Source organism: Rhinichthys klamathensis, unplaced genomic scaffold (genome assembly GCF_029890125.1).
Source record: "Rhinichthys klamathensis goyatoka isolate OS25496 unplaced genomic scaffold, OSU_Roscu_1.1 h1tg000015l_1, whole genome shotgun sequence".
Lineage (NCBI taxonomy): Eukaryota > Metazoa > Chordata > Actinopteri > Cypriniformes > Leuciscidae > Rhinichthys > Rhinichthys klamathensis.
The window spans coordinates 2,642,577-2,786,755 of record NW_026606567.1 but is presented as its reverse complement, the minus strand read 5'-3'; the positions used below and the strand labels follow the sequence as shown (position 1 = coordinate 2,786,755).

The 144,179-nt window shown below is 39.1% G+C and overlaps 4 protein-coding genes across 7 annotated transcripts; all 4 read right to left on the bottom strand.

Annotated features, from left to right (window-relative positions):
* Window positions 1–9,133: 9,133 nt before the first annotated feature.
* Window positions 9,134–11,362, bottom strand: LOC130069083 (C-factor-like). Its single transcript, XM_056232776.1, has 6 exons — window positions 11,151–11,362; window positions 11,010–11,064; window positions 10,700–10,887; window positions 10,142–10,303; window positions 9,923–10,033; window positions 9,134–9,349 (listed from the first exon to the last, which is right to left on the bottom strand). The coding sequence occupies exons 1-6, from the start codon at window positions 11,295–11,297 to the stop codon at window positions 9,236–9,238; spliced, it is 777 nt and encodes a 258-aa protein (XP_056088751.1). The 5' UTR covers window positions 11,298–11,362; the 3' UTR covers window positions 9,134–9,235.
* Window positions 11,363–14,247: 2,885 nt separating this feature from the next.
* Window positions 14,248–16,201, bottom strand: LOC130069094 (C-factor-like). Its single transcript, XM_056232804.1, has 6 exons — window positions 16,040–16,201; window positions 15,911–15,971; window positions 15,624–15,811; window positions 15,368–15,529; window positions 15,126–15,236; window positions 14,248–14,842 (listed from the first exon to the last, which is right to left on the bottom strand). Exons 1-6 carry the CDS (start codon window positions 16,172–16,174, stop codon window positions 14,729–14,731), a joined length of 771 nt encoding a protein of 256 aa, XP_056088779.1. The 5' UTR covers window positions 16,175–16,201; the 3' UTR covers window positions 14,248–14,728.
* A 5,331-nt stretch (window positions 16,202–21,532) lies between these two features.
* LOC130069087 (C-factor-like) lies at window positions 21,533–23,629 on the bottom strand. Its single transcript, XM_056232790.1, has 6 exons — window positions 23,453–23,629; window positions 23,311–23,365; window positions 23,007–23,194; window positions 22,455–22,616; window positions 22,234–22,344; window positions 21,533–21,773 (listed from the first exon to the last, which is right to left on the bottom strand). The coding sequence occupies exons 1-6, from the start codon at window positions 23,597–23,599 to the stop codon at window positions 21,660–21,662; spliced, it is 777 nt and encodes a 258-aa protein (XP_056088765.1). The 5' UTR covers window positions 23,600–23,629; the 3' UTR covers window positions 21,533–21,659.
* Window positions 23,630–30,061: 6,432 nt separating this feature from the next.
* LOC130068934 (potassium channel subfamily T member 2) lies at window positions 30,062–143,853 on the bottom strand. Of its 4 annotated transcripts, XM_056232590.1 has the most exons (31): window positions 143,378–143,853; window positions 85,997–86,076; window positions 85,632–85,731; window positions 82,543–82,596; window positions 79,226–79,274; window positions 78,754–78,813; window positions 77,519–77,593; window positions 75,492–75,575; window positions 75,081–75,175; window positions 73,860–74,040; window positions 71,311–71,475; window positions 70,116–70,252; window positions 68,949–69,012; window positions 67,316–67,424; window positions 56,268–56,376; window positions 54,090–54,146; window positions 47,561–47,713; window positions 47,225–47,475; window positions 45,672–45,990; window positions 43,314–43,419; window positions 43,037–43,209; window positions 42,573–42,644; window positions 39,629–39,763; window positions 39,440–39,551; window positions 39,240–39,341; window positions 35,272–35,355; window positions 35,003–35,131; window positions 33,725–34,076; window positions 33,609–33,638; window positions 32,441–32,525; window positions 30,062–30,938 (listed from the first exon to the last, which is right to left on the bottom strand). In XM_056232590.1, exons 1-31 carry the CDS (start codon window positions 143,464–143,466, stop codon window positions 30,821–30,823), a joined length of 3,729 nt encoding a protein of 1,242 aa, XP_056088565.1. In that variant the 5' UTR covers window positions 143,467–143,853; the 3' UTR covers window positions 30,062–30,820. The 4 variants fall into 4 exon arrangements, with proteins under 4 accessions (XP_056088565.1, XP_056088580.1, XP_056088572.1 ...); XM_056232605.1 differs by lacking the exon at window positions 54,090–54,146; XM_056232597.1 differs by lacking the exon at window positions 33,609–33,638 and having other exon boundaries at window positions 143,378–143,852.
* Window positions 143,854–144,179: the final 326 nt, after the last annotated feature.

Genomic DNA, 144,179 nt, shown 5'->3' with positions numbered 1-144,179 from the left:
GCAGCCCTGGTGGCCGCAGAGAGACATTTATGGTTGTGTCAAACTAATTTAAAAGAAAAAGAAAAATCTTTTCTTTTAGATGCTCCTCTCTCTCCTATGGGTCTTTTTGGTGATGCGGTGAATTCTGTTATTGACAAATTCCAAGAAGAGAAAAAACAAGCAGCGGCTTTTAAGAAATATATCCCATTAAAAGTTCACGTCCCTGAGGCTGCTGGGCAGGAGCAGCCCCGGCCGTCTACGAGCGCGTCAAGAGTGTCAAGAGAAGCAGAGTGTCGCGTCTCGTGTTCCCCCTGCTGGACAGTGGACTCAGACGCGGCACTCTCAGCCGAAACCATCTGGGAATAGAACTGATCTGAGGACAGTTATATTGGCTAAGAAGGCTTTGGCTAAGAAGAAGTCCTGACGCCAAGGCGTTCAGGATACTGAGGGTGGTCCCCACCGAGGCGGAAAGGTGTTCACCTCTTTTTACGGTGCCCGTTCTTCCTCGGTGCCCTCAGGGGCCCGTCCTGCCAACCCCGCCTTCATGCCGGGGCGTAGGCGGTCCCAGCGAGCGCTTTCCCAAGCGACGCTCGCTCCCTCTGAGGAGGGTCTCAGAGCAGTTAAACCAGTCGTTCCCTGCCGGTGCGCCGTTACAGGGCGCTGTGTTTGCTGCTCAAGTTACACCAGAGGCCAGTCTCGAGAGACTGGTACCCTTAGTAGATTTTCTGGCAGAGTGGAAAAGCCTTCCAAGAATATCTCATTGGGTCCTGCAGACAGTAGAAAAGGGTTATGCTATCCAGTTCAGGTGTCGTCCACCAAAATTCAGAGGGGTTCTGCACACTGTGGTGGGCCCCGAGCAGGCTCTGGTAATGGAACAAGAGGTGAAAACGCTCCTTCAAAAGGAGGCTATAGAACGGGTTCCTCCTCCCAGTTTGGAGTCAGGTTATTACAGCCGATATTTCATCGTTCCAAAGAAGGATGGGGGGTTGCGTCCAATTTTAGACCTGCGCCTGTTGAATCGCTCGGTAGGGAAGCTAAATTTCAAGATGCTCACTATCAAGCAGATCGTGTCTCAAATCAGGTCCGAGGACTGGTTTGTCACGATAGATCTAAAGGATGCATACTTTCACATTTCCATCCTTCCACAACACAGGAAGTTCCTGAGGTTCGCCTTCGGGGGCAAGGCGTACCAATACAGGGTTCTTCCGTTTGGCCTAGCCTTATCTCACCGCACTTTCACGAAATGCATGGATGCAGCACTAGTGCCTCTGAGGCTTCAGGGCATTCGCATTCTCAATTATATCGACGATTGGTTGATTTTAGCTCATACGGAGCAGTTGGCGGTTCGGCATCGAGATGTCGTCCTCGCTCATATCAGAAAGTTGGGGTTGAGGCTGAATGCAAAGAAAAGTGTAATATCTCCGTCTCAGAAGACCACTTTTCTGGGTGTCGTTTGGGATTCGGTTTCGATGCGGGCGCGACTCTCTCCAACCCGCATCGCTTCGATTCTCTCAGCTGTGAAACAAATAAAGCTAGGCCAGCTACTCACTGTGAAACAGTTTCAGAGACTGTTGGGTCTGATGGCAGCAGCGTCCAACGTTATACCTTGCGGCCTGTTGTACATGAGACCGCTACAGTGGTGGCTCAGGACCAAGGGATTCTCCCCGAGGGGAAATCCGCTCCGCACGATCAAAGTCACGCGGCGCTGCCTTCGTGCTCTGGTCATGTGGAAAGAAACTTGGTTCTATCCTTCCCTCACAGGGTGGGGGGCGGTCATGAGTGGTCGTCCAGCCCAAGGTCTGTGGCAGGACCATCATCTTTCATGGCATATAAACTGTCTAGAGATGTTGGCGGTGTTTCAGGCTCTGAAGCACTTCCTAGCAGACCTGAGAGGTCATCATGTGTTAGTTCAGTCAGACAACACGTCGGTGGTTTCTTGTATCAATCATCAGGGGGGCCTGCGGTCTCGCCGGCTTTACAAGTTGGCCCGTCAGATCCTCCTGTGGTCCCAGGGGAAGCTACTATCACTGAGAGCAATGTATCTTCCCGGGTATTTAAATGTGGTAGCGGACTCCCTGTCGAGGTAGGGGCCGAGGCCGGGGGAATGGAGACTCCACCCTGAGGTGGTGGAGCTCCTTTGGTTGAGTTTCGGTCGCGCCGAGGTGGACCTATTCGCTTCCAAGGAGACCACGCATTGTCATCTGTGGTTCTACATCAGTCTTCCAGCCCCTCTGGGGTTGGACGCTATGGTGCAGCCGTGGCCAAGGTCACGCCTGTACGCCTTTTCCCCGATTGCTCTGCTCCCCGGAGTTCTGGAGAGGGTTCGCCGGGACGGGGTCAGCCTACTATTAGTAGCCCCGTTTTGGCCGGCCCGAGTATGGTTCGCGGACCTGATTTCTCTCCTGGACGGCTCTCCTTTGGAGCTCCCGGTCAGGAGGGATCTACTCTCTCAGGCGGGCGGCACGATATGTCACCCCCGCCCAGAATTGTGAAAACAGTGGGCTTGGCCTCTGAGGGGGCCCAGCTCATGGAGTCTGGTCTCTCAACCAAGGTTGTTGAGACCATTCTTCACTCCAGAGCTCCATCCACGAGGAAGCTTTATGCCTTGAAGTGGAAACTTTTCACTTCTTGGTGTGGAGAACACCTGCAGGACCCAGTTAACTGCCCAGTGGGTGCAGTGCTGGAATTCCTGCAGGAGCGCTTCTCCACAGGGTTATCCCCCTCCACACTAAAGGTGTATGTGGCGGCACTAGCTGCTTACCACGTCCCTTTCAGTGGAGTTTCTCTTGGGAGACACCCGCTTATAACTCGTTTCCTCCGTGGCACTTTGAGGCTGAGGCCAGCGGTTCGTACGAGGGTGCCGACCTGGGATCTGGCCATTGTATTAGAAGGTCTTTCCCTAGCTCCTTTTGAACCTATCGAAGAAGTTCCTGAGAAGTTTCTCACTTTTAAAACTATCTTTTTACTTGCTATCTCCTCATTAAAAAGAATCGGAGATTTGCAGGCTCTGTCGGTGTCACCCTCGTGCCTGGAATTTTCGCCTGGCATGGTTAAGGCTTTTCTGCATCCTAGACCAGGGTACGTTCCCAAGGTCCCTACTAATGTTGTTAGACCTACGGTTCTGCAGGCTTTCTGTCCTCCTCCATTTATGTCATCGGACCAGGAGAAACTTAATTTACTCTGCCCTGTTAGGGCGTTAGACGCTTATGTCCACAGAGCTGCCCTGTGGAGGAAATCAGAACAACTATTTGTATGTTTCGGGCTACCAGGAAAGGGTGTCCTGCGTCTAAACAGAGAATGAGCAAGTGGGTGGTCGAGGCTATCTCACTTGCTTATGAGTCGGCTGGTCAGCCTTCACCCTTGGCTGTTCAAGCCCACTCTACTAGGAGTATGGCTGCTTCCAAAGCTCTATTGTCGGGGGTTTCCCTGAGTGATGTTTGTGATGCGGCTGGATGGTATTCACCGCATACTTTTGTTAAGTTCTATGACCTAGACTTAAGTTCTACCCCTGGGGCACAGGTGCTCTCGTCCTCTGTGCGCTAGTTCTCACATGACGGTCACTTGGTCCTATGGCGACGTGGGTATTCGCGTTCCCACAGCGTTTGACGCAGCTCGAAGTTCCCTTGAAAGGGAACGTCTCGGTTACGTATGTAACCCTAGTTCCCTGATAGGGAACGAGACGCTGCGTCGTTCTGCCATACTCCCGGCATTCCCGTTAAGCGCTCCTTCAAGCCTATCAGAAGCTGATGCGCTTGTGTTTTTGGGGTGCTTTATAGTTTCCTGGTCGATGATGTCACCCGCCTATGACGTTCCATCTCTCCATTGGGCTGATTCCATACGTGCTTCATGACGCACAACGCAGGGGCGTTCCCACAGCGTTCGATGCAGCGTCTCGTTCCCTATCAGGGAACTAGGGTTACATACGTAACCGAGACGTTTTATAGAACAGGAAAGTTAATTTTCATGGCCAGAGAATAAATTCTCTTGAACGTCTATAATAACTTTCATGAGGTTTGATGAAGATCGGACGATCAGTTTTGCTGGACAAAGCAGATTATTCGATAATAAATTGACCCCATGAAAGATTATCCTGACAATCGATCTATCCTAGACAATTGAATTATTAATATTTAATTATAATTCGTTGTGATTGATTATTGATAAATACAATTGATCTAATTTTGCCTACCTGTATGGAGAACTGACTATAATTCATTGTATTCAGTTGTCCATAGACCGTTGGTAACTTATTCCCTTTACGGGTAATTTTAATCTATGTATGTGCAATTACTGGACATCATCATGACCAGTTATTAAAATTATATTCCCTTTATTTGAGCTAAGAATCACTATCAACTGAAATATTAACAGTGACTGCTTATTAATGAATATCAACATGGGTGTAACAGTGGCATCTCATTCAAATAAAGGTGCAGTCCCTGTGAAAGAATGTAAAGAAAACAAAACTTTGTTGTCTGGTGTACTCATAAAAACAAAAATTTTCCACAAGCTCTTGATTTTTAGCGTACAATATGCATCAAGCAGTTCATTAGCTATCTAGTATGCTTTTTTTTCTTTCCAGGGAACACAAAGAGAGACGTTTAGCTCACATAACATCAGACATGCTTTTCATTATTTCTTAAATACAACAGACAAGAGCGAGTGATTGGTTCAGTAGATCTTGGCTGGACATTATAAGCCAAATTCTGGCCTAGACCTTTCAATCAATGGTATGGCCACTGGATGGCGGGAGATCCATGATGAAATGCACTCCTAGGTATGACCAGGAATGGGCACTGTGTGACGAGGAACAGGCAGTGGATGAAATTTGCTGGCTGGGAGGTGCCATTAGGATTTGGTTATGGAATCATTTGGACAGGCCTGGATAAAACATTGTACCGCCTGGGGCATACAGGGCCACCAGTAGTGACACAGTGGAGTGAGAGGGTCTGGCTGATGCTGGAATGACCGGAGCCCGGAGAGGAGTGGAGAGAGTCTAGGGGCTGTTGGTGAAGGGCTGCTGGGACATATGTGTTCCCCTCGGGACATTCCAGCGGATCAGGATTGTTGTTGAGGGCTTCTGCAATTTCTTCATCCCGGGATCCAATGAATGGGTCTGACAATGGTCAATGGCAGAAAGGTTCTGGAACTTTCTGGAGAGTTGGACATTTCAGGTAAGTTGAGTCAAAGGAGAGCATCCACCTTGGTATTTTTTGGTAACTGTGGATGATTGAGGCGGGTAAAGAATTTTAGGTTGCAATGATCAGTGATAACTTGGAATGGTTGCTGTAAACCCTTGAATCACTCCTCCTGCACCAGTTTGATTGTACAAAGCTTCTTTGTTTCTAATGTAGTAGTTCTGCTACGCTGGGCATAACCTTTTAGAGAATACACATGGATGGAGTTAAGTAGGGCTGCAACAAACGATTATTTTGATAATCGATTAATCTAGCGATTATTAGAACGATTAATCGACTAGTCATCGATTATTTCGCAGACTGATCAGTAAGTTTGGAACGATTATTCAGCTTTTCCAATTAGTTAAAACATTGAGTTATACATATTCTAACTATAATATAAAAAAGAAAATCACTTCAGCTTTTGAAATAGTTGTTTTAATGAACTTTGCGCCAACTAAACAGGTCATTCTCTTTAAGTTTTCAGATTTCGGTTCAACTCAAATCACACACAAATGCTCTCTAAGCATTGTTTAATAGGCTTTTCTTAGAACTGAAACAGAAAAAGGGACATTTACTTCAGGACACAAAGAATGGTAAAATATTAATCTGCAAACAATTATTGTATAAAATTACAATCTTTTTTTACATGACAATTGAGCTGACAGAGACGTTCTCATTCACCTTTTAATTTATAGTATGATAAAGTAACTGCCATGATATTCTTCCTATATCATAGGAAGGATATAACATCATGATTATTGAACAAAATACAGGCAAGTGATAAGACTATAATAATACCTAATATACTAATAGTGTTACAATAATAAAAACAGCCCTGACTCCTAAGCTCGATCAAGCTTTATTCTATGCAAAATAAGTCATGACATTACTGTAATTATATTACTATTGATAATATTATTACTATTTTTAGTAGTATTGCATTCTCTAATAAAGAGAGATTTACCGCAGCTCCAGCTGGAGAACACTCACTTCTCACCGGCTCCTCTATTGCCGGGATGTTTCCTCTTGCACTCCAACATGCATGTTGTGCTCCCGTGAAAAGCAAGTTCCGCCTTGCATGTATTGCACACGACAGCATTCTTGATTTGAAGTTTTGTGAAACTTTCCCAAACCTAAACCTTGCTAGTTCGGATTCGTTTGCACTGTCATAATTCGCGCTGTGTTTTCTTCTACCGCAATAGCATTTGTAAGGGCTGCACTACACTCTAGCGCTACAGCGCCGTAGCGGTCAAATCGCGGGATTGCAGGCCCTTACATTAGGTCACGTGAGATCAAACGACTACTCGACAACAAATATATTTGTCGACAAATATTTATTGTCGACGTTGTCGACAACGTCGACTAATCGTTGCAGCCCTAGAGTTAAGCAGGGTCCCCCTGCCAATAAGAGAGTATGGCTCAGATACTGGTGGTAGAAGCATCAACTACAACCACAAGGGTCACTCTAGATCAGGATGTAGGATGACTCGAGCAGTGCTAAAAGTGTTTGAAAAAAGGGTATGAAAGGCTTGGGGCTCAGTAGTCCATTAGAACAGTGGTTCACAACCTCTGTCCCCGAGTACCCCCAGCACTGCACTGTTTAGATGTCTCCAAAATCAAACACACCTCACAACTCATCAGCTCAATAGTAAAGACTCCAAGACCTCAGATGGGTCTGTCAAATAAGTGAGACATTAAAAATGTGCAGTGTTGTTGGTTCTCTAGGTCTAGGGTTGGGAAACACTGTGCTAGAAGTTAGAAACTGATAAATCTAAGAAAGAGTTGCAGCTCTTTCACAGAGATGGGTTGTGGCTATGTTTGGACTGCTTGGATCAAACATATCCAAGTTAAGTTGGAATAGTTTCCAAGTTTTCGAACCATCTGGACAGAGGGCCGGTGGAACATGCATATGTCTGTGTGGCAAGCACGTCACCGGCCTTGCGCCGTTCTCTCACGGCCCTCTGCCTCGTCCTATTCGACACAGTCTGCCTTGAGTAACAGCTAGTGCTCACAGAATATTCCAGTACCAGCTTATTTTTCAGCTAGTTTAACCTGTTACTTCTGTAAGACTGGGAAAACTGGAAGAACTGGTTGAGGAACGACCACTCTGGAAATTACCATTTGAACTCACCATTTGAGACAAAAGTCTCACATAACCTACATTTCTTTCCCTCATCCCCCACTCGTTCTCCCCCATGCAAAGATCACCAAAAACTCACCCAAGAATCTAAATGGATTAATGTGAATGATTATCATCGAGTTTTATACATGTTTGGTATCATTTGAAATGTCTCAGTGCGACTGGTACAAATGTCTAATTTCCAAATAAGTAAAACAAAAGGTAAATATAGCTGCGAGCAGCGATTACGGGCCCAAGCCGGTGGCACCGCAACCCCGGTGCCTTTAGGGTTATTGTGCACGACGTGCAAAAACGTAGCCCTGCTTTTACTGTCGAAAAGAAGTGTGCTGTAGAGCTTGCATCAGTGTGGGCTCTGCAAAAGTGCGCATCGAGGGCACATATCAACCACAATGTGTGCATGAGCAACCTTCTGAAACCTAAAATGAAAAATGAGACACCCTACAGACGGTCTCATGGATTTAACGGACACAGGTAGTTCTGCTTCAGCACTGATGATGTTGTAGGAATAGTGCACTCTGGTTGGTCTGGATTATTCGAGATTTTTTATTTTATACAGAAATAAGTTATTCATAATTCAGATGAGAATAAAGTTAGTGTTGATTAAAATGAAGGAAAACATTGATTGTATTGATCTCAAATATTGCACATTAATTTTAAATTAATTTAGGTTAATTTACCAAACACAATCTTAATTTAATTTAAAGCAAACAATACACTTAAAAAGATATGGGTTATATGAATATTTTGGAGAAAAAAAAAAATCAGTATATACACACACACACACACACACACACACACACACACACAGTTTAAAAGCAAAAGATCTCTCTCTCTATCTCTCACTCTCTCTCACACACACACACACACACACACGTACTCCAGCATTGCAATCTTGACATCGCAGCCTGTTCATTATGCTGCGTTCAAACCAAACGTGAATAGAGCGAATATATCACTATTTAGACTGAATAGATGATGAAGGAATATTTTGTGTAAAAGCGCCTATTTAAGCCAATCTGTCATTATATACTCTTTTGTTGAAGTGTTTTCCATGAAGAATAATAGGCTGTTGAACTCACAATTCAAGCAATCGGCCTAAAAACGCTATTTTTTAAATGAAACTAACGGCTGCACGGGCATTCATAACACACACACAGTTCGATCGCGCCCGCGCCCCCTCTCTCTCCCTCTCTCTCTCTCACTCACACACACACACAGTTCGATCGCGCCCGCCCCCACAACTCTTCTCCTCTTTATTTTAACCTCTGTCGAGTACCGTAGGTACCATTTTCTCATGACATGCAGATTCTCCAACTGTCCGCTCTACTTCCATTATGGATAGACATGAGACAAAACATATCGAAACTTGTCATTGCATTGGAAGTTTTTGAAAGATTTTAGTTGGTCTTTTGATGCACTGAAAGTGTTTTATATATATCACCCAAGTACATAAACAGGCTATATTGTATAGTAATGATAGATCTACTCCTACAAGCTGAGACATTTAGAATATGTTGACGTGTTTAATACGCCATTTTCATTTTAAACAGTAAGATGATTACTTTGTGGTCCCTTTAAAGAAATGCAACTATTTGCATAATCAAAAGACACAAATGTGTATTTCAAGAACTATGAATGGACACTTGCTTTGGTGTTTCCACCCCTCATTGTCCTCATGCCACGCTATAAATACTTTTATAGAACCATCTCTAATTTATTTGCAAATTGCAACATATATGATAAAAACGACAGTACGGCTTTATTGCTTCATTAAGTTGTTTTATTTAATGAAATACTAAGTTGTTATGTGTGTGTCATAGACATTTGTGTCCTGAAACTAAGTGCTAATGAATAGGTGTGCCCTTGTTTGACAAATAGATAAAATAGGGCAGTTTGGACCTGGATCATGACCTCTAAAGGGGGAGGTTCTTTTGTTTTACCAGGGCAAAGTTTCTCCAGTGTAGTTCATGAATGCAGCGTGCTGTTTCTCAGTAAGGCTGCCAATGACACGCAGCATTCCCTCCACGCTTTCTTTTGGTTCAAGTGGTGCCTGGAGAAAATAAAAACATGAATGTAGCAAAATAAAAATAACATGCAAAATAAAAATAATATACCGTAAGCAGCAATTACAGGCTAAACATACCAATGTGAAAATGTGTAATGTGAAAGGTGTAGTCCAAAAAACGTATGTTTGACAGAATTCAAAATGGTGGAAATCAAAAGCGCAGGTGCATTAAAATAGGCATGACTCAGAGGGATCAGAGGAAAACATGAAAATCATCTGATTCAAAAGATAATAGCTACAAATGTGAACTGTTCGTAGCACTAAATAATTTCAGACTGGGGATAAAAGCCTAAATCAATCTGTGTACCCAATTTCACAACATTTACCATGCAGATCTAAAGTCTGCAATACACTCTTTGAAAAAGGGTTTAGTGGGATTATATATGGAACAGCTCTACGGACTCAATAGTAATGAATCCTTTATGCCTAAAGGTTCTTTATAAGAAGAAAAGTATCTTGTATTTGCAAGGTCAATTTGAAAATCATTTTGACACATTTCCTGCATTTATGCTCAAAATATAACAAACTTGACACTCTTGTTAATAAATCTACACTCACCTCTTCTCCACCCATTTCAGTCTTCACCCATCCTGGATGAAGTGCCATGCAGAGGATCTCATTCACCTTTAACTCCACAGCAGCCAACACAGTCAGCATGTTAAATCCTGCCTGATAGGTAAACACAGCATTTGAGAAATGCTTCAACTCATGCCATCAATACTTCACGGGCAATGAATGTAATCCAGTTTATAGTGCCTAAGCAGGATTTTGTTGTACCTTGCTCACGCAATATGGCAACACTGGGAATTGGTCGTACAGGGACGGCATTCTGGTCATGGATCCTCCAAGAGTGGAGATATTGATGACAGCTGCTTTATTACAGGACATGCCTGGTGTCCCACTGGCTTTGGCCGCTGTTTTTAGAATAGGTAGGTACTCCTAAATAAAGGAGAGCGAAAGAATTACATGTCTCTGTATGTAACCAGCTCATACTCAATTTTTACAGGTCAATGTTGTGATCTATCACTAGTCAATACACACCCTGGGCGACTAGTGTCAGAAAAAAAAATGTGTAGCTCATTTAAACAACGGTACAGCTTTGTCTGATCAGGCTAATAAATCAGTTAAGCTGGTTTAAGCTTTTATTTTGGTACAATGCCATGAACCTTACAAAATCTGGCACATCCAGTGACTAGTTCAGCACTTTTTTTAAGTAACCTCTTCCGGTGGCACAACAGTGCCAGCCTAAAAGGTAAGCCAGCATGCACTTGCACCAACACATAATTTGCAATGGACAAATTGTTGTTTCACATATACTAATGTTCTATACATTACCCTAATGATTAGTAAGGGTCCTATCACGTTAGTGTTGAAGGTGTTTTTCATGTCCTCAACACGGCTGGTCAGAATGGTGCCATTTGCCACGATCGCAGCATTATTCACAAGCAGGTTCAAGCCGTTCTTTCCTACGAGAGAACCCACTTTCTTGGCAGACTCTTTGATACTGCATGGATCATCAGCATCTAATAATAACAGAACAATTAACAGTGCTATTCTACAATACAAATATGACTAAAAAATAAATGATATTAGCATAATTTCCAGTGAAAATATCAAATGCACCAAGAAAGACATGCACATTTACCAAGACGTATGATAGTGATCACACTTGGATGCTTTTTCACCAGTTCTCTCAGTGCCTTAAGAAAGATTATGCAAAATAAAAACTAGGTAAAATAGGGTTTCTCCTGCTGTTATCTATCTAACTTAGCTGTTTATAACTCACCTCAGACTTTGGCCCATCTGGGTCACGGGAGGTAGCAAAAATATGGCGTTTTGGACAAGAATCCTCAGAGAGTTGCTTAACCATTTCTAAGCCCAAGCCCCGGTTGGCTCCTGTGATCAAGATATTGCATGCTTTCACTGCTGCCATGTTCTTATGGTTATCAAGCTGCTTCTGTCTGCCTTGTGTTGTACGTACAACCAAGAGAACTTAGCCCCCTTTTAACATTATGTAATATTGTGCTGCGTCATAGTGCGATTGAGGATCTAAAGATCGCCTCCCCCATATTTTAGAGCCACCCCGTCCCTTTAATGACCGCCCCTCGTCAGGCTCTTGTGTGAGAGTGAAGGGTAACCAACTCTGACAGCAGCATCGATCCCAGAAGAGCAGCAACAGCTCAGGATAGGATCCCTGGCCACTATTCCCAGTAGCACCTCATTGCAGTACACGAGATCCAGGGGGCGGAGTTGGATCCAGATCTAAGGGGTGGAGATGGGTAGGATTAGGGGTGGGGTTAGGGATCAGGGGGCGGAGATGGGTAGGATTAGGGGTGGGGTTAGGGATCAGGGGGCGGAGATGGGTAGGATTAGGGGTGCGGTTAGGGATCAGGGGGCGGAGATGGGTAGGATTAGGGGTGGGGTTAGGGATCAGGGGGCGGAGATGGGTAGGTTTAGGTATATGTAAGGTGGGAGGAGTTGGATCTGGATCCAACTCCTCCCTCTGGATTTCGTGTTCTGCAGTGAGGCTTTTAGGTTCACTATTCCTCCTATTCCACTATTCCTCCTATTCGGTCGATCGTGAACAATTCTAATGTTTTAAATGACTTGAGAGTTGTCACAATGAATGTTCTTTTTTTTTTAATCCAAGCATGCACATTCACTTATAGTCCGGGTGAACTAATCAATTCTGTTTAGCTACATAATGTGAAAAAAGAACGAACGACCTGGACGAGAGGTATGGAAGTAAAATAATGCCAAATGTTTTTGAAGCAAAAAAGCCTGTTGAATTGCACTATACTTGAAAAAAATATGCATTGCATAACCATGCTTGCATTTGTATGCATTGTATTTTTAGGGCTTGCATTTTTATGGGCTGAAATTCAGCATGGTTGAATATTTAAGCTGTGAAAATTTCAATTCAAAACATTTAAAACACATTTTCATAATTAAAAATTCAATAATCCATATTCACCTTTCATATTTAATTTCCAAAATATTCAAACTGTTTAAAAATACAACCTATAATATTCAACAGGCAATTTTCGGTCCATTTTATTTCGCTTTGCAAATTTGCTTCCACAAATTCAGTGGTTCAAATTCTACAGTAAACGTTCAACGTTGACATCCAGGAACTGCAGGAAAAGCAGTCGATTACCGAGCATAATCTCCATCTGCTGTTAGTCGATCTGATCAGCAGGAGGTGCAAGCGTGTGTTGTTGACGAAGACCAGAGCAACAGTTAGAGCAAGACATTCATTCATAAAAACCAAAAACCATACTTTTACATATTATTCCGTTATTGAAAAACTGTTGCATTAATTAGTTTGAACAAAACTTAAAAACATTAAGAAAACGTGTCTAAAAATATATTTATAAATTTTAGCAATCCTCATTTGCTACTTAAATCTACACAAATTTAAAAACACCAAATATTAGATCAAATTGGCACAGAATCAACTTTGCGCTGCTGCCCGCGATCGCACCAAGGATCAGCCATATTTCCATGTGCATCTTGAAAAGCGGATGTTTTGGAATTGTTATGCCATCTAGTGGTTTAGAGGAAAATAAAATCAAAGGCGCCTTTTACATCTGTGTGCCTTTAGCCCCATTGTACCCTATAGCCCGGTTTTACAGACAAGGCTTAAGACTAAGCCAGGATTAGGGCTTAGTTTAATTAGGGCATTTAAGTAGCTTTTTTAAACATGCCTTTGAAAAAACATTACTGGTTTGTGGTTTGCATCTTGACGCAAAACAATGAACCTGACATATTTTCAGCTCAAATATGCATTTTAGTCAGAGACTAGGATAAGCCTGGTCTGTGAAACCAGGGGTCAATGTCCAAAGTTGCTATTATTTTTTTTTTTACATTTTTAAATTAACTGTGCTCAAGTGGACGAATTAACTTGAATGAAGTTTTGCTTAGTTTCCTGAACGAGATTCAACAATCCTAGTAAAATGATCCAGTCTTCCCAGCACTAAGGGCTGCTTTTATGTCCCCATCACCCACTTGCCCAAGCCCTTCTTCACTCCCTTGCATTCACTCCATGAGACACATTTTACTGCAAGAACACAGTGTTCCACTTTTATTTTGGACACTATCCCCTCAAAGATTTTATTAGCTTTTTTTGGCTTGATGTTTATATTATGGTAAATAAACGCCTCTCTGATGCCTAACGCAACAAGCCAAGGAGGAAAGATAACTGACATAAACAAACAGTGAGGGAGAGAGAGAGTGAAGCTATTATGCATTTCAGCTTGACCCAACACAAATATCAACACTCACGGAAATAAAGCAGCAGTTTCTGTGAAAGGTGCAGAAAACAAAAGAAACTTGCATTCAAAACTTTGTTGTGTGGCAGACTTATAAAAACAATCCACACAACTCCTGTGTATCAGTTGAACCGCAATTCTAAGACAATTCTAGGGGCCTTGTTCAGAAAGGGGACCCCGCTATTTTATTGGGTAACAGAGCTCAACAGTTGCAGAAGTAAAAAAAGAGACATTTTTAGCTATAATGTAAACCTTTCAAGACATTTAGTGGTGTCCGAAAACATCTAGTGCACTCATTCAATCCCAGAATGCACTGCAAGAAGAAGTGTACAACCCATGTACATCTACTATAGGGAATAGGGGACTTTGGACACAGCTCTGGAGACAAAAGGAAACCAAAGACAGAATCATTAAAATCATTATGCATCATTGCAGTGTTTTTCTGTTTATCCCTGTAAAGCTGCTTTGAAACAATATGTATTGAATAAAGCGCTATATAAGTAAAGGTGACTTGACTTGAGTTGAAACACAGGAAATACACTCTTCTGTGGTTCATGTCAGAGTGAATGTGTCAAGAATAAACAAGGCTGAACTGGTGAACAGTCCGTGACAGTTTGATCCGCAGAAGCAGAAGCCAGGAGGAACAGCAGTACCGTTATCAGCCTCATGGTGGTGACCTCCGCCAAGTGAAGGGTTGCATCGTTTCCAGTTGTGGATAGGAAATAGGGCTGTATGGTGGACTAGGACCCAGCAAATACTCAGGCCACGTGGCTTACAACAGCACAAGGTTACGTCTAAAACTCAAAAACTCTTAAACTTGACAGTTATGATATGGAAGATTCTTCTTGATCTCAAACTTGCATCATTTTCAAAGGTATTTCCTTCTAAATGGACAGTGTATAGAGATTAATAATTTGAACCACACAATATTTATTTGATTTACTGAGATTATAGGGATTAAAAGTTTGCTCTTAAATTGAGATTGAGCTGTTAGATCCCATGTTGATTTGAAGTGTTTTACATTTAAAAAAGGGGTAGAAATATGGCATCTGGATCAGCCTTTTGATGATTGGAGAAATTTTGTTCCTCTGTTTTACCAGGGCAAAGTTTCTCCAGTGTAGTCCATGAATCCGCCGTGCTGCTTCTCAGTAAGGCTGCCAATGACACGCAGCATTCCCTCCACACTTTCTCTTGTGTCGATAGATGCCTGGTGGACAAACAGGGAATGACATGCAATTAAAATAGTGTAATCTTGCCAAACAGAGACTATGTGTGCATTGAAGCATCAGGCTGATATAATTTTTCATCACGAGAACTGATTATAAACTAAAATTCAACCTGGCACATTTCAAATGTCTTGCATAAAACGGTGAAAGAATCAATAATACCTGACTTCTGGGGATTGATTAAGTCAGAGGAACAGACAAAAAAAAAAAAAAAAAAGGGAAAAAGTATAGTTGTAAGAGCTTTATTACTGAATCTAGATTTACCTTATCTCCCCCCATGTTTGTCCTCACCCATCCTGGGTGAATGGAAATGCAGAGGATCTCATCTGCCTTTAACTCCATTGCAGTATACACAGTCAACATGTTTAGACTTGCCTGAAAGGAAAACAGATGCAGGAAGAGATTTTCTTCACACTGAACCTAATTCTAATTAGTTTTTCAGTTTCAGATATAAGCCAAAACAATCAGATTTTTTCTGCCCCCCTGAAAAAAGTATTCTTGTGTACCTTGCTGATACTGTATGGGAAGAACGGGAACGGCCCTTGCAGTGATGGAACGATGCTCATAGATGCTGCATTTGTGGAGATGTTGATCACAGCTGCTTTATCACATGACATCCCTGGTTTGCCACTGGCTTTAGCTGCTGCACGCAGATACGGCAGGTACTCCTGATTTAAGACATTCACAACCAAGTGTTTTAGATATTGCAAGAAATCAAGTCTTGTCTTAGATTAGTCTTGTTCCCAAAAACCTTTCTATTACCCTAATGACAAATAAAGGTCCTAGCATGTTGGTGTTGAAGGCGTGGATCATGTCCTCAACAGTGGCGGTCAGTATGGATTTTGAAGGCAACACTGCAGCATTATTTATGATCAGGTTCAAACCATTCTTGCCCAGTAGAGAACCCACTTTCTTGGCAGATTCTTTGATACTGCATGGATCAGCTACATCTAGAAGCAATCATTGCAGAAAGATTGAATTCGTAAAGTTAGATGTTATTTAAAATCTCAAAAAACTACTTCCATTTTAAAACATAAATGCACATGTACCAAGGTGCTCGAGGGTGACAACACCTGGATGCTTTTTGGCCAGTTCTTTCAGTGCCTGAATCTGAAAGAGAATATTGATAAATACACATTTCTTTAGCTGTCTTCAGTCCTAAGCTCTTGAATACTCACCTCAGAATTTGTCCCATCTGGGTCAAGACACCCAGCAACAACTTTTGAGCAACGGGCCTCCAGGAGTTGCTTGACCATTTCTAAGCCTCGGTTGGCCCCGGTCACAAGAGCGCTACACGCCTTTAATGCAGCCATGTTCAAAGATGATCAGTCTGGTTCTTCCAATCTCTCAACCTGCCTCTCTATAGAGGCGTTTATATGGAGCAGAGTTGACTCCACACCCCATAACACACACACGGTGGCAGGATTATATGAGGAATATAACTACTTGGATGCTTCCCAAAAAGCTGTAATATTTTATATCAAATCAGATATGCTGTGTCAGGAGTGAGATTAGAGGTTAAAGATCCACATCGCTTGTACTGCAGCTGGAATGAATCAAAGTCCTTTGTAAGACAAGTCAGCCCACTCTGCGCCTGTCTTAACGCCCCCTGAGGAGCTATTATTTTATAGGCAATACGCATGCAAGTATGTCCTATCTACTTCATTGGGGCAAAACCAAAATCACCAAAATGGTAGGCTAAGATGAAAGGATCACAAATGACCCCAGGATCGTCAGAGAAAAAGATTGAAGAACTTTATTGTGTGTGGTTTTGGAGTGTATTTAATTAACTAATATAACTTCTTTAATATAATATCTACATCATCTACATGTGATCTATAATATACATGTTATTATGCATAATTTATCATATATTTATTTATTTTTTCAGAAGGGAATAACTAATCATAAACAAACATCCAGCATTATTCCCCCAATCAACTAGCCTGGCAAGCCAGACCTACATCAAGATGTTAGGTCTGGGAACTCACAATTGGCACACCTCAATCCGAGGGGCGGGATAAACGGTTGTCTTTCAATATCCCTCGGCACGCAATAGGATAGCGCTACAACCAACCAGAGCAACGAATGGCTGTGGCTGAGTGAGTCCCATGCGTTTTTCCACCAGTGAACCAGCTAGTTGGTATATTAAACTTTTGCCATATCCGGTCGTCAAAACTCTGAACACATCTTCCTTTTTTAGGAATGACTTAAGTGACGTTCTCTTAACTCCAAGTCATCCAGAGTCGCGGGCAAAGCCGATTCGAAAGACCGCTGTTCGCCAGCAGCATCTTCTTTGTTTTCAAGCAGAGGGAAATCACCTATGGAAATCACGCGGAAATCGTCACAACTCTACCGTCATTATGTTCAGCCTGCCCACCAACTCTATACACGATCTGATTGGCCTGACCAGTTTTTGGTTTTTCCAGCTAAAAAGTCTATGGAGAGTTGCTAGACCACACTTTTCTGCAAAACAATTTTTGCTGCTGCTAGGGTGCGTCTAGATTTCTAGGCTACCAATCAACTCCAATCTCCCTCAAACAGCTTCATACAACCAAGCTCTTAGCAACATCCAATGTTAACGTTAACAAACAAAACATAAACAAATTACATAAATTAAAGCAGTAATTAAAGCATAAATTAAACACACACACACACACACCTCCACAAAAAAAGAGATCAGCCAACGCATTAGCCAAGAAAGGATGCCATAGTTTTTGTTTAAATAACCTGAATGATTATCTATCTTTTCCAGTTTAATGGAAGTGAACACTTCTTTGACCCATATATTAAAGGAAAGGGGTGAGACATGTTTACGTTTCAAAAGAATGAGATGTCTTGCTAGTAAGGTGGTGAAGGCTAGAGCCTTTTGCACTGGCAATGAAAAGGTCAGCACCAAGTGGCTGAAAGTTGATTTGGGTCGAGACTTCTCCCAAAGGCATCCTGCAAAGTTTTAAATATTTTAGTCCCATAATCAAATAATTTCAGACATTCCCACAACATATGAATGAGATCCGCCGGTGAATGTTTGTACCGATTACATGCATCGCTGAACGAGGGGTACATTTTAGCAAGTTTGACATTAGTATAATAAATCCTATGAAAAATCTTGCATTGTATCAGAACATGTCTTGCACATATTGATGATGTATGAACAAGTTCAAGAATGCGTTCTCATTATTCATTAGACAAGTCAATCACTGTAAGGTCATGGAGAACACAACCCAACTTGGGGGGAGAGGTTATTGACTCACATCTAAAAATTTCCACCAAAAGCTCAGAGAAGGTATATGGATGAGTAACTTCGCTCATCTCGGTTAGCCGAAGATATGTTATTCCAGCGGCTCTGTCCCTCTAGACTAAAGTTGCATACTTCGACCTAGGTCCCTAGCCCTTCCTCCTCCGCTGGTCTGTCCAGCCCTATGAACTCCCTGGTTTCGCCCAGGCCATTAGCCCTTCCTCCTCCACTGGTCCTGTCCAGCCCAGAAAACTTCCTGCCTTTCAACTTAGAAATTTTGGCCCCCCCGGCTCCACCTTGCCCCTCTGAACAAATTAGTCCTCCTGAGCCCTTCGACCTTAGGATGACTCGAGCAGTGCTAAAAGTGTTTGAAAAAAGGGTATGAAAGGCTTGGGGGCTCAGTAGTCCATTAGAACAGTGGTTCACAACCTCTGTCCCTGAGTACCCCCAGCACTGCACTGTTTAGATGTCTCCAAAATCAAACACACCTCACAACTCATCAGCTCAATAGTAAAGACTCCAAGACCTCAGATGGGTCTGTAAAATAAGTGAGACATCAAAAATGTGCAGTGTTGTTGGTTCTCCAGGTCTAGGGTTGGGAAACACTGTGCTAGAAGTTAGAAACTGATTAATCTAAGAAAGAGTTGCAGCTCTTTCACAGAGATGGGTTGTGGCTATGTTTGGACTGCTTGGATCAAACATATCCAAGTTAAGTTGGAATAGTTTCCAAGTTTTCGAACCATCTGGACAGAGGGCCGGTGGAACATGCATATGTCTGTGTGGCAAGCACGTCACCGGCCTCGCGTCGTTCTCTCACGGCCCTCTGCCTCGTCCTATTCGACACAGTCTGCCTTGAGTAACAGCTAGTGCTCACAGAATTTTCCAGTACCAGCTTATTTATCAGCTAGTTTAACCGGTTACTTCTGTAAGACTGGGAAAACTGGAAGAACTGGTTGAGGAACGACCACTCTGGAAATTACCATTTGAACTCACCATTTGAGACAAAAAGTCTCACATAACCTACATTTCTTTCCCTCATCCCCCACTCGTTCTCCCCCATGCAAAGATCACCAAAAACTCACCCAAGAATCTAAATGGTTTAATGTGAATGATTATCATCGAGTTTTTTACATGTTTGGTATCATTTGAAATGTCTCAGTGCGACTGGTACAAATGTCTCATTTCCAAATAAGTAAAACAAAAGGTAAATATAGCTGCGAGCAGCGATTACGGGCCCAAGCCGGTGGCACCGCAACCCCGGTGCCTTTAGGGTTATTGTGCACGACGTGCAAAAACTGCTTTTACTGTCGAAAAGAAGTGTGCTGTAGAGCTTGCATCAGTGTGGGCTCTGCAAAAGTGCGCATCGAGGGCACATATCAACCACAATGTGTGCATGAGCAACCTTCTGAAACCTAAAATGAAAAATGAGACACCCTACAGACGGTCTCATGGATTTAACGGACACATGAAATAAGCACACAAGACTGAAAATCTGCCGAACGGCTCTGGTAGTTCCGCTTCAGCACTGATGATGTTGTAGGAATAGTGCACTCTGGTTGGTCTGGATTATTCGAGATTTTTTATTTTATACAGAAATAAGTTATTTATAATTCAGATGAGAATAAAGTTAGTGTTGATTAAAATGAAGGAAAACATTGATTGTATTGATCTCAAATATAGCACATTAATTTTAAATTCATTTAGGTTCATTTACCAAACACAATCTTAATTTAATTTAAAGCAAACAATACACTTAAAAGATATGGGTTGTATGAATATTTTGGAGAGAAAATATATATATCGGTATATACACACACACACAGTTTAAAAGCAAAAGATCTCTCTCTCTATCTCTCACTCTCTCTCTCTCTCACACACACACACACAGTTCGATCGCACCCGCGCCTCTGTCTCTCTCTCTCTCTCTCTCACACACACACAGTTCGATCTCTCTCTCTCACACACACACACACACAGTTCGATCTCTCTCTCTCACACACACACACACAGTTCGATCTCTCTCTCTCACACACACAGTTCGATCTCTCTCTCTCACACACACACAGTTCGATCTCTCTCTCTCACACACACACAGTTCGATCTCTCTCTCTCACACACACACAGTTCGATCTCTCTCTCTCACACACACACAGTTCGATCTCTCTCTCTCACACACACACAGTTCGATCTCTCTCTCTCACACACACACAGTTCGATCTCTCTCTCACACACACACAGTTCGATCTCTCTCTCACACACACACAGTTCGATCTCTCTCTCTCACAAACACACACACAGTTCGATCGCGCCCGCGCCTCTGTCTCTCTCTCTCTCTCTCACACACACACAGTTCGATCTCTCTCTCTCTCACACACACACACACAGTTCGATCTCTCTCTCTCACACACACACAGTTCGATCTCTCTCTCTCACACACACACAGTTCGATCTCTCTCTCTCACACACACAGTTCGATCTCTCTCTCTCACACACACACAGTTCGATCTCTCTCTCTCACACACACACAGTTCGATCTCTCTCTCTCACACACACACAGTTCGATCTCTCTCTCTCACACACACAGTTCGATCTCTCTCTCTCACACACACAGTTCGATCTCTCTCTCACACACACACAGTTCGATCTCTCTCTCTCACACACACACACACACAGTTCGATCTCTCTCTCTCACACACACACACACACAGTTCGATCTCTCTCTCTCACACACACACAGTTCGATCTCTCTCTCTCACACACACACACACACAGTTCGATCTCTCTCTCTCTCTCTCTCTCTCTCTCTCTCTCTCTCTCTCTCTCTCTCTCTCTCTCTCTCTCTCTCTCTCTCTCTCTCTCTCTCTCTCTCTCTCTCTCTCTCTCTCTCTCTCTCTCTCTCTCTCTCTCTCTCTCTCTCTCTCTCTCTCTCTCTCTCTCTCTCTCTCTCTCTCTCTCTGTTCGATCGCGCCCGTGCCAACAAGTTCGATCGCGCCCGTGCCAACAACTCTTCTCCTCTTTATTTTAACCTCTGTCGAGTAGGTACCATTTTCTCATGACGTGCAGATTCTCCAACTGTCCGCTCTACTTCCATTATGGATAGACATGAGACAAAACATATCGAAACTTGTCATTGCATTGGAAGTTTTTGAAAGATTTTAGTTGCTCTTTTGATGATTACTTTGTGGTCCCTCTAAAGAAATGCAACTATTTGCATACCGGTAATCAAAAGACACAAATGTGTATTTCAAGAACTATGAATGGACACTTGCTTTGGTGTTTCCACCCCTCAGTGTCCTCATGCCACGCTATAAATACTGTTATAGAACCATCTCTAATTTATTTGCAAATTGCAACATATATGATAAAAACGACAGTACGGCTTTATGGCTTCATTAAGTTGTTTTATTTAATGAAATACTAAGTTGTTATGTGTGTGTCATAGACATTTGTGTCCTGAAATTAAGTGCTAATGAATAGGTGTGCCCTTGTTTGACAAATAAATAAAATAGGGCAGTTTGGACCTGGATCATGACCTCTCAAATGGGGGAGGTTCTTTTGTTTTACCAGGGCAAAGTTTCTCCAGTGTAGTCCATGAATGCAGCGTGCTGTTTCTCAGTAAGGCTGCCAATGACACGCAGCATTCCCTCCACACTTTCTTTTGGTTCAAGTGGTGCCTGGAGAAAATAAAAACATGAATGTAGCTCAGTAACATGCAAAATAAAAATAATATACCGTAAGCAGCAATTACAGGCAGGAATCAGAGGAAAACATGAAAATCATCTGATTCAAAAGATAATAGCTACATCATACATTAAAAATGTGAACTGTTCGTAGCACTAAATAGATTAATTTAGGGTTTTATCACCAGTCTGAAACTGTGTACCCAATTTCACAACATTTACCATGCAGATCTAAAGTCTGCAATACACTCTTTGAAAAAGGGTTTAGTGGGATTTTGTATGGAACAGCTCTACGGACTCAATAGTAATGAATCCTTTATGCCTAAAGGTTCTTTATAAGGAGAAAAGTATCTTGTATTTGCAAGGTCAATTTGAAAATCATTTTGACACGTTTCCTGCATTTATGCTCAAAATATAACAAACTTGACACTCTTGTTAATAAATCTACACTCACCTCTTCTCCACCCATTTTAGTCTTCACCCATCCTGGATAAAGTGCCATGCAGAGGATCTCATTCACCTTTAACTCCACAGCAGCCAACACAGTCAGCATGTTAAATCCTGCCTGAGAGGTAAACACAGCATTTGAGAAATGCTTCACCTCATGCTATCAATACTTCACGGGCAATGAATGTAATCCAGTTTTTCTAGTGCCTAAGCAGGATTTTGTTGTACCTTGCTCACGCAATATGGCAACACTGGGAATTGGTCATACAGGGACGGCATTCTGGTCATGGATCCTCCAAGAGTGGAGATATTGATGACAGCTGCTTTATTACAGGACATGCCTGGTGTCCCACTGGCTTTGGCCGCTGTTTGTAGAATCGGTAGGTACTCCTAAATAAAGGAAAGCGAAAGAATGACATATCTCTGTATGTAACCAGCTCATACTCAATGAGGGTAGTGGATTTACAGGTCAATGTTGTGATCTATTACTAGTCAATACACACCCTGGGCGACTAGTGTCAGAAAAAAAATGTGTAGCTCATTTAAACAACGGTACAGCTTTGTCTGATCAGGCTAATAAATCAGTTAAGCTGGTTTAAGCTTTTATTTTGGTACAATGCCATGAACCTTACAAACTCTTTTTAATCACTTTTTTTAAGTAACCTCTTCTGGTGGCACAACAGTGACAGCCTAAAAGGTAAGCCAGCATGCACCTGCACCAACACATAATTTGCAATGGACAAATTGTTGTTTCACATATAATAATGTTCTATACATTACCCTAATGATTAGTAAGGGTCCTATCACGTTAGTGTTGAAGGTGTTTTTCATGTCCTCAACACGGCTGGTCAGAATGGTGCCATTTGCCACGATTCCAGCATTATTCACAAGCAGGTTCAAGCCGTTCTTTCCCACGAGAGAACCCACTTTCTTGGCAGACTCTTTGATACTGCATGGATCATCAGCATCTAATAATAACAGAACAAATAGAAGTGCTAAATTATTAAGCAATGAAATGGTAAATCTCAAAACTCATTTACAGCGAAAATGTAAAATGCACCAAGAATGACACATGCACATTTACCAAGACGTATGATAGTGATCACACTTGGATGCTTTTTCACCAGTTCTCTCAGTTCCTTAAGAAAGATAATATGCACAATTAAATTAGGTTAATTAGGATTTCTCCTGGTATTTTCTATTTGTGTTAGCTAATTATAACTCACCTCAGACTTCTGCCCATCTGGGTCACGGCAGGTAGCGAAAATATGATGTTTTTGACAAGAATCCTCAGAGAGTTGCTTAACCATTTCTAAGCCCAAGCCCCTGTTGGCTCCTGTGATCAGGATTGTGCATGCTTTCACTGCTGCCATGTTCTTAAGGTTATCAAGCTGCTTCTGTCATCCAATCTGACCCTACCTGTGCTTTTTATGTGAACTTCACGCCCATTTTACACGGGTGTATTATGCTATGTCATACTTTATGTATTATTGAGGTTAAGAGGAAACGATAAATCATATGAAGAACCAGAGCGAGTGAATTGAAAACAAACCAAAAGAAACAAAACAAGCCAAGATGACTTTTCAGTTTGACTTATGCTCTCAATTCAAATACTAACAATGACTGTTTGTTACTGCAACAATAATACACCTGGGTGGAACATAGTGGTTGCTTATTCAAATAAAGGCGCAGTCCCTGCGAGAAAAAAACTAAAATTTTGTTGCCTGGTATCTTTATAAAAACATCTGTACAACTTTTTTCAGGTTAATGAGCATTTAACCTAATAGAGTGGCCGGTGAGTATAACGTACACGTGTTCATCTGCTTGTTGACACAAATATCTAATCAGCCAATCACGTGGTAACTCAGTGTATTTAGGCATGTAGACATGGTCAAGATGATTTGCTGAAGTTCAAACTGAGCATCGTAATGGTGATTTAAGTGATTTTGAACGTGGCATGGTTGTTGGTGCCAGACAGGATTTTCACGCACAACCGTCTCTAGGGTTTACAGAGATTGGCCAGAAAAAAATAAAATAGCAAGTGAGCGACAGTTCTGTGGGAGAAAATGCCTTGTTGAGGTCAGAGGAGAATGGTCAGACTGATTCGAGCTGATAGAAAGGCAACAGTAACTTATATAACCACTTTTTACAACCAAGGTCTGCAGAAGAGCATCTCTGAACGAACAACACGTCCAACCTTGGATACAGCAGCAGAAGACACATCAGGTGCCACTCGTGTCAGCTAAAAACTGGAAACTGAGGCTACTCAGTTCACACGGACTCATCAAAATCGGACAATAGAAAATTGGAAAAACGTTGCCTGGTCTGATGAGTCTGTATTTTTGCTGCCACATTCAGATGGTCGGGTCAGAATTTGCCACAAATTATATGAAACCATGGTTCTGTAAGGTCGTCTAATTCGATCCAATGGCGGTATTCGATTAGAGGTAACAGTCTCACGCGTGTTCCGTCTTTTCTCATATATGGTAAAGGGATTTTTTATCTTATGTATTAACTCGTTATTTCATCTGACTCCATAAATGAAAAGGTTTTTCAATGATATCTGTGCATCATTAAATAAATATAAGTGATTATTACAAGTTCACAATCAATTGAAAGATAATCAGTGCAAACCATCAAATGTTCTAGAACAACGAGGAAAATCTTTTACCCGACATTATGAAACACATGAATGCTGAGTCTGAATGCTGACCTGAGATACAGAAAAGGCCCTGATCTTCTAGTTGCATTTCATTATATAGCCAGACCTCACAATGTAAACATGAGTTCACAGTGGAAATTTACTGTGTTCACCCTCCCAGACTTACTGGGGGAAGGAGTGGACCATTGCTAACATTTTTGCATTCAGGAGTTTACATCTTTTTGGGGCAAGGATCATGTCTAAAGGGCACATTCCTTTGTGTGCCAGTTATCCCTAAACTTCTTTTGGAATGAGACATCTGTACCACCCACTCTGGGACATTTAAAATGACACTAAACACAATGCTCAATGATAATCATTCACATTAATCCATATATATATTCTTAGGTGAGTTTTGGTGATCTTCCCATGTGGGATGAGAAGGAGAAGTGTAGCACGAGGGGGAGTTCAAATGTTAATTTGCTTTGTTCTCTCAGAGAGTGAAAAACACTATCCTCCAGTTTTTCCAGTCTTACAGATCCATCCTGCTTTGTAATAAACGGATCAGGCTGGTGGTAGTGTAATTCTGTGGGGGATATTTTCTTGCCACTTTCAGCATGAAAACTGTGCAGCGGGAGCTTCATGGAATGGGTTTTCATGGCTCAGGATCTGCATGCAAGCCTCACATCATCAAGTACAACGCCAAGGGTCGGCTGAAGTGGTGTAAAGCAACACGCAGGCTGTTTGGCAGTTTGATGGGTGAGTCTGCGTTTGGTGGATGCCAGGAGAACGTTACCTGCCTGACTGCATTGGGCCAACTGTAAGTTTGGTGGAGGAGGGATAATGGTATAGGGCAGTTTTTAAGAGGTTGGGCTTGGCCCCTTACTTTCAGTGCAGGGATATCTTAATGCTTTAGCATACCAAGGTATTTTGGACAATGCTATGGCGAGGGCGAAATATTTCCCTACGCAGATTTCACAACGGGTTCAAGTTGGTTGTGCGGAATTGCCACGTCGACCAATAGAGAGCTTCTTGATTTAAAAGTAACTTCTGTGTGAGTTGTGCTTCATACATCACTAGAATACTGACAATAGACAATGGACCTTATTTTCACAGAAAGTTTGCTAATTTGATACACCAGAAGTTACAAGTCTGGCTATACCAGACTGACATTTAATGGGACGTTATCTGGGGTACACGCCTATTTTAAATTATCTGTTGGTCCTTAAGCAATCTTTTCACATGCAGATCTGTAACTGTAACACATCAGACCATGACTTTTAGACAAAACAATGTCATTCACCTCCACCGCCAAAAAGGAAAATCTGTGAGAATAATTGAAAATGCATTGGAGTGCTCTTTGCAGTTTAATTATCGTGAGTCATTCTCTCCGTTTACCAAAATATGAGTTCACATCAGTTCAAGAGAGCACCGTGTGAGCTGGTCAACTCCAAAAATATCCTTAGTAATATGTAGGCTGCATATTTACATCAAAAATGCCAAAAAAGTCTGCACTCTAAAAATATTTTATTGTAAACAGGAGATAAAGATAACAAACATTATTGTTACGGCATAGACACTAACAAAAGCAAAGAGCCAAATTGTTTGTTATCTTTGTCTCCTGTTAACTTTACCTTTTTTGCATTTTTGTATTGATATAGGTCTCAGCACCTAATTAGCTGGGAGAGCGCAGTGAGTGTTTTGATTGGTGCATATTTACATCCAAAAAAAAGGGGTCATGGTGTGGATGAGATGATTTGCCTGGAGTCCCAGACAGCAACATAGTAGATCCGGTCCAAATCTGGTACAAGTGGAATCAACATGTACCAGATGTGGCCCGGATCTGGGAAGACACTATGTTGGTGTCTGGGGTACTTGGCAACCCTTCTGTTAAGTTGCACACGGAATCATGAGAGACAAGTCATTGGTTTGGCTGATTTTATTATGCTCGTGTTTGAATGGCACCGAATCAAGGCAATAGTGCACTATCAACACAGAGCAGCGGGACGGTACATTCTCGCTCACTCCTGTACTTTATGGCAGGACGAACAAATCCCTGGTCTATACATGCATGATCTCTAGCATGCATGCCAGCAACAGGAAAATCAAACAAAATCAGCCTTGTCAAAGGCATAAACATCTCAATAGAAGGGGTAAAAACAAATAAACCCACAAACCCAGCTGAACAGATGATCTTATCAATGCAAACATCAAACAGCCATTTCACAGAAAGAATAAAATTGTATTCAAAGAAGACATAAAAATGTCACTGAAGACACAGAAGGCTTGTTCCCAAAGCCTCATCTAAGAAAATCGAACAGATGTCATGGAAAAAAAAAATGAGAAAGATCGCGGATCATTCATTTGGTCCAGAGGCTATTTAATAAGCTCCATTTTGGCTGCCTTGCTGCTTGTAAAGCAATATGCAAGTCCAGAGAGAGTTTGAGAATCATTAAAATGTTAGAAATTGTGTACAAAACGTATGAACGCCTCTATTGTAATACAGCCTGACTAATCGTCCCAGGGTCCGGAGAGCGGCTGACAGACACTGAATGCACATGAGCAACAGAGAACAAAACCCTTCCACATACATTTGGCAACGTGTTCCTTTGGCAGTCCATGTCAAGATTGGCAGTGTTGGCTATTCAACACACATGCAGAGAGATAACAATACAAGTTACATCATTAAATGCACTTACGTGGCCTCAGCTGTCTCGCATCAAAAATAAATCAAATGCAAATGAGTTTTTCAAAGGTCCATGCGTTGGAAAATCCTTTTGTAAGAAAATAAGAATTAGGTTACACTGCAAAAAGTGATTTGTTGCTTAAATGTACAAAAGTTTGTAATCCAGTTGCATTGATATCATTTAAAATGATGTCAAGTTAATCCAGTATTTTATTTGGAGAACTTTTGTCAATTTCATAAAAGAAAAGAACAATTTTTCATATGCATTTTAAATGTATTTAAAAGACATTCAACAGATATTGTTCGGTTTAAATACTCTACTTGTCTTGACAAATTATAAATACTCTACTTGTCTTGACAAATTATAAAGTAGAGACAAATATTGGAGTCAAAACAATTAACTTTCGGTTGTTTTCAGTTGCATTGTCTTGAGACTCAATCATATATGTAAATTTTCATCTTTTATTTTGTTACTTTTTATCAGTATGTGTCTTCCCTGGGAATCAAACTCGTGAATGCTTCTTGACCTAAAGGAACGTGACTTTTGGTGTATGTTTTAGAAACTTTTTAGAAATTATGGATGATTTTAAGAGCTACTGAGAAATGTAACTGTTGCAATAGAGTTTATATTATTTAGGAAACTGGGCAGTGTTGCTCATGGAGTCATCTTTAAATAATTTTTGGGTGAATCTTACAAAAGCTGTCAAGAAAGCTGTAAAAAAAGAAAAGAAATTATGTTTTGCATAAAGAACATAAAATTATGAAACAATCATAATGGTCGTAAAAATAGTTTTCAAGACAATTACTGTATTTTCCAGAATATAAGTCACTTTTTTATCATCTGAAATATGCTGTGACATACATACATAATACATGTTTATATAGTGGTTATACTGTTTGCCAGTCATCTATATTATTTCTGAATGTAATAAAACAATATGACATACACAGAAGCGACTTAGCCTTTCTGTTTTTATTTTAACAATGCAAATTTGACGTGGTGCGACTTTTTGGTAACACTGTATTCTACTGTTTCACTTTAGACATTCTATTAACTATTAGTAACTTTGCAACTACATATCAACAAGCAGTCATTAGAGTATTATTAGACTGTCTACTTAATATCCGCTAACACTTTAAAGCTCCCCCTGTCAGGTTTTGGGTAAGGGATGAGGCGAGGACTCAGTGAGGACAATTGGCTTTTTATCATTAATGAAATAAAACAAAAACTACCCAGTGGGGGAAAACAAGACCAGCAGCAGGACAAAGCAGGACTGGACACGGTAACAGGATCAGTGGGACAAGATACGAATGGTACATAAAACGACGAACTGGCACAGGACTGAAAGCACAAGGAGAATGAATAGGGAGAGCAAACAAAGCAGGAAACGAGGAAGGACAGGTGGGGGAAATGAACCAATAAACAGGTAACAAGCTGGGCGGGGTTAGACAATAGACAGGAGAGCACATGGCACAAGGAAACATACATGACAAGCCATGTGCTTACACCAAACATGACAAAAAAACACGAGCACATGGCCAGTGAAAACAATCACAAGCCATGTGCTCAAACAAAACATGACACGAACCAATGAGAGCCCTCACCGACTGTGTGTCCACACACAACATGAAAGCTGCAACACAGCACGACAAAACATAACACAACAACACACGCGGACAGATGAGCGTACAGCCCGAGCGAACTCGCGGAGTGAGCGAATGCTCATCCTATGCGCTCACAGAAGTGCCGGGATCCGAACAGGGAGCTCGGGTGGAACCGGCAGGGCAAGGTGCAACTTATTCTAACACAAACCCTAACCTAACAGTCTACTACAGTCCAATAATACTCTAATGAGAGTTAGTTGACAACTTACTTATAGTTAGTAGAATGTCTAAAGTGGACAATTGAAATAAAGAATAACCGACTTAATTTCTGGTAAACAAAGTAAGCGCATTTCTACCAATTCTTACATTACCAAATGTTTTTGATGTAAAGTATACAGTATAAGACAATATTATATGGTACATGTAACGGTTATGTTCTGTGTGTGGACTCTTATGCTGTTTTCCTTTGGTTCCCATGTTTATTTCCTGTTCTCTTTGTTCCCTTGGCTAGTTGGTTTGTATGGGTACTTATTAAGTTCACCTGTGTCTTGTTTCGTTCCTCATTAAGGGTATGTTTACAGGACAACGATGTACTAAAAACGGAAACGTTTTTCCTTTTTTTTCCCGCGTACAGACGGCAACATTGTCAAAACTATCCCTGTTCACAAGGATCTGCAAAAATGACTAAAACACTGTGTTATTCATGCCAGGCCAGTAGTAGCTGATGTCAGTTTGTACAGAAACACTATGCACCAACACGTAATTCGCATGCGCATGATGTCACCATTTTCCCAAATTTGCGTTTTTGTTGTTTACATGGAGACAATAACGGTTCAAAAACGTGCACATTTTTAGTTGAAAGTGGTGTCATGTAAACGCCCCCTTAGCCATGCATTTAAGCCTTCAGTTGGGTTCTTCTCTTTGACCTGTATTGTCTTTAAATGTGTGAAGCTGTTACGCTGATTTTTGTTATTTTATGATGTAATGAAGCCTCGTTTACTGAAATCATGTGACTTTGGCAGTTTGATACGAGCTCCGAATCACTGGTTCAAAACAAATGATTCGCAAATGTTCACCCATCACTAGCTGCAATTTAGATATAATGCTTCATGGTAGTATTTCTTGCACTGTAAGTAGTATTACACTGTTTTATTACAATACAGTAAAATGTAATTGAAATATAATTAAAATAATCATTGAGAATGCTAATTACAAAGAAAAAAAGCGAAATGTCCTGACGTATTACAATAATGATAATTTGGGCGGGAAATTTGTTTTTTACTTGTCATTCAAAACATCTAAAAACTTGTCCTAAAAAGTTTTTTTATGCAAAGTATATGTTTTTCTTTTAATTTTGGCATGAAATGTGACCTGGACGGGCTCTTGACAGGTTTTGTCAAATGCATCCTTTAGTTAAATCAATGAAACCTTGTTTGAAATAGTGTTTTCTCAACAACTTCAGTTGTATTGATTAGTTGATATGAAAGTTGAGTGAAGGCCACTAAAAGCAAGATCACTTTTTACAGTGTATATTCAGCTCACAGTCCCATCTGCACAGGTACCTCTCCCTCTCCCTCTCTCAACTGTACACGCGCACAAACATCAGTTTGCCCCATCTTCTGGGGAGGTGATTCTCACACTGGAGGCCTGTAGTGATTGTGTTCATAGATGAGTGCTGTCCTGTGTGTCAAATCTGTTTCCCTCCGCTGGCCCTGCGCTTGGCTTCCGAGCGCCGGCCTGGTTAGGCACTGGTGACAGAAGATCTGGTCTGATCAGATACCTGCAGGAATGACCACAGTTAATGAGCAGCCAAGTGGTTGTTTCATCAACAGAATACAACAATCTAATAAGCATAAAAATACAAAGCACACACAAAAATTGGGTAATATACTCATTTTTTATAAAAAAAAAAAAAAAATGTGTATGTCGTTTCTGCAACACTAGTGGCACCTAGCAAAATGACAAAAATAAAGAATATATTTGAGCAACCTTGCTAAATTGCGCCTCCCCCAACTCAAACATCACAATCACAGCTCTTAAGGGTAAAAGTAGGGAGCTTTTAATAAAAGGTCCAATATATTAGGAATACTTTTAGCTGTGTTGCTATGTGTCATAAGTAAGCGATTGAGTAGACTTCCACTTGGTTTAGAGCAAACAGGAGAGTCTCACTCATTATAAACCCATCCAATGCATCAGCCCCGGGTGCATTTTTTGACATGATGCACCGCAAATATAAACAATATAAACTAGTACATTTGTCTTTCTGAAAGGGTGCATGATGAAGCTGTATGGCATTGAAGCCTCCATTTCAGCGTAGCATCACAACGCCCCATTCACTTTGCATGCTCGTGAGCTTTTTAATCTTTGAAGATCTACAGTAAATGCGGTACATTTTGGCCTCGCCCCAAATTCTTGCTATAGGTTGAGCTGGAAAGAGATTGCCAGATGTGAGCAGACCACTCTCAATGTTTTGATTGTGCTTCAGAGGTTCATTGTTTACACTTTTAGGGGAGATAAACCCATGAATGACATATTAATAGTAGTCAATGAATAATAGACTGGGTTAAGAGGATGTATTTTAAAGTCCCCCTGTGGTGAAAATCAAGTTTCCAATGTTGTTTATAAGTCTATGTGGTGTTTTTAATATGCTTTATGACAAACCATGTGCAAATTCATGTCAACACCATTGCTGAGTATTTTGCCCTTAAAACTGCAGTGAACCAAAGACAGTCTCAAAAACGCGGTTTGAAATCGCTGGTGTTTCTGACGTCACAAACTACCTTGTAACCAATCAGGTCAACGTGCGATCGTCAACGAGTGGATCTCTGAGCTGGTGCGAGTGAGTGGAGGCGGGGCTAATTTGCATATTCATAGAACCACGTATGGCTAAAAGAAGGTAAGTTGGTAACACTTTATTTTGATGGTCCGCTTAAGACATTTTGTTGACTATAAGTAACTTTGTAACTCTCATTACAGTATTAGTAGACTGTCAGCTTAATATCTGCTAACACTTTATTTTGATGCTCCTCTAACAGACATTCTACTGACTATAAGTAACTTTGCAACTTGTCAACTTATCCTACAAACCCTAACAGTCTACTAATACTTAACTAACACTCTAATGAGAGTTAGTTGACATGTAGTTGTGACGATACTTAGTCGACAGAACGTCTAAAGTGGACCATGAAAATAAAGTGTAACGGCTAAGTTGTATCATTTATAAAGTTTGGAAACGCCCCAACAATGCCTTGAAATGCTACCTTGTGATGTCACCATACTCACACAACATCATGGAGCTCCAGGCGTGTGTCAGGGGAAGGGTTGATAAGAATATAGGACAGTCTGTTTCCCGGGTCCGTCATCCCATCTGACACAAGAAGAGCAGGACACAAGACTATAAATCACAAAGTCCAAACATAAAATTCCAAAATATGAACATACAGAATTGACACAGAGGACAAAGTGTTTGAATGATTCACTCAAAACTATATTTATGCCTAAATTTAAGTTTTATGTATTTGAATTGTATATAAAATTCATCCATTTGGATTACAGTTTTAACCTAAACGAATAAGCCTAATGTTGATATTAATTTGTCAGTCATAAATGCACGAAACAGGTAAGATTTCTGTAACAGTACTAATAAACAGAATGTGTTTTAAATAAGTAACCAGCTTTATATATTTATTATCATCAATAAATCCATTTCAATATCATGCATGTTAGCTAACTGAATATTGCTTGTTTCACAGCTAGCCATATTTGAACCATTTTCATAATTTTTTTCCACAGTGAACAGACTGATGCGGATTCTAGGCCATTTGAATAAATGCATTTGAAAATATGATTATTTAAATCAAACATATGCAAATAGTTAATAATAAACCATGTCATGATTTTTCTTTTTTTGTATGACTGACAAATATGCAATCGCATTAAGTTTATCAGTTTGTTTATGTTAAAACTGTGTAATCCAAATGGATTGAAATTTTATTTCTATCCAATTCAAGTACATAAATCTTAAATTTAGGCCTAATTATTTTTTAGAGCGTAAAATGATGTGAAAGAAGCATTGGTGCACCGAGAGGACATTAATATAATATAATATAATATAATATAATATAATATAATATAATATAATATAATATAATAATTATGGTTGTATTTTTTTATTACACTTTACTGTTATACAAAAAAGTTTTTGAAAAACGTCTCATGCATTCATTTGATCAAAACTACAGAAATCATTCTAATATGCAGATTTGCTGCTCAAGACACATTTCTTATTATTATCAATGTTGAAAACAGGTGTGCTGTATATGTGTATCTTATCTTATACATCTCTTTAGTCTTTATTTTTGTTATTTTACTATCTGTGTACTGCTGTTGTCTCGGTGTACTGGAAGCTTCTTCTGTTACCAAAACAAATTCCTTGTGTGTGCAAACATACTTGGTAATAAAGCTCTTTCTGATTCTGATTCTGAAAAAGATAGTAGATATGCAATATTATATTTTTTAGCTACAGTACATCACCCAGTCTGAAGAAGCAGCGGTGTGCACACTCACTAAATCCAGACGGCGAGAGCCCCAGGTGCTTCATGCGTGTGCGGACCAGAGCGTTGAGCTCCTGCCTCTCGGAGCGGCGGAACAGGCTGAGTCTCTGCTGGCTGATGCGCTCCGCAGCGCTCCCGACGCCCTTGGCCCCGCTGGAGCCCCGTCCACCTTTACGGCTCAATCGACGTGCCCACTGCATGCTCTTCCTCCTCAGGAGCGGGTGGTCCATGGCCTGTGATGATGAGGAGGACGAGGAGGGCGGCTCAGATGATGTTGAGTTACGGTGAAGACCGGAGCGGCAGAGCAGAGGCTCACGGGGCTCCCGCGTATCCTCGTAATCCTCCACAGTGATGGACACCTGAGACTGAGACAAGCCACACAGAGGAGTCATTCCTCCACAGAAACACTATAATGACAAAAGTTTGGAATTAAGATTTTTCTGTGTGCAAGAAGTCTCTTTTGATCATCAAGGCTGCATTTATAAAGTAAAAATAAGCTAGTAAAAATATTATTACAATTTAAAATGAGTGTATTCTATTTGAGTATATTTTAAAACGTAATTTATTCCTGTGATCAAAGCTGAATTTTCAGCATCATTACTCCAGTCTTCAGTGTCACATGATCCTTCAGAAATCATTCTAATATGATGATTTGATGCTCAGTTATTATCAATTATTATTGGTGCTCAATTACTTATAATGGTTCTTATTATTATCATTGCTGTTTTTGCTGCTTAATATTTTTAAGCGAATGATTTTTCTGGATTTTTTGATAAATAGAATGTGCATTTATTTGAAATAAAAACATTTTGTAACATTATAAATGTTCTGAAGCTTTTGATCAACTTAATACATCCTTGGTAAATTAAAGTATTTATATATATATATATATATATATATATATATATATATATATATTTTAAATCTTGCTTAGCCACACATTTTAAATGGTAGTGTATCATAGTTTCCACAAAAATATGAAGTACAACTGTTTTCAACACTGATAATAATCAGAAATGTTTCTTTAGCACCAAATCATCATATTAGAATGATTTCTGAAAGATCATGTGACACTGAAGACTGGAGAAATGATGCTGAAAATCCAGCTTTGCATCACAGGAATAAATTTTAAAATATATTCAAATAGAAAACAGTTATTTTAAAGTTGAATAATATTTCCCAATATCTCTGTTTTTGCTGTATTGTCGATCATATAAATGCAGCCTTGCTGAGCTAAAGAGACTTCATTCAAAACAATCTGAATGAAGAGGTACATTGGCTGGTAATGTACCTCTGAGACAGGAAGTTTCTGTGCTTCGGTACGGTAGATGCCGATGGGAATGTCTCCTGTCGACGAGCACAGCTTCTGGTAGAGGCGGCCGTAAGTGCGAATCCACAAATCCTCCTCTGTGATTTTCATCTACAAGGAATATCAGAGCAGTATTAGTATTTTCATCAATGTCCTAAAATTCATTATGACCACCATCATTTTTGGAATAATTATCCAGATGCTAAGTGATAGTCTCATTATGGATTGAGGGATGGGCCGCTGGCACTCACAGCACACAGGAAGCCAGATCCAGGCATGGAGTCCAGACCTAGCAGCAGTCTGGTGATGGAGATCATGTAGTCCTTCACAAAGGACTAAAACACACACACACAAATGATGAAATCAGACATAATGACTCTGCAAATATGACCAGGGCTGGACTGGGACAAAAAATCGGCCCGGGCATTTTGGCCCAGACCGGCCCACTACATATGATCATAAACACAACCGAACTTTGCACGCCCTTGAATATGTATACCAACTCCTATTAAAACCAGTAATGCCATGTAATAACTGAATCAGGATTTAGTGAAATCTGTGGTGACGAGTGCACCTCTGTCCCTCTAGGGGGGTTCGGGGGCATGCTCCCCCGTAAGAAAATGTTGTGCTTTTTAATGTTAAATTCATAAATCTGGTACACTTTGAGAGTTCAAAATAAAGAGCTCCATCCCATATTCAGTGTGCAAATTGAACAAAGAAAAACTCAAAACTCTTTTAGTTGTGATATAGTGTCTGTATACATTAGCCTACACTAGTTATAATATTAATCCTATGGCAGTAATAGCCATATGTTGTAAAACAAATGCACTGAAAAATAAAAGCAACTTTCATAATTAGTTTTGTGCTAATTTCTATACTTGAAAGAGATAAACACATGATCTTTTATTTTGACGGAAACGGCATCAAGCTTTTATTTTGGCGAAAAACATGGTTTACAAACTCGTCTCATTACAATTCTAATAAAATGCGTAATAATCAAATATGCAGATGTGGAAATAATGCGTAACTGGGTAGTGGGTTCCAACATAGCCTAAGTGTTCTGAAAGTAGCCTAGTTATGCTTACTGCAGTTCTCTGCACTCACTCATCTCTCTCCTTATCCTATTTACTATCCTCATCAGACACTTGAAGGGCCTTTGAAGTTTCTTTTTTTTTCACGCTATTTCACTCACATTCCTTGCGTTTCTTCTCCATCGCTCTGACTATTTTGACAGATAGGCCTACACACTGACACTGCTCGCTCACTCGCTCACTCACTCAAAGCTATTTAAAGATGTGATTGGACCAGCCCAGTGTCAATCAAGAAAATAACCAATGGGCCGCTGATCTACGCGTTTCATCATGCGCCGGTCTGTGAGAAAAAGAAAATACCTACGCTGACTTTTTTGTCCAATGCATTACACCGACACAAAGATCCCAGAGCCGCCAATTAAACAAAACTAAACGCAATGGGCCGCCGATGTACGAGTTTTATGGGCCGTTCAGACAAAAAAAAAAATTAAAGTACGAGATGTATCGGCCCACAAAGCACGTCGGCCCACCGGGAAATGCCCGGTATGCCCGATGGCCAGTCCAGCCCTGAATATGACAGTGTTTCAGTAGAGTAGACTATCGACCTTAGGTCAGGGTAAAAGCCATAGTTAATACCATTTCGTTGATGTGAACGAAAGGCATGTGAGGAACCGCTTTTTTGTGAGAATGGTAAGGAATCTAATGAATCTCAATATTCAAGTTCCTTAACAATCATTTTAGTATGTTTAAGGAAGCATCTCTTCAGATCAATTCAAACCCAATGACTCATGAGTTTGAGACAGAATTGTAAGACTTTTTAACTGATTAATTAAAAAATTGCTCATAGGAGTCATTCTTTTGTTTTGGATTACACTGTTCTCATTGGATACATGCAACGTTGAGGTGCAATGCAAACAAAAGACATACTGGTGTAATGGGCTTGTATCTTTCCAGTCTTTCTGTCTCATCACATTCAATTCAGACTGTTCACAAGTTCAATTAAAACATTACATTTGCTGTGAAACTGTCCATTCAGAATTGGCTCAGAGCCACCGGTTTGGGATTGTGTTATAGGATTGTGTTCCATCCAAATCTTGTTCAAGATCTGTCAATTAAACAAAACATGAAATAATAAAAACAAATACAAAAATTGTTCCTGAAACATTGAAAATATTTTTTTTCCAAAACAACTCAATGCACTTGTCTACAGGTGTGACTGTTGTCACGTCACACATTGCATCACACTATTACATCCAGTGTAGATACAATGTGAAGGTGCAGTCACATTTGCTGTTGTTTCCCAAATTTTCACAAGCAAAATCCAGTCATTTCAAAGTGAAAGCTAAAAATTTCACCTCGCAGGTTTCGCAACGGGGTTTAAGTTTTTCTATGCCATGCTGACAAACAGAAAGCTGCTGGTTTGAAAGTGACTTCATACATCATACACTATTGACAACAGATAACTTTTTTTAGCCCACACAATTTCACTGAATTCGTGCCAATGTGACGCACCTTAAATATAGTATCTGCCATGATTTACAGGGCATTTACACTTACAGTTATTTCATTGCTTCAGGTTCTTGAGTGGATTTATTGTTGGTCATAGTGGATGATAATGGCAAGTCTAAAGCTGCCTTTTCTCGATCTCCAACACTCAATACGCATACAATTGCCATTACCCTCCACCTTGGTAAAATGAATGAATGAATATATCCACACAAACAAAAGACTGAAATACATATCATTGTAAAACATTAGCTTTTCTAGAGCTAATCAACCAAAGTAATGTTTTAGTTATAAAACAATTAGTTCGGAATGTCCACCCATTTTACAGAAATAGGTTTTAAAGAATATAATTTACTAGAAAAACATTGGTAAGTCTCACCTCATGCTCACAGATTTGATTAGAATACATCACAACTGGTCAGGCGGTCGCATACTTTCTAGCCGAAAAAGTTTAAATATTTCAACGCAACAAAGCTCAAAACGGTCCTGAGAATTACACATACGCATACGGCTCTATTGAAAATGAATGACTTCTGGTCTGATGTTCGTCTTAAATAGTAAAAAGGCAAGCCCTCTGGTGCTCTTTGTGTGTCGGTCAAAAATATATATATTTTTATTTCAATGAAATGAATGTAGATATCCATTTATTAACTTTTTGAGCATATTTCCAACGTAAATTGTGATAAATCTGCCACGTGTCGTCTTTGAGAAGAAATCAAACTTAAGTCTGTGCTCTAAAGCATTCAAGATTTATCACAGTTTACGTTGGAAATATGCTCAAAAAGTTAATAAATGGATATCTACATTCATTTCATTGAAATACAATGAAATGAATGTAGATATCCATTTATTAACTTTTTGAGCATATTTCCAACGTAAACTGTGATAAATCTTGAATGCTTTAGAGCACAGACTTAAGTTTGATTTCTTCTCAAAGACGACACGTGGCAGAATATTGCTTAAGTGAAACATGTTTTAAAAAGTTAACTTAAAAAATGTTACAGAATTTTAAGTTTATTGTTATGAAAAATGCACAAAAATACTATTTTACATTTTTATATGAAATATATATTTTCAAAAACAAGTTTTACTCTAAAACTGCACGAAAATCAGAACCATAAACCTAAACAAGTTGTGTATCAAGCTCCACATTTGAGCTTGATATCTCAAAAAATGTACTTTCAGTAAGATTTTGTTTGACCGCAGTACCAAAAGTTTTCACTAGATGAAATTCGTCTCCCATTCATTTCCAATGGGGTCATTTTTGACCGCGAGGAACACAAGTGTGACTATTTTTTCAGGCAGGACCATTTAACCTTTTCGACTTTTTTTTTGTGTTCACATAGCAAGTACCAAAACCTTAAAAAAAAAAAACACTTAAATTTTTTGGCAAAGAATGACCGAAGAACACCAGAGGGTTAAGTCATTCTATGCCATTGTAATTTGACAAAGAATCGAGAGAAATGGGTTTGTATATGAATTGTAGCAGTGTACAACGTATCATATCATAAACAAAGATGAATAATCATTAACCAATGAATCAAATGATGACAATTTCTGTCATGGTTTTCCACAAAGAATGAACACCCCTTTATGGTCTAAACTATTTATTATTATTATTATTATAAAGAAAGACAGAAAAATACAGCAATTCAGTCATGGGAGGATCACTTTATGGTTACCTGATACAGCAGAGTGTCTAACATACTGACACTAAACACCTTCCCAGCCGCAAACGGTAATCTGAACATGAACACCAGGTTAGAGCCCCTCTCTCTCTCTTTCTACAGCACAAATGGAGCAAAAGAGTGGATATCAGGTTATTTTGGGATTCTTTGGAAAGTATAAACGCAGTTTTAATTGTATTGCATTTGTGTCTCACCTTTTCCAGCTTAGAAAGAGCTAGAGAATAGTGGTCTTTCACTTTGAACTGCATGAAGCGCATGTTGGCTGGGTGGGTGAGTTCAGTTATGATACTGAGAGCTGGAAAAAGCCTTTAAGAAACAGTGAGGAGAGAGCGTCAGGTTCCCCAATGCCTCAAGCAGAAAGACACACATGTGGAAGGACCTACCTGAAGAGCGTCTGAACATTAACTATGGTCTTGGCATCAGCCATGTAATCCTCCTCAGCGATCATGGAGCTCTCTTTGTCCACCACAACCATGGTGTCAGCCAACGTCACGCCACAACGCAGAAGACTATCCAAACTGTACACACAGTGTTCAGGGACAAGCTCAGTAAACTTACGTGAACAGACAGACTTCAACTGTACAGAATCGAAAGAAACCAAAGAACCCAAACTGATGAAAAGGTATTTTGGTTAAATTGAACTACTATATACTTAATCTTTTGATACAATTTACTTATTATGAACATACATGTTGGTGCATTGTAATTTCATTAAGGACTTGCATTTAGTTAACATTTGTTGTTACACTGTTATCTTTACCCCTAACTGTAACCCAAAACACTGACCCCTATAATCCTACATACCTCAAACTCATTAGCAATAAATGTGGGAATTTTCCAGAATAACATGGAGTTACACAGTAAATATATAGTCTTGTAGGCATTTAATGTTAGTGCAAAGTAGTTAAGACGATGTAATATAAAGTGTGACTGGTATTTTGATAAAACTTTATTTAATGTTTGTACATATAATGCATTATGAATTCGTAGAGATGAAGCCTGTAATTTCAAAAACTACAAAAATCCCTTTTACTTCAAAAAGTATGGAGACCCCTTTGCCTTAGGAAAATTTAGTAATGTCACAATTCAAAATTCATATTATTGAATACACAAAATAAAATATGTTGTGGTCAAGGACGTGTGATATTGCTCTTATACAATTCAACAATAAATAAGTTAATATTTTGTGACTCACATTTCAGACACAGAATAACTAGATACTTTGTGTATTTTGCTCAGCTAATAAAAATGATTCAAAACAAAGTCACAAGAATAATTCACTGTTGCATCTCCAAGCAACCTAAAGTGTTCCTAAAGAATCAGTGTTTTTGAATTAATTGGTTGAGTGAATGATTCAACGACTCACTCATAAAGACTGAAGGTGTGATCGGCTTGAAGCGGTGCTGTGCAGACCGATTGGTGTATGACATCAAAGTACTACGAGAGCAATCCGAAAGCATATGGAGCCGTCCGCTCTCTAATCGCTCTTGCGGTACTTTGACGTGATACAGCGATCAGTCTGTGCAGCGCCGCTTCAAGTCGAATACACCTAGTCACTTGTTTGATCCTGAATGAATCAGTGTGTTTGAATTAAAGGGTTAGTTCACCCAAAAATGAAAATTATGTCATTAATGACTCACCCTCATGTCGTCCCAAGCCCGTAAGACCTCCGTTCATCTTCGGGACACAGTTTAAGATATTTTAGATTTAGTCCGAGAGCTTTCTGTCCCTCCATTGAAAATGTATGTACGGTATACTGTCCTTGTCCAGAAAGGAAATAAAGTATGGCTGTCAAATGATTAATCGTGATTAATCACATCCAAAATAAACGTTTTTTTTACATAATATATGTGGGTGCACTGTGTATAATTATTTTATATATATAAATACACACATATGCTTGTATATATTTAAGAAATATTTTCATGTATATACTGTATATAGATTTATATATAATTTATATTATATATAAATATAAATATTTTATATATAAATGATATTTTTTTCTTAAATATACATGCATGTGTGTGTATTTATATATATACAAAATAATTATACACAGTGCACCCACATATATTATGTAAAAAAAACTTGTATTTTGGATGTGATTAATCGTGATTAATCATTTGACAGCCCTAAAATAAAGACATCATCAAAGTAGTCCATGTGACATCAGTGGGTTAGTTAGAATGTTTTGAAGCGTCGAAAATACATTTTGGTCCAAAAATAACAAAAACTGCGACTTTATTCAGCATTGTATTGTCTTCCGGTTCTGTTGTCAATCCGCATTCAGTGACGCTGCTGACGTGTATCTGGTGCGCTCGTGTATTCGGGTTCAAATATACATACTTTGACATGTTTGCGAAGACTGTTTTGTTTACAGTGTGCGTCTCCCTCAGACTGTAAACGAAGCTCGGGCGCACTAATAACACGTCAGCAGCGTCTTACGTCATCAGCGTCACTGAATGCGGATTGACAACAGAACCGGAAGACAATACAATGGTGAATAAAGTCGCAGTTTTTGTTAATTTTGGACCAAAATGTATTTTCGACGCTTCAAAACATTCTAACTAACCCACTGATGTCACATGGACTACTTTGATGATGTCTTTATTTCCTTTCTGGACAAGGACAGTATACCGTACATTTTCAATGGAGGGACAGAAAGCTCTCGAACTAAATCTAAAATATCTTAAACTGTGTTCCGAAGATGAACGGAGGTCTTACGGGCTTGGAACGACATGAGGGTGAGTCATTAATGACATAATTTTCATTTTCGGGTGAACTAACCCTTTAATTGGTTAAAGGTAGGGTAGACCTTTTTTTTTTATAATGACTCACTCATGAACACAGTCACTAGTTTCTGAATAAATAACTGCGCTTGAATGAATCGGCTGAAGGAATGGTTCAATGGCTCACTCATGAAGACAGTCAAGTTTTGTTTCTGAATGAAACTGTGTTTGAACAAAACGGGTAAATGAATGTTTTAATGACTTATTCATGAAGGCTGCCACTTGTTTCTTTCCTGAATTAATCAGTTTATTTTAATGAATCGGCTGAATGAATGCTTTAATGACTCATGAAGAGACTTGTCAGCACCTACTGATGGTAACTGATGTAAAATCCCCCTCACTAATGCACAGACTGACATTCTGCCTGGAACAAACACAGACAGCGGAGAGATATAAAGAGTGAAAAATGTCCCAGTGCTGTAGGATCTGTTTATCAGCACTCAAATTCGACAAACAGAACTAATTGTTCTACGATCCACATGTTAATAGCTTTATCTATATATTATACATGTGCTTCAAGGAAAGCTTCTCTTACTTGTCGATGGAGCCCACTGTGTAGTAGACCATAGGAAACCAGCAGATGGCCTCCAAGAAGTCTGCCTCGGGTCTAGCAAACACCACAGAGAGAAATGTTGAGAATCTGAGGTGATGCTTTGACGACAACAACAAGCAAACTGAATTACAAATGTCTCTGATGTCTCTTTCCAAGTATTTTACAAAAATGACTGCTCTGCTCCAGGACATCTAAATAATGAAATCCAGCCTGCAGCTGCTCCCCAATGTTCATCCAATCAGGAAAATACAAGATGACTCAGAGTTTTATTACATTTGATTGGATTATATGACGATGAATCTCCCCATATTAGTTTTCTGTTACAAGAGAAACAATGATTGTGTCATAATAAATACAGAAAGGCGACCAGTGCTGTGAAAAACAAAGGATGGATGATATCTACAGGCTTGAGTATTTCTCAATGTTTCTGTTTTTAGGACACTCACACGTTCTCCAGTAGCAAAACAATGGGGTTGAGCTCCTTCCTGGGCCGGTAATACGCCCGCAGCGGAACTATGAAGTTATAGAGGCCGTTTCCAGCACTTTCTGCGGACACGATGATCAGTTTGTTTTTAAAGCCGTACGAGCGAGCATCCTCGTAGGGCATATGATGACAAGCCTGAGAAAGCAATCTGCTGTTAGGATCTTGTGCTGAGAGCGGTGTGGTTATGAGCGTCTGTGAACTGTGTGACATGAAAGATTTGGAGAGAGGCAGACACTCACCTTATCCAGGCGCAGACAGCAAAATGGCATTTTCTCCTGCAGGAGGTGGCAGAGGGCAGGAGAGCTGCCGATGTATGGAGAGTTTAGTGGGTAGCCTTTAACCCATCTGTGTGAGAAATACAAGTGCACAGACATACAAACATCAACTCTACCATTCAAAAGTTTTTAAAATAGGGCAAAAACAGTAATGCTGTAAAAGACTATTATAATTTGAAATAACTTTTTTCTATTTAAATATATATTAAAATGTAATTTATTCTTGTAATGACAAAGCTGAATTTTCAGCATCATTATTCAGTGTTTTCAGTCATGCTTGTCACAAAACAGTTGTTCTGCTTAATATTGTTGTGGAAACCATGATGCATTTTCTTTTATGGATTTTGCAATGAATAGAAAGTTCAAAAGAACCCCTTTTCTGTCCTTTTATCTTTTCCATAATCGAATGTGTCCTTGTTGGAAAAAAAAGGATTAATTTTAAATCTAAATACAATTATGAACACAATTGTATACAATACTATTTTTTTTGGTGTCTTTTAATAGCCAGTAAACTACAATTCACTCCACTGAGCAGAATACACTTCATAACTAATACTCAAGTATTATTTTAAGGAATTGTTACCTTTCCCAAGTATTATTGAAACTTACCTAATTTAGTTGGCACATAACTAGAGAAAAAAAAAAAAGTCATACTTAGTTTCATTTAGACCTCCAAACTACATTTTTCACAATTTATTTGAAATAAAATTGGTCTGTCTTAGCTTTTGTTTATTTATTTAACTTTTTATACCCTGATTCCATCTGTAAAATAATCAGTATTTATTACTTTTGCAGTGATTACTTAAAAACTAATTAAATTTATTATGATTAAAGAGATTTATAATGTTACAAAAGATTTCTATTTCAAGTTAATGCCGTTACATATTTTGAACTTTGTATTCCTTAAAGAATCTTGAAAAAAAAAAAAAAATTGTATCACTGTTTCCACAAAAATATGAAGCAGCACAACGGTTTTCAACATTGATAATAATAATAAATGTTTCTTGAGCGTCAAATCATCATATTAGAATGATTTCTGAAGGATCATGTGACACTGAAGACTAGAGTAATGATGCTGAAAATTCAGCTTTGCCATCACAGGAATAAATGACATTTTAATATATATTAAAAAAGAAAACAGTGATTTTTAATAACATTTCACAATATCACTGTTTTACTGTATTTGGTGAACATAACAGACTAAAATCTTACCGACCCCCAAATTTTGAATGGTAGTATAAATCTGTTAAATAATCAATATTTATTACTTTTGGAATTATTACTTTTTAAATTCAGATATTTCCCACCTTGTTGAACACAATAATCTGTAAAGTAGGCCATAATTTATGCCAATAGTCAAAAGTTTGTCTTCGTGAGACTAATGAGACCAATGCTACATTTCTGTCGTCTAGAGCAGGGGTTTTTGTGTGTGTGTGGACCACTATTTGTAATCAAGAATTTTCACGGACCACCTCATATTACACATAATAAAATATGTCTACACACAGTCCTACCTGAATTAATCCGCACCTCTAAATAGGCTTACTAGCACTAAAACTATAACTGGTCATCACATCAGTACAACAGGCTTGTTAAAAGAAAGTTTACTGCACACAACGGCGGCCACATATTTAATTTATTTATTCACTCCAGCGCCCGAGGGCATAATCAGGTTCATTTGAACAACAGGCTTATTTCCATAGCAATGGAGTATGAAATATATACAGTAATAACACTTGGATATAGTCAACATTTCAAAACCTTTGGCGATTTTAGGGGATTATTAATCTCTGCAAAGTCCTCAAAAAGTAGGCTTGAGTTTGTCCACTTAACTGCACATCCGCAAAACATTTCAGAAACGCGAGATCAAGAAACTAACTGGAAATTAAAATAATAACAGGCCTTATTCATTCCATTTATAAACATTTCGTTTCATATAAACTGCCTATAAAGGCTATGCGTGTGTGATGTGATAATGAGAACATATTTGCCTCTGCCTCTTTTCTCTTCAGAGAACCTGTTGCTATCCACCGATCCATGTTGTGGTTCTAACGGCACTGAACTTGAACATCACGAACATCATTTTAGTAATCACACAATAACTTGACAATTTAATTTAAATTTTATATCAATATAGGCCTACATATTATTTTTACTTTTTATTCTTTTATGGGAATTTCCTGGTAAAATGAAGGTAAAAAAATATTATTTAATATTTTATTTTGCCTTTCCACGGACCACCTGCAGTACCTTCACGGACCACTAGTGGTCCATGGACCACAGTTTGGGAATGGCTGGTCTAGACCAAGACCTAATACTCACTCGCAGTGTGCTCCCCACCACTGGCCTTTCTGCTCTCCCCCCTCTTCCTCCTTCCCCTCCTCTCCTCCCTCATCCTCTGATTGGTCCCCCAGTAGGTCAAACGTGGGGTTGTGCACTCTGTCAACCACCTCCAGGACGGGGGCGATGCTGTGCCTCCTCTCCTCGGCTGAGCCACCCATGGCTGGCAGCGCTAGAGTGTTACATCCCCCCACTTCTGTCCTGGACCCGCTCCTGCTCACAGTCCCACTGCCCAGAGCCGCCGGGCCCGTGCCCTCGGGACTGCTGTCACTCGAGTCCTGCAGGTCTATGGCTACCGTGCCTGTTACAGGACGAAAGAGTTAGAGGTTGTAGACTACTACATGAAATCAAAATTAACTAATTTGCTTTATTAAAGGGATGGTTCACCCAAAAATTAAAATGTCATCATTTACATGAAGATATTTTGAAGAATATGGGTAACCAAACATTTGATGGGCCCCATAGTATGGAAATACTATATACCATCAACTGTTTGGTAACCGACATTCTTCAAAATATCTTCTTTTGTGTTCAGCAGAAGAAAGAAAGAAATTCATACAGGTTTGGAACAATTTGAGGGTGACAAAATGTTCATTTTTGGGTGAACCGTCCCTTTAATGCACGTTTCTTGTCTTACAGTTCATGATTCATAAGTGCAATTATTCAGAATAAAAAATGTATGTCGTCGTAATCTTTCATGAAAATGCAATAACTTGCTCAACTGAAAAATGATGGAAATTAGCAGATCGGCTCCATAAGTGTTGTTGAAAAATGGTGGAAATTAGCAGATCGGCTCCAATCTCTTAAAGCACCTTAAATCAAACCACGGAGGGCCAAGAGACGACAGATGATTCATGAGTTCCAGTGCTTTTCACTAGATGGAGATATTGCACTAAAATGATATATTTTGTTCGCAAAAAACCCATAGTGAAATTTTAGTCAATTTGAGAAGCATGTTTCTCTTTTTCTGTCTACATCCATCTCACATCACAGTAAAGAACAAGAGTAACTGAACTGTGAGTAGCACACAATACATGACATTATAATAAATAATGGTTTAATTCAGACAGACATATTGTGATTTATATCTTCACAGGCAATAATTTTCACTGTATGAAAACTCTGATCACTATTATTAATCACGATAACCATGATCATGCTCAATTAAAATAAATACACTTGCACAATAATTGTAACATAATAAAATATTATTATTATAATTACTACTACTACTACTAATAATAATAAAAAGGTTCAAATACTAAGACTTAAGAGGATAAAAGAAAAATATTTTCATTATTTATATTTAAAAAATATGATATTTAAAATATTATTCTTGTCATTCTAATCCTGTGAAATATTTGTTAAGAAAACATTAAAGGAAACCATACACTTTACTGTATGGTTTCAGATTCAGTTTGAATAAATTAATTATTAAAGCCATGATGAAACTGAAGTGAAAATCTTTTTATCATTGTTATTCTCAATAATCTGTGTGATCGTTAATCGTCAAAGATTTGAGTTGACAAACTAACCCATGCTGGCTATAATGCTGTGCACTGGTAGGCGAGTGAGCCCATGATAGATTGTCTGTGGGACCCCTCTGGATTCACCCCCGGGGCCCCTCACAGGCTCTCTGTGGCCCCTGACAAAGGCTGAGTTCTCCTCTTTGGAGATGTTGATGTAGAAACAGGTGTCGGAGGCTCCCATGATGTGGCAGGGTCCAGGGTTCAAGAGGATATTGGCTGTGTCCATCCTGCGCACCCCGATCAGACACACCCCGTATCTGCCACAGCAGTTAACAGTGTTATTGTGTGCGTATACTGGAATTAAAACAAACTGATTCAATGGAGCTTAATCCAGAGGCTTACTTTTTATGTGCGTGAAAGGAGGCAAAGGTGAAACTCTTTCCCTGATATTCTCCAAAAAACTTGCTCTCTTCCAGCCTGATGTGGTGCACTTCATTGGCCGCACAGCGCCTGTAGGTGCGCTGCCATTGGTCGACTGAGCCAGCAGCGCCTTCCCTTTGAGAGATAGACATGGATGATCTTTTGAAAATGTTTTCACAATTTATTTCCAAAGATTTAAAGGATAGTTCACTCAAAATCTTAAATTTTATCATCGTTTATACCCTCATGTTGACTTTCATAAGACTTTCTTTCATCATTGAAACACAAAGGAGGACATTTTAATGAAACCTGAGAGATTTTAGTTCCTCTATTTAAAAGTCCATTACACCACCATTTTGACACTCCAAAATGGTCATAAAGAGATTGTGAAAGTAAACCATATGAATTGAGCAGTTTAATCCAAGTCTTGTAAATAGATACAATTACTTTATATGAAGAACATATTTAGGCTTTTGCTCACATATAAACATAATCAACGCACATTGTGGAGCACATCAAATATAGTCAACGGAGGCTTTATGAATTACTTTCACAATGTCTGTATGAACTTTTTGAAGCATCAAAGTTTTGGGCAAAAGGACTGTCAATGGAGGGACAGAAATCATCTTAGGTTACGCATGTAACCATGGTTCCCTGAGAAGGGGAACGAGACACTGGCTCAAAGGGTTGGAATCATACTTAAAAAGAGATTCCTTAAAGGGAATATGGCCAAAGCCAAAGCACATTAACCCTGGCCTACTCTGCATAATGACCCTCAAGGGCGAGGGGAGTACTAATACACTTAACCATATGCGCTAAACAAAGCTCAAGAGCAGACTCTCAAGGCTCTCTAAACAGAGAGGATGCCTAACCATACTCTAAGCCAGAGACAGTCTTACCAAAGAGCCATACACCTTGATAATACTGTCTGTGCGGAGCCCTGAGAAGCGGAGGCCTTAGTAGGATGACTCTTTAGAACGAGAGGAGGCCTAACAACACTCAGCCCTAAAGACAGTAACCAAGGAGGCTTCACAAAGAGCCTACACCGTTATTGCTACTGTCTGTAAGAAGTTCTAGGAGTGGAGGCCTCTTCAAAATGACTCTCTAAAATGAGAGGATGCCTAACAACACTACGCCAGAGACATCCCATCCAAGAGGCTCCTAAATAGCCATCATACTGATAACACTGTTTGTGCGGACCTCTGAAGAACAGAGGTCTCAGCAAAACGACTCTCTAAAACAAGAGGAGGCCTAATGACTCTCAACCCTAAAGACAGTTAACCAAGGAGGCTCCCCAAGAGCCTACAACTCCAGTACTACTGTCAGTATGGAGCTCTGAGAGCAGAGGCCTCAGCAAAATGACTCTCCAAAAACAAGAGGAGGCCTAACTACACCCTACGCCAAAGACAGTTCCATCAAAGAAGCTCCAAAGAACCAATTGATAATACTGTCTGTACGTAGCTCTGGCGAGCAGAGGCCTCAGCAGAATGACTCTCCAGAATGAGAGGAGGCCTAACGACACTCAACCCTAAAGACAGTTAACCAAGGAGGCTCCCATGGAGCCTACAACTCCAGTACTACTGTCTGAACTAAGCTCTAAGAGCGCAGGACTCGGCAACACGACCCTCTACAACGAGAGGAAGCCCAGCTAAACTCTACGCCAGAAACTGTCTCATGAAAGAGGCTCCCAGAGCTATACTTACTAAAGATACGGTCTAAGCAGAGCTCTGCAGAGCGGAGGCCTAGCAAAACTACTCTTTCTAACGAAACTCAACTTTAAGACTGTACAGACAGTAACACTGGAAAGTCTGTACAGAGCTCTAATAGCGGAAGCCTCAGCAAAAATGACTCTCTTTAAAGAGAGGAGGCCTAACTACAATCTACACTGAACTTCTACTAAGGAGTCTCATAAAAAAAAAAAAAAAATCTTGAAAAACTACGATGCGGAGCTCCGGGGAGCAGGGGCCTTAACAGAACAACTCTCTAAAACGAGAGGAAGCCTACACCACTCAATCCTGAAAAAGGATAATCGAGGAGGCACTCAAGAGAGCCTTTGGCTCTAGCACTACCTGTATCATGCTCTAAGGCTAAAGACAGTCTCACCAAGGAGGCTCACAAAGAGCCCTACATCTTGATAGTCCGGTCTATACGAAGCTCTGGGGAGTGGGGGCCTAACAAGACGACTCTCAAAACAAGAGGAAGCCAAGCAACAACCCTCCCTGAAACTAATATCGATGTGGAGCTCTAGGGGCAGAAGTCTCAACAGTATGACTCTCTATAGCGAGAGGAGACCTAACAACACTCAACCTAAAAAACAAGTATGTCCAGGGGACTGTAGAAAGCCAACACCTGAAACTCAGAACTTCGGGGAGCGGAGGCCTAGAAAGATGACCTTCAAATATGAGAGGAGACCACACAACACTCTACCCTAAGGAGTAATATCTTTTATTTCAGGAACATTTCGCAAGGTGGCTCACAGAGCCTACCAACTAGTGGCCGCTATCCAGGCAGCGAAGGCCTCAGAAGGACAACTCTCTATAATAAGAGGAGGCCTAGCAATGCCTCTTTTTTAAAAGCAGCAGACAAGGAGGCTCACAGACAGCCAGACAACTTGACAGAACTGCCTGCCAACCCAACCAGGGACATATATCCTGCCATTCAGGAGTGATGTAGTATCATAAAGATCTAAATGGCAGGATCAGAGCCTTCAATGAGGATGCGTCAACCAATGAAAAATAGTATGGAGGCATTGACACATTTCCGTACTCACACAATCCCTTCACATTTACTTATTATGATAAAAGGATAAATGCAGACAGAATATGGTTTCTCTTATGATCTCTCTGTCTCAGTGTAGGGATCAAAGGGGAAAGAGAAGGCTAATAGGAGCGGGACAGTTATGTCAACAGAAATTGCCCGCAAAGTCTGCCACGAGCGATCTCACTTCTCTTGCGCCACCAAACCAGATCTCAATCTGTTCGTGGCACAGGCAATAACTAACCACAACTCCTAAATTTATATAATAATGACTACTACACTCTTTCTGCCCCTAATTCCTCAGAATTAGAAACAACACATTGAGCGATAGCAATATTTGAGCCAAAAAGAGCAGCCCAAAAAGGAAAAGTTCCTGTTTGACTCCTCACTTGCTCCGCCCACAACCCCCACACTGGATCCCATCTACCGCAGTGGCGCCCGTGGGAAACGAACCTCGGAGTGCAGGAGCTCAACTCTTATCTTTTTTAAGAGAGAGTCAAGCCTGGGTGGAACCAATAACATCAACCGCATTGCAAAATAATACATTTAACCCCCTCGAGAGTTGAGCACGCTTAGTTCAAACGTCAGATTCAAATGCATCGCTATGATTGACTTCAACTTCCTTAAGAGTCGAACGCTCTTGTGCAAAAGCTAACTACTATCCCTCAGGAGAAAACAGAAAGAAAAAGCTTCTTACCTGTCTCATGTAGTCAGTCTCAAATGCATCACACCTAGCACATCCAGCTTTTTCAAAGAGTCAAAGACATTCCACCTAAATGCACGTCCCACATCCCTTTCATTGAGAAATCCTCACAACGCACACATTTAGCTCCCTCGAGAACGAAAAGTGTATGCTCCTTCACACGTACTTCAAACAAACGGATCCCAAAGACAGAAGAGGATGACGTGTTCCTCAGGCGCCCTTTTATACTCACGGTCGCACAAGTAATGGCGTCATAGATACCATGTGCTCTTTGATACCAATCTCTCATTTGAAAGTCACGTGTCTAGTATCTGTAAAACCGCATTTTTCCATCTTAAAAACATATCTAAATTACGCCATATGCTCTCATTAACAAATGCAGAACAATTAGTTCATGCGTTCATGACATCAAGGCTAGATTATTGTAATGCTCTACTGGGTGGTTGCCCTGCACGCTTAATAAACAAACTACAGCTAGTTCAAAACGCAGCAGCTCGAGTTCTTACCAGAACCAGGAAATATGACCATATTAGCCCGGTTCTGTCAACACTGCATTGGCTGCCTATTAAACATCGTATACATTTCAAAATATTGTTGTTTACTTACAAAGCACTAAATGGTTTAGCTCCGCAGTACTTGAGTGAGCTTTTAAAGCATTATAGTCCTTCACGTCTATTGCGATCTCAAAATTCCGGCCAGTTGATAATACCTAGAATATCAAAATCGACTGCTGGCGGTAGATCCTTTTCCTATTTAGCACCAAAACTTTGGAACAGTCTTCCTACCATAGTCCGGGAAGCAGACACACTCTGTCAGTTCAAAGCTAGACTAAAAACACATCTCTTTGACCTAGCATACACATAATACATTATAGACTTCGATAATTCAATGTTAGGCTGCATAGATTAGGTCAGCCGGAACTGGGAAAACTTCCCTTAAATCCAGATGTACTCGTTACATCATAAGAAGAATGGCATCTACGCTAACTTTAGTGTCTTTGTTTAACCCGAGGTTTTCCTGCAGCCTGCCGGATCCAGGCCGTATCCAGATCTGACGAAGGAGATTCGCCTGGACCCGATGACAATGCAGTGCTGAAGTGTCAACTATCCTCTCCCTATGGAGGATCCCTTTCCCACTCTACAGATTGGGAAAATCCGTTGTGGAAAATCCGGTTTGCGTACCCCGAAGTGATAAAATAAAATTCTGTATCAAATTTATAGGCAAGACAAGTAGTTTGTTTAGGCATGGTTTGTAGGGAAATTACAAACCTGCGCACACATATTCAAACGAATATAACTATAGAATCAATTTTTAATGCGCATGTGAACGCCATCAGGTCACAGGTTCGCGTTTAAAGTCTGTTTAGAGAGAACGCCGTCGTCTTAGTGGCCCCTAATGTAATAACAAATGATAATTTTGCTGGAAGTGAATCAATCAAAACCAACTTTAGCCGGAAATAACATTATTCAAAATCGCTATAAAGCCAAAACAATCTCTGTTACCGTAAATTGTATGTTTATCTCTGTAAAGCTGCTTTGAAACAATCTCCATTGTTAAAAGCGCTATATAAAGGAAGATGACTTGACTTGATAGGTTGTCGCCAGCCAATGCAACTGTCGTGTTTAGATCATGCTTCAGACACCTGTCATGCCAGGACAGACACCTGTCATGTCCTCTAGAGCCGGGGTTTTCAAAGTGGGGGCCGCCAGGGGGGCCGCAGCAAGTTGGAAGAAAAAAAACCCGTAAAAAACGTAAAAATATTTATATTATTATTAGTATTGTTATGAAATAGCATTAGAATAATTTGTCGCATAGCCTATCTGAACATTATACTTTTAATGCAAATTTTTTAGAGATGCACCGATTGATCAGCTGGTGACCGGAATTCGCCGATTTTCACGTGATCGCCCATGACAAAAATTTCAAATGCACTCGGGCGCCGCATGATTAACATCGCGCAACATCAGCATCCCACATGCACACGGAACACACATGTAGGAAACCTAGTAAATTACGGCCGTTTCAGACCGCAAGTGCGAGCGGTGCGTGAGCATTGCTTTTCGGCGTGCGTGTTAATCAATGAGTGCATTCACACCGGGAGCAGGAGCGTCGCATGAGCAGCAGTGAAGCGGGGGTTTCGGCGCCGAGTCTATTTTTGCTGCGCTGCTCACGCTCAATTAAAGCACACTTTTGATGGACAAAATAAATATGATTTCACTCAAAAAGTTCCTAAAATGCACATAATTTGCATGTCTAGTGTGTTTTAACAAGAACTGGAGTAGGCTATGTCAGAAAAGAAAAAGACAGAAAAGAAGACTTACAAAAAGAAAATTTACCCATTTAAACTTGTTTGTACTATTCAGTTTGGGTAAAAGTATATGGTGTATTGAAAGTATATGGAAAATTGTAATCGGTGCATCTCTATAATCTTTCTGAATGTCTGGTATCAAACGCCATCACAAAATCTGATGTTCACCTAGATGTTTTTATTTATTTATTTCTACATTTGCCGTAGTATTGTTGATGGGTTCAATAACACCTTGGTCAGAACCTAGTGGTATTTGGGGGGCTTTGTCATGGAAAAGTTTGGGAAGCCCTGCTCTAGAGGACACAGTGTGAGCTCTTACTCGAAAGGGAACTCTCAGGTTTCATTAAAAATATCTTCATTTGTGTTTTGAAGATGAACAAAAGTCTTTTGGAATGACATGAGGGTGAGTAAATCATGACAGAATTTAATATTTTGTATTTCTGAGTGAACTCTTCCTTTGACATGTCCTCCAAATGTTTTCACAGCTTGCAGTCAGCCTGGGAAAAAACTATCTTACAGATGGGCAGAGAACATAAAAACTGCTTGATGTGTGTTTGACATCCCTGCGAATGGCTGGGAAGATGTAGGGAAGGTGAGAACCAGAGGGAGTGGGGGAGTGTTAAGATGGAGGAGGTGAAGAAACAAGGATGCATGACGCAGAGATAAATTCACAGTTTATGGGATCTTTGCCGCTGTGAGTATCGATGTGTATGCGTCAATATTTTACAGTCGGTGGGTCTGACCTGTTGAGCGGCTGGAAGGCACCCGCTCGCTGCTTGAAGGCCTCTGAAGATGCTGTTCTGATAATAAAAAATGAAACAGTTAAACGGAACTTCTCACTGATGCAGAGAGATCTGTGAAGCAGCACAAGCACATCATCTACAGGGCATTGTGTTCTATTTCAGGCATCATGTTTGTGTAAATATATTCAAAAGAGCAAATTCACATCTATACTATATCAAAAATGCCACCAGTGTCTTTTTACAGAGAACCAGACGGAGAAAGTTTTATTTATGTATTACCCTCAAAAATACATATTACAGATACAAATGCACACAAATGTGGTTGGTCACTTTCAATGATAGTCAAAAGGTCTAAAGGTGCTATTACATTAGCAAACTGTCAGCGAAATTTTGCAGGCGTAAATAGTGTAGCGATGTGCAGACCATTTTGGTAAACAGCGATTATGTGTTTTGTGGGCGGAGCCTACCTGGGGCCAGTTAAGTGACAGTTCTGCAGTAAAAGTCTTTGGAAACCACAGAATTAAAACAATTAAAAAGATAATTGCGAGATAGTTGCAACTTTTTTACTCAGATTTTTTTTTCAATTGTGAAATATAAACTCACAGTTGCAAAAAAAAAAATCTGACTTTTGAGATATAAATGTTATAGGTTTAAATATTATTTCATGCTATAACTGTAGGGCCAATATATTATGCCCTCTATGAACTGCATATGAGTGTATTATGCCAATGTATTATTTATATCAAATTGATGCTTTAAAGGGGCCATGTACTGCATTATTTTATTATTTTATAATGTTTCCTGGGTGCACTTATAATGTTAGTATGATTTATACATTGAAAATGGTCATAATTTAGAAATAAAGGGCATTTATTTTAGCCTTCGATTTGAACGCTCTGTTTGAAGGGCCGTGTCTGCTGTGACTTCAGTGTAAACGCCCACTGCTGTGATTGGCTGACATCTTAGCATATGACACTGCCAGTATTACATTTGGAACAGTGGAACTCTCTCGAAAACTTTTATCACATTTTTACTATTACAGCTCTCCAAGTTAACTAATCGTGAAAAGTGTTGATTATAGCATTATATTTAGATCCATAGCATTATATTTGGATCGTGGCATGAAAGGTTGCAGTGATGAGCATTGTGTTAGGGTCAATTTTGTTATTTACCTACTACTTGTCATTTACGAATCAGTGGGCGGGGCTTCAGTGGTAATGATGTAGAAGTAGGCGTTAATTCTGTAGAGGCCGTCTATCACCCATCCATGATGTCTTAAATAGGTAATTCCAAAAGGAGTCGTTCTCTGAGCTTGGTTTTAATAAGGGCTTTTTTTGGACTAAAAATAACAAATGAAACTTACAGGATATTCTTATAGTATGATGACCTCTTATATGTCAAAAGTTCAAGGGAAATTTGATTTCTCAATTCATGACCTCTTTAATAGTAGGGTTAGGGTAATTTAGCAGCATAATGGCTTGCAAACATAAACGTCTGCGTTTACTGGAGCTTCAAAGGGCGTATTCGACGACGGTATTCCATCAAAATTAATACCTTTTTTTTTGTATTCCGATTCTGACAACCAAAAGGCACAATACTTTTTTACATTATTCCATGGATTTTGCCCATTTCCCCCCACTACTGCAGTGATGTAAGTGTGACATTTACTACCTAATGGTCTATAATATCATAGCGATGATGTATAAAGCACAGCTCTAAAGAAGACACTTTCAAAAACAAGCAGATTTCTGTTGTTCAGTGCAACAAATTCTCATGACCAACTTGAAAATGAGCGAAATCTGTGTGGGGAAATCTTTCACCCTCACGTGAAACTCCAATCGCACAGATTCCTATTCAAATGACTGGATTTCGGCAGTGAAATTGACACCTTAAATGGGCCCATTGACTTCCATAGTATGGAAAAAAATACTATGGAAGTCAATGGGGCCCTTGAACTGTTTGATTACCAACATTCTTCAAAATATCTTCTTTTGTATTCAGTAGAAGAAAGAAATTCAAACCGGTTTGGAACAACTTGAGGGTGAGTAAATGATGACAGAATTTTCCTTTTATGTGAACTCTCCATTTAAGTTCATAAGCTACAATCTGATTAGATTTAATGCTGTAGTCAAAATCCTGGCTACTAGAAGTGAGTGAGTAGGGACGATTTATACTCACTGTCCTCTAGAGGAGTGAATCAATAAGGTGATCAGGGTGGAGGTGGCAGGACACACACAGTTGAGGGCCAACATGGCGTACTTAAACTCTTCTTCACAAACCACATGGTCTGCAAAATAAGAACACAGGAGAAATATGATTTCTTAAATTGTTGTGTTAATGGATGTATTTTCATTATGAAGGAATGTTCAACATAATCTAACCTAAACTGACATTGTATTGATTATCAGAGAAAAGAATACAAAGTTCTGTCATGAAACTCTAGATGGCGCAGGCTGATAGGTCCTTAAAGGGATAGTTCACTTTGAAATTAATTTTTGATATGTTTTAGCTTACCTCAAGGGCATCCAAGATGTAGGTGTCTTTGTTTCCGCAGAAGTTTCAATTTTGATATTTTTAGGTCAAACCGTTCTTGTCTGTCAGTCATATAATGCAGGTCTATGGTCACCACCTCAAAGAGCATGCACAGAGAAGTCCAAATTAAACATGATTTAATGACTCGTAAATGTAAGTACACATTGATGGCCTAAGACACGAAACGAGCGGTTTGTGTGAGAAAACGAACAGTATTTATATAGTTTTTACCTCTTGTAACCACAGCCACGTCCAAGTGATCTGATGGCGCGGGCGCTTCGGTCTGTGCGTTATAAGAGGTAAAAACAATATAAATACTGTTAGTTTTCTCACACAAACTGCTCGTTTCGTGTCTTAGGCCATCAATGTGTACTTACATTTACGAGTCAATTAATCATGTTTAATTTGGACTTCTCTGTGCATGCTCTTTGAGGTGGTGACCATAGACCTGCATTATATGACTGACAGACAAGAACGGTTTGACCTAAAAATATGAAAATTTAAAATATTGCGGAAAACAAAGACACCTACATCTTGGATGCCCTTGAGGTAAGCTAAAACATATCAAAAATTTATTTCAAAGTGAACTATCCCTTTAACTCCCCTAGCGACAAAAACTATACCAAAATTGATTTAAAATACATTTATTTCACACTAAGCATACTAAAAATAAATTAACATATATATCGCTTGAGACTTCCTGATATTAATATTAAATATAGGCATTTCAGATTGATCAAACCAACATTTGAGATAATGTGATGCGATTCGTCTGCTGGTTAGTCCAATTATCCAATCACAGCCACTGTTGAGGTAAAGTCACGTGAGTTTGTTGTCGCGCATCAAAGGATTTATTCGGTAATTGGGTTTCCATCATTGTTTATTTTCGTGTCTTCTTATGGGATAAAAAATATCAACCTCAACTGAGCGCATGCGTTTTTTATGTGCATTTTTAGAATTTATGCGCTTCTCGGCTTTTCCATCCAGTGTTTTTTATTGGATATCCCAAAATGAGGATACTTTTGTGAAAACCGCAATGCAATTTTTTCAGGATTCTTTGACGTATAGAAAGTTCAAAAGAACAGCATTTACTTGAAACTGAAAACTTTTGAAACTTTATAAACGTCTTTACTGTCACTTTTGATCAATTTAACGTGTCCGAAATTTCCATGACAAATCAAACTGTTCTAATATCTGACCATGGGAACCCTACTAATATAGCATGCAGAAAGGCAATCCCGCCGGAACATTAATTGAAACCATCATCCCTCCAGATTAGTATTGCTAATCCATTTGCACATCTCAGTTCCCTGCATTTGATTTTCAAAGACACATATCGCATGGGTCAAAGCCTCTCGATGCCATTAACAGAGTGTGAAATAAGGCAACTCCTGAGATCTCATGGTCCTTTAACTCCCATGCTCAAAACAGCGGCCCTCTTAAACGCCATCAACACAGATGAGTGAGCACACATCAGGTTAAGACCTCCACTGCCATTTAAATGCCAGCAAAAGTACCAGAAAAACACAGAAAGAGCTTAGAAAAAACTGGGGGCAAAAGAGGATGTTTTTAAGTGTACACAAAGTAATAATGCGTTCATCCGGAGGAAAAATAGCAGGCACTGCACTAATGACTGTCTCGTGGATGGAGTGCAATTTTCATGTGGCTTGTTAGCGGTGAGTGAAAACACATTTACTAATTTTGCTAATTAGGGAAAGTAGTCAATACAATCGCATTAGCATTGAGGAAAACATTGACTCCGGTTTACCTCGGATTCAGTAAAAAAAAAAAAAAACGTCCTTTATGTAATTTGTTTTGAGAGAGTTTTTTTTGTTCCTTATATTTTATCTTTTGTCCAAGCCTGCATTGAATTAGTGATATGGTGAATGGTATAAAATTTGCCAAAATAGACGACTGGGTGGATTTATTAGGGTGGATGAGTTAACGTATGAGTATGGTCGGAATTTATTATTTTGCTCTAGTACAATCTTATGTTTGTGGATTTGGATTTGAGGAATTACAAATTAGAGTTTAGAGTTGCAAAAACAATGTGAAATGTGTGCTGCCAGAAAAACCTGCACACAGCCATAGCTAGATTTTACTGACATCTATTCAAACACGCTACTCGCCTAAGGATAGAAGAATGCTCCAATTGTTTGAATAACCCAAGTCAATTCAGAGAAATGCGTAGGCAAAGGCACGAAGAAAGATTGAAGGTAAAATTATGAAATGAGGAGAATCAGGAGGAGAGTAGGACTGATTGTTCTCTGTGAAACAATTTAGCAAAATTTCAACTTTGAAGCTAAAATAAAGTGTTATTTGACTATAGGAATTCTTTTCTTTTTGACTAGTATCTTTGTTATGGTTTTGATTGGCATCATTTGTATTTTTATTATGTTTCTAAGTGTTGTCAATCTTTTTGTTATTCAAATAGAATAGTTTTGATAGACTGTTTTTTTGTATTCATTGTCTTTACTATTTTATATAAATAAATAGTGTTATTATTCACATATTATTGATTTGCCAGACATTTTTGTCTATTATGTAGTTTATTTACTTTTTATAATTTTGTGTTTTACTTCCTGCTGCTGTCATTTCTAACATTTTCTTTGTTCTTTTTATTGTTGTCTAATGTTATTGACAAAATATTGTTTTGATAAAACAATGCTTTGTCTATTTATTTTGTTATTTTGTTGTTTATTACTTTTTATTTTGCTCATGTGGATTAAATGGGTGGCATAAATATGTAGTTGTACATATTGCAAACAGTTCTACTGAGCGCAATATGTACAACTCATATTTATTTATGCCACCTTTTTACCCCCCCTGTGCAATACCTACTGATATCTACTCATATAACCTTTAATACATTCTATTTGTATAGAATTATACTAATTATTTTCTATTTGCATATCTTGGGATGCCTATCCTGAGGTAACTAGAGAGTTTGTCAGCTGCAGTTTGGATCCAGCCTATTATGAAGACTTCAGATGCCCAACACCTATGAAGAGACGGTGCCAACTCCTGCAAAGACTTGACATGCACAGATCAACATGCACCAATGCTACATTTTTTATAAATGTCATAATAATTTGTTAGCAAACAAGTATTCATTACTTCAATGAGCTCATTGTTTCTGCATTAAATTATTAATTGTTTAAATTAATACATTTTTAGCTAACTGTGATTTTGTAGTACATTTCTGAAACACATAACTTAGACAGTTACCTCTGATAACAGATCATTGTAATATGGACCCATGCACTTTCTGTAAAGCTGCTTTGAAATGATGTGTATTGTGAAAAGCGCTATACAAATAAATGTGAAATGTGAATAAATGTGAAAAATAATACATCTCTGCACCACTGTTCTATGCACACCCAACAATTTGTACATATAACTGTAAATTATGTCAACTTTGTTTGTGTATATTTGTATACAACAAATGCATTGCGTCTATGAGCACACAATTTTCAGGGTTTGGGTTGGTGAAAGTAGCGAGGACTCAAGTGCAGAGCAATGGCCTTTTATTAGGCATAAAAAAATTACACAAAAACAAAGAAAAACTACCTCGTGGGGGGAAACAAGACCGGTAGCAAGACTTCACAGACTAGACTTGGCATGAACAAGAAAGGGAGAGCAAACCAAGCAGGAAACGAGGGAGGTCAGGTGGGGATAATGAATCAATAATCAGGTAACAAGATGGGCAGGGTTAGACAATAGACAGGAGAGCACATGGCACAAGGAAACACACATGACAAGCCATGTGCTCACACCAAACATGACAAAAACACAAGCACATGGTCAGTAGAACAAATCACAAGCCATGTGCTCACAAACACGAGACATGAACATGCAGCCAATGAAAACACTCATAAGCCACGTGTTCACACAAAACATGACAACACGAAAGCACACAGCCAGTGTAAACACAAGCTGCGTGCTACACAGCATAGCCCAAGACAAATTGTGTCAAAATGCTGACACTAGACGCCCCAAACACCTCGGACGTCTTCAGAGAAGGCCAATGGAACTGGAGTGTGGAATTGGCATGCCTGGCCACGCCCCTGGACATACAGGTATTTTAGGCGGCTGGCGTGCATCACACACTTCAGGTTTGTGCATCTTGGCCATTTCAGCGGACGGCACAGAGTTGTGGCAGGAGGGACGCAACGTCTCTGGTTCCTCCCTACGGTACTGCAGCCGTAGGACCTCTTCTGATTTTTCAAAAGGAGTAAACATATTTACAGCTGAGTATACCTGGTTGTCAACGTTGGGAAGCGTTCACCTTCTCTAATGAGAAAGGAACATAACGGAGACCACATCCTACCAGAAAGAAGAAGTTAGAATGTGGAAAAATCCTAAGGACTCACCAAAGGACGGGTACTACATAGGGAAAAGGTCTCTGTGGTGGGCTCCACCTGACGAGGTGAAGACTACTGGCCACAGAGGTTGGTGACGGAGCAAGCTCTACCCAAGGTAAGACACTGTGTTTGCCGACAGGGAATACATCGTATGTACATTTGGGGATACCAAGAATGACCCCTAATGTCGGCATTTCGACATGACATCAGAAGTGACCTAAATAAAGGGAACTGAAAGAAAATCCCATTCTGTCAGTTCCTCCCGAAGCAAAACACCGTCGTGTACAGGTAAGAAAGCTGTTGCAATATTTATTGTTCCGTTTTTACCATTATGCTGTTTAGAGAGTAGACATAGTACAATAACATTTTCAGTGATAAACCTACTCTTACAATAACTGTTCTGTTAATAACCCTCTGTCGATCCGACTGTCAGTGGGCGGGGATACAAAAATGTAATCTGTAGTTTTAATGAAATCCCTAGAGCTGCATTTTGCATCATCCGGCAGGCATTTGCAGACAAATAAATGTGAATTTCTTAGTCCAGGTAACATGGAAAAAGAGTAAAACACTGTTCATTTACATATACTACCGACATTGTAACAATATAAAGCAGGTTAAAAATGTGCAAACTTACAGTTAATCTGTAATTAATAAGGATTGTACTTTGTCTGATATTATTTAAACAATATCTTTTTATTTCTGACACTGTAACTTCATGAATAAATAACTAAATATACCTTGTTCTTTGAATCAGTACTCCAGCCTGACATGGAGAATAAAGGCAGCACTTGAAAATGCACATTCACTCAGATGTGATCAAAGATCAAATGGTGAATTAAATACCTTGGTTCCTCTTCATGCAGACCCTTTCTGTTCGACCACTTCATCTCCTCTTTCACTAACTCCCTCATTTACAGCAACCTCAGAAAGCACACACTGACCTCGGCTAAAGCGGGGACGCAGCACAACAGGCTAGAGCACTGTCATAATTGTGTTTCTAGATTCCTTTTTTCTCTAAAGCTGCCGTTTTTGCAGAGTAGCAGCCAGTGAGAGACTGTGCTCATTCTGTGAACCCCAGCAAGACGGCAACAACAGTGCCACTTCACTGCCATTAGCAATAATTAAAGCAGCATGCTGGTTATGTTTATGAATGACCTGGCTCTTGATATAGCTACGCATAACACTGTGAAGAACTGGAAGAGGTAAAGCGGCCAGTTGCTATTTCCAAACATGCCCACGGAAAGGAAAATCAAATCAATTAACGCAGCAAAAGTCAAACAAAACAAACAGCGGTCCAGAAGTCCCAGAATAACCATGCGAGATCAGGCTGCATGTGAACGAAACACTCATGTCCTCAATCCACTGATGTGAACATTAAGGTGCGATTAAGCTATTTGTAGAGCTGAAGTCAAGTCTACAGCCATACTCATTTATGCCACCCACTCAGCCACTTAGTGCCTATATTCCAAGCAGTGTCACAACGTGTCTGCCACGCATAGAAAAATTGCATATTGATGTGTTCTGCCGAACTGTCAAGTGAGCGCTCAGGAAACCACCAAGACGCCATGCCGCCCACAGGTTATAACCACCTCAGACTGATATGAAACTTAAGTAAATATATCACAAGTGTCATTTTAACGATAACTCTCAATAAAATATGCACATTCTTATTCATAATCCAACATGTTGCACATATAGTAGAATCAGATAAAACAAACATTCGTATCATCACTTTTACACCATACTTCTGGGTAAGTGTCCCCAATATTTTTATGGCATCCTGTCTGCGGTCACATCTGACAAGACGCCTTCATGTTTTAATTTTCATAATAATATTAAATAACTTGACACTCCAAATTATTATTTGAAAGTAGGAAAAAAAATATCTATATTTGTAAAAGTATTAATATATTACTAGATTTCCCTTGAATCCTTTTTTATACATACCCTTGAGAAAAAGAAGTGTGCTTTAATGCACTGAATGTGCACTTGTAGTGTACAAGTTTTATACTGGATTTGCAGACGATATAATATTTTTGAAATTAAACACCACTTAAGTGCACTTGAGAGTAAACTTTCATGACTGTTTCTTAACATACTTAAGTACACTTTTAAAAAGGGCACTTTGTAATAATGTCATAATGTCAAGGTACATTTAAAAAATAACTATGTTTCAATCTTTTGTCATGTTTTATAAAAGTACACTTTTTTTGATTTGTTGACTAACACTTGTAAAATACTTGATTATAATTTTAACTGTAGTGTGTTTTTGTCACGGTTGGCTGTGATATCTAAAGGGCATGATGATAGTATCCAGAGAAACACTTAATTATAAAGCAAAACAAACACATAGGAGAAATCACGGGAAACCAACCACTTTACATGAAGTAACACGGAAGAGACAGGACAAGGAATTGAACAAAACAGGGAAAACTTATACTAGAACTAAACGAGGGAACTAATGAGTTAACAAACAACAGGTGAACAGAATGAAACTAACACAAACTAGAAACTAGATCAAGACAGCAACAAACAAAGCATTCTCCTGACAGTACGCTACAGATACAGGGGGCGCTATAGATACAGGGGGCACTGAAGATACAGGGGGCGCTGAAGATACAGGGGGTGCTAGAGATACAGGGGACGCTATAGATACAGGGGGCGCTGAAGATACAGGGGGCACTGAAGATACAGGGGGCACTGAAGATACAGGGGGCGCTGAAGATACAAGGGGCGCTGAAGATACAGGGGGCGCTGAAGATACAAGGGGCGCTGAAGATACAGGGGGCGCTGAAGATACAGGGGGCTCTGAAGATACAGGGGGCGCTGAAGATACAGGGGGCGCTGAAGATACATGGGGTGCTAGAGATACAGGGGGCGTTATAGATACAGGGGGCGCTGAAGATACAAGGGGGGCTATAGATACAGGGGGCACATACAGGGGGTGCTATAGATATAGGGGGCGCTATAGATACAGGGGGCACTGAAGATACAGGGGGCGCTATAGATACAGGGGGCGCTGAAGATACAGGGGGCGCTATAGATACAGAGGCGCTGAAGATACAGGGGGCGCTATAGATACAGGGGGCACTGAAGATACAGGGGGCGCTGAAGATACAGGGGGCGCTGAAGATACAGGGGGTGCTAGAGATACAGGGGGCACTGAAGATACAGGGGGCGCTGAAGATACAGGGGACGCTATAGATACAGGGGGCGCTGAAGATACAGGGGGCACTGAAGATACAGGGGGCGCTGAAGATACAAGGGGCGCTGAAGATACAGGGGGCGCTGAAGATACAGGGGGCGCTGAAGATACAGGGGGCGCTGAAGATACAAGGGGCGCTGAAGATACAGGGGGCGCTGAAGATACAGGGGGCGCTGAAGATACAGGGGGCGCTGAAGATACAGGGGGCGCTGAAGATACAGGGGGCGCTGAAGATACAGGGGGCGCTGAAGATACAGGGGGCGCTGAAGATACAGGGGACGCTATAGATACAGGGGCGCTGAAGATACAGGGGGCGCTATAGATACAGGGGGCACTGAAGATACAGGGGGCGCTGAAGATACAGGGGGCGCTGAAGATACAGGGGGCGCTGAAGATACAGGGGGCGCTGAAGATACAGGGGGCGCTGAAGATACAGAGGGCGCTGAAGATACAGGGGGCGCTGAAGATACAGGGGGCGCTGAAGATACAGGGGGCGCTGAAGATACAGGGGGCGCTGAAGATACAGGGGACGCTATAGATACAGGGGGAGCTGAAGATACAGGGGGCACTGAAGATACAGGGGGCGCTGAAGATACAGGGGGCGCTGAAGATACAGGGGGCGCTGAAGATACAGGGGGCGCTGAAGATACAGGGGGCGCTGAAGATACAGGGGGCGCTGAAGATACAGGGGGCGCTGAAGATACAGGGGGCGCTGAAGATACAGGGGGCGCTGAAGATACAGGGGGCGCTGAAGATACAGGGGGCGCTGAAGATACAGGGGGCGCTGAAGATACAGGGGGCGCTGAAGATACATGGGGTGCTAGAGATACAGGGGGGGATTAAGATACAGGGGGGGATTAAGATACAGGGGGATTAAGATACAGGGGGCGCTATAGATACAGGGGGCGCTATAGATACAGAGGATGCTGAAGATAAAACACTGAGTCATATGCAGGTCGTCTTGACCCACTTTAGGCACCCGTGTATGTTTTCTGGGTCATGCATTTTAGTGTTATGTCAATGACTGACATGGCAGCAAGGAAGCGAGACACCATTCTTCAGTTTCAGATACAGGAATTAGTGAACACCAGACTCATTTCTCATTCTCCTTTGATTGCAGCACTCTATAGTGACTTTGTTCGACTGACAGATTGTGTGAAACTGTGTAATCTGTGGTTGATCTCTGGGTAAAGCTCACTGACTCTGCAGCTGCCTCAACCACTGACTCATCGTGTCTGTTCCTCCTCCGCCTTCTCATTGACCCTAAAATAAGCGCCGTCACCACATGCTGGGCAGACCATCATGTTCTCAGCATCACAACCACAGGACTGTACAGGTCAGTGAGAAAGTGAGTCTTCACGTGAGTCTTCTCATTTTTTGATTTGCTGCTCACTGGAGCAAAATCTGGATCTCTAATAACTGCCTCAGCTCACATCCTGCTGAACCGCGAAGTTCTCCATCATTTCCCGGTAATCACTCTAGAATAACCCTCACACATACACACACACCAAAGCAATCCTACAAACTTGAGATGTGCAATATGCCAGAAACTTTCTGCAATTTTTGTATGTATCCCACGGGGCTGAGGAAAAACACTGAAACGGCATCTTCCTAAACAGGACACTACTCCCAAACAAGGGTTGTATCGACTAGTCGACTAGCTACTAAGTTATTAGTGCTATTTATAGTTAGTAACTCCGCAAAACCATTCAAGGAAGGAAGGTCAATTGAATGAACAGATCCAGTTGGTTTCCAAATGGAGATGTGAAGGGTGAGGTTGGAGTGCAACAGAAGCTTGTGGAGGGTGAAGGATTTTCTTCACTTTTCCAACACAATCAATTCTCAGCGGGTGATTGAGACAGCTGAATTGAAGGCGGACGGGACGGGTACAGTTGTTTGTGACAAACATTGTGCAGCAATGTCTGGAGGTTTGAGCGCTCCACACTCTCTCCTCATTCAGACAAGTATGCTTGATTTACCGGGCTTTTGAATATGCGAGGGACTGGCTCTGCCAAAAACAGCCTGGGTGACCATGAGCCAGCCGCCAATTATTAAAGTTATGAATATTTTATTTCATTTTGTATTATGGGCTTGAATTTCAGTTTATTTTTTTTGTTAATTGTATTGGTGCATAATGTTTATTTTGTTTGTATTTTAAATGACTCTTTTTTTTTTACTTGTTTTAATGGTGCATAAACGTTTATTTTGTTTGTATTTTTTTAATGATTATTTTAAGATTTTATCTTTTAGTTAAATAGTGCATACATTTTTTCTGTTCATTTGATTAGTGCATAAATATTTTATTTTGTTTGTATTTTTTAAAAATACTTCAATTAGTCAACTAGGTGATTACAGCACATTGAAAATATTCATAACCGGAAATAAATGAGTTTAAAACAGAAGTGCGTCATGAAGCTCAGTGCATAATGTAGTCCACAATAACAACATATTGAGTGTAAATGATTGTATGTATTAAAATCATAAATGGATGCTGCTTTATTGGGACATTACTTGTCCCTGTTTCCATACACTCACTCCAAACCCAATCCATTAAATGATTTTCTCATTTTTAAATACCTGTTAGGTGCTTTATTTCCACTTTTTGAATATTTTCCTCATTTTATTTAAAATAAATGCCTCTCCGAACTGATATGCGATGGGAAAAGGGAGAAGGAGTTCGGAAAAGCCGGATTCGATCTTGCTAACGCCACACCACTGATTCTGTTGTCTGTGGGATTTCTTTTGTAATTTTGTCTGGCTCAACCAGACATTGGTGGGCGGAGTTAGTGTAAAAAGCCTCTGCCAACAAGGCGGGCTATTTGCACTTGGTGTAAAAAGACACTCTGTAATAATACTGGCCTTCACCCACATAATTCATCCATCACAGCATAGCATGTTGTGAGGAATGGGTGGACTGGGGAAATAAAAAGCATTCTTCACATTTACACAGCTGAAGAGGGATATGAAGTGGGTTTATTGTTGAAGGACGCAGCTTCAGAGGGAATGGGATTGGCTGATCGCCTGCTTCTCAGCACACTCACACATGAACGAAGTGCATCAAATATCACACTATCCTCCACTCTCCACACCTGCATCCCTGAGCGAAACACATTTTGAACGCTGACCTGCGAACTTGATGTGGAACTTATTCTCGGGTTTGAGGATCTGCACATAGAGAGGGCAGTTTGGGGCAAAGTCCTTCACGGCCCATGCTCTGAGGATGGTCTGATGGTCCTGTGTCAAAGAAAAACAGAGAGAAAGAGAGAGATATGAACAGAAGTATACCATTAGTCCTAGTGTCTGCTCTTATGTACCAGCCATTACCCTCTTTACAGAGAAATTAACATCTAAAGTGCCTGATAACTAGTGAAGGTGAATCTCATCAAAACCGGTACAGGTCTCATTTCAACGCAAAAATCAAAAGAAAAAAATATATATATGCAATGTAATATTATTTTATCATTATTAAGCACATTATTGCAATTTTATCTTTTTTTTTTTTTGCATTTTGCAATAGCCTATAGTTTTGTCACATTCAGTTATTGTATTAGTTTCATTTTAGTTTAAAAAAATACGTTCTATATAGTATGAATTAGGGTATTATGAATGAAATGCGGACATACTACATCCACAATGTTACTGTCACGTGACCTTCCAGCGTCAGTTGTGTCGCTTCACTGCTAGAAATCCTCTCCCGTGGCCTCATGGGATAGTAAAGTGTCCATCAAATGCACACTTCAGAATCACAGAGGAAGTTTTAGGTCATTCGGACATCCAGTACTAGTCTGTTGACATACTGGCGCCTACTATATAGTAGGAATTATTCGATTTTGGACTTTTAGTTTGTTTCTCATTGTTTTTCTTTTCCGTTTCCTTGGTTGTCAGGGCATTTGTTGTCATGGTTACTCATTGTTTGATTGATTAGCCCTACCTGTCTCTTATTTCCTTCCTCAGTTATCCTGTGTATACAGTATATTGCCCTCAGTTTTAGGGGCTGTTTACACGACACCGTTTTCAACTAAAAACGTTAAACTTTTTTATGCGTTTTTTTTTTTGAGTGCCTGAAAACGCAAACTTTTGAAAATGGGTTTAAAAGTGCAAGTTTTTGAAAACTCCATGTAAACAACAAAAAAATCTCTGAAGACGATGACGTCATGCACATGCGTATTACGTGTTTCGTCTATAGTGTTTCATCGCCATCTAATGGCCTGGCAGGAGAATACAACGTTTTAGTCGTTTTTGCGGATCCGAGTGAATGGGGATTGTTTTAACAATAGTGTCGTCTGTACGCAGAAAACTCAAAGGAAAAACGACTCCGTTTTAAGCATATCATAGTTTTTTTTTATATTACTGCAATAAAATAATTTTTTATTGATGGTATGTATTACAGTAAGCGGAGAAGAGAATGAATGTCACAATGCAAAATGTCTCCTTTTCTTGATGCTTAATATAAAATTATCATTTATTTCTTTTGATTTTGGGTTGAAATATGACCCTGACATTTTCTTGACAGGTTTCGTGAGAGGCATCCAGCTACTTTCTCAAACGTCGCTTACAACTGCCTTGAGAATAAATCATTTCATGTTGAACTGTCAAAATGTAATATCAGTAAGGAGGAGGATGTGAAAGAGTGAAATAGAATCAGGCTAATACATGGGATGTTCGGATCTGCTGCTTCCTATTTTACGGACAGAAATGAGAGGGTAGAGAAGCAGAATGGGATAAAAGGTGAGGAAATTGAGCTGGAGGGGAACATACAGCGGCAAAGCGGTCCACTTCAAACCGGTTGCTTAGGATAAAACAGGCCTCTGCATCGTCCATCCTGCAGCCGATCACGATGAAGAGGACACAAGAGACCAGAGAAACAGGGTCAGGTTCCATAACAGGGGGAAAAGGAGGGAGACAAAGAGAGTGGACAGAAGAGAAAAACAGAGAACGTAAAAGATACAAGCGAATACTTCCAAAAGTGTTCATCTGACATCTGAGGCATGCTACTGATAACCACAAAAATATCTTCAACTCGTCCCTCAAAAATGAATAAGAAGTGTGATTTCTAGTTAATCAAAAAAAGCTGATATGGTAGATATCAGTCTAAGCAAGACTATCAGAAAACATAAAGAAAGGGAAACGTTTGACCATTTAAGCTTTGATAATATAATGTGATTATATAAGAGATCATAATTTTCATGATTAGTACTAAATACGCCACACAACAATTTTCATCATTTCAAATCAGGCACCAAATAGAGTGTGATGTGTTCGAAACATTTAGTAATACATGTTTTTACTCAAAGTCATTGACATTAATATGAGCTACACACTGCTTTTAAAGCCTCCAGTCAACATTGCAGTGACTGGGAGTGCTCAAAATTTATTGATTATGAGTTAATGAAATGGAATATTTATATAGACTTGAGGCATAGTAGGTCATGATGTCCCTTGTGAAAAATTAGTACACTTTAAAAAAATAAGTACTCATTATGGAAATAATAAACTTCAAAAGAATACTTACACTTATATTAAATGCAATTAGCTAAACTTTAGAGTGTTTCTGACCCACTCGAGTAGGACTTATGAACATCTTTATATGTAATTTCATAATTACTTCAATTGTCTTTATACATTTGCCAGTACACATGAACAATATTTCACTGACAGGCATTTATGCTAAACTAAAATATACTGGGTTACACTTTGTCCTTGTTACAATGTAATTATCCATTTAAGTAATGAGTAATGATAACCAACTACTTGCTATAGGGTTAGGATTAATAAGTGGCCTTTCATTCAATCGATACTATAATCAGCAAGTATAAACTTAAGATTTGAAGTATACTACAAGTGCACATTCAATACAGTTAAGCGCACTTTTCTTTAACAAGGGGTGTTTTCGTGTGATATGCACTGTTTTCTCAGCAGGCTTACTTTGCTCTCATTAGGTCCTGGTCTTTGAGAGCAGATCCCTGCAGGTAGATGACCCTCTGAGCCCACAGTGGGATATGGAGTACTCTCCGCACCTGGACGTCCATTTCAGCAGGACACAAGATGACCACATAGTAATCCTGGGCAAGTTAGTGGAAAAACGTTGTCAGACAGACACTGCAAGCCAATGCAACCCGTATCAAACATAAATAGCTTGGTTAAATTAAATTGATGTTCTGTTAATCCTAGTACAAGCTTCCAGCCATCCTGAAGAGGATTAACAACGCACAGCAGGCGGTCTGAGCTCATATTAACATTGGGTCTCATTTATGAAACACGAGCAGAACGAATTTTTGTGTAAATCATGTGTAAAGTGGTTCTGGCGTAAATTTTCGGATTCATTAAAATGTTCGGATTTTCCAAATGTTAGTTGGTATACAAGAAATCTACACCTGCTCCCAGCCACGCGTAAATAGTGCGCTTAACACCCGAACGTTTTGCTCATTAATAAGGCTGCATTTTAATTCACCTTAATCGGGTACATATTTGCACAGCATTTTGTAAAAAAAATTATATATAGTAATTACATAAGGTTTTTCTTATTATGAGAGCCAGTAATAGCATCTGCGATGGTGGTCCTTCTCCAGTTTGAATACTATTTTTCCGAAGTGAACTAATTCGTTTTTTGCTCTCAAGCTTAATGTCGAACCATTTTCTTCTCACTTCTGGGAATGTTCGATTAACAGATGAAACTCCATTAACTGCATCTGTAATATGCTGCCAAGCTTCCTTTTTTTTTAGGACCCGATACGCCACTATGTACGCTTGAAAATAAAATGTGGCGTTTTGAATGAACTTCTGATAATAAAACTTCAATTTCTGCATCTGAGAATTTTTTTTTTTCATTAGCATTCATGTCATAATATGATGCCCAAATATAGTTGTCAGTCGGATTTAATGGGCGGGATTTATGGTAATTGAGAATGAACGTGCACGCGCATCCCATTTACGACTGACTGGAATTCATTAACACACACACACATTTCACTATTACATCTGACGTTTACGAAGTATTTGTGAATCAGGAGAAGAATTTTCAGGAAGGTCTATTTACGCGCAAATCATTTGCATATTTACGAATGTTTCATGAATGAGACCCATTGAACGTACATGTGTACACACGCACACGCATACTTACCTGCAGTCTGGGGTGCGCAAAGAACTCGTTGAGAAAGTCCATGAGCAGGTCTATCTTGAGACAGCTGACACACAACACCACGTGCTTCTCGGTCTGGGCACGATAGCGGCTGTAGTTCCCTCCAGACTTCTGTCGCTCCATCCACAAGAAAGCCAACTGCTCAAACTATGGGAAATTACAGGGAACGAGGCTTCATCAAGACATCAGACTCCACGTGGCTTATCAGAACCTGAAATAACTATCTGTGAAATTAAGTTCTGCGGGCAAACTAATTCTGATTCATATAATTGTATACAGTATTTTACTATTATACAATAGTTTTGACTAGTCTTGAATATTGCATATTGCTACGGACTGTTTGTGTGGAAACTAGGGTTGTAACAATATATCGTGTCACAATATATCGCAAAACAAAAATGCAACAAAATGTATCGTGGATAGTGAGAATATGTATCGTGCATCGTTCACCCAAAATTAAAAAAAATTCAGAGTTGTGTCAGTAGCACTACATTAAACTACGATATATAATGTTGAATATAATGTATAATAATGCAATGGGGGAATATTTGTGTAAAATTGGTCTACATTATTTTCAATGTATCTAGTAAGTGACAGAGTGCAAGGATATTCGTCTAAAATAATTTTGTATTTTAAGCGTCAGAATCATGAATATTTTTATTCTGGTGTCACCATCATCCTGTGCATTGGGTTACCAGCACCAAAGTCCAATCTTATTCATTTACACCCACAATGTAATACAATTTAGCATTTTAATCAACAGTACATTTTTTGTTAACCTTTTACCATATGTCTTGGAGTACCGCAATAATATCATAACGTGATATGTATCGAATCGTGACATGAGGGTATTGTTACACCCCTAGTAGATACTGTTTTTGATCATGTTTCTGCAAAGATAAGGCTGCTGTTGTGGATTGTGTGGGTGATATTGGCTGTGAGGATAAATAAAAGCGCTCAGATGCATGTTTAACAGCAGGCGTAAATGTCTGACAGAAGTGCTTTGCTCCCGGTATTGAGAACCTAAAGGGATTCTCAGCAAAGATTTGAGGTGTTTTAGTAGCAGTCGTGGGTAATGTCTGCTATTCATTGGCTTTCAGGCAAAGGGTTGTTGGGAATTGAGATTTGGCACTGTTTAATTGCAATACAAAAGCTTCGAAGAAAAAAAAAAAACTCATTGCGATGTGTGCACAGGGAGCGATGGGATATGGGGGCTGCTGTCAGTCTGTACGGTAGGATGGCTCTCAGCGGGCCGTGAGCCATGCCGGAGATTTCCCCTGTCAGGCCAGAAACAAACACAGGCTCGGCCGTAACGCTCGAGCACCAGCTGCGTGTGGGGGGCAGCAGTAAATGTCAGCTGGTATTTGTAGATGAAAAGAGTAGGAGGGCCTCGCCAGAGCCACTGCCATTTCCTGTGTGACGGACACATAGCAGCCTCCCGAAGAGGAACCTGGCAGGGAAGCCCTCACATCACACATGAAAGACAAGCCCGCTCTCATCTCATTCTCTCCTCAGCCCCACGGGAGGCTTGTGCTCGTGAGTAAGTGTGTGTGAGACCTGTTTGGGTGAGTGTGTGTCAAGCAATACGAGGTATATGTTGAAATGGGATGTGAAATACGTTTCATTAAAAGCACTGTGTACATGGAAGCGTTTGTGTGTGCGTGTGTGTGCGTGTGTGTCAGACTGTGAAAATCACCAGCTGTGTCGCGTCTCACGGGGCCTTAAACACAAAAGTGATTCGGCTCAGTGCTTTTGTCATCATAACCACATAATATTTGCATAAAATGTCTGACAGTTGAAAGTAAAAGTGGAAAACCTTTTTGAAATCATCTTATGTAAAAGACCAATGCAGAACTACTGTTGAGGAAACTGAGAAAGTTAAGATAAAATACTCCCTTTCATTCACTAGATTCTCTGTAAATGTTCCACAGTAATTCGTAAAATTTGCCTAAACTAAACAATTTCAAAGTTCTTTCAAAGAACTTGCCGAAAGCTTGACGTGAATACTAAGTGGAACGGATATATTCTGTTAAGATGACATAAGGTAAGGTAACAATTACTTATGTCAAAACTGTAAGGCTAAGTGTGATCCTTTGAAATCTTCCACTCATCTTTCAGATTACCAGCAATTTAGACTGTAACAAATGTCCAACTAATTTAACTTAAAAACTTTTTAAAGTATAATCATATTTTATATATTAATATATTTTCTAGTTGAAGCCTCAAAACTGAAGTTGAAAACTGAGTTGAAGTATTGGAAAAAAACATATGTTGCCATGACTTATTAATCATATCAGCTTTTGGACCAATCAGTAAACATTTAGACAAAATATGGTCAATAGTGCCTGTTTTTGCTCTATATGACCAATGAAAATATTTCTAAACAAAGCCAGAGCTAAATAGTTTTAACATGGTAATGGATACGGCAATGTTAATGTATTTGGTCTTGGTAGACTAGATCTATATACAGTATATATATATATATTATTAAAAGTATGAGTTGGAACGGGCCGACCATGTATTTTATTTACCTGTATTGGTAGAACTATAAGAGCTACACAGATCATGATGACCACGAGCAGCTGAGAGGGCCAGATCTGTGGTGTGACATCACCAAAGCCCACCGTAGAGAAGGTGACAACACAGAAATACAGAGAGTCAAAGAGCGTCAGGTTGTTCCCTGCTCGTTCCAAGTGCTGAATCCCGCAAATACTGGAAAAGAGAGATAAAAGGGTGTAAGAACAGCTGAAATATGGATTTAAAGGGATAGTTCAGCCCAAAATGTAAAGTCTGCCATTATTTTCTTACCCTCGTGTTCTTCAAAACATCTATGATGTTATTTTAAAGCACTATGAGTATGAACGGTTGTGTGGAAAAGAGCTGTACTAAGATTTTTTTGTAAAAAAAACTGAATAAATCATTCCTTGAAAGGCTTTTCAGGTGGACAGGTGAGCCTTATCTAGGGTTTCTATCATCACCGGATGGTTAGGAGCAAACTGCGATAAACTGTGGTGAGCCCCACACAAGACGACATGATGTGAACCCTGTTTGCGTGCCCGTGTGTGGGTTATCTTTCAGTACCGCTGGTGTGTGCGGCGTGTGTGTGTGTTTGCTCCGTGTTGAAAGGCCGGTTGAGTCAACACGCAGCTGTCAGCGGTGAAAAGGTCATTCGATTCTCTCCCTTCTGTTTTACAAACGCACCGTTACCCTGTACATTCGGCATCCTCCCTGCTACTTCCCTCACAGAACATGAGAACACACACACACAACATGGTGTTTAATTAATCAGCACTGTGGAAACACCATCCTGTCAAATCCTGACCAGTCACACACACAGCTGCAGCATCACCACAGATCCTATTCTGCTATTCTACACCTTTCTTCACCTTTCGGGGTGGCAGTGGCTCAGTGGTTCATGTAGGTTGTCTACAAACCGGAAGGTTGGTGGTTCAATCCCCGGTTCCACCTGACCAAGTGTCGAGGTGTCCATGAGCAAGACACCTAACCCCAGCTGCTCCCGACGAGCTGGATGGCGCCTTGTATGGCTGACACCGCCGTCGGTGTATGAATGGGTGAATGTGAGGCAAAATGTAAAGTGCTTTGGTGGCCATTGGGTCTGTGAAAGCGCTATATAAATGCAGTCCATTTACCATTTCTTGTACCAAAAGCACAATTAAGTGTTCTGCTCTCCCACTGATTTATTGTAAAGTTAATCAATCTTCGCATTAAATTAATAATTAATTTTCTCTCACCAGGTGAAGATGAGGCAGAGGAGGGTGCTGATGAGGATGAGCACCTGGTTGAACATGGCCGAGTGTGTGCGCTGAATCGCTCTGTGCAGGTCATTCTGAAAACAACATGAAGGAGAACCGAGAGATGAAAGAAGGCAGAGATGAGAGACAGTGAGACGTTTAATAAAGTATAGTGCTGCTATTGTGCTTGTACTTGTGATAAAAAAACCCAAAACAATCATCAAGAGGTCTGGCAAATTTGATAACCAGCCAGCTTTCGACAGCAGAGGACAGATACAATCAGGAAAACAAGGCAAGGCAGAGGAAGTGAGATAGAGATGGAGAAGAAAATAAGAGCTGTGTGATAAAAGTGGATACACACAGACACAATTTCACTGGAAGAAAGGACAGGAGATAGGCTTCATTTCTTACAATCATGTTCTCAAGAGCGTGTTTGGCCAGCCAGCAGTTCAGGAAAACTGGAATGAACAAGTTTCTGAGGGAAGGCAAAATCACCTGATTGGAAAGAAAAAAAGACTTAATTTCCTTCAATTCAACGAGTTTTGTGATACAGCTGTAACACAATACAGAGTTTGCAGCACCGCTATTCAGGAGCACTGCTGCTCCACTGATTAATGTTTAGCTCCATGGCAAATATACTATATATATATATATATACATATGTATGTATGTATGTAAATTATAAGACTCACTGACTGCAAGCAAGTCACTGAATCAGTCACACAACTCACTTCCTCACTGATTCAGCCTAAATTATTTACTCTTGACCACAGGTAATGACTTGAAATGATCTAAGAACCATGACGGTTATGAACATAATGTTAAAAATGCAAATACAATGCAGGTCTGAATATATATATATATATATATATATATATATATATATATATATATATATATATATATATATATATGATAATAATAACCTCAGTGTCACGATTTGGTCTTGTCTGTCACGTTTTGGTTTGTTCATGTTATGTTACATGTCTGTCATGTGAATCCATGTCTGTCATGTGATCCTGCCATGTGTCTTGTCATTGTTCATTGTTTACAGGTGTCCCTTATCATTAGTCTGTGTATAGAGGGTATGCGGGTGACGTCACCGTCGGCCGGAGGGACTGCGGTTACGCCCACTAAGTGGCAAAAAGACTGAATGGCAGCATTTGTTTTCAGCCTGAATGGCGCGAAAAACACATCTAAAACTGGAAAGAGCTTTGCGATTGACTGTACAACTAGATTTGACAAGAAATCTGAGGTATATTTTTACAGACTGCCGAAAGCTACAGAACAGAGAAGCAAATGGATGGCTGCAATTCATAGAAACAACTGGACTCCAGGCAGCAAAATAGGGATTTTCAGTTATCATTCTGTGTCAATATGCTGAATTTAGGGGTAAAACCATACCCTATATATTGTATTGTTATATACTGTATTGACAACTCATCAATTAAATAATTACCATTGTATATTCTGCATAATTGGACGCTTTTAAATAAACACTGACAAAAAACTATACAAGTTTTAAGGATGGACGATATATAACATTGATTTAAGTGATCACATGGATTTAGACCTACCTATATTGTATTTATATAAAGGCAAATTTGCTTTATGTATTTCCCCGGCGTGGAAATCAGGCACATATATATTGTTTAATTGTTAGTATAATAATAATAATGTCAGAAACAAAATAAAATAATATTTTTAAATGTTAAAAAAAATTAAAGGGATAGTTCACTTTGAAATTAATTTTTGATATGTTTTAGCTTACCTCAAGGGCATCCAAGATGTAGGTGTCTTTGTTTCCGCAGTAGTTTCAATTTTGATATTTTTAAGTCAAACCGTTCTTGTCTGTCAGTCATATAATGCAGGTCTATGGTCACCACCTCAAAGAGCATGCACAGAGAAGTCCAAATTAAACATGATTTAATGACTCGTAAATGTAAGTACACATTGATGGCCTAAGACACGAAACGAGCAGTTTGTGTGAGAAAACGAACAGTATTTATATCGTTTTTACCTCTTGTAACGCACAGACTGAAGCGCCGGCGCCCTCAGATCACTTGGATGTGGCTGTGGTTACGAGAGGTAAAAACTATATAAATACTGTTCATTTTCTCACACAAACCGCTCGTTTCGTGTCTTAGGCCATCAATGTGTACTTACATTTACGAGTCATTAAATCATGTTTAATTTGGACTTCTCTGTGCATGCTCTTTGAGGTGGTGACCATAGACCTGCATTATATGACTGACAGACAAGAACGGTTTGACCTAAAAATATCAAAATTGAAACTACTGCGGAAACAAAGACACCTACATCTTGGATGCCCTTGAGGTAAGCTAAAACATATCAAAAATTAATTTCAAAGTGAACTATCCCTTTAAATATAATAATAATAACAAATGATCCATGTCCATGAAACCATGTTTACTCACAGTGATCACAAAAGGAACAGCGCTGATCATCTCCAGAATGAACGGAATGCGCAACACTTGCTCCCAAACGTTGCCCTGGAAACAAGGATACTTGTGTCAGGGTCATGAAACTAGTGTTTGTGTGACCTCTTGGATTAGAGGATAAAACGCTGCTTTGATAAGGTTTGAACCATTGAAAAACAGCAGGGTTAAAGGTCACTCTCCTCGCCCGCCCTCGGAAATATGTTTCATTTATCGGATGCAGTTGAGCCCGTGGCACAATTAATGTGTTAAATGTCTGCCATATTTTACAAGCAAGATATATGTTTAGGTCTTACCCATGCGGGACCTGCGTGGGTTAAAAAGCCTCGTTGGTTTAGAAAGAAATCAAAGCAGAACAAAAAGTGAGAGAGATGTGTTGATGCAGGTTGCACTCATCGCACGGGGATCAAACGAGGTGTAGGAGACTCTAAGAGATCCCTTCACTATCAGTGTCTGGAGGACAAACAAGCCTCGTGCTTTCTCTCACCACTTAGCCCCTTCAAAACAGCTCAACGCAACTCTTCCTCTACTCTTCAGGTGGTTAAGCTTGTTTCTGAAACGCTGTAGCTCGCTTGTTTCTTGTCTAAGACAGTCTACCAGCCCTAACCAGATTGACCAACATGATGAACCAGTTTGGACCAACTACTGCCCATAAATACCGGCTACGAACATCTAGGAACCACACCGTGCCAGCTGCCATCAGAAGGCAGTTTTAGAAGGATTCTATCCGTTTCTCCATCTCATTTTGTCTGACCTTCTCAAATACACTCTGGGGACTGCAGATCTAATATATTCAGGATGAAGGAACGATCTAAAAAGTCAATGGGACACAATGTTAAACATACCAGCTCTGCTCATGAACATTAATTACATGAGGTAACGTAGTCTGAGCGGATTTTCCAAAAAGTCCATAATAGCATTAATGCTCACATGTTCGTTTAGTCAACTGCCAAGCAACCAGATTTGTGTGGTGAGCTTCTTTTTCTTTGGACTAAGCAAAACAAACATACTGATTATCAGTCACAACATGCAAGATAAATATCCCAATACAGAAGGTTATTTGGAGTTATTTGGTAAAAGGCTCAAATGCAGCTAGCATTGCAATGAATATGAATCTGGCAGATACTGTAGTTCTCTCCAGGTATTCTAGGCGTCTTTGAAGCCAGTATAAGTACTAGTGATAAAGCCATGAGCACATGGGTTGTTTGACTCACCTTGTAGCTGAGGTACACCAGCAACATTGTCTCTGAAAAACTGATGAATGCAACAAGCACCTGGAGAGAGGAGAAAATAGACAAACAGAGAGACAAAAAGAGACCGAGATTAGAGAGAGAAGCTGAGGCCGTGTAGGAAGAAACAGCAGGAGCAGTGAGTTTCACACTGTCTGAGAATAAATGGCGAAACTGTGGGACACACAACAATGGGAAATGTGTCTGTGCGTGTTTCTTTCAATCACAGGCTCTTGTATGTACCATGGATTGATTTAATATTTATTTTTGCTACTATTATTTGGTTACACTTTACAATAAGGTTTCATTTTTTTATCATTAGTTAAATACAAAGTTCTGTCCATTGCTTTAATATTAAATACAATCATCAGTTACTTTTAAAATCACACAAAGGACAAAAGTGCCTGTAGAAAAAACACAAGTGTATGTGTGTGTGTGTTAATGAATTTGTTCTGACCTGAAGAGCCCAGAGTGGCAGAGGCCTGTTCACCCAAATGATGAGGGACCTGATGACAGGAAGCCATTATTATGACAAAATGAGATAAAGAATGAAAGGGAAATGACAAATTAGAGATGCTCGGATAAAGAAGCAGGCCCATAATTGAACACTTTTCCCCCCACACATGTCAAACAAACACACCAATTCCAGAATCCAATCAATTTACAATGCCTGAGCAATAAACAGATTCATACGGACATTTTTGTTTCAAATTAAGAAATCAAAGCTGTGTTGTGTGTATTCTGCATTAAAGTAATGAGCAGTCAGACACACACCATTAAATGCTTACAGACTGCCGCTAGCATTTTTGATTCTTAATAAATAGCAAAAACCTGACCGCCTTGTTACACAGGTCACGGAGACTCCTTGTGCACTCTCCTGAAGTCAATAAATCAATTCTACTGCTGGCATGAGACAAAACAGTCTAACTGTACACAACACAATACATTTCTAGCAAAAAAAGTATTTTTGAATCACAGCCAGTCAGAACATGTTGGATATTTAACATACAGTTCAATTTTAGACCAATCAGATTTGATTGTGGGCGGGGCTACCAGCACAACATCACAGAAATGGGAAAACGACCAATTGTTGCAGTCGGTTAAAAACATTCTGCTCGTGCTTCATTCATTGAGTGGTTTGGAGTCACACAGCAGCTTTACCCTTGTTAAAAAGAAATACCTTTAAAAATTTACTTATGGAGATATTGCACTTTAAAAGAATATACTTAAGTGTGAACTGAATGTAATGTTTTCAGACACTAAAAGGGATAGTTCACTTCTTAAACTTCTTAAAAATCCTGCCATCATTTACTCACCCTCAAGTTGTTCCAAACCTGTATGGTTGTCAGTTGATGGACCCCGTTGACTTCCATAGTAGGAAAAAAAAATACTATGGAAGTCAATGGGGTCCATCAATTGTCTGATTACCGACATTCTTCAAAATATCTTCTTTTGTGTTCAGCAGAAAGAAATTCATACAGGTTTGGAACAACTTGAGGGTGAGTAAATGGATTTTCATTTTTAACTATTCCTTTAACTCCATGTTATGCAATTAAATGAAAATGATTTATAGTTTAAATTTATATTAAATGTTATTAGCTGAACTTTCGAGTGCTAGTAGGACTTATTTACATCTTTATAATGTTGTCTTTGAAATATGGTTGAAGTGTACTGCCGAATGTACAGTAACAAGCATTTATGCTACACTAAAATATACTTCAATGTGTATTGAAACTTCTATGTTATGTATTTAAATATTTGTAATCACACATTTGCAACGATGAAGTTGCAAATTTACATTTAAACGATAGCCAATAAACTTTAAATGTAATATTGAATAACACGCAACAATTTTATAATCAAGCACTTTTTGTCAACATCCAAATAAGTGTACTTCTTTAAATTATGACAAGATTATTAAACTCCACCTGTAGTCAATAATTGTATCCCTTAAAACTCACCTTTGATCACCAAAATTACATATTTGAAAAAAATTCTTGACAATTTTTTTCATGCCTTAAAATATCTTGAATATAACTCTACACTCGTCTCATTTAGTATTCACGGTTCTATGAATATTTAAATTAGCCCCGCCTCCACTTACACACACCAGCTCAGAGATCCACTCGTTGACGATCACACGTTGACCTGATTGGTTACAAGGTAGTTTGTGACGTCAGAAACACCTAAGTGGCCTAGTATTTCATAAATATTATCTGCAAGTACAGTTTTTTTTTTTTTTTTACAGACACACACACACACACATATACACTCACCGGCCACTTTATTAGGTACACCTGTCCAACTGCTCGTTAACACTTAATTTCTAAGCAGCCAATCACATGGCGGCAACTCAGTGCATTTAGGCATGTAGACATGGTCAAGACAATCTCCTGCAGTTCAAACGGAGCATCAGTATGGGGAAGAAAGGTGATTTGAGTGACTTTGAACGTGGCATGATTGTTGGTGCCAGAAGGGCTGGTCTGAGTATTTCAGAAACTGCTAATCTACTGGGATTTTCACGCACAACCATCTCTAGGGTTTACAGAGAATGGTCCGAAAAAGAAAAAACATCCAGTGAGCGGCAGTTCTGTGGGCGGAAATGCCTTGTTGATGCCAGAGGTCAGAGGAGAATGGCCAGACTGGTTCGAGCTGATAGAAGGGCAACAGTGACTGAAATAACCACTCGTTACAACCGAGGTATGCAGCAAAGCATTTGTGAAGCCACAACACGCACAACCTTGAGGCGGATGGGCTACAACAGCAGAAGACTCCACCGGGTACCACTCATCTCCACTACAAATAGGAAAAAGAGGCTACAATTTGCAAGAGCTCACCAAAATTGAACAGTTGAAGACTGGAAAAATGTTGCCTGGTCTGATGAGTCTCGATTTCTGTTGAGACATTCAGATGTTAGAGTCAGAATTTGGCGTAAACAGAATGAGAACATGGAACCATCATGCCTTGATACCACTGTGCAGGCTGGTGGTGGTGGTGTAATGGTGTGGGGGATGTTTTCCTGGCACACTTTAGGCCCCTTAGTGCCAATTGGGCATCGTTTAAATGCCACGGCCTACCTGAGCATTGTTTCTGACCATGTCCATCCCTTTATGGCCACCATGTACCCATCCTCTGATGGCTACTTCCACCATGTCACAAAGCTCTAATCATTTCAAATTGGTTTCTTGAACATGACAATGAGTTCACTGTACTAAAATGGCCTCCACAGTCACCAGATCTCAACCCAATAGAGCATCTTTGGGATGTGGTGGAACGGGAGATTCGCATCATGGATGTGCAGCCGACAAATCTGCGGCAACTGTGTGATGCCGTCATGTCAATATGGACCAAACTCCCTGAGGAATGCTTCCAGCACCTTGTTGAATCTATGCCACGAAGAATTGAGGCAGTTCTGAAGGCAAAAGGGGGTCCAACCCGTTACTAGCATGGGGTACCTAATAAAGTGGCCGGTGAGTGTATATATATATATATATAGGATTTGAAGTATTTGGACGTATTAGTATTTTGAAGGATTTGGACATTCAAAGCACACTTCTTTTTCACAAGGGTATATTAAGCTTAATATGAAATATCAGAAGAGATGAACAGCAAAGTTCCTGATAAACATATTCAAAAGTGGAGATTCACATTCCTTAAATTTGTATTGATTTTCTTCAGATTTTCTCTATTAAAAATGGCCGTATGTCTGTGTGTACCTGGCCCTCGGCCACCATGTTCATTTCTCATTCCAGAGTCAAGAGCCTGAATACTTACCAGTCGAAATGGCTTCTGTTGTGGGCAGAGACATTCTGTCTGAGACAGCCAGGACTGCAGGGGAAGGAAACACACACACAGATAAGAGTTCCAACGACTTGCTTTTTATGCATGGACTGTCCAAAGGCACTTCAGTCTTCTCCAGATCTCACTTTCCCTTCGTCTACCCACACACTCTCTCTCCAACACCACATGAACTCTCTCCAAACTGAAAATAGATTTTCACTTTTGACCGTCCTTCTCTGTTCCTGTCGTTCACTTGCATCTCTTTGGCGTGAGCATGTTCTTCAACACTTTGGCAGAAAATCTGTTTTTTATTTTTCATTTTTTCATTTACACTCAGAAATACAACAGACTCTGGCCTGTTTCTCTGTATATGCCTGTCTTTCTTCTTTACCCTTCCAGTGATTCCTAGTGCCCTCAGTGACAACCTCTTCTGGTGATGCGACAAAGTTCAATTTTATGCAAATGAGAAGTGATGTAATGTAGTGGCTACCAATAGAAATGCAGACAGCCATTCGACTGATATGGCTGCAGTTGACCAGGAACACCTACTAGCAAAAGCAACAGTACAACTAGTCAGTGACCTCGTCCTCAAGCGATTAAACGCGACCTTAAAGATATACGTTCAGACTGACGGTTAGCAAATCAGTCGGTAAAGATTGTTGTTCCTATTTGACCGCTGTTTCCAAATGTATCAGGAGAATCAATGTTCATAAACTTTGTTAAAAACACAATCAAGCAATTGCTGTTCCTCCAGAAACCTTAGATTGGAAACTTTAGCTGAGTGTGAAGTTAGCATGTTGCTAAGCTAAGCTACTTCATACTATAACACGGAAACTTCCAACAAACACAAATATTAGATGGATATATTTTAAATTGATTTAAGTGGTATTTATAATGACATTTCCCTTGACTGCAACCACCATCTTGAATAAAAACTTGAATAAAGTGAACGTGTCACAATGCATTCTAAAATTAGCCTTACTATGAGGGATACTTGCAATGTTGTCTTTAAAGGGATACTCCACCAGTTTTTCTTATTAAACTATGTTATTCCATTAACTAAGACGAGTTGATACATACCTCTCTAGTCTCAGTGCGTGCACTATATCGCTCTGTATTGCCGCAAAACTATGTTAGCACTTAGCTTAGCCCATGCATTAAATATGGGCCAAGCAGAGAAGCGACCAAACACTTCCACGTTTTCCCTATGTAAACACAGTTACTCGAGTAGTGTAACTTGACCTGGGCTGGTGACACAAAATAAACCGTTGCGCTTTTCTAAGCGTTTAAAATTGATGACTATATTGTATGGCGGAATACCATAACAAGTGCTTTTGAGCACTTCGACTTGGCGCAATAATATCTTCACTCGTGAAAAGTCCCGGCTCCCGCTTCCTCTCCCCCTCCCTCTGACATTTCCGTCAATACAACCAACGTGACATGCGCCGGTAGTAGTAGTTCGAGCGGAGTTGACGAAGTAACAGGTTGTTGGAAGCTAGTTAGCTTAGTTAGCATTCTAAACAGCACAGGCTCTCAATTTCGGTCGGCATCTGTTCGCAACAGTCACACTTGCACCACCAATTGCTGTTTGCCCGTGGTCTTTCGCCAGCTCCGGTCTGTTCTGGATCATATCTTTCTTGCCTCTCACGGTCCATAAGAGCTAATTCCTCCTCCGTGTACTCGGGTTCAAACAGATATGGCTCTGGGTCTTCTACAAAGAAGTCATAATCATCTACAAAGTCCGCCATTGCAAATGATCTGCAGTTTGCTAATAGCACAGCACAGGTAGTAAAAGTCACGTTGGTTGTATTGACGGAAATGTCAGAGGGAGGGGGAGAGGAAGCGGGAGCCGGGACTTTTCACGAGTGAAGATATTATTGCGCCAAGTCGAAGTGCTCAAAAGCACTTGTTATGGTATTCCGCCATACAATATAGTCATCAATTTTAAACGCTTAGAAAAGCGCAACGGTTTATTTTGTGTCACCAGCCCAGGTCAAGTTACACTACTCGAGTAACTGTGTTTACATAGGGAAAACGTGGAAGTGTTTGGTCGCTTCTCTGCTTGGCCCATATTTAATGCATGGGCTAAGCTAAGTGCTAACATAGTTTTGCGGCAATACAGAGCGATATAGTGCACGCACTGAGACGAGAGAGGTATGTATCAACTCGTCTTAGTTAAGGGAATAACATAGTTTAATAAGAAAAACTGGTGGAGTATCCCTTTAACAATCGAACATTTCACCTTGACTTGATTTGCTATTTTTGGATCAACATTTTGCTAACACTTTATTTTACAGTGTCCTTGTTACACCTTACATATAGTTACTGTATTAATATCTATATATATTACATGTGCCTAACCCTAAACCAAACTATAATCCTAACCCTATTGTAAGTACATGTAGTTAATTATTATTACTTAAATTTATAATTACAATGTAACATGGACACCTTAAAATAAAGTGTAACCAACATTTTCACTTTTCATTTTCACTTTTCACATTTCACTGGGATTGCTTTCTCTATGCACCATCTAGACACTGCTGACATATTTAGTAGTATAACTTGTTTTGGCCAAAACCGAAAAACTTTTTTGTACATCAAATATAGGTGAAATTTTGTTAATATGAGGCACCTTTAGAATATGGCCAAAACAATATATCTTAACAAGCTGAATAGTTTTTCTGTCTACCAAAATGGTCACCGTGATTTTGCCAAGTAAGACATAGTCCTGGATCAACATATTTTGTTGATCCTGGATCAACATTCCTGTCCCAAAATGTAGTCCTTACCCAATCCCTACCCCTAAACCTAACCCTACCCATAACTTTTCCCTAAAATCAGAGGGTAATGAAAGGTGAATAACACTGATGTTTAAGTACTTCACCCTGGTTCTAAGCCTAAACTTGACATAAACTGTAAACTTGTCCCTCAAATCTGATTGGTTGATTGGAAAGTTGATCCAGGATCAACAAAGATGTTGATCCAGGAACATGTGGTACTTGGTGAAATCACGTTCACCCTAGTGAAATAGCTTTCACGTCGAGTAAAAATATCTTCGGTCCCATTCGGCTGTGTCTCACCAGTCTCTCTCCTCCCGCGGGTCATCCAGCAGGACTCGTACGATGTAGAGCAGGCAGCTCACAACCTTCAGGAAGAAGTTGAAGAGTCGCACTCTCAAACCTGCACACAAGAGCGTGAGTCTATCACCAACCAGCGTTACAAAGAGCTTCACAAACAACAGTCACACCAAGCCCAATACTCACGGACGGGACACGACAGCTAGAGGACAGCACATCAAACGGCCAGTAACAAATACAAGACCAATCAATTACCCAGCACCAGCTCCACAGAGCCACTCACGGGGGTCAAGCAAAAACAAACTACCACCTCACAGGACAAGAAAAGCCACAATTAGAGTCGCCCCTCGGTCTGGCCGAGAACTCACTGGATCTTTGGTTTTTGATGAAGAACAGCTTCAGACGTTCCTTGAAAGTGTTTTCATTCACATAGAACTCTACCTGCACTCTAAAAGGAATGATGATGTTTGGTTGGAGAGGGAGAGGAAGGGGGAAGGACAGATAATGATGACATGTATGAGAGAGGAGGCAAGAAAGTTAGACTTATTGCCATTGCCGTAATAATAAAAAGCAATCAGTTGAGAGATAAAAAGTGCTGTTGCTATATTAAACTCTAACAGCTTTGGAAGGAAATGGTGTTGCCTTTTGTGCGCTAGGCGGCTGTGGTTGACCTCGCCATCAGCACTTAATCCAGAATTATAAATGACTTCCACAGCGAGGGAGAACGCAACAGGAGGAGCCATAACTCTGGTGCTTTTCATTCCAGTCCACACTCTCCAAACAGAGATCTGGAACTGACCGTAGAGGAATATTCCAGCTCGTGTTCGACTCGACGCCTGTCCGGCATCTGCAGCGGCAAGATGCCAATAACCACAGGCAATCATTTCCAAACAGGAATTCAAATGTGTTTACTTGCACAAATGATCACTAGATGGTTTAAAAGCAGAAACGGGAAGCACTTGTGTTTGGTAAAGCACTTAAATGGATTCCACGGTAAAAATGTTTACATTTATTCATTTAGCAGAGGCTTTTATCCAAAGCGTCTTTCAATTGAGGAACGTAACAAGTGATTCATCTTAAAGAGGGAATAAACACGAGAAGTGCTAGAAATATTAAGTTTGAGCCATCGCTGAGGATAGTACATGCTAGAATAGGGAGGGATTAGGAAATAGTGAGAGCATAGAAAAAAAGAATAGACCGTAAAACAGAATAGATTATTTATTTACTTATTTTTCAGCAGCATGGAGTTGAGTGCTGATGGAAGAGATGAGTCTTCAGCTGTCTCTAGAATATTTTTAGGGATTCAGCGTTTCGGATAGGGTTGGAAAGATAATTTCATTATCAGGGAACAGTGAAGAAAAGGTTCTTGAGAGTGATTTTGTGCCACTCTCGATTGTTGCACATTTGAAACACACTAGATTCACTATTCATCACACTAGATGAATTTATACATTACTGACCATTCATTTTAAATCAGACCTTGACAACATTCAAAATGATACATTGTCGATTTTGCTTCTGAGTAATTTTGGTTGAGATTTAAATTTCAGTGTTGTTTCATCGTCAACTGAGAATTATGTAAATCCAACACCAGATTATTATTATTTCAATGGCATTAATGTTTTCATATTTAGCAAACTGCACTGAATTTAAGGAATAGTTAGGGACTCAAACCCTTGACTTTGTCGTGGCTAGCGCAATGCTGTATACAGAAAACTATGAATGTTGATATGCCAACGTTGACTTAATGTTTTATTGCTTCTTTGATATCTGGGTTAACATCAAAATTCACATTCAAAAGATTGTTGTTGGAAAAATGACTCATTCAAGTTTATTTCAAATTTCATACTGGTAAAAAGCAGCAAACAAAAGTTAAATGATGTAAACTATAATTCCTCTGACAAGTGATTCATCTTGTTTACAATTCAAGATGTTAAGATCAGTCACCCAGGATGACTTGATTATAGACGGCAAATTTGATTTATGGTAAATTAAATTACTTCCATATCCCACCCTGGAATTCATGCATGGGCACAACGGGAAAATAAGAGTGTTTTAGCTTGGCCATTATGTCCCAAAGAAAAATTATTCAATTCAGTTCAAATCTGTCTGCTGGTTGTTGATTGGATAAAGGCAGATCTAAACGTGAGCTTGCAGTCGATTGTAAGAAAGGGCTGGGGTTTATGCAGACTTAAGGCCTGTTCACACCGGGACAAATTTCGCGTGCGATATTCGCCGACGTTTAACGCCTCGTGACTAAACAAAGGGCACCAATGTGAGTGTGCACACCGACACGAAAAACGCCACGCGTAAAAGCGTCATTTTTTTTAAACGCCTCGGGTTGGTTTTTTTAGTTTAACGCGCGGCGTCAAAAACTATCCGACCAATGAGATTGGCGCTTTTGCTCACGTGTCTGGAGCTTCTGAAGTTACAGTAAAACACAACTTGGGGGCGCTCAAACACAAAATGGTCTTGCCGAGCACACATACGTAACGGCGAAGAAGATATACGCCAAGTAGCGTCTACACTGCCGGGAAGAAATAAGACGAGGAAGATGCGAGGCAAGATGAATGTAGAGCTGCTGGTCTCGTTGGTGTCGGAACATAAAGAACTATATGACAAACGCGACAGCGACTACACAAATCTTGATAAAAGAGAATGTTATGGAGAATTATTGCAGAGCAAATGGGCGCCATCTAATGTCAGGGAATGAATTTGCATGTTCACTCGGCTCATTGTCAGCGAAAATCGCTTGGGTGTGAACACAAAAAACGGGTTGAAAAACGCTGACGAATAACGCGCGCCGATATTCGTCCCGGTGTGTACAAAGGGCTCGTACACACCGGGACGAATATCGGCACCCGTTATTCGCCAGCGTTTTTCAAGGCGTTTTTTGTGTTCACACCCAAGCGATTTTCGCTGACGATGAGCCGAGTGAACATGCAAATTCATTCCCTGACATTAGATGGCGCTTAATGTAAAACAGAAATAGTCCTATGTTGTAGTCGCTGTCGCGTTTGTCATATAGTTCTTTATGTTCCGACACCAACGAGACCAGCAGCTCTACATTCATCTTGCCTTGCATCTTCCTCGTCTTATTTCTTCCCGGCAGTGTAGACGCTACTTGGCGTATATCTTCTTCGCCGTTACGTATGTGTGCTCGGCAAGACTGTTTTGTGTTTGAGCGCCCCCAAGTTGTGTTTTACTGTAACTTCAGAAGCTCCAGACACGTGAGTAAAAGCGCCAATCTCATTGGTCGGATAGTTTTTGATGCGGAGCGTCAATCCCCAAAAAACGAACCCGAGGCGTTTTTTAAAAAATGACGCTTTTACATGTGGCGTTTTTCGTGTCGGTGTGCACACTCACATTGGCGCCCTTTGTTTAGTCACGAGGCGTTAAACGTCGGCGAATATCGCGTCGCGAAATTCGTCCCGGTGTGAACAGGCCTTAAGGGTGCATTTACACGCCGAAATTTACACGAAGTTTTTCCTTTGAGTTTTCCGCGTACAGACGACACCATTGCCAAACTATCCCCATTCACACGGATCCACAAAAACGACTTAAAACGCTGTATTCTCTTGCCAGGCCATTAGATTGCCATGAAACAGAATAGACTGAACTAGTGCTGCAAGATTAATCGTATCGCAATCGTAATCGCAATGTCAAACCTATGCGATTATATAACGCAAAATGCCGCGATTTTATATGAAATAAACAAATTAGGGCTATTAACACCGCATCTCTTCTTTTTTGTCATCCTTTAGTGTTACATGATCCCGCTCTTATTCGTGCAAATGCCTAAAAACCATTTTGCACGACAAGAAGTCAAAAGAGAGCGCGCTGCCTGTGAATGTCCTGAATGTGACTCACAGAAAAACGCGCGCCAGTATAATGCGCATGCACAGACCGGGTGCCAGAATACAGTTCTCTTTCGAGCTTGAACTAACAATAACACACACAATTATGCCAAAATATCGTTTTGTCGATTATCTTCATAACATAAGAGCAGTCTTATGATGGACGAAAAGAGTTGTGCTTATGAGAGAATGAGGCGCGTGTGAGATACGCGTCTCAGCAACGGCTGCTCTCAAAGGGCCAGCAGCGAATAAAGCTTTCTGTCAGTAAAGTTAATCAAACAACAAAGGGAACAGAAAATTACTCACTGCTCTTGACTAAAGAAGTTTTGTTGCTTTAATAAGGATTAGTCTATATATAAATTTATAATTCATGCAGCGCAGACTGTTTGATAACTTTATTCAATTTCTGTAGGCTATATAAATCTGTATATAAATCCTCAATCCTACCTGTTAAGACAGGAAGGGCACAGGTAAATATGGCATTTATTATGGGTTTATGTGAGGATTGTTTGAAGTTCACTTAATTTAAAAGCTGTTTTTTTTAAGCCTAATAAATATTTTAAAAGTTGATAGCTTTCAATTATATTGATGGAATCACTGTAATGTTGGATGGCTATAATTAACGTTTAAAATGTGGGGGGTGTCGTCATTTTTACATCAATGGCTTATTGATCATTATAGGTGTTATCAATCATTTAGTTGTTGTTGCTAGTTTGAGTTGAGAAATACACATTAATACACAGAATTATCACTAATCTGTGTGTGCATTTTACTTTAGAACCAAGCAAGTTGACTCATGAAACCATTTGTTTATTATATCGCAATCGCATATCGCAATCGCAATATTGACCTCATTAATCGCAATATGACATTTTCCCCAAATCATGCAGCCCTAGACTGAACACGCAATACGCATGTGCATGACGTCATTGTCTTCAGAGATTCACGTTTTTGTTGTTTACATGGAGACCGTTTTCAAAAACGTGCAATTTGAAACCCATTTTCAAAAGTTTGCGTTTTCAGGCACCCGAAACGCCGTTGTCGTGTAAACGAATGGCCAAAACACATTCAAAGTTTAACGTTTTTAGTTGAAAGCGGTGTCGTGTAAACGGCCCTAAAGGTCCCGTTCTTCGCGATTCTATTTTTCAAACTTTAGTTAGTGTGTAATGTTGCTGTTAGAGCATAAATAATACCTGTAAAATTATAAAGCTCAAAGTTCAATGCCTAGCGAGATATTTTATTTAACAGAAGTCCCCTTTCAAAGCATACAGCGAACGGCCGGTTTGGACTACATCCCTCTACTTCCTTTTTTGATGACGTAACTAGAACAGTTTTTTGACTAATCTCCGCCCACAGGAATACACAAAAAAGGGGGCGTGGTCTTGTTGCGCTCCTACGGAGAAGAAGCACTTCAGCTGCGCATGCATCTCCAATTTATGGTAAGAGGCGTGACCTTTCCGGGCAACGTGCGATCAGCTGCGCATGCATCTCCAATTTATGGTAAGAGGCGTGACCTTTCCGGGCAACGTGCGATAAGCTGCTGTCGAATCGCAACACAGGAACCGCTGGCACAATCAGAACTCGTTACGTATTTCTGAAGGAGGGACTTCATAGAACAAGGAAGTCATCAGGCCATTTTTGGACAGTGAAAACAGCGGTATACAGATAAGTAAATTGTGTGAAAAATACTGTGTTTTTTTACACGCGAAACATGAACATGTTATATTGCACACTGTAAACACAATCAAAGCTTAAAAAAAACATGAAGAACGGGACCTTTAAATGATTGGTGAAGTCTGGCATGTCTTCAACATGCTCAATCGGCCAAAAAGCCCCCAACAAGGTCCGACTAGTGGCTGCTGTGTGGAACACACCTCAAAAACTGGCCCAGCTGACGCTCAACAATGGCCGAGTGTCGGTTTGGTGTGTCAGAACCTTTATGCCATTATTCAAAGGTAACTTGCAATGTTTCAGTCTTATGGTTATATAGATATTCTATTTGTTTATTTAAAGGTTCTAAACTTTCTTTCGGTGTGTGTACTGTGTGTTTCCAGTACATTTATAGACACTGAATGCCGAGTCAATATAATCGTCTGTGGTTATTGACATCACGCCACAGTAGCTGTCCACACACATTAAGTTGTAAATAACAATTATGTTCCTTTAAAGGTCACTCATGGGAGAATGTCACACGCATCGAGTTCATTGTACTCTGGCACGTTTCCAGTCCCGTTTAATCAGTTTCCTGGGCTGCAACTATCCCGGGACTCATAAAGAGGCATTAGCCACAGACCAGATCAGTGTGAGCCAGATCACTCCAGTCTTTTTAAAGACTTCCTCTCAGATATCTGGAGCCAGCCTCATTTCCACAGAGCTCTGCGTAATTGGACAGAAACATGGAGGGACAATTAATATCCGGTGAGTCATGTCATAACAACGGGAATAAAAGAAGAGAATGTGTGATCTGTCCATTTCTCGCACTCGCACTCACGGAAAAAGAGATAATGTGAATTCACAGTCCGGAAAAGGGGATCCGGACCCCACGTGGTGGTTAACCCTTACGTATCCTCTACTCACAGCGAGAACCCCGTCAGACCATGCTGTGTGTTGCTATGGCGACAGAGGTTTCTCCGGGTTTCCCAACACACACACACATCTAGTTGTAATAATCAAGTTTCATGGGCGTGGAGGACTTGATTCATTCTAAGCACCTTGGAAATAATGGCCTTTGCACACAATCTTACCTACTGTAAGTGTCGTGATTGCGGTGGGAAAATCAGTAGCACATTAATACACGTGTCCAAAAAACACTCTCTTGATGCACAACGTATCATCATTTTGGCCATTGTGAGGACCACCTTAACAATACTTCATCGCGAATTACAGGTTTTATGCTCACAAAACACATCCAGGTCACAGCAAAATCAAAAAAATATTATATTGTGCATTAGATTACTCTATAATATTATATTTCCATTTACAAATTATATTTTTAAATGGAAAAAAATGGCTTTTGACTCCGTAGATCACAAATTATTGTTACAGAGACTTAGGTCTATAGGCCTCAGTGAAGCAGCCTTAAGCTGGTTCGATAATTACCTTTCAGAACGCACCCAATGTGTGTCTGTGGAAAACTATAACTCACCTTTCATTCAAGTCAATACCGGGGTTCCCCAAGGATCTGTTTTAGCCCCTCTTTTATTTTCTATCTTCATTAATGATTTAGGCAATGGAATAGAGTCAGCGAAACTGCATTTGTATGCAGACGATACAATCATTTATACAACAGCACCTACTTTAAATCAAGCCTTGAACCATCTACAGAACGCTTTTCAAGTTTTGCAGCATTCATTGTCTCAGTTAAAATTGGTTTTAAATACAAAAAAGACAAAATATATGATTTTTAGTCGTGGCCGTTCCAAGGTAGCTGATATTTCAATCTCAACCTCTAATGGTATTTCTCTAGAAAGAGTCAGTTCCTATAAATACTTAGGAATCTAGCTTGATGAAAGATTAGCATTCGATGTACATATTGATATGTTGCTGAAGAAGCTTAGGCCAAAATTAGGCTTCTTTTTTCGCTCAAAAAATTGTTTTCCATTTGAGGCCCGAAAGAAATTAGTAGAGAGTGCTTTTTTATCCATCATTGATTATGGTGATCTCTTATATATGCATGCAGCTACTACTCTACTCAGAAAATTAGATTGCGTGTATCACGCTGCTTTACGCTTTGTTTCTGGTGCAGAGTCACGGACACATCATTGTATTCTTTATGATTCCTTAGCTTGGTCATCTTTACATCAAAGGAGAAAACTACATATGTACTTATTCATTGCAAAAGCTCTTTTAGGTAAGTTACCTTCTTATATCTCAAATCTTTTAATCTATTATACAAATACCTATCAAACTAGGTCTAGCTCTCGCCTCCGGCTAAAAGTCCCAAGGGTATTGTCAGAATTTGGTAAAAGTACTTTTTCTTTTTACGCTCCTTGGACGTGGAATGAACTACAAAATGTATTGAAGCTAGATGCTCTTCCAACCCTGACCTCTTTGAAACGTCTTTTACTCAATGTTTTAAAGGAAAATTGTAACTGTTTTCCTTGACTCATTTTTTATCAATGTTGTTTGTGAATGTGTAAATTGTGATATTACTTTTCAATGATTCTTGTGTATGAATTATTTTATTTTATTTTTTTTGTGCCGCCGTCTTGACCAGGTCTCTCTGGAAGAAGAGATAGCAATATCTCAATGTGATTCTCCTGGTTAAAATAAAGGAAATAATTTTAGGATCACTGATTTTTTTTTGCATTGTGACATTATTTTAAAGTCTATTATCATGTTTCCATCAATTTCATGACCACAATGCATCAGAAGAGTTTCTTTTTGTAATTATAGATAAAAAGCGGCGCAAAAATAATGGCGCAAATACCAGTAATCTGACAAACCTTAGTAAATTCATTCAAATACTCCCATTTTCTCATTTAAATACTCTCATTTATCCTCCCATAAATTTTGCGTCTGAAAGAGAAACTCCTACAAATGCATATGCAACAAAGTCAACCGCAAAAATAACCCTGTCCATGCCTTTTCAGCGCCAATTTTTCACTGGGTGTCTTTAGTAAATCCTGACATTAAAGGGGACCTATTATGCAAAATTCACTTTTGCACGGTGTTTGGACATAAATGTGTGTTGGCAGTGTGTGAACACAACCACCCTATAGTGATAAAAATCCACCCACTCCTTTTTTTTAATCCCCATAAATCATAAGCAGTGTCTCCCAACGACCTGTTTTCAGCCATATGGCTGTTGTGACGTCACTACCACAGGCCCCGCCCATGAATGTTGACAGACACAGACGTTTTAACATAGAACCGCCCTGATCGAGTTCACAGCGAGTTGTAAAGTTTTTACCAAAAAACTGCGGGAAGGAGTAAAATTATGCACAATACGCACAATCCCATGCCAAAATTTGAGCCCTGTAACAGCAACAATACTCATACGGAGCAAAAGAAACGAGTGAGTGAACGGAGGCAGGTTTATGTGTCAACTCGCTGTCGGAGAGACGAGAGAGCGAGAAAGCTGGTATTGTTTATCTATTCCGCGGAAAACCGTATTGAACACTACACTGCACACATTTTTAAAAGACTACAACTGAAAAATGTATGTATTATACGTTCCAGTTATATTTTCACTTGAGCTTGGTTCGACACGCTATTTGAGCTAAGTTAATCCAAGTCAGTAATAATGCAGCCATATGAGTTAATTTACAGGAATGGCAACTGCAGTCTACAACCGAATTATCTCCTGAAATATCAGGAAGTGACAACCACATTTACAAAAATTCTACGCAAGTACAGAACCGAACTGAACAACTAGTTAGTGATGTATTTAAACGTGCACCAGAGATGTGTCTCTCTTATATGTATGGTACAAGAAAACTGCTTTTCATACACTTTTTTCTCATACATACCCCTTTGTTGTACATATTCTGACCATTATAATCCGAATGTATTCATTGCTAATTAGCTCTTAAAAGTAATTGGACCAAAGACCAAGGGAAAGCACAGTCACCATTGAACAACAGTTTTAATGAACCAGTGGGTGACAGACACTTCATTAAATATACATCAAATCATGTAGTATTTATGGCCATTTCTCTAACAGACCATCCTTTGGTAAAAGCACATAATTATAGAAATGAATGCTGTATGCTTGTCAATCTCTTATTTCAGTTCATTTTTGTCATTTTGTCAAAACATCTGGATACCCTGGAACGAATCGTTCACCTTCTAAACAAGTGGTTGAACAATATATGATTTACAATGGCAGATGCTGATGCCATATATAAGTATATATTTTAATACAAATAAATGACACAAACTGTATCTTTTAATCTAGTATGATAAAAAATAAAATAAAACTAATATACTGTACGTACGTCAAACTGTTGATGTATAAAAGCCATTTCTCTTTCCTTCAGTTCAGTAATACCATTATAGTAATTTGTTTATAGATATATTATATAAATATATTAATAAAAAAGACTGTCTACAACTCTGCATAGCCGCATTAAACACGCTGATGACGTGTGATGTCTGCGCGAGCAGGTGCGCGGTATAGAAATACATATGTTGAAAGGCAGGAAGAACATCCTATCATTGGACAATTTTTTTTTTTTGTCCTACACCTTCCACAGAAGATATATGATATATGTATAATATATGTATTATATATGTATTTAGACCAATTTACTTAATCATTGCTATCAGGATGTGAATAGACTTTTAACCAGAACAACAACAACAACAACAAAAATTCTGAAAAAAAAAAAAAAAAAAAAAAAAAAAAAAATCGCCTACCCTGCCTTTAAACACATTTTAAATAATTATCAATAATTTAATCCTTTGTCATCCTTTAAAGTAAACTTGGAGGAGTTTAACTAACAACTAAGACTAACAAAGTAAAGTCATTACTCAATATTACATTTAAAGTAATATATATTAATATAAGTTAATATAATACAAAGTTAATATATTACATTGAAACTGAATGTATTTTGAATATACTTGGCACCCTGACAATACTACATTGTAACCATCACTGCAAATGTGTAATTACAAATATATTTAAATACACGCCACAAGTTTCAATAGAAATTACATTTAGCATAAATGCTTGTCAGTGCATTCAGCAGTACACTAACCATATTTCAAAGACAATAGAAGTAATTATGAAATTATGTAATAAATACTCTGTTTTAATGGTCCCATTTAGACATTCTCTTGACTATAAGTAATAGGCAGATAGTCTACTAATACTCTAATGAGAGTTGTTTGAGTTGCAAAGGTACATATAGTCAACAGAATGTCTAAAGGGGAACTTCAAAATATTTTATTTTTACAATACATTTTCCTTTAATTGCAAGCAACATGCATTTAAGTGCCTGAAAACATTAAATTCAGATGACACTTATATCATTTTAAAGTATATTATTTCTGTAATAAGTTACTAATTAATTCTGTAATAATATACTCTTTTTAAACGTATGCTGAAGTGTGAAGATCAAGGTCTATTGGCTATAAACTTCACACAAAATGTTGAGGCTGATAAAATGCACGTCAGAGGAGCTAGTAGCTGATTTGTGAAAGTTTCCGAGGATCATAAATCATTCAATATTTAAAAGGTATTCAAGAGTTTTATTTGAGCTCAGGCAGGAAATTGCAAGTTAAGGAGACATCCACACAACTTTTTTGGCTGTTCATTAATAGACAGGACAATAAAAAGTGACAGGCAACTGTAGGCCAGGAAAACCCAAACCAGACTTAAAGGGATAGTTCACTTTGAAATTAATTTTTGGTATGTTTTAGCTTACCTCAAGGGCATCCAAGATGTAGGTGTCTTTGTTTCCGCAGTAGTTTCAATTTTGATATTTTTAGGTCAAACCGTTCTTGTCTGTCAGTCATATAATGCAGGTCTATGGTCACCACCTCAAAGAGCATGCACAGAGAAGTCCAAATTAAACATGATTAATGACTCGTAAATGTAAGTACACATTGATGGGCTAAGAAACGAGCGGTTTGTGTGAGAAAACGAACAGTATTTATTGTTTTTACCTCTTGTAAACACAGCCACATCCAAGTAATCTGAGGGCGCAGGCGCTTCGGTCTGCGCAAGGGCCGGAAGTGATCTCTCGCGCGTGTACGTCACTCATTGTTTACACAGAACAGAGATTGTAGGTAAGACGGCTAATTAAAATGGTATTAATTTGCACTTATCCGGGATGTTTAAACCGTCGTAAAAGAAAGCAATTAACAAAATAAAAAAATAAAACAATTGTATGAGTGACGTACACGCGCGAGAGATCACTTCCGGCGCTTTCCGGAAAAGACTAAAGCGCCGGCGCCCTCAGATTACTTGAACAGTATTTATATCGTTTTTACCTCTTGTAAACACAGCCACGTCCGTTTTCTCACACAAACCGCTCGTTTCGTGTCTTAGCCCATCAATGTGTACTTACATTTACGAGTCATTAAATCATGTTTAATTTGGACTTCTCTGTGCATGCTCTTTGAGGTGGTGACCATAGACCTGCATTATATGACTGACAGACAAGAACAGTTTGACCTAAAAATATCAAAATTGAAACTGCTGCGGAAACAAAGACACCTACATCTTGGATGCCCTTGACGCAAGCTAAAACATACCAAAAATTAATTTCAAAGTGAACTATCCCTTTAACTCTTATACATCATAAACTAATGCGCGTCTGCTGGGTCACAGCTGTGCCAACTGCTGTTTGAATGAGACTTTGTTGCACGTCAGTCTACCATTGTGGTAGCATCGATTTCACATTTACCTACAGTTATATTTCATGTAAAAGTGTCAGTCATGTCCCCTTAATGGCAAAATAGGTTCTCTGCTAGAATAGGAAACAACATGTCATTAAAAGTTGCTTGCAATACGAAACAAACAAAGTATACTGCAAACAAAATATTTGCAAATTAATTGACATTAGGTATTATTTGGCCACTGTCTAAAACAATAGATCTTTGCAGCTGTGTGTGATTTTTGTGCCAACTAGCGAACTAGTGAAGTTATGGATTTTATTGCTGGCGTGAGATTATTGACATCCATATTTCTTGTTTAGCATTGAGACGCAAAAATGTTGCTGCCGTTAGCAGTTTGTCAACCATCACAAGTTCATGAGTGATATTCTGTACACATGTAATAATAATTTAAGTCATTCACCTGTGTGCGTTTGATATTCAAAACATTGGAGGGTGTATATGGTTTGATGCAAATCAATGCAGAATGTGGTCACTGTTTAGTATGCATGTTCATAACGGCACAATATGGTAAAGCTTTGAGCACAGACTGGTTCTCAACGTTTAGAATTTCATCCAGAGACTGGAACAAGATGCACATCCTGGATATCACAAAATCATCTAGCCACTTGCTTGGGTAGACAGTGACAGATGATCATGCAACTGTCATTAACTGCACAATGATCTTATCTCTACAAGACTCACAATCTCACCAAACTAGACCATGTCTTTCTGTTCCTGTTACATCATCCTCAACTTCTTCTCAAAAACTAAATCATTAGATACCTTGTAATAAATATTGCCAAAGTTCAGATATAAAATCTCCAATATTATGTCAGGCTTTATCAGTATTTCACCATCCTTTAAGACACGTTTATCCCAAAAAGTGGAAATTACCCCTGTGAAAAAGAAGTACACCAGCATATTTCTTTTGAAACTTGTATATCATGCATTTAAAGGAATAGTTTACCTAAATAAATTAAATTCTGTCATCATTTACTGGTGAATAAATGATTTTCATTTTTAAATAAAATATTCCTTTAACTCTTTCACCGTCAGCATTTTTTTTTAAAGTTGCCAGCTGAACATGTAATATCAAAAGAAAGAACAGACCCTCTGCTTTTAAACAAACAAAAATATATGTATTTTAGCTTAATGCATTCCTTTTTTATCAACACTTGAATATGGGTAAGTTTCATTATAAAAGTAACATTTTGAGCAAAAAGCTGAGAAAATCGCGTTTTTGTCAAAGACTTGGGATCTGATTCAGACCGATGATCAAAACATAGATGGAGTGTATTTATATTGTAACTGTAAGATTTGAACATTACAAGTGCACATTAAATACAATTAAGCACACAAGCTGCCTTTTCCATACAACAAGTGGATGGTAATTTATACTGCCAAGCTCCAAAGAGCACACAAAAGTAGGAATATAACAGGTTTGTAATGTCACGAGGATAAACTGTTCCTAAAGCATCCCTGTGGTCTTGCTCTGTCTCACAGCAGGGATAATGCTCACACAAAAGTCGTTCGTTCCCTGTGTCGTATTTATATGCTTTTTCATATGTGAAACTCTTTTCCACTTGAGGGAGTAACAGCAGTGAGCAAGTAAAGTGTAAACATCGCCACATGAAAGGAGCCGAGCACTGGGTTTGATAACACCGTTGACTTGCTATAGCTCCAGGAAAGAGGAAAAAACATTAAAAACTCATAAAAGCCTTTGGGCTCTACGGAGAAGCAAACACACTATACTTGCTAATAATGTTGGGAATGCTGGCAACAGTTGCTTTCTCAAACAGGCAATTACACAACAATCATGCCTAAAATTACTTTTTACTATATTTAACTAGTAAATATTCAAACTGTTTAACGAAGTGCACATAATTCCTCTGAAAATGAGAGGAGGGCGACTTCTTAATAACGCTGCAAAAACGAATTAGTTATTTTGTTTGCGCCTGCACGCGTCCCTAATCCCTTGCCACTTAAGGAATAATTCACCCAGAAATTAAAATTCTGTCATTTCAAACCCATATGACTTACTTTCTTCTTGTGGAGCACAAAAGGAGAAATTTAGCACAATGTTTGTGCTGCTCCTTTTCATACAATGAAAACATATAGCAATCAGATTGTTTGTTCATTTCTTTTAATGCCATGTCAGCAGCAAGACTAAGTGAATTAAAGTAAATCGCAAACGATATACAGTTAACATACAGTAGTCAACATTTGAAGTGGATCAAACCTCTCATCAAAGTTATAGGCCTACATGAATTTTGAACAATACCCGTTCTTGTCTTAGGACTTTGATGAATATAAGATATTTAGGATTCATTTGTATTGCATTTAATTAACTTAACCTGTCACTCAAAAAATGACTCGTTAAACTTACTCAAATTATGGACAGTGGTTCCACACAAGCACATTATTTTGTATTAACATTAATGGAATTTGTTGAATCTATGTAAGCTCCTTGTGTTGTGACAACACAACTGAATCAGATAGAATCTATGTGAAATAGTAATGTCCAAACAAATCAATGGAATTGCTTCCCTGTAACTGATACAGACTTAACTGAACCGATATAGACTTTCATCGAACCTTCGTACAAGGTTAAAAACTAGTTCAAATGTGGCCATTGTGGACATATTTTCAACATAATTCATGGTCTCATTTAGACAGAATTACTTTGACTATTGCTGTCAGATGATCTTAGTGAGAATTAGCAGAAGTTTAGATATTTAAATTATTAGATATTTGTTTCATTTAAAGTGTCACCATTGTGGTGATCAGTGTTTGCTTTAGTTGGGCTCTTGGTCCCTGTAGATTTTAAATTAAATTTTCATTGGCTGCTGTAACTGTGTGTTTGTATAACACAATGTTGTGGCAGAGAAAGCCAAGAAAAAGTTAGATCAGGTGTTATCAGCTCAATGTTGATGATGACATAATCATCACAAATAAAGTTTCAAATGTTGAGTTTAAAATTGTATTTATGTTTGGCATTACCAACCTTGTGGAAGTGCAATATTGGTACCAATAGAATAAGAAATATTTTTAAAATTTTAAAAGCATGTGCACATGATGTTTTGAGCAAATGTATTATGTAGAGACACACAGACATTATGATTTTGGATATGAATCACAACAACGGTGACAATAAAAACAAAAAAAGCTTGGGAATCAATGATGAGTTTTGAACTATGAAAGCTACCCATCATGCAGTGCAGCATGACCATTTTTTATTGTCACCATTGTTGTGAATCATATGTAAAATTTTGATGTCTGTGTGTCACAACATGATATGTTGGCTCTGAACATCGTATGCACATAATTTTTATCTACCTCTAAATAAGTGATCATAAAAATGCTATTGGTGCCAGTATTGCAGATCCACATGGTGGCGGCTAGAAATGCGAAAGTGTCTGACAACATTAGATGCATGTTTTGTGAAGCTTTCATCATCAACATCAACATGAAGCTGATAACACCTGATCTTACTTATTCTTGACTTTCTTTGCAACATCGACTGTGTTATACAAACACAGAGATACAGCGGCCACAGAAAAGCTAAAGTAAAAATTAAGGGGACCAAGAGCCCAACAAAAGCAAACACTGATCACCACAATGATGACACTTCAAATGAAACATCAACATCTAAACTTCTGTTAATTCTCACTAAGATCATCTGACAGCAATAGTCAAAGTAATTCTGTCTAAATGAGACCATAAATGATGTTGAAAATATGTCCACAATGGCCACATTTGAACTAGTTTTTAACCTTGTACGAAAGTTCGATGAAAGTCTATATCGGTTCAGTTAAGTCTGTATCAGTTACAGGGAAGCAATTCCATTGATTTGTTTGGACATTACTATTTCACATAGATTCTATCTGATTCAGTTGTGTTGTCACAACACAAGGAGCTTACATAGATTCAACAAATTCCATTAATGTTAATAAAAATTAATTTGCTTGTGTGGAACCACTGTCCATAATTAAATTGAGTAAGTTTAAAGAGTCATTTTTTTTAGTGTACATTTAAACTAAATACACTGAAAAAAATAATTTAACTTATAAATATTTTTCTGAATTGTTTTTTTTGAACATCCATCCATACTGTCAAACCATGTAGAGTTTTGTCATGCTATACTTCTACTGTTTGAAATGACATGAGGGTAGTTTTCATTTATTGGGTGAACTATCACTTATTACAGGGTTTTCTAAGGGAATTTCAAGGGGTTTTTGAGTTGATGTCAAGCTAAAAAGCTAAAAATGAAAAATTAAATTCCATAATTTTCTAATAAAACAATAAAAAAAAAACTTAAAGTTCCCCTGTGGTGAAAAATCAAGCTTTTAAATGTTGTTTATATGTCTATGGGGTGTTTTTAACATGCTTTAAGAAAAAACATGTGTAAATTCATAAGTCGACACCATTGCTGAGTATTTTGTCTTTAAAGCAGCACTAAGTAGTTTTTTTCAAACAGCGACCCCTAGAGTCTGGAGCAACTAGGGGTTAAGTGTCTTGCTCAGGGACACATTGGTGTCTCACAGTGGATTCGAACCCGGGTCTCTCACACCAAAGGCATGTGTCTTATCCACTGCGCCATCACCACCAAAGTTGCAAGGGTGGTTTTGCGGCTCTCAGGCACCAGGGGGGTGCGAGACGACCACCATTCAACACGAAATCAGTAATATAAACAATAAACATTACAATGACTCCAAAGCTGTTCGGTTAAGGTAAAAAAGTTACTTTGGTTCACTGCGTGTTTTAAAGGTGAACTAAGACCGTCTCAAAAACACGGTTTGAAATCGCTGGTGTTTCTGACGTCACAAACTACCTTGTAACAAACTACCTTGTAACCAATCAGGTCAACGTGTGATCGCCAACGAGTGGATCTCTGAGCTGGAGTGAGTGAGTGGAGGCCGGGCAAATTTGAATATTCATAGGACCGCATATACTAAATGAGGCAAGGGTGTAGAGTTACATTCAAGCTATTTTAAGGCATGAAGAATTTTTTCTCATGAAAAAAATGTTTAAATATGTCATTTTGATTATCAAAGATGAGTTTTAAGGGACTATTATTGACTATTGTAACTGACAATCGACAACTTTAACTGACATCAGAAGACCGTGAACATGCATGGTTGTTTAATGTTGTTAAATTTAAACAAAATGATTACTTGATGTATCAACTGAGATTTTTAAAGTCAAAAGAGTGCGACATGGGAATCCCTGTGTTATTGTATAAATATTATATACTGTATAATATTTCCTTATATTGGTATAGCAGAGTCCTGTAATAAAAGACAAGCTTGTCAAAAGTCAATAAAGATTTATGATCTCACCTCAGCACTACCCAGCACTCGGTCAATTATATGCCTGAGAGTCCATTCACGTCATTTGTTATACTGTGATAGTAGCACTCAGTCCAATTAATATGATGGATGCATTGAGGTGCCCAAACAGTACATATGTAAAAATAGTCTGGCCTCCAAACATTGCTCAGGTGCTACTTTTTTCATGAAAAATTAAATTCTATTGACAGCATGTAATTGAGGCAGCTAATACTTCTATCTGGCTTTTCTTAATCATAAAGAACATTTTGATTTGTAATTGAGTGTCAGTTACAGCCTCTACTAAAGAGACGACTATTTCTAGCGTGCCACACAATGACTCCACAATGAACTCCAGCACAATACATGCTGATGAAAATCTGAAAGAAACATTTCCCTTGAGCGATAAGATACGGGGAACACACACACACATACACTTCTGAGGGACATGCAGACAAAAGCAGCACTCTAATAATACAGGAAAAATGACATTCATAGACACAAAGGGATGCTCTCTCAACCACAACGGAGAGCAAGAAATTGCACACCTCCCAGGCGCTACATCTAAAGAAAGGTTTGGGAGTAGTCTACTTTATCTAGCCTAAAGGAGGCTGAGGCAGCCTGACCCTGACCTACTACATATTTTCAGGTGTTGTGGAGAGGGACGTTTAGGAGATACATCTATTTGAGCCTTTACTGCTGAAGACAATGTCGCAAGGAAACACATTTCCCATATTCTGTTAAATAATTCTTGTCAGGTCCCTACCAGAGAATGAGCTGATGTGAACAATATTCCTCTGAGAGGTTGTGAGAATAAAAAACAACAACATTAAAATAGCATCTGTTTGACACTAGATGTATATCAGTAATGGTGGTGAAGTAATATCACTGGAGCAAAGAGCGTACAGAAGAGAAATGGAGCGTGCATCTGTAACAGCTGTGCGCAGGGCAAACATCAGCATGTCCGCCACTGACTAAAGGGAAGGATAATACTTAATGTAGCGAACATTAAAGCTTTTTTAATGTAAGTTTAGGGAGAATTCAGAGTGCAAAAAACGTTAGATTGCTACTGCAGTTGCTGTTTGCAGCAAACAGGGCTGAGATAATTTAAACGATTATGCATTTACTGATAGCACTTTTTATGAGGTCTTCTTGTAACCTACGCATGTCTATCCACAAGAACACAGAGCTGGGGTTTGAAACTCTGGCCGTTGAGGTCCACTTTCCTGCAGAGTTTAGCTTCATCCATGATCAAACACAACTGCCTGTAACTTTCCGGTAATTCGGAAGACCTTGATTAGCTGGTTCAGGTGTGTTTTCTGCAGGAAAATGGATCTCGGGGGCCAGAGTTCAGAACCCTTGCTCCTCAAATCCTGCCCTGCAGAGTTTAGCTCCAACTCTAATAAAAAATTAGACCTGGTCTGTTTAGCGTTCAGATAACGAACCTAAAGGTATAGGGATACGTTCACAACCTGATAGGCCGGCTTTTATGAAATATGACCTATTTTGAGACTGAACTTACCGAACATCCCAAACAATGCTGCATGCTGGGATAAATGCGCTTGTTGTATGTGCGTAGACTTCATATGATGGTATTTTGACCTGCTGAGAACTCGCAAAGAGTTCTTATAAACTGTGTAAAGGAGTCAAAACAGCAGCAGGAATCCCTCCGTCACACACACATACGAAGATCTGCAGTGAGGAGACGCGGTTCGGACACCTGTACTGAACTATGATGGACAATATCGCGACTATGACGATAAAAAACAGGTATGCTTGAGCATTCTGTCATTTTTAGTGTCTCATCTTCCTGTTTTTGGTTTGTTTACATGTCTTTGGTCCGTGTTGCGTTCATATATCTTTCGAACCGCACCAGAGTTTGTTTGGAAGCGGACCGAGACCCATCTTTTCAGTGGTCTCGGTCCGCTTGTTTGGTGCACACCAGGGTTCGGGAGGCAGCATTCACACTTATTCAAATAAACCGCACTAATGGCGCTTTTCCACTACACAGTACCAGTTCGCCTCGGCTCGGCTCGGCTCGACTCGCCTTTGTTTGGTTTTCCACTGTGTAAAAGTTGTACCTGTACCTGCTTTCGGGTACTTTTTTTCGTACCACCTCCGGCGAGGTTCTAAGCGAGCTGAGGCGAGCTAAGCCGATACTAAAATGTGACGTGAAAACAATGCCGACTGCTGATTGGTCACAGAGAATCTGCGTCATCATTGCACGCGCCAGATGGAGTATCCAGAATAACCCCGCCATTTTTAAATAGTTTGGCCAGAGATAGTTACTAAACTTACTACTATTATTATGGCAACTCGGAAGAATACGCCGTGGTCAAATGAGGAGGTGCAGACATTCCTTTGTTTGGTTGCCGAAGAGAGGATCCAGCGAGAGCTTGATGGGGCAACGAGGAACGAAATGCGTCGCTATGACGACCGGGTACTATTTGTGGCGGTACTTTCTGCAATGGAAAACGGAGCGAAAAGCGAGCCGAGTCGAGGCGAGCCAAGGCGAGTCGAGTCGAGTCGAGCTGGTACTGGTAATGGAAAAGCGCCATAACAGAGCAATCACACCAGGGTTTGTTTTAATCTAACCAAACATGCCAAGTGTGAACACACCATACTGTAGAGGAACCCTGCCATAGAGTGTCTCATTTGATCTTGTTGTAGTCAAGACCAGCTCATTTCAAATCCGGGCCGTGACTTAAGTACGTAGAGTCTGAGTCATGACCGATACCAGAATAGGGTCGAGTCCAAGTCAAGAAAGAGAGTTCGAGTCAAGACAGACATCCGAAAATGGTCTGAATGATTCAGAAAGTGTAAATATGCTTTCCACTTGGGTAAATGAAGTCTAGTTTCATCACAATATGCACAAGTTGGTACAGACCACAAAACGCATCCGCAATATTGTAGTCCTCGAGAATATCCCCAAATGCTCCCAAGTCCATGATGAGATCAAGATCATGCAAATATGGTCTAGTCTTGAGTACTACAACAACACTAATAATTCATAATGATCTCCTGTCCAATAGTCCATGCAATAGAAACTGGCATCAAATGGGGCCCTTGTGGTCCTACCATTGGTGATGTCATGAGTTAGTTCGCACTAAAGTCCATACATGAACTTGTGAACAGAAGACCCTTTTGAATATTTAAATGACAAATGGGACACCATCCAGCAAGGTTCCTCAGATCTGGCCCAGGAGGGCCACAGCACTGGTTTAGCTCCAACCCTAATCAAAGACACCTGAGCTAGTCAAGGTCTAGTCAATGAAACGTACAGGTAAGCAAGTTTGATCAGGGTTTGAGCTAAACTTTGCAGGGCCCTCTGCAATGACCCCCTACAGGGCCGACTTTAAGGAATACTGCAGTACAGTCTTGGACAAACGAAGGATACTAGATGAGGCCTTATCAAAGTGAGCAGGACCACAAGGGATGAGGGATCCATTTGCTGCTTTCACTTAATCTTATGTGTCCCTGCTTCTCCAGCGGTTTTTAAAGTTGCATAAGTGGCCACTCTGTGGAACGACTGATGGGAGCATTTGTCTTAAGTCTCCCACTGTCGCTGCATGCGTTCGAGCCAACAAATAAAATGAAGGCCATCATTTACCCACCATATGCAAGAGCCTTTGACAGTAAGTAAATGCACTCAATAGCCTTTTACTCCAGTTCCCCCCCTACTGATATGAGTTTACTTGATTAAAACACTCATCACCTTCTATCTCCCATTATCCTTTACTCACGTTTCTACTCATGTGCCAGTGCTGCTTTTAAATCCCTCATCAGATGTCTTTATTAAAGAAGCACGCATCTTTGGGCTTACTGTAATAAAATTAAATGCGAATGACCCTAAGTGGCAGGTTAATATGGATGTAGAGGTGTAAAATGCCAGTGTAATTTGAAGAGACGTGCCCCTGGTCTAGCCCCTACTTTTAATGTCCATTAGCCCATTTAGATTGCCGTCTTCCATTATGTTACCCCAGAGCCACAGTACAGCCCAGAGCTCTGTCAGTATTAGCAGGAGTCACTACTTGGCGTCGCCATCCCCTCTGCTTGCTCTGTAGCCCTGTAAATTTCATAAGGACATATATTTGGCATTTCATCTAATGAAAAAAAATGTCAGTCTATTACATGGCCTGTCATGAACTGCCACTAAAAGCAATTTACAAATGAAAAAAATTATGAAATATGGTAAGTGCATTGTTCTTTAAAGCCAATGCAGTGTCTCTGAGGTTGCAGAGGGCCAAATGAAATTCGGCCGGCATATTACACTAACGTGATTTGGGAGCAGGGGAGATCCAGTCATGAGTGGAGTTTATCCTGGCAGCAGAGGTACACAATGCTACACTTGCACAGACAGACATCATGGGAGTATCTTTTTAGCTTACGCCAAAGCTAGTGAGGGTATTCCCTGACAGGTATTACCATACATTGTCAGCACACAGACCGTTTAGCCTAATTTTCAGGATTTTAATTTATCCCCAGCGGACACACAAGAGTCTGCTCTGCCTTGTATTATTAATTAAATTTAGCCTTTTTTAATATAAAGTCAGGGACGGGAAGCTTGGTTTAATTTGGCAGGTCCACAGTCATGATACTATCACTCTCCAACAAGCTTGAGGCTCCAAGGTTTATTACTATCCAAGTTAATTAAACCCACACTCTAATTAACGTCAAATTAAATGTGAAGTTTGATCAAAGTATATACAGGTCGGCAGGGTAAGATGGGATGACGGTATATATTGCGTGATGCAGACAATTGAGTATTTCCATGTGCTTGTAAGTGACCATTATATTATTAAAAGTGAGATGGATAAATAAACAGGAATGTGAAAACGGAGAGCAGGATGTGACCGCATCAAGTCAGGATGAGGACGAAGATTTCATTAAGGAGTGTTACTGTAGGTACAATCCTATCAGAGGATGTATCTCACTACTTAACTATCATAGTATGATGTATTGTTGGAGAAATTAACTAGCTGGTCATGACTGTTTCACAAACCCATATAGCACGATGGTTCAATATAGAACCGTTCTTAACACCACGTCAGGTGGTGGAGTAATAACTTCTGCTAATTATTTGATTTGGCTCTGAGATGTCATTTTATTTCTGTAAATAGTAAACATGGCATCTAAAGACTTATAAGGATTTTTGTTCTCTGTTGTTTTCTTTTATTTCAAGATGTTGGTTAACAAACTCTTTAGAACTGTGGTTATGGGAAACACCAAATTGTTGAATTGTGTTGGTAACAATGGAACTTGCGACCATAATTGGCTAACTATGCTTTTGGAAAAGCACCCCAGATTTGTGACTCATCCGATCAGAATTTAAACAACCATCTTTCAATGCTAGTTTTGTGGTTTAGTGCCTTTTTTAATTCATATATTTTAATCTCAGGTAGGGGTGATGTTATCTTATTGTGTTACGTCTCTCGTTTTTTTTTTGGAATCTCAGACTTGCTCAGACTGTAAGTTAGTTAGCTACTAAGATGAAGCTAATGAGGGAATGAGTAATTGTTTGAATTCATATTTAGTGGAATGGGTTGCTCTTGGATATCCCATTGTGCCTTTTTCTTCTGTTTGATATCTGATTTTCCATGATGTAAAGTAAGCATGCTTGTAAAATTTTCAAGATACAAGTCAAATGCAATGTTTGTATAAATATTTTTTAGGCCAAAGATTGCAAATACACTATAGAGAGGTAATCCCGCCAATGTTTCGTTTAGCGGTCAATGTTTCTGTCCAGTTGCTGGGTTAATGATAACAGTAGAAATTAGTAAAATTATTTATTTTACATTTAACAAGTGACATCCTTTGAAGCCATACTTAAACATCACAGTACTCAAGAAAATGTAAAAAACTCCTCCCAAAGTTATCAGAAGTGAACCTTTTGGTACAGTTTTTCCTAGACCCCCCCTACAAAATAAGGGAACTTGATGGTATCCTGTGCCCCAACAGATCTTAGTCAGAGTAGCGCATGCATGTAATTTTTGACAGGAATAAAAACGAGGCGGTGAGGGATAGTGCATTCAATAGATTGTACTGTTGTTTAACAACATACCGTCTACCGCCTCGGAAAAAAGAATTCAGAAAACTCCATGAAACATTTTTAAAAGTTGTGATTTATGACAGTTACATGATCTAGGATCTTTATAGTGTGTGCCATTGTAAAGACTAAGTCTATCCCTCTTGCCATTGTTTTCATCCACGCTAAATTCAATATGGTGTTTAACCTGACTAAGATCTACACTGAAAAATGGCTAAAAACACATCTGAACTCTTGGTTTTATATAAGGTGAGACTTACAGTATATAGACATTCATTCTGTATAGTCTATAACAAATATGAGACATTCGTTCTCATCAAAATTTGTAATTAGATTTAGATTTTTTTGTTAAAAGTCCATCAGTATTATATGGTCATTATTAGTTGTTTTTTTTCTCTGAGATTCCCTGCAAAAATAACTGTGAAATACTGTATGCCACTACTGTGACACAAAATTACTCATACCGTGATGTATGATTTTGGTCATTCCACTGAACCCTTCAATTTCGGTTTCAAGTCAATTTTGGTTTCATTTAAAGTGTACACAACAAGTGACTTGTTGATCTAATCCAGAGCTTTCCCTCTCTGAGCTGTATAAGCTAGTTCATCAAGGTCGATGCTAGACAAGGAGCTTAAAGAGGAATAATGGGGCTGCAGGGGGAAGTCAGTCAAGTGGGAGACACAGCGGCGAAGTCGATAAAAGATTTGGCCTGTAAGACAGAAGGCTGTTATTTGTATGGTAATACCGAGCCGAGTGCCATCGCTGAGCTGCGGGCCACTGCAGTCCCAATCTATCGGTTTAGAAGAACGGCGCTGCTAGTGAAGCACGTTCTGCAAAAAAAGGCATGTGACTGAGCATGATGGATGGAGTGTGTGTGTGTGGGTGTGTGAGTGAATTTGTGTGCGAGACCATAGATGTTGATTTTATCATTTTGAATGTGATTGGATGGTGTTTCTGCAAGGGCATGACTTCAGAGTAAATCAATGATAAAGAGTGGCATTCATGCTCTCTCTCTCAATCTTATTGCCTGAAGCTTTATTTTAAGTCTAGTTCAAAGCAAAAGCCTAGACTGCTCCTTTCACAGAGAACTGTTGCATCAACCCACACCGGTTCTGAAATGCTACAGCTAGTCATGTAATATTTCTGAGTCATGGTTATTGTCAGAAACAGAAATTCTCTTGGTTTAATAGACTGGTAAGACTGTTTAATTTGGGCCACCTGTTATGTACTCAACACTGTCTGATTTAAAAAAAAAAAACACAGCTCACTAAAGAATATTTTAGTTTGGATCCCTAGAGTGAGGAAATGCTGCTATATATTTTTAGTAGTGTGTCAGTAATTCCACTTTCAGTTTTCGTAATTCAGCTTGTAACAAGCTACTTTTTCAACAGTAGAGCTGTAGCACGACCAAATTCAGTCTACACGATATCAGCCCGATTTTGTCACGATCCATTTGACGTATGGTGTTGTGGTGATTCGTAAAGGACAATGGGCGTCGGGACGCAAGAATCGATAATTTTATCTGGTATAGTGTGTCACAGTGGACTACAACCGTCGCTTCACGATGTCCAGACAGAAAGACGACAGAATATGTGACGTTGACCAGCACAGAAGCTCTTCTGTACACAGCTTTCAAACAAGCCAAAACAAAAGAGAGACGATTGTATTGGTGCTGCTAGGTGGAATTATGCAATGGGGGAAAGGTTTGTGGAGCAACAGTATGGCAACAATAATCCTGCCTTTATGATGTTACCTTGAGGGACTACCATGACTGAGTGAAAATGCTGGCGAACGATAGTGGAGGCGCTTTAGCAAACCTGTAGAGAACTGGAATTAGCATTAAGCAAACACGTCACTTCGGTAGCCATTGTTTGTTTACGCTCTTGTTTCTGGAAGTCAGTCGCTAGTTCCGCGTTCTCAGTGACAATCATGCATGTAGTTAAAAATGGCAAGTGATGATTGGTCGGGAAGCAATGTGTAGTCTGACATGTATCCTGTCCATGACACTACAAGAATTTAGGAGTCAAAATTGCGCAGTGACTGATTTCTGAAGGATCATGTGACACTGAAGACTGGAGTAATGATGCTGAAATTTCAGCTTTGATCACAGGAATAAATTACATTTTAACATACTAACATATAAAACAGTGATTTTAAGTTGCAATAATTCACGGCATTACTGCTTTTACTGTATTTTTGATCAAATAAGTTAAATGTTATCCTACCTTTTTTAATGAATCTTCCTGTCAGAAATGTGTATCAGGAATTAAAATGCAGTCTATAAAATAATGAGGTCCCCCTGTGGTAAAAAAAAATCAAGCTTTTAAATGTTATTAAAAACACCACATAGACATATAAATATGCTTTAAGACAAACCATGTACAAATTCATAAGTCAACGCCATTGCTGGGTATTTTCTCTTTAAAACTGCAGTGAACCAAAGACAGTCTCAAAAACACAGTTTGAAATCGCTGGCGTTTCTTACGTCACAAACTACCTTAACCAATCAGGTCAATGTGTGATCGTCAACAAGTGGATCTCTGAGCTGGTGTGAGTGAATGGAGGTGGGGCTACTTTGCATATTCATAGAACCACGTATAATAAATGAGGCAAGGGTGTAGAGTTACATTCAAGCTTCTTTTTTTCATTTTTACTTTATTCACCGACTCTAAAAAGGCCCCAGTGTGGAGGTGTGCAATGTTACATTCGCTATCAGTGAGTTTTTTAAATGACATTTATTCAAGGTTCTAATTTTAGCTCTTTTCATAATTCATGTTATTTTCCATTTTTAGAGATGTTTTCACATTAAAGGGGTGGTTCAGAATTTTGGACATCGGGCCTCATTTCCAAGTTAGCCTGGGTGTTTTTTTATCAGTGGAGACAGTTTTGAAAAATGTTCATCCAGTCGTTCCAGTTGCGTAGTTCGCCGGTGCTAGGCTAGCGTGAGTCAACGGTAACTGCTAGCCTGCCATTAAAAACAGTTTTACCCACTCCACAGAACACCAAAAGAACACCAAATAAATTATAACGCCAGACTATCGATGTAAATGTCTGTTGAGAGAATAATGTTAGAAATCAAACTACCCTTTCATTGCATTGCAATAGTTATACTTTGTTCCCTGTATTTATTAGCACAGTCTACAGCAGCGGCGGAGTGATATGTAGTTACCCAGGCAACTGAGAGAGGTAATGAGAGAGAGAGGTAGAAAGGTAGTGCAGGTAGTTCCGACTGTAGTGCGCTTTGGTTCTGTGTTTACTTTTCGGCGCAGTACTACTAACCGGAGCAAAGTAAAATTCCGCCGCTGCTGAGAAACTAGTTCCTGTAAATGTATTGCGATCATTGAGATGCAAGAGTAGTTTGATTTTTATCATTATTCTCTTAACAGACATTTACATCGATAGTCTGGCGTTATAATTTTTTTGCTTTTGGTGTTCTGTGGAGTGGGTAAAACTGTTTTTAATGGCAGGCTAGCAGTTAACGCTGACTCGCGCTAGCCTAGCACCGGCGAACTATGCAACTGGAACGACTGGATGAACATTTTTGAAAACTGTCTCCACTGATAAATGACACTAAGGCTAACTTGGAAATGAGGCCCGATGTCCAAAATCCTGAACCACCCCTTTAATATCCTGTGGGTGGGTTAACTTTGACGTTAAATGATCCTCAACAAATGAGTAGTCCCGGCCCTACAAGTTTTTCTGTGTATTTTTTAAATTAAATGGGCTGTGAATGGTGTTTTGATTGACGAAAAATTAAATGATTAAAAAACAATCCCTTAAAGACAATACAGAGGTAATTAGATCTCTAGATACTGTCAATAATGCTGGTTTTCCATAATGTTCCAGCTGGAGCAGACGAGGCTGTCTCTGCATCTGCTGCCCAGAACCACATTCTGAGCTCGAGAAAATCATGGCAACTCACATGCTGCCATTAACAGACCAAATGTGCTTTTAGTTGAGTATTATGTTAATTACAGCTGGGAATCCATAAAAGTCATTAGAGCCACAGTTCTGTTCATCTTTCGAGAATAAATAATTGTCTTTTTTTTTCAAACCAACACGCGTTCAATTTAACTGACATGCTTTAAAGGAACTTGCCGAAGCAAATTCTGGTACAACCACAGCTCACAGCTTGAGCCTCCGTTGTTGGGGGTGTGAGTTTTTTTTGGAAGGTAAAGGGGTTGGTTATACGGGTTATCCGAAGAGGTGCTCAAGTAATCTGAACAAACATGCACAGAGTACAGGGAAAAGTACGTAGCAGGGGAAATGGTTCAAAATGAAAGTTCAAAACACAAGTGTGTTCAGCAAGAATCAAGAGGACATAAGTGGCTAACAGAGTGTTGTGGCATTTATATGCGTAGGCATACGTGTGTTTACTGTTTACATGTGTGTGTGTGTGTGTGTGTGTGTGTGCACTAGAGACTTGCGTAGGAGATTAATAGAAGTGAGAGGTGTGAGACATGTGGGACAAGCTTTGGCTGAGTTGGCTGCTGAATTAACATGTCTGTCACTTTTAATCGGCGCTGGGCCTTCATTCCCCAGAACTACTGTCTTCTGCTCAAACCTAACCAAGTCCCTCTGACACGATGTTTGTCAGGAATTTTCCTCAAACAGCTACTTACTCCCTAAAGTCTCTGAGCCTTCTGTCACTTTCAGAAGAGTAAATGCAGCCTGACATAGTAAAAACGTTCCACATCCTGTCAGACAGCCAATGGGATGCTGCGTTGTCACTGGCATTTGAGGTAAATCTATTTGGTCAGTTCTATTATACGTTTAGAATGATTTTGCTACGCTTCGTTCAAGCTGTTTGTTTACACAGACGTCAGTATGGCACAATCACGGTAAACAACGTGTCAATGTATACTGACTTTGGTCCTGAGATGCAAATTAATGTTTTTAGAATGTAGCTTCATTCAAGATTCTCAGAATCACTTCACTGTAATTTATGTCAAGAACAAACGTTAACTGAGCTATTTAAAAATGAAATGTCAAGCGCTAACCCAGCTAACAAAAATACATTCTCATAGCGTTTTGCTAATGCTAACATTAAGTTATGAAAATGTTATTTCTGAAAGTTCTCTGAACTGAATGAATTTATAATGGTTTATAATGGTTTTTTGTTGGTTATGTGAAGGGTAAGGTCACATTCCATTTTACAAACATTATGGGAACATTACCTTTGAATGTTCTGAAACAAGTAGTGCTGTTCTGAGAACATCAATAAAGATCAGATAACTTTGAACGAACAATCTATTAACACTACTGGAAGAATGTTCATAACTTCGAGAGAACCTTGTCAGAATGTTAGTCAAAGTTCTTAGAATATTCTCTGTTAGAACACACTGTAAACCAGATTTATACTTTCTAAATGACAGAACCCTAGAAGGATGAACAGAACATGTTGCAGAGAAACTTATTTAAAGGGATAATTCACCCAAAAATGAAAATTCTGCCATAATTTACTCACCCTCATGCCAATTTCCAAACAACTCCAGCGAGTTTCTTGATGAGGAAGAAATTAAACTAACCCTTTAATAGAAAGACAATTGCACAAAATAATATCACTCTCCATCAAGAGCACTATTTCACCATCCACCACAGGACGCATTCACATGGATCACACGGAATCCCTTGAATTGCAGTAAGCCACTGTGCGTTGTCTATCTAGCTATTCAGAGAGTATCTGTTATGCATGTAAGGAGGTGATAGTGATAACAAGAAGTGAGGAACACCAAGCCACGGGATCTCCAGGAAGGAGGAATTACGGTCTCTGACACACACACGTCTGGTTTACCATCTTTGTGGGGACTCTCCAGACGTAATGGTTTTTATACGTTGTGCATTTTCTGCATTTTTACATAAAAAGAAGGAGCTGTTTTATAAGCTTGTTTCCAACGGTGACAACAATCCCCCCACCACACACATGTTGGTTTTTATATGGGGACAACCAAAAATGATTTCTGGTATTGCCATCCCATCTATAAAATAGGGTTTACCATGACCACACACACACACACACGGAGGCAGTTTCTGTAATGTTTAAAGAGTTAATATATAATTATAGTAGTATTATGTTGTTGTCGCTGTTGATGTTATATTCAAACTGATTGGATTCCTAAAAAGTGTATAAATGTGACGTCAAAACTGGACACATCTAACAACCCCATATTGTTTAAGAGCTGAGGCCAAAGATTTTTAGTGAATAATGATGTACAATTTGGGCTTCAGGTCTTTGGTTTTGACGTGACAAAGCGGTGATATCTAAGCGAGTTGCTTACTTACGTTTTAATTTGACTGTACTTTTTCAACTCCAAAATGTTGTTCATTCAGGATTTATCACACAAACAAATCATATCCAATCAAAGCGCGATAGAGGCATTTCCTCCTCTCACGTGACCCCATTCATTCTCAATTACCCCCCATCAAACCCACTGCACGCTTTAGGGGTCTGTTAGAGTCCCCCTGCAGTCAATAATTATATCCCTTCCCTTATTGACTCATCTTTGATCACCAAAATGACATATTTAAACGTTTTTTCCCCCTTGAAAACAAATTTCTTCATGCCTTAAAGGTGCAGTGTGGGATTTTTAGCGGCATCTAGTGGTGAAACATGCAAATTGCAAACAGCCAGTCACTCGCGGCCTATCCCTCGGTTTTCAAACTCGAATGAGAAGCTACGGTGGCCGACGTAAGACAAAATATGTCGTCGTCTGAGTCAGCAGCAGAGAGTAGTAAGTCAAGCAATGAGGTTTCTTTAGCGCTGTTTGTTCGCTTTCGGCTACGGTAGAAACATACCTTCAGACCTTCATAGAAGGGGATTCCCGCGCCTATGTAGATATAAATGTCTCATTCTAAGGTAATAAAAACATAACGGTTCATTAAGTAAGGTCTTTACCCTTACGAAAATTAACCATGGTTTTTTTGTAGTAACTATGGTTTTTTTGTAGTAACTATGGTTTAACTATGGTTTTTGTAGTAAAACCATAGTAACTACAAAATGAACCATAGTTTAACTATGGTTTTTGTAGTAAAACCATAGTAACTACAAATGAACCATAGTTTAACTATGGTTTTTGTAGTAAAACCATAGTAACTACAAATGAACCATAGTTTAACTATGGTTTTTGTAGTAAAACCATAGTAACTACAAATGAACCATAGTTTAACTACAATAACATTGGTTTAACCATGGTTTTTGTAGTAAAACCATAGTAACCATAAAATTAACCATGGTTTTTGTAGTAAAGCCATAGTAACTACAAAATTAACCATGGTTTTTTCTACAGTAACCATGATTAATAGTTTTGTAGAAGAAAACCATAGTAACTGCAAAAATGAACCATGGTTTTACTACAGTATATATTTACTACAGATTTAGCCATTTCTTACTCTTAATAGAATATAGAATAATCTTAATGTCAATAGAATTAATGTCACAAATAATCTTATTTTTTATAATAGTTTTTGAAAATTAAACAATCATATAAAATTGTTGTAATATTAATAAATTTATAAATAATTTGTTTTTTTTTGTGTTATTACAACAAATAACATTGATAAAACACAGCTTTGAATAAGTCACAATTACTAAATTAACAGGAAACATATGGAATCTGGTGTAATAGTAATCAAAAAGCACAAAAAAAAGGAACCACAATTCCTGAAAAGGCATCTTTTTAGATATGACCCCTTCATATGAAAACACAGCCACATCAGATGCATGTTTTAAAATGAACAATCAATGAATTAACAAAATTTATATTTTTGTTTAAACTTCCCTGAAAAATATTTCTAAATCTTCTTGCAGTATGTCATTAGTAAGACAAAAAAAAAAACATATGACCATTATAGTTAATCTCTTTATTACTTTTGGTTTATGACAGTGTTTCAACACTATACCAACATCCAAATTTAAGCGCCATGTCAAAATATCTGTATATAATCCAGACATATAAAGTCAAGAAAATATTTAAAAGCACATACACTTTCCATATATCTTTTAACATGCGCATCTAATTGTCTTTTAACACCAGTATATAGGACTACTTCTTTAATAACAGTACATAAACAAATCATTGTTGACACATGATTGTGTAGTTTACAATGTTTAAACTACACACACATTTCCTTCTTGTTTGTACATGTGGATTAAATTTTCTCAAGACACAAGAGTGTTGAACTGCTGGACTGGTCCGTTAAATAAATAAATAAATAAACAAATAAATGGTTTACAATGTTTAACATTCATATATGTACATTGACATCTGAATTTCTTTTAACAAATGAAAGACGACATCAGTCACATCCATACTTGCCATTAAACTGTTTGCTGTCTTTTAGCATTGGTCTTGCAACAGCATCACAAGCACTTACAACTGCAAAAACTTTACTAGTGCGAATCTCATCACCATCAATCCACTGTAGTCCAGTCTCTTTTAAAACTTCCATCTACATATAGTGTAGACATTTGATTGTCTTTTAACACTACTATATAGGACTACTTGTGTGTTTAATAACAGAGAACAATAGTAATGAATCATTGTGTAAACAGATTATTGTGTAGCTTACAACTTTTAAAAAACACAAATGTGACCCTGGACCACAAAACCAGTCTTAAATTGCACGGGTATATTTGTGGCAGTAGCCAACAAAACACTGTATGGGTCAAAATTATCGATTTTTCTTTTATGCCAAAAGTCATTATTAAGTAAAGATCATGATCCATGAAGATATTTAGTAAATTTCCTACCTTAAATATATCAAATTTTATTTTTGTAAGTGGATGCAGCGCAATCGCCAACAGAAATGGAAACCTTTAAAGGAGAACTCCGGTCAATTTTAACATTGAGCTCATTTTTTTTGTCAATTTGGAGTGCTGTCAGTACAGAGAACAACGACAAAAATCGGTGTTGCCTACATCGTGTTATCCTCTTTTTAAGATTTGCACCCTTTAGACTTCAATGGGGCAAGTTTTAAACCTGTTTTTAGCCTCTTAACATCCCTGATGTGTCATTACAAGTGCACAGCCATGTGAGTGATTTTATTCAGAGTGAACACAGTGAGTGCCTGACAGTTTCAGCCAGCTTACATACTGTATTTACTTCCCGTTTTCGGTCGAAGTCCACAGTAGTCGATTGTCGAGTTCAAGCGCGCGATCATTACCTTGCTTAGTTAGCAATGATCGAGCGCGTGAACTCGACAATCGACTACTGTGGACTTCGACCGAAAACCTGTCTGGCACTCACTGTGTTCACTCTGAATAAAATCACTCACATGGCTGTGCACTTGTAATGACACATCAGGGATGTTAAGAGGCTAAAAACAGGTTTAAAACTTGCCCCATTGAAGTCTACAGGGTGCAAATCTTAAAAAGAGGATAACACGATGTAGGCAACACCGATTTTTGTCGTTGTTCTCTGTACTGACAGCACTCCAAAATCACCAAAAAATGAGCTCAATGTTAAAATTGACCGGAGTTCACCTTTAAAGGTGATTTTCTTAATATTTAGATTTTTTTGCACCCTCAGATTCCCGATTTCAAATAGTTGTATCTCGGCCAAATATTGTCCTATCCTAACAAACCATACATCAATGGAAAGCTTATTTATTCGGCTTTACTCAATTTAAAAAAATGGACACATAAGACTGCTTTTGTGGTCCAGGGTCACATATTTCCTTATTTGTACATGTGGATTAATTTCTCCTGACACAAGAGTGTTACTGCTAAGACTAGTCTGTTGAATAAAACTTAATTGTATGGTGAACAATGTAGCTTATACTGTAGATCAGGGTTCCTCAAATATCTATCTATATCTAAATATCTACAGCAGGGTTCCTCAAACTCGGTCCTGAAGGGCCACTGTCCTGCAGAGTTTAGCTCCAACCCTGATCAAACACACCTGAGCAAGCTAATCAAGGTCTTCAGGATCACTAGAAACTCACTGGTAGGTGTGTTTGATCAGGGTTGGAGCTAAACTCTGCAGGACAGTGGCCCTTCAGGACCGAGTTTGAGGAACCCTGCTGTAGATATTTAGATATAGATAGATATTTGATATACTAACACAAGGGGGTAAAGCTACTTATCTGTTCAGATGCTTGTCACAATGCTAAACTAAGTTTTTAGTCTGTTTCGATTGTGTTTACAATTGGGATCACATACTGCTTTTCTCTAATCTTGATGAAAACACATTTTTTTTTTAGTGATGAAACCGGAACCGCAATTGTTTCGTGACTCTCAGTTACCTCTGTCAAAAAATCAAAACTGAAGTTTAATTGTCTGTCTGTGAATGGCGTTTTTTCTTTTTTTTTTAGAGGATGACCTAGAATTAAAGGCATTGATGCGCAGGAACAATCACTAAATCCACAGTCACAATGACCCCTCAGCAAAACTAAATGCTGAATACGCAAAAAGCTTCCATCCTGAAGCATCGCGATAGAATTAATGCGCTTGTGCATTTTTGTGTACGTATCGGAAGTGTACAAAATGCCATCATGTAAAAATCTTTTGAAGAACTGTAATGGACGAAGTACCATAATGTTAAATGTTCTGCTAATAGCAGCAAGTTGGCTTGGTGCCAGTGGTTGAAATTTTGGAGTGCCAAAGAGATGTAGATTGTTTAAAATGAGCAGTTTTTTTACCCGTCTCATTCCCGTAAGTCTCCTGCAGTAACTGAAAACAAGACTATTTTGCTCTGTTATTGTTTGTCTAAAGATGTAACGCCAAAGGAGAAATGTGCGGCAGATCTGTTCAGGAACACATTGGGTACCATGAAAATACAGCATGAGATTATGATTATTACTTTCAAATGGAAATGCTGATATACACCACAATGGACCCCATAACTTGACAGAATCAGCTAAATGTGTTAGCTGATGAACATTAAAGCTGATGTGTTCTCTGCCATATAACGGTGCAACTTGTATCACAAATTTATGCAAAGCAAGATCAGCTTTTTGTATAGCTTGCCGTGAGACGTTATTCATAAGGAGCACATGCATAGCATAAACCAAAAGCAACCAGTGGTTTAGATATTGTGAGGGCAAGACACCTTGAAGAACAGCAAATGAGTAGTAAAGCAGCCAATTCCTAAATTCTGAAGCTTTCCAAAATTTGATCTTGTCCAATGAAGAAGGAGTACGTGTGACTTCCTTGGGGGGCTTAAGTGACAGCAACCGACTATTAAGGACTTGTTTTCTTGTTCCAATATACCATGGCTTGCAGTGATACGAGCTGTCAAACCACAGGGTCATAAACTGACGAACAACACCTAATAGGACAGCATGCATGTACTCTGGGACGAAACCAGTTATGATATTAAAAAAAGGCAGAAACAGAAGTGGGGATATTCCTTTTACTCCCCTCACAGGAGAGCCCTCTTGTGAGGCCTTGACTGCATCCTCTTCCCATTGCTGGGGTTGCCTTTTTTCTACAGGGGAATCATCATAAGGGTAGGTGTTCACAAAGCCATTTCCCTTTTCTACACGCTCACCGGGGTGAAGACACCAGTCACATCCATACTTGCCATTAAACTGTTTGCTGTCTTTTAGCATTGGTCTTGCAACAGCATCACAAGCACTTACAACTGCAAAAACTTTACTAGTGCGAATCTCATCACCATCAATCCACTGTAGTCCAGTCTCTTTTAAAACTTCCATCTCTTCAACAAATGGCTTTAAAAAGGTCTCAATGACTGGCTTTGACTTGCCAAACCATAGTGCTGACAGCAGGATATGTTCTTTTCTCATGGCTGGTGGCAGCTCATTGATTGTTACTTGTATTGGCCAGAGGGAACACTGAGATGATTCAAATACAGGAACCCCATCACAATTCCACAGTAATGTCAAATCCCACTGGCCAATTGTGTTGTTCTGAATGTGCTCTCTCATGACGTCACCATCAAAAATGTCGCGAATTGTGTCATCCCATTCCCATTCAGCTTTGTTTATTAGCTGTTGGGAGTTCTTTTTTAGACTTTCAAGGACATCTTTCAATGAGGAAGACAATGGCAAATAGATCATGAATGATCCACTTTTCAGGTTAGAGGCAACGTCAAAAGGAAGATCACAATGAGGACATTTGGTGAGTACAGTTACTTCCTTACAGATGTACCCTTTGCACGACTCACAGTAAAAGTGAATTTCAAATTGATTGGTAATAGATAGAAAGTACTTATCAAATAGGTATTTTGTGGCTGGCAGAATACTTGGAAACAAGATGTGCAGTAATGACAGAAAATCTTTCAGACCCTCTCCACTTATTTTATGACGCAGGACAAATGTGAGAATCATTAAAATAGTCTCTGCCTTTGTGACATCACTTCCTGGATATATAGGTTCATCTCCATCATCCAAGTGCAAGGGATCCTTAAAAAACAACAAAAAAAACAAAGGTTAAGCATTATCATAATTAAATTGTATTAAGCCATATGTGCAAACGTTCATGATTTTGGATGGAAAACCCTCACAAAAAGAACTTAAATTGCAATAGGGTGATTCCATGTCAAATCAACCAATTTTGAGAAACTTCCTCGGTTAAATTTTTTTATTTTGTTAATATATTTCTGAAGAAAGACAAACAATACGCCACATTTCCTGCAGCAGATGGTGGCACTATGACCGTGAACCATAATACCCATATCCATGTGATTTATGGATGCACGATATATCGACCACATATCGATATCGGCCGATAAATGGTCTTTTTTGATATTATCGTTATCGATCCGATAAGAAATTTAGGCCGATATATCAAAGATTATTTACTTCAGTTGAGAGATGCACGCTGTTTGCCATGAAGGTTTTGAATGATTGGAATCACTTCGAAAAGGAAGATACAGTTCAGTACAACATGTGCAGCACAAATCTGTCACAGAGATAGGCTTTATAACATTATAATAAGAACACGCCAGCAAAATAGCCAGCAAAATAATGTTGTGAATTCTTGTTCGCCAGTGTTTCAGCGCGACAAGCGCGTTGTTGTGGAAAGAGCGCGTCTATGGAGTCAAGCCTTCATGACAAGCACAGTCAAGTTCGCTTGAGCATTCGCAGCATTTTGTGCCATTAAGTTGTAATATGTTTATTTTGTATATATTAGGGGTGTAACGATACACAAAAGTGACGGTTCGGTTTTCCCACGGTTTTGACGTCTCGTTCGGTTTAGAAAGCTAAAAAAAAAATGTGGAAAAGTTGTGGACACTGAATCACTTGCCTGCTGAGGTAAATATAATGCTAGTAACAAGCTATGCTGTTTTATTGACGTCTTTCCGCTACTGAAACACTGATTGAGCGATTACACGAGTTATGATGCCTTTCAGTAAGTATACTGTATTTTTCAACATACCTTCAGGTGTCCATTCATGTTTATTCTGTAACTGAGGAAGAGATGATCGCGTTTACCAGCGCTCCGCGCTGCCGCTTGAAATGAGGAGCTAGTACAGTGATCTGTCACGCCACATCAAAGAGCGCCAAAACGGCATTTGTTTGATTTTTGTGATCAAATAGTCAGAATTTGAAGATTACACCTTGCTTATTATCAAAAGTAACAAAACACGGAGATTGCTATTTGGTGTTAATGGTGGTTAGGCTACAAAACTGAATTCGTTGTGTACACATTCCAGGTCCAATGAGCCGGGCTGGGCGGGGCCGGGGTAGCAGGGGCGGGGCGGGGCGTGTTCGGTACGCCATGAGAGTTTCGCGATTTGAATCGTGGGTTCTGTATCGCGGTTCTTCGGTTCGGTTCGAATTTCGTTACACCCCTAGTGTATATATATATATATATATATATGATTAATCTAATATAGGATGCGTTTGGTTAAATTAATGAACGATGCAGTAGCACTTCATTGTACAAGTGATCATCTTTATCTTTTAGTCCAGTCAGTTTATGAAAAAAGGTTGAACAAATTGCAACAGAAGCGAACTCAACTGATTTTGTATCCTCAATATGTCCTGAGTAAGGAAAAAAAAAGCCCAGAAGAATCCCATTAGGGGGAAGTTTCGAAAAAGACCCAAATATAGCCTATTCATACACCTATTCATTCTTTTTCTCACGTGAATAGGGTAAAAATTTTAACCTTTAAATATCATGATGGAAATTTACTGAGTTGATTACTTGCATCAAGACAAACAAAAAATGTATTACAAGTTTTTTGAAATTGTTTGTTAACATGGACAAATGGTGCATAATCTAATTACATATGTGCTAATTTGCATAAATACCACAACAAATCTAAACATTGGGTATAGCAGGTGAAAATATCTGTGTAATGTTGTGCGCACAAATTCCAGTCGTCTTGCACTTGATGTTTAAACTGACAGGACTTAAAAACACATGCAAATGATGCAAAAATAAACTGTTACTCTATGATGGTTAAACTTTGCAATTAATCTGCGATCACATGCGTTCCGAACCAGAGCCGATCAACTATGATTACTATACTTGAAATCACACATCCTTGTGACTATTGTGCACACTTCGCGATATCGATATTAAAACGATACATCGCGCAGCCCTAATAAAAAACAAAAACACACAATTTTTACAAAATAAACACTTAACTAATTTCAAATTCAAACAAACCTTAGAAGCAGTCTGACAATTTACATCACTGCTCCACTCAGCATTTTGTGGGTCATCCAGTTCCTACAATAGAAAAAAACATTATTAGTCGTGCATTGCCGTTTGAGCTGCGTGCGCTGAAGCTGAAAATGATCACTGTTAAAGGTCCAATATGTAATAATTTTGTAATAAAATATCCAAAAATCACTTGCACAGTGTGATATATTTCCTGCAGTTGTGTACTTACAATATCCCAAAAGTCTCCAAAGATTTTTTATTTCAGAGAAATTCCAATTTTAAATAAGTGGCAGTCCCGGCCAACAAATGTCGCCTGTCAATGACGCAATATCCGCCTTAACCTCGGTTTCCGCTCGCACTGCCATGGCCATGACGTAACCATGGCGACAGACGTGGACAACTGGTAGTGCGTAACGTTTAGCGGCACGCAGTTCTTGTTTCGTTCAAACATAGACCATGGCAAGCAGACTTTGGGACAAACAAGGAGAACTAAAATGAGGATCAATATCAGCGTGGCGTTTTTGAGATGCCTAGAGCTCCACGTCCGCGACTAACTTGGACTTGACAGAGCTTCACGAGTCACGACTTGACAGCTTTATTAGACAGGTGAGCAAATGTACTACATACAACAAATCAATGTTATAACGTTAGCTCAACATGATGAAATGTTAGAATATGGTCAGTATGTTATTCTAATGTTGATCTAGCTTACCTTGCTAGTTTCGTATAGAAAACGAACTAACACATAGAATAACGTTATAACTTTCAACACACATTTAAATGCAGTTTAGTGTGATAGTGTTACATTAGACCAAGTGAAGCAGCGCTGCATTACCTCACAAGTTTAATTCGTCTAATAAACTGACCTGTGTGTGTAATCCAGCTCTAAATGTCCTTATTCCTTTCTATTCGCGGGACTCGCGTGTAAGTCCCGCGGATAGTATCACTTACAGTGTTATGAAGCAGGTCGCGATTGCTAAAGAGACGATATCTGTCTCTTTCGCAATCGCGACCTGCTTTGCACTCATCCATAAACATTATTATATCCATCAGCTTGACAGCAAGTCCCATCATTCAGCTGTTCACTGCGTCATACACATACGCCTTTGTTATTGTTGGAAACTGCGCCCTCTTGTGGCGAAAAAACTTACATATTGTATCTTTAAGCTTTACTACAGCGTTAATTCTAAACCAAATGCATCCTATATGAGATTAATCACATATAGATAGGCCTACACAAAATAAACACAATATTACAACTTACATTTGCACAAAACAAGAGGCTGCGAATGCACACGCAAACTTAGTCATGATGAAGATGTAAAATGGTCCGACGCACTCGCTATAGGGATCTCCCAGTCACGTGACCCCTGGCCGCGTGTCAGCCATTTTGACGGAATACATTCGTCAGCTACCAGAGCCCGTCTCTGCAGCTACTCAGTGGGCCCCCCCTAATAATAAATCCATTACCGTGGGTAATATATATTATTAGTATATTATTATACTAATAATATAATTATTATTATATTATTATACTATATTAATAGTATATCACGGTATCACGAGTCCTGATGGGTAATGATGCATGCAAGTAGTTATAAAGTATGCCTTGAGGACCTTGAGTCTGTAATAAAAGTTGTGTATGCAAGGCATATATCATTAATTAAAAGAAGACTGTTCTACTTTAGGAAAAGTGGTTTTATTTAATTTTAAGATATTTAAGTCAGAGTGCTAAATCTTTATTGCATGTGCAAACTTTAAAATCATTCATATTAACAGGTTAATAGATGTTTTTTCTGGGAGTATAATGGGGTTTGGAAATTTTAGAGAAATTCTAAAGGAATGCATTACAATTTAACAAAACCCATTATATTTTAGTCGACTAAAACTAGACCAAAAGTAAAAAAAATTCAGATGACTAAAATATGACTAAAACTAAATGGAATTTTAGTCAAAGGACTATGACTAAAACTAAAACCCATTGTTGCTGTATGTCTTGCAGAAATTAGCTTGAATCTTAACCAAACATTATAATCATAAACCAAAGTGTAATATAAAACTATTTTAGCTTACCTCTGGTTCAGCTTCTGGATATTCATCCACATCTTCAGTCTCTGCTGAATCGGTGTACTGCTACACATCACATTACAAATGTCATTATATGGCTGATATTTTAGGACCTTTTATTTTAGACAAAAATACCCTGTGACACTTTAATCAAACAACATTTAATACTGACCTCACGTTCACTTTCTGTAAATACCAAAAAATCTTCTGAATTGGCTGGTTCCTAAAAAAATATTGTATTAGAGAAGTATTTATCTAGCATGCCATTGCTTGGAAAAATGATTCAAAGACCACATGACTCTTTAAAATGTACATTATAACTAACAATTAACAGGCGTTTCTGTTTATTTGCCAAAAGTAAATTTGACTAAAATCAAACTTTTTTAGCTCAGCAACTTTTTACATAAATTAAATCACACAAACCTGAGATTCCATTTCAGAACATAGGCCTATGTCACCATGTATTGTTTGGGCATCTTTTGCCTAAATGTTTTAAGATAAAAATGGTATAAATAAGTGTTTGTCCACCATAACCTTGTAAAACAAGACAACTAATAACTAACTTATACACTGATGAAAAAAAATGAGTGGGGGTTCAATCTTCAACTGGCTGGCAGGAGCCGCCACTGGCAGGTCATGTGACCTGTCAGTGGCTGGCTGGCAGCTGCCAGTTTGCCAGTGGCAGCTGCCAGTCAGCCACTGACAGGTGCAGTGGCTGACAGTGGCTGGCTATAGTAGTCTATTTGGCAAGTTTCAGAAACCATCGATTTTGGACAGTTTTTGTGTTTTGTGTTCCTCCCTTTCTAGCTCATTTATTATGAATCTGTTGATATGAATAATGTTCTTTAGTATGATTGCTGTTTTGTGAACTGTTATCCCAATATAACCAGTCAAATGGCCGTGATCAGACTGGCAGCTACAGACGCTCGCTGGACGCTCATCCAGTCAGCCGCGGCTGAGACTGCGAGTCTAACGCGTCGCCTGACACTCTCGCTTCAAGGAAATACATTGTTTTCTTTTTATAAATATAATGCCATGCCTTTATTCTTGTGGAGGAATGATGTTTTAGGGACTGTTATCCCAATATAACCAGTCAAATGGCCGTGATCAGACTGGCAGCTACAGACGCTCGCTGGACGCTCATCCAGTCAGCCGCGGCTGAGACTGCGAGTCTAACGCGTCGCCTGACACTCTCGCTGCATGGAAATAAATTGTTTTCTTATTATGAATATAATGTCATGCCTTTATTCTTGTGTATGATTGATGTTTTGGGGACTGTTATCCCAATATAACCAGTCAAATGGCCGTGATCCGACTGGCAGCTTACAGACGCTTGCTCGACGCTCATCCAGTCAGTCGCGGCTGATAGTGCGAGTATAACACGTGACCTGCCAGTGGCGGCTCCTGCCAGCCAGCTGAAGATTGAACCCCCACTCGCCATTTGACTGGTTATATTGGGATAACAGTTCACAAAACAGCAATCATACTAAAGAACATTATTCATATCAACAGATTCATAATAAATGAGCTAGAAAGGGAGGAACACAAAACACAAAAACTGTCCAAAATCGATGGTTTCTGAAACTTGCCAAATAGACTACTATAGCCAGCCACTGTCAGCCACTGCACCTGTCAGTGGCTGACTGGCAGCTGCCAGTGTCAGACTGGCAACTGTCAGTGGCAGACTGGCAGCTGCCACTGGCAAACTGGCAGCTGCCAGTGGCAGACTGGCAGCTGCCAGTGGCAGACTGGCAGCTGCCAGCCAGCCACTGACAGGTCACGTGACCTGCCAGTGGCGGCTCCTGCCAGCCAGTTGAAGATTGAACCCCTACTGAAAAAAATTACAAGCTTAAGTTAGCATGAAATTGAAGTTGTGTGGCGCTTCATGTGGTGCTTAATGAGGTCCAGCTGCCTCTCTCTGGACATAATTATGTTTATGGACAGGGTTTGGGAGACTTTTCAAGCTCCATTCATTACATACAGAACGTGGCTGTTTGATTGGATAGTGAAAATTATTTTCATATTTCACATTTTTATTTCACTAAAATAAACAAACAGATAAATTGTTTACAGTAACATTAAAAAAATATGATCAATTTAGATTTTTTTTGCTGACTCAAAAATATAGCACATGAAATCAACCACAAAACATTTTTATTGATTCATAAACAATACACATTGTATTTTAACAACTGATGATTTTCGTGGATATCAATGTAACCTAATGCCTCTACAATATTTACCTGCAACCTGCGCCTTTTGGTAGTTGCAGGCACCTCGGCCTCCACGTCCAAAAGATACTTCTTGTATGGGCCTCGCTGCGCCATTATCAGGTCAATTTGATTTAACAACTGTTTAACATTTTCTAAAAAATAAAAAAAAAATAGTAAAGAAAAATTAGGCACAGAGGTATCGCTAATAAACGAAAAATTTCGACTGTCGTCATTTAGGCCTAGCTAACATATTAACGTTACTCACCTTCATGTCGTCCACGCCCGTATTGCTGGATTAGCTTACTGATTTAAGTTGACAAGACATTGTTCCACGGCAATGTTCCGATTTTAAAAAAAGTAAATGAGAAGTGATGAGTAACGTTACCCGTAAATAGAAGTTTTGTATGAAATATTTGATACGTAGACAAGAGCTTGAGTAGGTAGCAGTAGTGCGCTCACAGTTCAAAACGAAAAGTGCGCGAAATACATGTATACGTACTACGTACTGGCGTGTATGCGTACTCACGTGACGTTGCGTGCGTAACGGCGTAAAAAATAACGGACGGTTAGGTTCCAGTATCCACTTCCAGCTTGCTTAGCCTTTATTCCTTTCTTTTACTGTCTAGTCTATGCTTTATTCAGATTAATTTGTCGGAAAATGGATGTGTCAAATTTCCACTGCCTTTTTTCATTTTTTGAAGAGGGGTCGTTTGCTGTAGGGGACCTCAAGTGGGTAAACCTGAGTGGTTGCGGAGTTTCTAGGGACAAATTGAACCCACAAGAGTGGAAAAAAGATACCGTGGTAACGGTGAGATGGCCTGCCAAAAAGGGCCAGTCTCAACTCTACCCTGCGAGAATTCTTAAAATGTCAGGTAAGTTTTGGACCTCAGTGAAAACTCTGTTAAAATGTTTATTTTACTCGCTAACTAACTTTATTTTACTTCCCAACTAACATAGCAGCTAATACGCGTAACGTTAACTGTTAGTCATTGCTAACCTCTGAGGACGGTGGACCTTATTCACTCACATGTAAATTTTTGGTCAGCTATATACTTTCTTACTGTAGGTATGTTTTTATATGTACAAAACGGTGCTTTTATGAAATTAAAATAAAACTTTTGCCCATGAGGCGTCAAAAATGGACCTAAACTAAGAGAGTGACGTCACACAGGAACGATAAATACAGGCTATATAAATATAGCGTGAAAAGCTTTTAAGTGGACAAATTCAAATACATTTTTTGTGTGTCTTTATGCAATCAAACAAACTGTGTTTGAGACCAAAAATAACTCTAAATAAAGTCTTCAAGTTGTATTGAGAAAAACTGTCACTGACTTGTATCAATTCTAACAGTTTTATCAAACCCACACAGATTCTGCTCTGTCAAATGCTTAAACAATTAAACCACTTTTAGTAGAGGTTTGTAATTTTGCACACAATTTATTTTCCAAACAGCTGATAAGCTCAGTCTAATCAAATTAAGAGATGAACTTGTACAGGGCTATGAAAGTGAAGAGGACTGTGGTCGTGGAAAAAGGAAGAGAAAACCTCTTTGCATCTCTTCTGATGATGAAGAGCCTGAGGAGAAGGAAATAATTAAGAAAAAGGTATGTATCATGTGTTCAAAATAGTAGTCAATTAAATTTTATATAATTTAACCTGTATTGTAATAACTCTGCTAAAAAAAAAGTTATATACTGTGCTCTTCTACACTTTTAAGCCTGAAAAGAGGCCTAGTCTCTTATCAAAACTGCTGGAAAAGCGCAAGGAGCAATTAATTGTAAGTGAATGCATCATGATTTAGTGCATGATTATAGCTATTGTTGTAAATGGGTACATACATTGCAACAGTTTGTACTACCAATTCATCAATTATGCGTTTAGGACAATACAGCTGTACAGGAATGCACAAATTGCTGTGCCTTGAAAGAAAAAATAAAGCAGCTGGAAGAAGACAACAGAAGAGTACTTGTTCACTTGGACACCATAAATGGTAAAAAAAAACATTTCAGGTCTTCTTTGTAGTCTATGTAAAGATAGTGCATTGGTATAATTGATAGAGATTTATAGGGTGTTTTAGCTATCCGATCATGAAAAGATCAGGTGTAAATGCTCTCATTCAAAGCAGATTTAAATCCGATCGCTCAAACCACTTCAGGAGGGGGTCTGGGCCGCATTCTAGAAAAAAATGGTATAAATGCATCTGGTTGATGAATCTGCATATCTTGTCTTCCTCCCAACAATGCTGAAAAATAAACATGTGAGAGCGTGTTATAGGCTATATGTCGTGTAATAATGCACAATTTATGAATCTCTGTTTTAGAGTTGAAGAGCATGGTGTGTGCAATGAAGGGGGGCTTAGAAGAAAGAAGCACCCCTGCAAAACATCAAAAACCAGCCATACTTGCACATCCTCCACACTCATCGCAAGACAACCAAGTGAGGATGGACCCCCTTGAGGAGGATGTAAGTTTAGTTGTTGTTTTAAAGCACAATTGGTTGATAAAATAAATTTGTGAAACCTGGGTACATTTCCTACCATTTTGTCATAAGGGTTCAAATATTTTGGCATAAATTTAATCTTTCATTAAGTAAAAACGTGGCCAGGTACTGGATTTTCAATTTTTTAATTTTTTTTTAACTTAGGCCTTGAACATAGAGATACATTTAGCTGTATACATAAAAATGTTGTATCGTATCGCTGTTTCTTAGGTTTCTTAGGTTGTTTTATCTGTGTTGCCAGAATATGATGTGCAGTTTTCCAAAACACAATAACATTTTTGTTGCCTATTCTTATTGTAGAAGTTTGAGTGGAATTTTATTTACTGAATGATATTGCTTGGTATTGGGAGCACAGTTGTTTTATTTACAGAACTAAAGAATAGCACTTATCGCCCTTACATTTTCCCCAGAGATGTTAAGACATCCAGTTTTGTATTACTATAAATGAATTTTAGCTGTTAAATATGTTTCCATGTGTCACTCTTCACAAATCCCAGTAGCTCATGCAGTAAATGGCTGATTCAGGTGTTTGAAAAGCAACAAGTGCCTCAAGCACATACAAACACAACATGATTTTAATAATGTATTAGTAAATGTTGAAATTAACATTAGCGAATATTAATAAATGCTGTAGAAGTATTATTCATTTTTAGTTCATGTTAACTAAAGTAGTTAACTAATGTTAACTAATGAAACCTTATTGTAAAGTGTTACCGTTTTTTTAAATGTCATTTTGGATGTTCTACTATTATTTTTTTTATGTTTTAGGTGCCCATTGCTGATGGCGTTACAGTGAACCAAATACAGCTTAAGCGATGCAACCATCAGCGACCTACAAAACTTGTGTGTGATCTGCTTGGGGTGATGTTCACACAGGAGGAGCTGTCAACACACTCCTTAACTGGATTAAAGGGAGGTGCATCAGAGAGTGTGAAACCTTGCTTGGATAAGAAGCATGTCAATGCCATTTTTGGTATGATACTTCTCACATTATTTTTTTATTCATTATATTGTGTACAGTTGTGTTAATTGTCACTAAATATTTCTCATAATTGTTTTTAATTAATTTTTTTAGAGTACACTTTAAAGAAGTTTCCATCTGCAAATATTAATGAGCTAAGAGTGGCAGCAAGAAACAAACTAAACAATGCAAGCAAGCTGTACAGGAAGGGGTAGGTTAAGACGGCAATTTGTGATCTTGGGCAAGGTGATAGAATATTTGCCTTCCTATTATGTGAGTTTGAGCTGGTTCTAGCTGTTTGGCCGAGCAATGGAAGACAAGGGTATAATTTCAAATCACAAATATGTATAGAAGAAAAACAAAATCTCAATGTCAGATTTTTCCAAGACATAAAGCAAAATTTGCCTGTGAACGCTTTATATAAAGACAATATAGTTAGGTCTAAATCTGGGTGATCACTTATATCAATGTTATATGTAAGCAATAAGGTACGAGAGGCTGTGCTGTATCGTGAAAAGGATTGGAACTAACCGTTTTATAAATATCATTATATCGTCCAGCCATAAAACTAACACCTAGTTTTTGTCAGTTTTCTTTTAAAAACATTGATTATGCTTAATAAACCAATAACGCATGTCGGAGTAAGGTCGACCTTTTAGTTTTTCGTCTCTTACTACGATTTCGTGCAGTATGTAAGCGCATTAACCTGAAAAAAAAATTGTTTTGTGACCTCTGCTTTATGCTGATGTATTGTGTGTTTGTGTATTTACAGATCTTACCAAATTCTGGACGAGGAGTAAAGAAAGGATGTTGGATGCAACTTCTGACTTTTCTAAAAATCTATTTGTAAAGCTTCTATTTTAATCTATTTTAATTCTAATCTATTTACCTGCTTATCTCTTTAGTGCATTAAATGTTATTACTTTGAACACTTAACAAATGTCTCTTACTGGGGTCCAAGCAGATGGGAAAAGGTAACAATGCTCAATACTACTGCCAAATCTTGTAATGTAAGCCTGTATAGGTTCATTAGTCAATTTGGGTAAATTTTTCCCCTTTTAATTTTATTGGTTTGTATCTGACAAATTTTACGAATCAGAAATCATTAAATAACGTGACAAGACTAAAATAAAGTTTGAATATACATCCAAATAAAAACCAAACTTGGACCAAAATTCAAAAAGTGTTAGGTAAGTTTTCAATCACATTTGCATCTTCAAACTGTCATTTCAACTTGTGGTTCAAATTCTAACTATTACCTTTAAATAACATTAATGAATATGGTACATAATCAATCATTTTGTTTAAAACCTTTTTTCCAGCATACTACACACCTATGAAAAAAATTATTGGACCTGAAGAAAAGTGAGTTCTAATTCAAATGAAATTTGTACAAATTATTATTATTATTTTTTTTACTTTTGTCAAACTAGTTTTAGTTTAACTTCCCAAATAAAATATGGATAAACATCTATATATGAAGTATTTGACTATGATCCCATGTCACACTTGGTGACATATATAGTGAGACGATCTGCACTAAGCCAAATCTCAATGTTGATTTGTTTTTCTTCTCAATTCACGTTTGATCTCATCTCACTGTGAAAAAGTTACTACAATCGACAGGTGTCAAAAAAATGGCCTGAGAAAGACGAGTTCTCATGGTTGAAGCCGGTGCCTGGAAATGTAAAACTTTTCACCTTCACCTTCTGTGTGTAAAGCAGGTAAATGTGAGATTGCACAATGATAAATTGGAAAACTGGATGCTGGTGGTGAATGGAATGTTTCCACTTACAGGTGAGAGGACTGATGGATGATACGGTGGGTGACGAGGCAGATAAACACAGGTGGGAATGGATACACGGTGGAATGACGATACACTGGAGAAGGAACGAGGAGAAAGCTGGGAGATTGCTGGATGCGATAAGGTAACGAGACCGGACAATGAGCTGGGGTAAGGTGTGTGTATTTATGGCAGGTGTGAGTAATCAGTATTCGGGAGAGGGAGTGCGCTGTGATTGGCTGGTGTGAGAACCTGGCAGATCTATAACCAATAGAAATTGAATTTGAATCTAAAATTGTTTTCCGTATTGTTAATATATTAACAATACGGAAAACAGAATTAGTTCACCTGAAAATTCTATCAGTAATTACTCACTCAATGAAGTAAGTCGCTCTGATGAATGAACTCACTCGAGGCCCACACAGAAGAAAATGAATAGTTGAATAAAGTTCGTTATTTATGTTTGTTTTTGCACACAAAAAATATTCTCGTCGCTTGATAAACTTGAGTTTGAGCCACTGTAGTCACTTGGACTATTTTAACGATGTCTTTAATAATTTAATAATTGCCGGCAGATGAGATTACCTAGCAGCCTATGGAGGAGTGATCCAGCTCTCAGATTTCACTAAAAATATCTTCATATATGTTCATATATGTGTTCCGAAGATGAATGAAAGTCTTACGGGGTTGGAGCGACATGAGGGTGTGTAATTACTGACAGATTTTATTTTTGGGTGAACTAATAACCCTTTAAGCATTACATTTAATGACTTTGGACAACTTGTGACTGGCAAAAATGTAATTTCTAATTATCATCTTCTTTAATACAGACAAGAGAGAGTGTGAAACCATCCGCTGTTTTCCAGGTAAATAGTGAAGTCATAGTGAATGCCATTAATAAACATATAATGATTATATGGTATGTACTGTATATCTAAATATTATGCCTTTTATGTTCCCCCCCAACCCCCCCCAGTCTGCCAGAAAGACCTGTCCAATCTATACCAACATGAAAAAAGGAATTCTTGGACTGGAAGAAAGTGAGTTCTATTGGCAATTCAAGTGTATTAGTGGTAAATACATTTACAAACCAATGCATTTTTGTAAGTATTTTGTAGAGCCAATCTTTTTTTGCCACTCATGTTACGGAAGTAAAGTTTCTTGATTATTACGCAGAAATGAGAGTATAGTTCCTAGCCATATCAGCCTAGAAAATCGCAACTTCACATTTTCTGTCGGTCTTAGTGCACGATGTAACTACAGAAGAGTCAAGTTTTAAATAGGAAAAATATCGAAACATTTTGGTCTTTTTTTTTTTTTTTTAGAAATGCTAATGGTCTTGCCCACTTCAATGATGTATGCTAAGCTATGCTAAAAGTGGTACCGTCAGAACCGGAGATCGGCTGAATGGATTCAAAAACGGTAAAACTCAACAGTTTAACTCTGGGGGAGTTGTAAAATGAGCCTATTTCCAAAAAAAGTGGAGTATCCCTTTAAAACTGTAAAAGGAATAAAAAAATCACCATAAAATAGGTCCACATGCGATGTTTTCCAGGTTCAAACAATACAATAGCTTTGGGTGAGAAAACCCCCTTTCTTGATTTATCTGTCTGGGTATTTCTCAATTCTTTATTATTCATGCATTTAAGATTTAATTAAGTGTCTAGAGCTCTATCGCTTTGTTGGTTACAGATGTCTCTACTCAAACCAATACTTTCTCCATCTCTTGTGTCCTTTATTTCAACCCTTTTTCTCTTTCGTGAAATATATGAAACTAGTAGTTTTTGTTTTGTTTAACCTTTCAAGAATATAAGTATATAATATAAGAATACACTCAGCTGATCATATAATATACATTCTTTCTGATTGGCTTTTGGAGCCCTAATAATTTATGGGTTATTTATGAAAACACTGGCTGAATGGACATTATTACATGTCTATAATGTGTTAATGTGGTGTGTATTCTTCTCATTTTAGCTCCTGCGTCCATTTGGGCTGAAGGTCGAGACAGAACCAAACCAAAGCTGGACTGTAACCTACTGGCCTCTATGACAGACTCATACTGACAGCTACTGGCATGGATGCTGCATCACATGTTTTTCAACAAAAACTTTTTCACCTAGAATTTAAAGTGTTGAGTATTCATTTGGCCTTCATCGGCCTCCGTGAGGAGACTCCATGTCTTCATCTCTTGTGAGTGGATATCATTTAAAATATTCTTAAAAGAACTGCTCGTTTCTTCTGAATTTATTTTGTAGTATATGTAAGAATTTTCCATTATAAGAAAATAAACTTTTAGTAATGTTTTTAAGTAATAAAGTAATTAATTGTTAAGTAATGTTGTTGTAATCCTGTTAATGTATGTACAGTATAAATTGCAAACATGCTTGAGTTAGGCATGTGTTTACAGGTTATAGACATTTTAGAGGAGGTGGATGCTGTGTATTTAAAGGTGCTCTAAGTAATGTTTATTTGTACAATATGTCATTTTTGTATATTCATCATTATTACACTGGAACAAATTAAAAAAAAATTATTTGTAAATTAGCAACTTAATTTAACCATTGCACAGCACCACTTTATCACCAATATTTTTTTTTACAACTTTTTAGTTTATTGTTTTGTCACATGTGAGAACAAATGCAAGTTTATATTTTCTTTCAGATTATGTAATTTCTGTAATAAAGTCTGTATCATATGGTAACTTCTTTCTGTTGTTATTTTGTAGATGTTTTTTTGTAACTAAATGGCTTAAATGTAATTCAAGACAATTTTGTAAAACAATGGCTACACTGTGGCAATACAACCAATGTATTGTACATGATCCATGGTTTTTACAACCATGGTTTGCTCCAAAAACCATGGTTACTACAGTCATGGTTACTATGGTTTTACTGTAGTATTACTACAACATAACTGTAGTAAAACCATGGTATCAAAACCATGGTTTTTAAAAATACCAGTTACTACAGTCATGGTTACTATGGTTTTACTGTAGTATTACTACAATATAACTGTAGTAAAACCATGGTATCAAAACCATGGTTTTTACCAGTTACTATAGTCATGGTTACTATGGTTTTACTGTAGTATTACTACAATATAACTGTAGTAAAACCATGGTATCAAAACCATGGTTTTTAAAAACCATGGTTCGCACCAAAATACCACGGTTACTACAGTCATAGTTAACTACAGTTTTACTATAGTAAAACCATGGTTAATTTTCGTAAGGGTATACACCACTGAAAACATAGTTATGGATTTTATATTGCATCTGTCAATAGATCCTCAGAAATATTACACAATGCACCTTACATAATATAATAATAGTAATCAGCTGATTGTCTCACGAACGTAACCAGCACATTCTCCCCACAAAGCAAACCCATAATACAGCGAGGGAGAAGAACCACATGAAACTATGCAACTATTTTTTTTTTCTAACAGGGTAGTAAAAGTTTAGCTGGCTAATATGAGCTGTTACTGTGGCTGAGCTGGTTAAAGCGTTAAGCCTTGTTTAAACTCGACGCGTCCGCATGAGGCCATCCTTAAAAATATTCTTGTTTGCCGTAACCCGACCGACCCTGTCAATTTAGGACCGACCCAATTTTTTATTTTTTTTCCTTTTTAGTCCGACCGACTTGCCGGTTGTAAACTTGCATTAAGACCGACCGATTTTTTTTTTACTCTTCAAACAACTAATACAAATGCAATAAAATATCAATTATATTATAGTAAGTATTGTGAATATAAATTGCATAGGCTACGTTCTTTCTTTTAAATAAAAACCCGTGGCGTCATATATGATGATTATGTTTACACCATTGGTTTACGCATGTCACACTATGGTCTGTGCGTTCGCTTCGTTTCATTCACGGTCAATGGTTCGCGCTCGGTGATGATGGCTGCGGCGCGGCTGCTTGTGAAATACGTTTGTATGAGCCTAAACATTTAGGCGCTCATTATTCGAAATTCTTAATGGTCAAATAGGGAATAGATGTTAACGGCCTTTTCTCGGAGCGCGTCCAGCTCGTCACGATATGGCCGCCGCGAACGCGCGTCACACAGCAACGGCAGGCTCTGACAAACACACATAAGTATGGGAAGCCAAACACACCGAAAGTGGGAAGAAACGGCGCGGTGTTATAGAGTTCGCGCAGCGCGGACATGTAATCTGTGCGGCTCAATGGACCGAGACGCGCGAGCCGCGACAGACTCGACAGCGCAGGGAGGAAGTGTTTGCTTGCGGGACCTAATCTCACCAGCGCCGCGCTGACCAATAAAACAACACATCCCATAACGAAATGTACTAAATTACACTAAAGAAAATCGACCATTCCATAATATGTCAGGACTACTTAATATAGTTTCTACAATGCGCCTAGCCATTTGACCTCACTGATTTCCGTTAATAATAGCAGATGTTTATGGGTCCAATTTCAACGAATAGTGCCAAATGCGCTGTTTTATTTGTCGGCGCGGCGCTGGTGAGATTAGTCATTTTAATTTATTTGTTTCCCTCTGAAAACCCAATCCTTTTCCCCAAATGAATGCAGCTGGAATTAATGCAATAAACATGTTTTTTGACAAAGATTTCAAATTGTTTGTTATCTTTTTGATTCTGCCTATTTTTTTCCAAATGAATGCAGCTGGAATTAATGCAATAAATATGTTTTTTTTACAAAGATTTCAAATTGTTTGTGGTCTATAACCTGTATCAGAATGAGATTCGCAATGGTGCGCCCAAAGGCATGGGTTGAAGACACAAATTTGTTTAAATTCATACCGACGTAATCACCATGACCAAAATTGTCCTTTTTTTTTCCATTGAATTTTGGAAAAAAAAAAATATAGACCTACCTACCGACCCTTTTTTTTTTTTTTTTTTGCTGTTACTGCAAACCAAAATATTTTTAAGGATGGCCTGAGCCCAAAGGTGCGCGCGGCAAAAATGACATGATTGTGACAGCGCGCGCGCCTCCGCATCCCCTAGACACCACTTACTACACACAATAGGCTTTTTTTTCTCTGATTTTGGAAACTCGATCGACTTAAAATGCTTCCAAGATCGACGGGTTGGTGATTCCTGTAACTGTTTTACGGTCAATGACAAGAGTAGCCTACTAATCAGCTGTCTCACGAACTTAACCAGCACATTTATCCCCACATAGCAAAGCCATAACACAGCGAGGGAGAAGAATTAAGTTACATGAAACAATCCAACTACATATTTACACCACTGACAAGGGAAAAGTCACTACTCACGGTGTTTATGACTAGCTTCTTCTAGCTTCCTGCGGCTTCTCTTTCAATGTAGTGACGAAACGCGCTCTGTAACGCTGTTTGTTCGCTGTCGGCTACGGTAGAAACATGACGTCACAATATGGCGACCTTCATAGAAGGGGATTCCCGCGCCTATGTAGATATAAATGCCTCATTCTAAGGTAATAAAAACATTACGGTTTATTAAGTAAGTTCTTTATACACCACTGAACACATAGTTATGGATGTCATATTGCATTTCTGTTAATAGATACTCAAAAATGTTACACATTGCACCTTTAAAATAGCTTGTATGTAACTCTACACCCTTGCCCCATTTAGTATACGCGGTTCTGTGAATATGCAAATCATCCCCGCCTCCACTCACTCGCACCAGCTCAGAGATCCACTCGTTGACCATCACACGTTGACCTGATTGGTTACAATAGTTTGTGACGTCAGAAACACCAGCGATTTCAATCCGTGTTTTTGAGACTGTCTTTGGTTCACTGCAGTTTTAAAGAGAAAATACTCAGCAATGGTGTTCACATGAATTTGTACATGATTTGTCTTAAAGCATATTAAAAGCACATAGACATATAAACAACATTAAAAGCTGGGTTTTCACCACAGGGGGACTTTAAAAGTCAATGGGTTCAGGGGAGGCAAGAGAGACGCAGCGTCCCGCTGTAACTTTAGCGGCTGGTGTCGCTGTTGGACAGTGTTACTTTAGAAAAGCGAGTGGCTATACACTTTTTAGTGTCACATTTTGTGATATTTGTTTCAATTTTGTAATATGTACTATTTTCTCATCCAATTTTTTGAGGAGGCGCTGCCTCCCTTGCCTTCTCGCAGGAAACGCCCCTGAAATATATGGATGGAAAAGAGCAGATTCAGATTCAGATTCAGAACAGATTCTTTCATGCTGCAATAATAATCTGGAATCCTTTAATGCTAACATTCTGTTTACACTGGCATAAAGTGATTTGCCTACTTGCACTTTGCCTTTACAAGGTCTTTAATTCAGAGCCGAAGGAGCCAGACATCCTTATTTTTGAGTCCTCAAGGAGCCAGGTTGAGCAGGTTAATGTTTCTCTCTCTCTCTCTCTCTCTCTCTCTCTCTCTCTCTCTCTCTCTCTCTCTCTCTCTCTCTCTCTCTCTCTCTCTCTCTCTCTCTCTCTCTCTCTCTCTCTCTCTCTCTCTCTCTCTCTCTCTCTCTCTCTCTCTCTCTCTCTCTCTCTCTCTCTCTCTCTCTCTCTCTCTCTCTCACACACACACACACACACACACACACACACACACACACACACACACACACACACACACACACACACACACACACACACACACACACACACACACACACACACACACACACACACACACACACACACACACACACACACACACACACAGAATTGGATTGTAAGCTTTATGCAGTGAGAGTGTTCAGTGGGTTGTCTGAACAGGAAACAAGCTTCTCTATCTTTATCAGCTGTACTACAAAACGCATCCACAGGGAGAGCGACAGACCAGTGTTTTCCACCCCCGCACGCACTCTGATACGCAAATAACATAATCAATCCCCAGTTGGTGAGAGTGATTAGATATGATTTCAGTAATGAGATCCCTTTGAAACTGTCAAATGGAGGCTGTTTCAAATGTGGAATTATCACCTGAAGTAGTTGCTCCATTTAAGAAGACATGTCCCCTACTTTTAACCCCCTTACGAATGAGCGCTCGCCAATTAGTGCATTTTAAACGCCCACTCAGGAAGACCAGAAGCGAGGGAGAAAACTCATTCTTATCTTTCTAAAGGACTAAAGTGTTTCGGTCCTCCGTCCTCACCTAGCAACGGAGTGTCAAGCATAAAATGCAGATTTTTATGTTCCACTATCTGGCTAAATGGCATATTTAGCTAATGTGTACCTTTAAGTGCTGTGGCTCTCACAATATACCACTGTATCACAGGTAAATTGACATCATTAAAGAAAGCGTTAAATGCTCAGTAGATTTGCTACAGTTGGCAAATTATAAATGACAAATCTTGTTAAGTGATTGATATAGTCGATATATTAGGACTGTCAAAAATAACATTCATTTCTGTCCCCGACTTCCTATGTTGTCTATGAAAGCCTGTAGACTGATTTTGATGGGAAAGACTGCAGGGAAAATCCAAAGGATGTGATAATTTATGAAAGAGCCATTCTGTACTGCTTTCTTAATTGTTTACTCACCGCTGTCTTTTTTGTCGTGCGTTTATTTACATATTCATCTAAGCAGCGAGGACGGCGTCTGGATGTTCGCTAACAGTATATCACTGCAAAGGTATTTCCAACTTCTTTTTACTTCTAAGCGAAGTAGGAAAAATGACTTAGTCATGAGTATATCGGGGAATTGAATCACGTTCAGTCTCTTGTACATTACGCGAATATCCTCGTAAGCACAGTATTAAAAAAGTTAAGAAGTGTTAAATGAACGTAAAGAGTAAAGAATCGGATGCTTGTCAGATCCGCGTCATGTGCGTCGGGTCTTAAAGTGACAGCAGTCTAATATACCTGCTACAGACCGCTGATCAAAGAACAAAAGAAAAGAGAAAATGCTCACTCACTGCTCTTAACTGAATAACTTTGTAGGTTTCCTCTATATTGTACATAAACAGTGTAGACCATAGAGTGTTACTTTACATTTTATTACTTTATTCAGTTTCTGTAGTATTTCTTACCTGAATATTACTGTTAGACCTACCTGAAAAACTTAAGGGCCCACTGAAATGCCTTGGAATGCGCAGCTTTGAATGATGCGTTGACGTAATTTCCACTGAAACAGGAAGCTAAGGCGGGACATATTGAATTCCCCCTCCCCCTTTTCAAACAGCCAATAGCGTTTAGTTTACCTCACAGACTGCAAGTCGTACTTGACAGCACCATAGCCCTGATGATACGTTAGATTCAATAGTAGAGGTGTGAATAAATTCTAGCCATTTAATTCTTAACCAACGTACAGTTGGTAAACAGAATAAAACTCGAGCATTCGAGCAAACGAACACACATCTCCAACCCATATTGCTCCGTGACATGTTAACTTTGCTTTGGCCGGTGTTATTTATAGCATAGGGGACGGGACGAAGAGAGAATTTGATTGGACAGAAGATGTGATGAGAAGCTGAAGTCTGCGGTGATGTCATAAAAATCCAGATTAATTTTAACAGAAGTGAAAGACTAAGTTTTGAATGCTTATATCTCCTAAATGTGAATTGTATCATTGTTTTGGAACACACCAGCTTATTGATAACCTTAAGGCTAACATATTCATACTAAAAGCTAAAAAAAAAACTTACATTTTGATTTCAGGGGGCCTTTAAAGCACTGTTTGTATCTTTATTATGTTGTATTTGTGCTATTGCTTAATTGTTTTTGCTTTTTTTGTCTATTAAAATGTTTGAACTTAATATTAGTTAGGCTAGTGTTTTTTTTTTCTTTTCTTTTTTTTCTTTTTGTGCGCTAAAAATTGGAATTGAGAATTGGGAAATGTAACCAGTAAATAAAATGTTGGTGTTGAATGGCTTTACTCATTTCATCCCCGGAAATTGAGAAGAAGAAAAAAATCTATTTAATATAGACATCCGTGGCAGTGTTGGTATTTGGTGATACCTCAGCAAACACAGAAAGGGGGAAGGGTTGAGGGGGAGAGGACGAAATAAGAACGTTCTAGTAACATTCTATAGGTTTTTTTTTTTACAACCTAAAGAAAACCTTCCCAGAACAGTTCATGTAGGTTATTTATAGGATTTATTTTATAACCTATAGAACCTTTCCAGAACGGTCCCTGCAGGTTGTTTTTAACGTTAAAACGTGAAGGTTTGGGGAACGTTCTGCAAACCTAAAAAGACATTCTATTTCCATAACAAAAACTTTCTTGGCTAACCAAAAACAAACGTTACAAATACATGTTTTGGGAATGTTCCCAGAATGTTCTGGGAACCTAGAAATAACGTTCCCAGAACATTCTGGGAACCTAAAAAACTAATGTTCCCAGAACATTCTGGGAACTAAAATTTGTTAGCTGGGACTGGCCTTCTTTACATAGTAAATCTAAATCTAAATATTTACATATACATGGAAATTTCAATATACCATCTTCATGTTTCCACATTAATTTGGAGACTCGATGCATGACACTCACTCAGTGCTGTAACCTGCTACATTGAATTAAATAAACAGGTGATATCATCTGAGGTGTGCAAAACATCATCACATTATAGACACTAGATATGACACAAGCATGCACAAACCCACATATTTGTCAGTTCATCTTTTTCTGCTTTTGTCGTCTGTAAAATGGCTGTTGAAGAGATCAAAATGTGAGCAGGCTGTATCAAAGCCTGCATAAAACAACTACGCATACCCTATGCCAGGATAAACACGCAGACTAGAGCTAGCTAGCTAGACAAGACACAAGGTGCTTAGTAAGTTTTAAGACACAGCCAGACTGTAAAATAGTACTGACACTGATATTAGTTGGCTACGGTCATAATACTAATTTTAATTCTAAAACTAGTACCAGTATTGCATTCAAATGACCTTATTAATACCAATAACCAATATCAGTAGGTTACTGTACTAATACTCTACTGCCAATTGGAATTTCTATACTACTCTCAATCCAATGCTAATACTATGGCTTTTACTAATACTCACACTCATACTATTAGGCTACAATTGCCCATAATTCTATAATAATTCCCTGTGCATTGCTCGCAGGCAGCTATTTCAACTGGAAGCACGTATGTAAACATTTAAGCTGGGAGTTGAAGTTGCTGTACCTGTCGTCCGCCTGCCAGTCCCCGAGCAACAGGTCTCGGAACCGGTACCGCGGCGGCAGCGGCAGAACCTCCTTCTCCAGCTCCACCATGGTCGACACAAATCAACCCGGGGTGGAAATTAAAACGCCTTCGCCCTCGTTTGTCCCTCCGCTGTGATTGTTTCAGTTCGCTCACATATAAAGTGTTGTCATCACTCAGTAACGGAGACACGGATCCACTATCACAGCAGCGACTGAGCAACTGGTGCCTCCCCGAGCTGAGCTCACAAAACACTGAGCGCCTGCCTGGACATCCTGCTCGACTGCTAAGCGGTTTCACATCAGCTGTAACTGTTGCCAGTTATTGCTGCTGCAGTGCATTGTTTCACCAGTGTCCTTAATTGATTGAAGCATGTGTGGAAAGTTCATTTATTATTCATTACTTGCAAGCCGCCTGAAGTAATTTCGTCTGCTGCGTTGTTGTGAAATGCATGAGAGAGCGACAAGTCCACTCATATACTGGAACTCAATCAAAGCTAACTGTCAATCAAAAATTAGTTGCCTAATGTAGGTAATGAAAATCCCATCTCCATCAATGCCATAAATTATTAATTTTTACATCAGCTTTACCAAAAATAGTGCAGCGAATTTACCCACTTAATAAGCAGTGCATAAAGTGAGGGGGAACACCTGTTGCAGTGTTTGACATGCTCTATCCGCATGCATATTCAGTTAGCATAATAATGCAATCAAAATCAAAGAAGTCAAATTTCCACGCTGGAGTCAAATGAATTGTGTTGTCACAGAATCGAGTCTCCTCTCTC

Bases quoted from the DNA above. Each gene is read 5' to 3' on its own strand.
- LOC130069083 (XM_056232776.1), bottom strand. From the start codon at position 11,297: ATGGCAGCAGTGAAAGCATGCAATATCTTGATCACAGGAGCCAACCGG. The intron at 10,888-11,009 runs GTAAATGTGCAT...TGTTATTATTAG, and splicing joins GATCACTATCATACGTCTTG to ATGCTGATGATCCATGCAGT. The intron at 10,034-10,141 runs GTACAACAAAAT...TTTACCTATCAG, and splicing joins TGCCATATTGCGTGAGCAAG to GCAGGATTTAACATGCTGAC.
- LOC130069094 (XM_056232804.1), bottom strand. From the start codon at position 16,174: ATGGCTGCATTAAAGGCGTGTAGCGCTCTTGTGACCGGGGCCAACCGA. The intron at 15,530-15,623 runs GTAATAGAAAGG...GTCTTAAATCAG, and splicing joins GACCTTTATTTGTCATTAGG to GAGTACCTGCCGTATCTGCG. The intron at 15,237-15,367 runs GTACACAAGAAT...TTTTCCTTTCAG, and splicing joins TCCCATACAGTATCAGCAAG to GCAAGTCTAAACATGTTGAC.
- LOC130069087 (XM_056232790.1), bottom strand. From the start codon at position 23,599: ATGGCAGCAGTGAAAGCATGCACAATCCTGATCACAGGAGCCAACAGG. The intron at 23,195-23,310 runs GTAAATGTGCAT...TGTTATTATTAG, and splicing joins GATCACTATCATACGTCTTG to ATGCTGATGATCCATGCAGT. The intron at 22,617-23,006 runs GTAATGTATAGA...TCCTTTATTTAG, and splicing joins GACCCTTACTAATCATTAGG to GAGTACCTACCGATTCTACA.
- LOC130068934 (XM_056232590.1), bottom strand. From the start codon at position 143,466: ATGGTGGAGCTGGAGAAGGAGGTTCTGCCGCTGCCGCCGCGGTACCGG. The intron at 79,275-82,542 runs GTAAGTATTCAG...TCCTGTCATCAG, and splicing joins AACAGAAGCCATTTCGACTG to GTCCCTCATCATTTGGGTGA. The intron at 47,476-47,560 runs GTAAGCCTCTGG...CTGCTGTGGCAG, and splicing joins TCCTTTCACGCACATAAAAA to ATACGGGGTGTGTCTGATCG.